Here is a 121,896-nt window from a genome sequence, read left to right on the forward strand (position 1 = left end):
TCTCCACAGAGGAACTCTGGAGCTCTGTCAGAGTGACCATCAGGTTCTTGGTCACCTCCCTGACCAAGACCCTTCTCCCCAGATTGCTCAGTTCTTGGTGGTTTCAAACTTCTTACATTTAAGAATGATGGAGGCCACTGTGTTCTTGGGGACCTTCAATGCTGCAGAAATGTTTTGGTACCCTTCCCCAGATCTGTGCCTTGACACAATCCTGTCTCAGAGCTCGACGGACAATTCCTTCGACCTCATGGTTTTGTTTTTGCTCTGACATGCACAGTCAGCTGTGGGACCTTATATAGACAGGTGTGTGCCTTTTCAAATCATGTCCAATCAATTGAATTTACCACAGGTGGTCTCCAATCAAGTTGTAGAAACATCTCCAGGATGATAAATGGAAACAGGATGCACCTGAACTCAATTTTGAGTCTCATACCAAAGGGTCTGAATACTTGTGTTAATAAGGTTTTTCCGATTTTTTTTTTTAATACATTTGCAAAAATGTCTAAAAACCAGTTTTCACTTTGTCATTATCAATATTGTGTGTAGATTGAGCAGGGGGGAAAATGTTTTAATCCATTTTAGAATAATGCTGTAACGTAACAAAATGTGGAAAAAGTCTAGGGGTCTGAATACTTTCCGATAAGAGGTTCTATCAAATTCTTAATTCTAATTGAATTATGTGAAATGCTTGATGCTTCTGAGTGTGGGTGGGTACCGTGTGTCAAATGTTAACAGTGTTTACCTCTCTAGAGCCAGGCCAAGCTACTGTGTTAATCAAAGCCAGAGGCAGATACAAGTACACAATCCAATTTAAAGCAACTGCTTGAGGAGAAACCATGAAGGGAAACATATTCAAATATATTCCTGTATTTCATTGAGGTACGCTACTATGGGCGGGTAATAGGAGTCCCAGGGTATGTCTCACAAGCCTATATTATCAAATCAAATGACATTTTATTTGTCACGTGCGCTGAATACAGCAGGTGTAGGTAGACCTTACCATGAAATGCTTACTTACAAGCCCTTAACCAACAATGCAGTTCAAGAAATAGAGTTAAGAAAATATGTTCTAAATAAACCAAAGTAAAAAATTAAATAAAAAGTAACACAATAAGATTGCATAACAATAACGAGGCTATTTACAGGGGGTACCGGTACCGAGTCAATATGCGGGGGTACAGGTTAGTTGAGGTAATTTGTACATGTAGGTAGGGGTAAAGTGCTATGCATAGATAATTAACAGTGAGTAGCAGCAGTGTAAACACAAAGGGGGGTGGGGGGGTTAATGTAAATAGTCCAGATGGCCATTTGATGAATTGTTCATCAGTCTTATGGCTTGGGGATAGAAGCTGTTAAGGACTCTTTTCGACCTAGACTTGGCGCTCTGGTACCACTTGCCGTGCGGTAGCAGAGAGAACAGTCTATGACTTGGGTGATTGGAGTCTTTGACAATTTTTGGGCACTTCCTTTTTTGGGCCTTCCAGTGATGTATTGGGCCGTACGCATTACCCTCTGTAGTGTCTTACGGTTGGATGCCGAGCAGTTGCCATACCTGGCGGTGATGCAACCAGTCAGGATGCTCTCGATGGTGCAGCTGTAGAACTTTTTAAGGATCTGGGGACCCATGCCAAATCTTTCTGAGGTTTCCTGAGGGGGAATAGGCTTTGTCGTGCCCTCTTCACGACTATCTTGGTGTGTTTGTACCATTCTAGTTTGTTGTTGATGTGGACACCAAGGAACTTGAAGCTCTCAACCTGCTCCACTACAGCCCCGTCGATGAGAATGGGGGCGTGCTCGGTCCTCCTTTCCTGTAGTCCACAATCAGACAACTAGACATGTTTGCATATGAAACCCTATACCTCAAAATATCTTAGCATAATTTAAATCTAATTTCCAGCTCTGTTCGCCTACATCAATTTAAGTTAAATCTTCTGTGTTGACAGTGGAAGCTCCTGCTGTATTTCACAAGACAAAACAACCTACATTTCAGAAGGGAGTTCTAATACAGTTTTTTTACAATCACTTTGGCACTAATTTCAGAACCTTGATGTCATTTTTCAAAACTCTAGACACAAAACTCACAACCGATGATCAAAATGCACAATTTTCATAACTCTAACACTTTTTCCAATTGCTTGGATACAATACACATAAAGATAAGAAAATTTGTTCATTGAACTAAAATCATCTGTTCAAAAGGACACAACTTAACATCAAAGTATTACCATTTCAAAATGCAATTCACACATTACATCTGAGATGACTGTCTATTCATTTCATTACAATGATCTAACTATCAATTGATACAACTGCTCAAAATGATAAGTAACTGTTGCATTATTCTTAATGCATAGTTTTATGGAATCTGACAAACAATATTCCATGTTTAGATCATGAAAGTTTCAGGATAACGAGATCCATTGACACCAATTACCGTGGAACAAATTGGACTACATTATCTATGGATGTAATATATCATCATCATTCTTTATCAGAAACTGTTTCTATGGTTCCATGTACCACTTTTCCAAACCATGTTTTCAGATTTGACATGACTGTACACTTTATTAGGTACACCTATCTAGTACCGGGTAGGACCCCATTTTGCCTCCACAACAGCCTGAATTATTCACGGTGTTGTACGTTAAGAGATGCGCTTCTGCACAGCACTGTTTTAAGCGGCTGTTATTTGAGTATTTGTGGCCTTTCTGTTAGCTTGACGTTCTCCTCCGACCTCTCTCATTAACAAGGTGTTTTTGTCCACAGAACTGCCGCTCACTGAATGTGTTTTGTTTATCGCACCATTCTCTGTAAACTCTAGAGACTGTAGTGAGGAATAATCTCAGGAGGGCAGCTGTTTCTGAGCTGCTGGAACCACCATGTGTGGCACCAACAATCATACCACGGTCAAAGTTTCTTAGATTACTCATCTTGCCCGTTCTAATGTTTGGTCGAACAACAACTAAAGCTCTCTACTCTATATACTCTATATATTGAGTTGCAGGCAGCCACTTGAACCGCTGTTCGAAGAAGCAGGATATTTGCGTTAACATGCAGGTGTACCTAATAAAGTGGCCGGTGGTGTATGTATGCAGGCCCTTATAATTGCTTTTCCAATACTGCCAACTTGTTATTGATGACTGATATCACATTGTGGTACGAGTATATATTGAAATGAGTGGTATCCACCTACAACAACATAGCGATAACATGGAGCCGGCAGGTGATCCAGGTCACAATAGAGGTCAAGCAGTGGGAGGAGGAAGACGAGGAAGACGTGGTGGTCAAAGGAATGGAAGGGGACAAGCACTCCTTCTGAGAGGTAGTCGTGGGCCTCGTTTGAGAGGTGTGGGGGAACGTGGTAGAGGACAAGGCCACGGACCAAGACAGCGGCAGCACCAGCAAAGAGTGTCCAATGAAATCTGAGCAATAGTTGTACACCATGTCGTAAATCATGGCATGACAATGACTGAGGCAGCTACAATGATTCAACCAAACCTCAGAAGATCAACCGTGGCCTCAATCATCAGAACTTTCCACAATGAGAACCGGTAAGTCTTCAGAATGCACTAAACTTTAGGCTACTCTCAACTGTCAAATGACTGTACACTGCATGCAAATGTGTACCACAGAGTAGGTGATGTGACTAAATGTGTTCTTACTGTAATTTTCCCCGCAGAATTGAGACTTGGCCAAATAGGGGAGGCAGAGGCAAAATTCTGACTGACCAACAAGAGTGGGCTGTGGTCAATTTGGTTCGGGCCCGAAATGATATTCACCTTACAGAAATTTGGCAGCACATCTTGGACAATGACGACATGTTCAACAATGTGGAAGCCATAAGTTTGCTGACTATTGCACGCATGCTGAAAAGGCACCATGTGTCTCTAAAACAGCTATACCGTGTACCTTTTGAAAGAAATGTAGACAGAGTGAAACAACTGAGGACTGAGTATGTTCAGGTATGTTCAGTTTCAAGATGCCTGTTGTGAAAAATTCCCTCAAAGTTCTACATCATTGCAATCAGTCATTTTCTTTCCAAAATGTATTTTTAGAGGGGTTGATGGAGCTGGATGCTGACGAAAACCATCACAAATTCCTCTTTTTGGATGAGGCAGGGTTCAACCTGGCCAAGACAAGGAGGAGAGGTCGGAATTTCATTGGCCAGCGGGCAACCATCCAAGTACCTGGACAACGTGGGGCCAACGTCACCATGTGTGTGGCTATATCAGAAGATGGTGTGGTGGGACGCAGACCTCGTATTGGATCATATAATGCAGCTCTCCTTGTAACCTTTCTTGATGAGCTAAATCAGGTCTGTAGAGCTGATGGCGTGACCTATGTCATTGTGTGGGATAATGTCAGGTTCCACCATGCTCAAATGGTGCAAGCATGGTTTCAGGCCCATCCACAATTTACCACCCTGTACTTACCCCAATATTCTCCTTTCCTTAACCCGATTGAGGATTTTTTCTCTACATGGAGGTGGAAGGTATATGATAGGCACCCTCACGAACAAGCCACCCTTTTCGAGGCTATGGATGACTCATGCAATGACATCACGGCAGACCAGTGTCAGGCCTGGATTCGCCATGTCCGAAGATTCTTCCCAAGATGTTTGGCTAATTAAAACATCAATTGTGATGTGGATGAACCTGTGGCCAAATCCACAAGACAGGGTTGATGGAAATATAGAAGTACAGTAATCAATCCTTTGTTTTGCTTTTTACAGTAAGCCAGGTGAGGAACACTGCAGTTGACCTTTAACTGGTTTTTCTTTTTTTTGTAGCTAATTATTTTTGCTTTGATTCAAAGAAACCTATGTTGTGATTTTATTGTATTTCATCAATACATTTCATATTTTGTTCAATGATTCCACTGTGTCTGTAGTATTCTCTCTACTAGTCCTTTTACAGTGATGTATTTACGTGTAGTAGCATAATGAAACATTTATTTACCACTAGGCAGCGTAGCCGAGTTGTTAGATCGTTGGACTAGTAACCGAAAAGTTGCAAGTTTGAATCCCTGAGCTGACAAGGTACAAATCTGTCGTTCTGCCCCTGAACAAGGCAGTTAACCCACTGTTCCTAGGCCGTCATTGAAAATAAGAATTTGTTCTTAACTCACTTGCCTAGTTAAATGAAGGTAAAATATTTTGTACTACAATATTTAATGATTGTACGAACAACTACACAGTGAAACTATCGGTATCTTGTGTGTGGGTGATCTAAATGAATGTTCCTATGGTATTTCATGATAAATGAGTTATTTGAACCAATGATTCTGCAAGTGCAAGGTTTCTTTAAAGATATGAATGCACAATGCAATGTTTTGAACATTGGACAGCCTGTGTTACAAGTGATGACCGTTTTGAGTTTTCTGTCTAGAGTTTTGAAAAATGACCACAAGGTTCTGAAATTAGTGCCAAAGTGATTGTAAAAAACTGGAAATATCATATGCCGGATCCATGCATATAGTTTCCAGAAAATGAACAGTCCCACATTGAGAGGTGCTGGAACCTGTTCTGGCGTGTATTAAGCCCTGGTATCTATGAACTTGTACCCTATGTAACTTTAAACTGCCAGAGTCTACGTCACGGCGATACTGAGTCTGTTGCTTGGTGCTTACGGTAGCTTTTCATAGGTTTTCTGAGCCAGCAGCGTAGCTACTTACCAGAGCCCTACGCTTGTTTTTTCTTCTACAAAACATATTTTTCTACCACATGCAGGTTTCCTCTTATCATCACAATAGTTGGGGCCTGAAGAGAGAGAAAATGTGTGTGTGTGTGTGTGTGTGTGTGTGTGTGTGTGTGTGTGTGTGTGTGTGTGTGTGTGTGTGTGTGCGTGCGTGCGTGTGTGTGTCTGTGTGTGGAGTGCGAGGGACCCAAAGCTACTGACCTTTCTAAATCCATAGGAGTCCTCCGCAGCTAACACCGCCATACACAGCTGGGCTTAGAGGAGCAACACCCACTCAACCAGAAGAGAAACCATTCTTGAGTGAAATGAACTCTGCAATATGCTGAAGAGGAAGGATTTTAAGATGATTAAGAATGATTATGGCTGGAATAATATTATCTACATTCAGTTCATGCAACAGTATTGTAGAATATGTCAAGGTGTCTAAAGTTATTGTCAGAAACCATTAGCTTTTCCAGCATGAATTCTTTACTAACATTTTTATCAATGTTAAAATGAATATAATGTAATGGCTTGGTGATAAGCTTATAGTCATTCCTAGTCATGCTCGGACATTTACTCCAATTTGCAAATATCCAACCAGCCTTGTGGAAGATGGTCATGTTATTTAGAAGCTGTAACGTGAGGGTCTTACATTCCATTGTGCCCTGTATGATATTTTCTTTACAAGCTATTCCAAGTACTCTGTTAAATTGGGGGAAAAGTGCAGTTGTTGCACAATAAACAGTTTAGTTTATACTTATTTATTGTCAAATCATGATCATCTTTACTTATCCTCGCATGAGGGATCCAATCATGCAGATTGTTCAAAATCAACATTTGAATTCCAGAGTTAATACTGCTATGGACAACACACAAATAAAGAAGTTCACTTAGGAGTTACTGTTACACAACTTGAGCACACTTAACTCACATGATTACGGCATGACATGTCTTATTAGTGGAGGATTTCAAAGCACTGGGAGACCTTAAAAATAAACAAAGAATACAGTATATACCCTTTCCCTTGGAGAAAGATGAAAGGGAATTGGAATGGGGAAGTTCTGGGGAAGAAATTCCCTTGTATGCAGTACCTCACATTTGAAAGGCCATGAAGTAACTGAGTTGATTGCACATATAAAATGCATTTTGTAGTTGCCAGTTGTAGGAGCATCCATTATTGCTCACATTCAGTTTTTGATGAATTGTCTCTAATTTCAAGTCCTCCCAAAATCTCAATCACTATTACTGTATATATTTCCTAAATGTAAACAATAAATTAATATTAATGCATATATAGTCTTAATAAATGCCCCATCAAAGCCTAATATACTGCATGGGATTGGCTCATTGTCCTCTCTCATGCCTGCTAATTCTTACCCCATCTAATAGGTTGTGATCATTGTACCTATCCAATAATATCAACTAACATTACCAGATCACTTGAGCCAATTAGTGTGAAACAATGTTTTCTGACAGGAGACCACAGGTGTTTTTCTTGCCAACGAGGGGTCCTGCAGAGATGGTTAAAGGCTAACATATGAGCAGCACTAAATCACATTAAACAACCTTTCAAACGATTGGCTTAATTAGGTGTGTGCTTTAAGCCCATTCCAATTCCAATGTGGGTCCTTTAGAAAGAGTTAGAGAAAAGTGACTGTTTCTCACTATTTTTAAATGACAACATAAAATACAGAATGTTTGGAGATATGTTTATTATGCTTATGGTGAATTTGAGGACTTGCTAAAATTGATATGTGGAGAATTGGTTGAGTGGGATTGGAAACCTATACACTGTGAATCATTTATCTTGAATAATCTGTTTGTTTAGTTGACCCAAAAGTGTCGCAAGGAATAACATTTTGTGACCGTTGAAGATGCCGAAAAATCCAATATTGCAATTTCCCCGCAGCTTTTTTGGGGCAAAAATGATTGAGATAACCATCACTTCTTGGAGAGCTGTGAACCCCAAACACTCAGTGCAATTAAGCAAGGAACCCCCACCTCTCTCTGTCTCTATCGTTCTCTCTCTCTCTCTCTCTCTCTCTCTCTCTCTCTCTCTCTCTCTCTCTCTCTCTCTCTCTCTCGTGAGACAGAGCGGTACAAAGCCCCAAATTCAGTTGCCAGAAGCTTAGTTCTGTTCCGATAAAGCGCTGCTTTATTGAGGGGCCCAGCATCAACTCTAGACGTAACATAAACTGACAGCTCCTGAGTTCCACCATGAGCTGAATCTGCAAAGTGACACCCAGAAGCTATCTGGCACAGGACCCACAATGGATGAGCTGCATAAACAGTGCAGGCACTTGAGTTTCTTGCCTGGATGGAGTTCTGGAGGGAATATTTGATGTGGAGCTAACCTCATACTGCTTAGCTTTTGCATATTCGCTTGGAGCATCTAAGTAGTTTTGATATGCTCCAAATATAAAGTATTTACACTGAACAAAAATATAAATGCAACATGTAAAGTGTTGGTCCCATGTTTCATAAGCTGAAATAAAAGATCCCAGAAATGTTCATTCCTCTCAAAAAGCTTATTTATTTCAAATTTTGTGCACAAATTTGTTTACATCCCTGTTAGTGAGCATTCCTCCTTTGCCAAGATAATCCATCCACCTGACAGGTGTGGCATATCAAGAAGCTGATTAAACAGCATGCTCATTACACAGGTGCACCTTGTGCTGGGGACAATAAAAGGCTCTAAAATGTGCAGTTTTGTCATGCAACACAATGCCACAGATGTCTCAAGTTTTGAGGGAGTATGCAATTGGCATGCTGACTGCAGGAATGTCCACCAGAGCTGTTACCAGAGAATGTAATGTTCCTAATCTGCCTCCAATTTTGTTTTAGGGAATTTGGCACTACGTCCAACTGGCCTCACAACCGCAGACCATGTGCATGGCATCATGTGGGTGAGCCGTTTGCTGATGTCAACATTGTGAACAGAGTGCCCCATGGTGGCGGTGGGGTTATGCTATGGGCAGGCATAAGCTACTGACAACAAACACAATTGCATTTATCGATGGCTTTTTGAATGCACAGAAATACTGTGATGAGATCCTGAGTCAATTTTTTTAAGGGTATCTGTGACCAACAGATGCATACCTCTATTCTCAGTCATGTGAAATCCATAGATTAGGGCCTAATGCATTTATTTCAATTGACTGTTTTCCTCATATGAACTGTAACTCAGTAAAATCTTTGAAATTGTTGCATGTTACATTTATATTTTTGTCCACTATAGATGCTCCAAACGAATATGCAAAAGCTAAGCAATATGAAGTTAGCTCCACATCAAATATTCCAACCAGAACTCCATCCATTATCTTATTTCATGTATTATGTGTACTGTTCAAATGTATTGAAGTATTTGGATTTCTAAGCAAATATATTCTTCAGCCATCATTGATGAATTACTCACATAATGGTAACATAACTTTTATAATGAGGAACTCCTTAAAACTTTACTCCGTAAACATACAGTAATGAAACACATCAAAAACACGCTTTCTCCGGTGCTGACACCTTAAAGCAGGCAGAGAGAGTATCGCACCAAAATGAGCACTTTAAATGCATGGCTGCCAATCTGTCAAGGTTTGTTTGTTGCCCCTGTCCTTGGTCCTCTGACAGCAGGAACAATGTGCTCCAGCCATCAACTCATCCCTCTCTCAGCCCTCCCTTCCTTCTTTTTACTTCCACAAGTCTAGGACAAGCTAGAGAGAAGCGGTTGGCAGGGTTGTAGCTTTTTGTCAAGAGGAGTGATGTTAAAGACCATGTCTGTGAAGTTGTGCCGATGGCAAGAGGAGACCACAGAATGGAACGTCTTCCTATATTCTCTGCTCTCTGCTCTGTTCTCTGCTGCCAATGACTGGAACGAACTGCAAAAATCACTGAAGCTGGAGACTCATATCTCCCTCACTAGCTTTAAGCACCAGCTGTCAGAGCAGCTCACAGATCACTGCACCTGTACATAGACCATCTGTAAACAGCCCATCCAACTACCTCATCCCCATACTGTATTTATTTATCTTGCTTCTTTGCACCCCAGTATCTCTACTTGCACATTCATCTTCTGCACATCTACCATTCCAGTGTCTAATTGCAATATTGTAATTACTTCGCCACCATGACCTATTTATTGCCTTATCTTACCTCATTTGCACACACTGTATATAGACTTTTTTCTTTTTTTTTCTTTGTTTCTACTGTATTATTGTCTGTATGTTTGTTTATTCCATGCGTAACTCTGTGTTGTTTTATATGTCAATCTGCTGTGCTTTATCTTGACCAGGTTGCAGTTGTAAATGAGAACTTGTTCTCAACTAGCCTACCTGGGTAAATAAAGGTGAAATAAAAATATAAAAATATCTTACTGCCTATTGCTCCCCAATATAACATCTCTGAATGTTTCCAAAGAAAACATTGGAACTAGCTAATGATGTGAACTTGGGCAACATTTTCTACTTCTAATAGCACCCAGACAGTGCCCAAAGTAACCATTACATTTTAAATCAACAGTACATGACATTAATTCCAAAATTAGTTTGCAGTTTGCCATTGCTCTGTGTGCAACACTTTAGGATTGTACCCTCTTGTCACATGTTGTTCTCTAACTTGAATTGTGTACCAATTCCCGGTGTAACACAGCAAGTCTACACCAAGCTCAATCATACAAAAGCCTTAGAAATAGAAAAGTGTTTTGAATGATGCTTGCAACTGCAACCATGGAGAGATATGTTTTGAGATGTAGAGGGTGAAAGGAAGTCGGGCTTGCTGAAAAGGCACTAGAAGGCATAGATTCCAGATTTATTCAGAACTTGCATGAGGCCTACAGTGTTGTTTGTGATAATGCTGATCTGGGCTCGAGTCTCCTAGACATCAGATATGGGCACACATTTTTTTAAAGAGTCTTATCAAGTTTTCTTATGGCAGAAAAAAAAGGTTATCTTCCGAATCACTTATCGGCTCTAGTGAATCTGAATTGATTCATTGTAACTTCGAAGGACATTAAGCATGCAAAAGGTTGCTTTAATCGTAAAAGGTTCCCCTTTTTGCTTCAGACTTGATTCAAACTAACAGAAATACGAGGTTTCTCCTTCTGCAGAACATTCCTAGAAGATTAGCTACTACACATCAACGTGAATGATTGGAATGGATGTCATTTCACACTCAAAACAACACACATACGTTCGGTGACAACTGATAAGGAATAAGCCCAAAACAGACTCACTAATCATGTGTGCAACATTCACTCTGCTTCTAGATACATGCCTGCATAGTTGGGGAAATTCTAATCCATAAAACAGATTTAGTGCATGTCTCCTTGCAGGCAGCTACGTCTGTAGGCATTAGAAGTATTGCATTTACAGTACCACACCAATGCCTGGGCATTCCTCTGTTATATCAGACACAGAAATGTACTGTGCACATGTGATATGCACCAACTGAGATTATAATATATAAACCATTTAACTAAAAACACTGAGTCATTGGCTTTTAGAGCTTATAAAATAAACCACTCAAAGCTTCCACAGGTTTTTGCCAGCATCCTGTCGGAATGAGTGTATTGGAATCCATTGATCCATCGACTAGACTATTGGCAACACAACACTGTATCATCACATTCATGATTTAATTGGATAGTGCACTTGGATAGTGTCCGACTATCAGAGACTGTGAAACAGGGAAATCAACCGTACCAACGGTTAACTGATTGTCCTCACGGGCATCTGACAGATGTTTAGGCTCTATGCCAACAATATCATAATAGTTCTCAGCTGATTATACAGTGTACAAAGCTGTAAGTTGTTACAGGGGCAAAGTAGAGTATAAATGAAATGTGTCGTACTATGAAGGTGTATGCTATTTTATTATTTTATCAGACTGTTAATCAAAACAGCACTCCTCTCTTGCGATGTGGGAACCCTGTCTAATTAAATACAGTATACAGAAATGCTTTTCAATATGCTTCGCTTTCCATGTTGCCCCTTCTGTTACTATGAAATGAATTGCATATTGTATCAGCCTCTCACATTGATTTAAACCTAGTACCGGATCCCGTCTGTAGAGAGAGGGAACCTATGTTAACATTTTCCCTATGGTGTCTCCCTCCTTCAAATGTGTCAAACATTCACATATACTGAACAAAAAATATAAATGCAACATGCAACAATTTCAACGATTTTACTGTTACAGTTTATATAAAGAAATCAGTAAAATTGAAATGAATTCATTTGGCCCTTTTCTATGGATTTCACATGACTGAGAAAACAGATATGCATCTGTTGGTCACAGATACCTTAAAAGAAATGTAGGGGCGTGGATCAGAAAACCAGTCAGTATCTGGTGTGACCACCATTTGCCTCATCCAGTGCGACACATCTCCTTCACATAGAGTTGATCAGGCTGTTTATTGTGGCCTGTGGAATGTTGTCCCACTTTTCTTCAATGGCTGTGTGAAGTTGCTAGATACTGGCAGGAACTGAAACAAGCTATCGTACACATCCATCCAGAGCATCCCAAACGTGATCAATGGGTGACTTGTCCGTTGAGTATGCAGGCCATGGAAGAACTGGGACATTTTCAGCTTCCAGGAATTGTGTACAGATCCTTGCGACATGGGGCCGTGCATTATCATGCTGAAACATGAGGTGATGGCGACAGATGAATGGTGCGACAATGGGCCTCAGGATCTCATCACAGTATCTCTGTGCATTCAAATTGCCATCGATAAAATGCAATTGTGTTTGTTGTCCATATCTTATGCCTGCCTATACCATAACCCCACCGCCACCATGGGGCTCTCGGTTCACGACATTAACGTCAGCAAACCGCTCGCCCACACAATGCCAAACCTGTGGTTTGCCGATGTGAGGCTAGTTGGACATACTGACAAATTCTCTAAAACGACGTTGGAGGCAGCTTATGGTAGAGAAATGAACATTACATTTTCTGGCAACAGGTCTGGTGAACATTCCTGCAGTCAGTATGCCAACTGCATACTCCCTCAAAACATCTGTGGCATTGTGTTGTGTGACAAAACTGCACATTTTAGAATTACCTTTTATTTTCCCCAGCACAAGGTGCACCTGTGTAATGATCATGCTGTTTAATCAGCTTCTTGATATGCCACACCTGTCAGGTGGATGGATTATCTTGCCAAAGGAGAAATGGTCACTAACAGGGATGTAAACACATTTGTGCCCAGCATTTGAGAGAAATAAGCTTTTTGTGCATAAGGAACATTTCTGTGATGCGTAATGACACAGTTTTGGAGGGATCCGTGACAATAGGCTGTCTCATCATTGTCGTCAGCAAACGTAATGGTGTTGGAGTCGTGCTTGGCCACGCAGTCGTGGGTGAACAGGGAGTATAGGACGGGACTAAGCAAACACCGCTGAGGGGCCCCGTGTTGAGGATCAGCGTGGCAGATGGGTTGTTGCCTACCCTTACCGCCTGGGAGGCCCGTCAGGAAGTCCAGGATCCAGTTGAAGAGGGAGGTGTTTAGTCCCAGGGTCCTTAGCTTAGTGATGAGCTTTGTGGGCACTATGGGGTTGAACGCTGAGCTGTAGTCAATGAATAGCATTCTCACATAGGTGTTCCTTCTGTCCAGGTGGGAAAGGGCAGTACGATTGAGATTGCGTCATCTGTGGATCTGTTGGGGTGGTATGCGAATTGGAGTGGGTCTAGGGTTTCCGGGATGATGGTGCTGATGTGAGTCATGACCAGCCTTTCAAAGCACTTCATGGCTCCCGACGTGAGTGCTACGGGGAGGTAGTCATTTAGGAAGGTTACCTTCGCATTCTTGGGTACATGGACTATGCCTGAAAAATGTAGGTATTACAGACTCAGTCAGGGAGAGATTGAAAACGTCAGTCAAGACACTTGCCAGTTGGTCCGCGCATGCTCTGAGGACACGCCCTGGTAATCCGCCTGGCCCTGCGGCCTTGTGAATGTTGACCTATTTAAAGGTCTTGCTCACATTGGCTACGGAAAGCAGGATCACACAGTTGTCAGGAACAGCTGGTGCTCTCATGCAAGCTTCAGTGTTGCTTGCCTCAAAGCGAGCATAAAAGGCATTTAGCTCGTCTTGGTAGGCTCGCGTCACTGGGTAGCTCACGGCTGTGTTTTCCTTTGTAGTCTGTAATAGTTTGCAAGCACTGCCACATCCGACGAGCGTCAGAGCCAGTGTAGTAGGACATCATCTGACCCCTTCCGTATTGACCGAGTCACTGGTACTTCCTGCTTTAGTTTTTGCTTGTAAGCAGGAATCAGGAGGATAGAATTATGGTCAGATTTGCCAAATGGAGAGTGAGGGAGAGCTTTGTATACGTCGCTGTGTGTGGAGTAAAGGTTGTCTAGAGTTTTTTTTCCCTCTGGTTGCACATGTGACATGCTGGTAGAAATTTGGTAAAAATTTCTTAAATCGGATTTAAGTTACGAAGCAGATTGAAATTAAAGTTTGTACAGTACAGTCTGCTAAATGACTAAAAAGTTAATTCATATTTTTGATAAGCAATTCACCTCTAAAATACATTTTATTTTGTTCTTGGAGTGCACACCCATTTCTGTGGTGTCAAGAGGTTAAGAAGCTTGATCAAATGCCTTCTCCTTTTTGAGAGCTTGGGTTTGATTTATAATCAAATTACACTGACCAAAAACATAAATGCAACATATAAAGTGTTGGTTCCATGTTTTATGAACTGAAATAAAATATCCCAGAAATGTTCCACACCTGGTCCCCATTTCCCTGATTGTAATTGCATAATGGGCCCTTTGGTTTCCGTTGGGCTGTCGATTATTGTTACAATGTCCATTGGTCGTGTGAGTACCTGTGCTGTGTCGTTTTGGCTTTCGTGCCACATGTATCGCGCAGATGATTACGGGTCTTGTCACGGGTAGAATCATTGTGTGCGTGTATGTTAGGATCTCGCCCCGGTGTATTTATTCGAGGTACTCCTCGCTCTTTTGTTTGGGTTTCAACCTTGTGTTTTGTATACGTGTTTGTTTGGTCTTCGTCATGGCACATTGTAATTTGGGTAAATAAAACCCCCTATTATGCATTCCTGCGCCTGTCTCCCTATCCCTTTATACCAACGTGACAGAATAATCGACCATTGAGGGAGACAGTAGGAATGGCCTGACGACGCTGCGACTGGTCCGTCCGGCGCTGCCGCAACTTCGGCAGCTGCAACTGGGTCGTCTGACGTTGCCACAACGGGTCCGTCTGATGCCACTGCTACTGGTCCATCCGACGCCGCCGCAACTTCGGCAGCTGCATCGGGTCCTGATCAACCCGCACCGCGTTCCTGTGATCGTCCTCGAGACCGTTGTCATTGTGCTACTAGTGCAGCGTGGGGGATCCCACGTACAGTCACGGATCCCACTGGAACTTTCATTGCGCACACTTGGCCCATATTTCCAATGATTGTAATTGTATATATGTGCGCGTGTGTTATTTATTTGAGGTACTCCTCGCTCTTTTGTATGGGTTTTAACCCTGTGTTTTGTTACGTATTTGTTTGGTCTTAGTCCCCGTGCCTTTACACGGCACGCCGTAATTTGGGCTGAATAAAAAACCCTATTACGCATTCCTGCGCCTGTCTCCCGAATCATATATACCAACGTGACACCTATAGGGAGGAGGTCAGAGACCTGGCAGTGTTGTGTCAGGACAACAACCTCTCCCTCAATGTAAGCAAGACAAAGGAGATGATCGTGGACTACAGAAAAAGGAGGGCCCAACAGGCCCCATTAACATCAACAGGGTTGTAGTAGAGAGGGTCAAGAGTTTCAAGTTCTTTGGTGTCCACATCATCAACAAACTATCATGGTCCAAACACACCAAGACAGTCGTGAAGAGGGCACGACAACACCTTTTCCCCCTCAGGAAACTAAAAAGATTTGGCATGGGTCCTGAGATCCTCAAAAGGTTCTACATCTGCAACATCGAGAGCATCCTGACTGGTTGCATCGCTTCCTGGTACAGCAATTGCTCGGCCTCTGACCGCAAGGCACTACAGAGGGTAGTGCGTACGGCCCAGTACATCACTGGGGCTAAGCTGCCTGCCATCCAGGACCTCTACACAAGGCGATGTCAGAGGAAGGCCCTAAAAATTGCCATAGACCCCAGCCACCCCAGTCATAGACTGTTCTCTCTACTACCGCATGGCAAGCGGTACCGGAGTGCCAAGTATAGGACAAAAAGGCTTCTCAACAGTTTTTACCCCCAAGCCATAAGACTCCTGAACAGGTAATCAAATGGCTACCCGGACTATTTACATTGTGTGCCCCCCCAACCCTCTTTTACGCTGCTGCTACTCTCTGTTTATCATATATGCATAGTCACTTTAAATATACATTCATGTACATACTACTTCAATTGGGCCGACCAACCAGTGCTCCCGCACATTGGCTAACCGGGCTATCCACATTATGTCCCGCCACCCACCACCTGCCAACCCCTCTTTTACGCTACTGCTACTCTCTGTTCATCATATATGCATAGTCACTTTAACCATATCTACATGTACATACTACCTCAATCAGCCTGACTAACCGGTGTCTGTATGTAGCCTCGCTACTTTTAAAGCCTCACTACTGTATATAGCCTGTCTTTTTACTGTTGTTTTATTTCTTTACTTATCTATTGTTCACCTAATACATTTTTTGCACTATTGGTTAGAGCCTGTAAGTAAGCATTTCACTGTAAGGTCTACAACACCTGTTGTATTCAGCGCACGTGACAAATAAACTTTGATTTGATTCGCTAGGCTAACATTGATCCTAGTGTCTTTGAAAAGTGCAACAGATTCCCTATGAGCAACAAAATAGAACTTGAGGGTGTACTCAGTGAACCATGTAGAATTTTACAACTTATCAATCAACCATATTGTCTAGCATGTTAATATTTACACTCGACTTCAAAATAACAGCTGCCTCTGCATGGTTTATGAATTATGTACGTACGCATGCATGTACAGTGTGTGTAGTAAAATACATTGCTTTTACAATTCGTATCAAGATTTGGCTCCTGAATGCATCCAAAGTAAACTATGTGGACACTTCCCCTATCTTTGTGAATGGTAGCATGCAGAGTTGCACACATATATTTGTCATTACAGCATCTCAGTGCCAACAACTGCATCTTCTTTTTCGGTGAAAAATACTTCTAAAGAATCATGTTACCGGTCCATAATGCACAGTTCCTCAGTGAACACTTTATGTTTTTGTTTGCTTGTTTTCCCCTTCATAAATGTCCTTCCTCAGGCTGGGTGTCTGATTCCCTACCCTCTCCTGACATGCTGACGCAAGTCCATATCCCCCAGGGAAGCCAACATATGTGCATCTGCCTGACTGAAACACCCATTACGGACATGCTCTGGAAATCTGTGAATGCGTTACTGTGACATTTTTTCAGGAACAAATTGTTCTATTGCAAGAAACTAATGGGGATGCTGCAAAATCCTAAGCGATAAGAAACAGACGTTCTCTCCTGACATGCACAGAACCACTCCTTTTAATTCAAAGAGAAAAGTTGACAGGAAGTTGGTTGAGGTTTAACAAGCCACCAAACTTACAACAGGCTTTCGTGTCCCATTCATCAACTCAACCTCATTTGCTTGTCGACTACTAATGATCCTTTCGTGTCATACCTCATTCTTGCCCTCTTTCTTTGGTCATGAGCGAGTGGGTTATATATTACACGTCGGCTTTAAAAGATGGCGTCTATGCAACGCTATTCAAAACCCATTTTCCTTTGTCACAGGACTCACAGCAGACTGGGCTTCTGCGGTGTTATGATTAGATTTCCACCCATGCTTGGGCTGCTCTGCACTGTCTACTCAGCGTGTGTGTGTGCGTGAGTGTGTGTGTGTGTGTTTTTCTTTTTATTTAACCTTTATTTAACTAGGCAAGTCAGTTAAGAACAAATTCTTATTTACAATGACGGCCTACCCGTGTGTGTGTGTGTAGTCATATCAATGCTCATGGAGACAGAGGTCCAATCCCCTGGTGCTAAAGACTGATGTTGACTGGCTGATTTGCCTTGCATGCTGAGTGAGTGTCTTGCGGCGCTAATCCGTGCGCTGCAGTCCCAGCTGAACAGGCAGATATTGACCAGAGACCATCTCTGTGAAAACTCGGCCATGCCACATTCTCTCTCTCTCTCAGTCCAACCTTGCTTTAATTTATTGTTAAGGACAAAATAATACCACATTGTTGTCCTTATGCATGGTAAACACAAGGTAGTTAACTGGGTGTTAATTTAATGTCATTGGGAGTTAATCATGCATTGTTTCTTGGAGCTGAGAACTTTCCCCCTAAAACAGTAGGATGTTTTTGTAGCATGGAAACTGTTTACAGATGCAACTGTCTTTAAAAACATATATATATATATATATTTGACACCCCTTTTCTCCCCAATCTTGTTTCATTGCTGCAACTGCCCAACGGGCTCGGAAGAGGCTAAGGTCAAGTCATGCGTCCTCCAAAACATGACCCACCAAACTGCACTTCTTAACACCCGCCCGCTTAACCCGGAAGCCAGCTGCAACAATGTGTCGGAGGAAACACCTTTCAACTGACAACCGAAGTCAGCCTGCAGGCGCCTGGCCCGCCACAAGGACTCGCTAGAGGGCGTGGCGAGCCAAGTAAAATCTCCCCGGCAAAACCCTCCCCTAACCCAGACGACACTGGGACAATTGTGCGCCACCCTATGGGACTCCCAGTCACGGCCACTTGTGACACAGCCTGGGATCAAACCCAGGTCTGTAGTGACGCCTCAAGCACTGTAGTGCAGTGCCTTCGACCGCTGCGCCACTCAGGAGGCCCCAACAGATGCATCTTTCAAGGAATTACAAGATGTTTTAGGCCTACATAGGAGGTTCATATTAATGGATGACTAGTCACACCAGTTCCGGTAACGTTAATTAAATAACTAGCAAAGACTTACCCCCTACAAAATCCTAAATACTAGTTGGGAATAATTCATTAAGCTGAGCCATTGTGTTGGCTACAAAGCCATTTACACTTTGTCTCAACTACATGGTGGCATAAAAGAGGGAAGCTGAATGGAAAATGTATCTCTCAAAAGCAAAGGATTCCAGTAAATGAAAACTGAGCAATTATGGAAATATTATTCTAAAGATGTATACTGTAGGTTTGAAACTGTGGCACTCGGTACTGAACCAAACTCGGTCAGCGACAGGACAAAAGGTTATACTAATTAGCTTCAAATTCATTGATTTGAACAGTGTAATATTGAATATGATGTGGAAACACTACGCAATGTTTACATCAACTGGTGTGTGACACAACGTCATCCGACATTAGCTCCAACCTTTTGAGGAACGGATGCACGGGTGGTCAATACATACCCATCCAGACGGTTGATTGCATCTTTCATAGTAGCCTAATTAAACTTGAATGCCATGACAGTCTAATGAGATACGTTTTGACAGTAACTAATAAAGAAAAAACCCTAACCAAAAAGCTATAAAATTATGAGAAAGTGAAAATACAAAAAGGTGAAAATATAAGGTCCTCTATGAAGACCAAGGTGAAATATAACACCTGGCAAGGTATTACGTTTATACTGTATAAAGACAGCAGTAAATTATTCAAGCCCTTACTTCAGTGTTGACATTTGCGCTAATGGCAGCCGAGACTGATCTGACCTAGTTAAAGTACTCATGGCAGCTGGCAGGCTTCAGGACTGACGGTCATTACCCCCAGTAGCAGTCTGATGACTGGGACCAAATGGAATCCCCCACTATAGCCTCAATACATCAAATGGCTCTATCAGAGGCCCTGATCTAAGGGCCCAAGAGCGCCAATCGAGGAGAAATGATGGGCCTCTGTGTGTCATCGCAAGAATGGGCTTTTAAGGACACACACTCCATTTGCTCATTGTTAGATCACCTCTTTATTTACATAAGAAATTTTGAAATGTTTTTAAAAGCAAGGTGTTCTCCCTGACTTCATTTACACAGTGTGTAGTAAAGCAATGTGTTCTCCCTGACTTCATTTACACGGTGTGTAGTAAAGCAAGGTGTTCTCCCTGACTTCATTTACACGGTGTGTAGTAAAGCAATGTGTTCTCCCTGACTTCATTTACACGGTGTGTAGTAAAGCAAGGTGTTCTCCCTGACTTCATTTACACGGTGTGTAGTAAAGCAAATTGGACTATGATCATCGAAGGGAAGTTGGAGAAATCTTTTCGAACACAGGTGTACATGGAATCTAAACAATATGCTCTTCAGATAGAGAGACGTGTTATTTAACTGTTCTGGAGGAGTTATTCTGGATGAGTATCTCATATGCATTACAATAGTTTGACATTTGTGACACTTGTACCCTCATGACAGTTGATATCGGCTACAATACCACTCATGCCTCTTACAATGTGGTGAAAGTGTGAGTATACTAGAACTTGACCTGAGACATACTGAAAGCTTACACTAGCATTGGTGTCATTGTTCTCAGAGCCGTCAAAATTGCGACTGTATGAAAGCTGACAACTTGATGAATGCTGTTCAACAAAGACTACACAAACCTATAATTACTGGGTCTCCCAATATATATAAAAAATGAAAACAGACTTGCAGATTTGAGTAGAAAACAAAGATGGAGAAGTCAGGATCCCGGCAAGGACACTTCAATGACAGACATGGTGTAGTAGTCCGTCTCGCTGCTTTGAGGATGCCAGGTCGCTGTCTGGTCCAGTAGGTGCGTGGAGCCGTTTGACATTGAGGAATGCGGATGGGATGGGAACCTGGGCCATCGGTTCTGTGTGGTTTAGGACTGGCAGGAGGGTCCAGATATACTCCCAGTCCCAGCAACAAGAGCCACAGTGACAGTCTGACGACATGGCTACAGAGACACTGCATCGTCTGATCTGACTCTGCCCAGGCAGTAGAAGAAATGGTGGCGAACTACACTATATATACAAAATATGTTGATTTGGCTATTTCATCCACACCCGTTACTGACAGGTGTATAAAATCAAGCACACAGCCATGCAATCTCCATAGACAAATGTTGGCAGTAGAATTGCCTTACTGAAGAGCTCAGTGACTTTCAACGTAGTACCGTCATAGGATGCCACCTTTTCAACAAGTCAGTTTGTCAAATGTATGCCATGCTAGAGCTGCCCCGATCAACTGTAAGTGCTGTTATTGTGAAGTGGAAATGTCTAGGAGCAACAACAGCTCAGCCACGAAGTGATATGCCACAAAACAATGAGACCGCCGAGGGCTGAAGCACATAGCACGTAAAAATTGTCTGTCCTCGGTTGCAACACTCACTACCAACTTCCATATTGCCTCTGGAAGCAACGTCAGCACAAGAACTGTTCGTCGGAAGCGTCATGAAATGGGTTTCCATGGCCGAGCTGCCACACACAAGCCTAAGATCACCATGCACAATGCCAAGCGTCGGCTGGAGTGGAGTAAAGCTCCCTGCCATTGGACTCTGGAGCAGTGGAAACGTGTTCTCTGGCATGATGAATCACGTTTCACCATCTGGCCGTCTGACGGACAAATCTGGGTTTGGCGGATGCCAGGAGAACGCTACCTGACCCAATGCATAACACCAACTGTAAAGTTTGGTGGGGGAGGAATAATAGTCTGGGGCTGTTTTTCATGGTTCGGGCTAGGCCCCTTAGTTCCACTGAAAGAAAATCTTAATGCTACAGCATACAATGACATTGTAGACGATTCTGTGCTTCCAACTCTGTGGCAACAGTTTGGGGAAGGCCCTTTCCTGTTTCAGCATGACAATGCCCCCGTGCACAAAGCGAGGTCCATGCAGAAATGGTTTGTCGAGATCGGTGTGGAAGAACTTGACTGGCCTGCACAGAGCCCTGACCTCAACCCCATCGAATACCTTTGGGTTGAATTGGAACGCTGGCTGCGAACCAGGCCTAATCACCCAACATCAGTGCCCAACATCACTAACGCTCTTGTGGCTGAATGGAAGCAAGTCCCCGCAGCAATGTTCCAACATCTAGTGGAAAGCCTTCTCAGAAGAGTGGAGGCTGTTATAGCAGCAAAGGGGGACCATACTTTATCTCAATGATCTAAGATATATAATATACAGCTTCCCAATAATAGCATAACAGCAATGACTACAATACTGGAAATCTGACCATATCTAATTCATTTGGATACACTTTGAAATGCTCCCTCGTTCTATAAGCTTGTAACTTAATATGTGACTGATAATAAATGAATCTATATTCAATGGCATGCTCAACTAAGGAGATCTATGAAGTGCCCTGGAAGCACAGAGGCCCCCAGTACAGAATCTAGATGTTATTTCAGCAGAGCTTGACAGTAGCTTAGTAGGGACACAAACCTTCCCACACCTCTCTGGCAGTGCAGACACAGTACATGTTATTAGTTAGTCTCTCTAGAGTCTAGAGTCTAGACAGACGGGTCGCCTCCCACAATGTATTAACATTCGGCTTACAAGTCTCTATGGATACAACGTCAGTTTGGCATAGAGGAAAGGGCGGAGTTGGGACATCCAGCTTCAAGTCACTGCCTTATCTAGTTGTTGCCCTAGTGTAAACATCCCCTAGACACAAAATAGTAGCTAGCAAGATGGAGCAACTTCCATCCAAAGCAGTTACAGTGACATTTAGATTTCAATTGATGTAGTTCTATTTTTGAAAGTGGAAACCGGGAAAGTCAAATATACTAAGTACTTGACTATAGTTGTATTAGGGAATAATTCCAGCACACAATGAAATCGTGTTCTTTAATGACTGGTATTTAACATAAGGCTAATAACATAATATTTAAAGAAAATATGTATTTTATTAAAATGAAATAACAAATATTGGAATGACTTGGATAACAGTGTGAATTTAGTTTCTAAAAAGCCTTCAGAACGGAGTATTGAAAAGACATGTTTTAACAGAGTTCCACATCCATAACCTTGTTAATATAAATGCCTTTAATGATGCCGGTCACATCTTCAGCTACACAACTTGGCAGCCATGAACTAGTGGCACCTGTTTTATCAAATCAAAACAAATGTTATTGGTCACATACACATGGTTAGCAGATGTTAATGCGAGTGTAGCGAAATGCTTCTGTTTCTAGTTTCGACAGCGCAGTAATATCTAACAAGTAATCTCACAAATTCACAACGACTACCTCATACACACAAATGTAAAAGGGATGAATAAGAATATGTAATTAAAAATATATGGATGAGCGATGGCCATGCGGCATAGGCAAGATGCAGTAGATGGTATAGAATGCAGTATATACATATGAGATGAGTAATGTAGGATATGTAGAACATTTTTTAAGGTCCCGTTATTTAAAGTGACTAGTGATACCTTTATCAGATCCATTTATTAAATGTATTAAAGTGGCAAGAGATTTGAGTTTGTGTCACAAGTATCTTCGTCTTCTGACGATAATGCGAAATCGTCATCGGAAAAGGTAGACCAATACGCAGCAGGTGTGCAGTTGTTCATTTTGAACATTTAATGAAATCAACACGAATACAAAAACAACAAACAAGAAAACGAACGATAAACTGACAGTCTGCAAAGCATAGGCTCAACACAGAACAATCACCCACAAATCACACACACAAACACACCCTAATATATGGGACTCTCAATCAAAGGCAGATAGACAACACCTGCCTTCAACTGAGAGTCCCAACCCCAATTAACCAAACATAGAAACACACACACCAGACTAACCATAGAATACAAACACATAGACCATCAACCAAAAACCCGGAAATACTAAATCAAACACCCTTTACACAAACACACCACCCCGAACCACATAAAACAAATTCTCTCTGCCACGTCCTGACCAAACTACAAAAACAATTAACCTTATACTGGCCAGGACGTGACAGTACCCCCCCCTTAAAGGTGCTACCCCAGAAGCACCTTAACAAAAAATAACCCCAAGCAACACCAAAAAAAATTCCCCTTTTCTAAAGGGAGGGAAGGGAGGGTGGCTGCCGTCAACGACGGCACTGTGCTACACCCCCCCTCCCCAACCCACCTATTTCTGGAGGTGGCTCCGGCTCAGGCCGTTCCAGGCTGTCGGGGCAGTCTGGCAGCTCGGGACAGTCTGTGCAGTCTGGCAGCTCGGGACAGTCTGGCAACTCGGGGCAGTCTGGCAACTCGGGGCAGTCTGGGCAGTCTGGCAACTCGGGACAGTCTGGGCAGTCTGGCAACTCGGGACAGTCTGGGCAGTCTGGCAACTCGGGACATTCTGGCAACTCGGGACAGTCTGGGCAGTCTGGCAACTCGGGACAGTCTGGGCAGTCTGGCCACTCCGGCAGTTCAGGGCAGTCTGGCCACTCCGGCAGTTCAGGGCAGTCTGGCCACTCCGGCAGTTCAGGGCAGTCTGGCCACTCCGGCAGTTCAGGGCAGTCTGGCCACTCCGGCAGTTCAGGGCAGTCTGGCCACTCCGGCAGTTCAGGGCAGTCTGGCCACTCCGGCAGTTCAGTGCAGTCTGGCCACTCCGGCAGTTCAGCGCAGTCTGGCCACTCCGGCAGTTCAGCGCAGTCTGGCCACTCCGGCAGTTCAGCGCAGTCTGACCTCTCTGGCGACTGTTGACTGGCGGGCAGCTCTGACGACTGTTGACTGGCGGGCAGCTCTGACGACTGTTGACTGGCGGGCAGCTCTGACGACTGTTGACTGGCGGGCAGCTCTGACGACTGTTGACTGGCGGGCAGCTCTGGTGACGACTGTTGACTGGCGGGCAGCTCTGGTGACGACTGTTGACTGGCGGGCAGCTCTGGTGACGACTGTTGACTGGCGGGCAGCTCTGGTGACGACTGTTGACTGGCGGGCAGCTCTGGTGACGACTGTTGACTGGCGGGCAGCTCTGGTGACGACTGTTGACTGGCGGGCAGCTCTGGTGACTGTTGACTGGCGTGGCTGGGTTGACGCACTTGTAGCCTGGTGCGTGATGCTGGTACTGGGCTTACCAGATTATGTACACGCACCTCCAGGCTAGTGCGGGGAGCGGGAACAGGACGAGTCGGACTGGGTTGATGCACTTCCGGGTCCGCACGAGAGACAGGAGCTGGAAACCCAGGGCTATGGAGGCGCACAGTCGGTCTCGATCTTACCTCCTGCGCAACCCATCTTGGCTGGATGGAACTAGTAGCCCTGTACGAGCGGGGTGCTCGTACAGGGCAGACTGGGCTGTGCAGGGGCCTGATGGTAGCCGTGCGTAGAGCGGGAGTTGGGTAGCCTGGTCCTCGGAGGCGTACCGGCGACCAGATGCGCTGCACAGGCATCCTCCTACCAGGCTGGATGCCCGCTCTAGCACGGCACCTGCGAGGGGCTGGAATAACGCGCACCGGACTGTGCGTGCGTATGGGTGAAATAGTGCGCTCCTCAGCGAAACATAGCGCTCTCCACCCCATACGCTCCTCCATATAACCACGAGTAGCTGGCTTCCGGCTCTTCTTACGCCTAGCCAAACTACCCGTGTGCCCCCCCAAAATTTTTTATTGGGGGTGCCTCTCGTGCTTCTCCCTCAGCGCGTACTTGGCCTCGTACCTCCGCCTCTCTGCCTTGGCTGCCTCAATTTCCCACTGCGGGCGGCGATAATCCTCAGCCTGGTGCCAAGGTCCGGCCCCGTCCAGAACTTCCTCCCAGGTCCACTTCTCCCGCCAGTCCAACTCGAATTCCCTCTGCTCCTTCTTCTGCTGCTTGGTCCTTGAGTGGTGGGTGATTCTGTCACAAGTATCTTCGTCTTCTGACGATAATGCGAAATCGTCATCGGAAAAGGTAGACCAATACGCAGCAGGTGTGCAGTTGTTCATTTTGAACATTTAATGAAATCAACACGAATACAAAAACAACAAACAAGAAAACGAACAATAAACTGACAGTCTGCAAAGCATAGGCTCAACACAGAACAATCACCCACAAATCACACACACAAACACACCCTAATATATGGGACTCTCAATCAAAGGCAGATAGACAACACCTGCCTTCAACTGAGAGTCCCAACACCAATTAACCAAACATAGAAACACACACACCAGACTAACCATAGAATGCAAACACATAGACCATCAACCAAAAACCCGGAAATACTAAATCAAACACCCTTTACACAAACACACCACCCCGAACCACATAAAACAAATACCCTCTGCCACGTCCTGACCAAACTACAAAAACAATTAACCTTATACTGGCCAGGACGTGACAGTTTGTATGTTGGCAGCAGCCACTCTATCTATGTTAGTGATGGCTGTTTATTAACATCTGATGGCCTTGAGATAGAAGCTGTTTTTCAGTCTCTCGGTCCCAGCTTTGATGCACCTGTACTGACCTCGCCTTCTGGATGATAGTGGGGTGAACAGGCAGTGGCTCAGGTGGTTGTTGTCCTTGATGATCTTTTTGGCCTTCCTGTGACATCGGGTGCTGTAGGTGTCCTGGAGGGCAGGTAGTTTGCTGCCAGTGATGCTTTGTGCAGACCGCACTACCCTCTGGAGAGCCTTACGGTTGTGGGCGGAGCAGTTGCCGTACCAGGCGGTGATACAGCCCGACAGGATGCTCTCGATTTTGCATCTGTAAAAGTTTGTGAGTGTTTTAGGTGACAGGCCAAATTGCTTCAGCCTCCTGAGGTTGAAGAGGCGCTGTTGCGCCTTCTCCACCACACTGTCTGTGTGCGTGGACCATTTCAGTTTGTCCGTGATGTGTACGCCGAGGAACTTAAAACTTTCCACCTTCTCCACTACTGTCCCGGCGATGTGGATGGGGGGATGCTCCCTCTGCTGTTTCCTGAAGTCCACGATCATCTCCTTTGTTTTGCTGATGTTGAGTGAGAGGTTATTTTCCGGACACCACACTCCAAGGGCCCTCACCTCCTCTCTGTAGGCCATGTCGTCATTGTTGGTAATCAAGCCTACCACTGTAGTGTCATCTACAAACATGATGATTGAGTTGGAGGCATGGCCATGCAGTCAGGAGAGGGCTGAGAATGCACCCTTGTGGGGCCCCTGTGTTGAGGATCAGCGGGGTGGAGATGTTGTTTCCTACCCTCACCCCTGGGGGCGGCCCGTCAGGAAGTCCAGGACCCAGTTGCACAGGGTCTCCAGCTTAATGACGAGTTTGGAGGGGACTATGGTGTTAAATGCTGAGCTGTAGTCAATGAACAGCCTTCTTACATAGGTATTCCTCTTGTCCAGATGGGATAGGGCAGTGTGCAGTGTGATGGCGATAGCGTCGTCTGTGGACCTATTGGGGAGGTAAGCAAATTGGAGGGGTCAAGGGTATCAGATAGGGTGGAGGTGATATGATCCTTGACTAGTCTTTCAAAGCACTTCACAATGACAGAAGTGAGGGCTATGGGGCAGTAGTAATTTAGTTCAGTTACCCTACCTTTCTTGGGAACAGGAACAATGGTGGCCATCTTGAAGCATGTGGACACAGCAGACTGGGATAGGAATTGATTGAATATGTCCGTAAACACATCAGCCAGCTGTTCTGCGCATGCTCTGAGGACGCGGCTAGGGATGCCGTCTGGGCCGGCAGCCTTGTGAGGGTTAACACGTTTAAATGTTTTACTCACGTTGGCCACTGTGAAGGAGGGCCCACAGGCTTTGGTAGCGGGCCGTGTCAGTGGCACTGTATTGTCCTCAAAGCGAACAAAGAAGTTGTTTAATCTGTCTGGGAGCAAGACGTCGATGTCCGCGATGGGGCGCTGGTTTTCTTCTTATAATCCGTGATTGACTGAAGACCCTGCCACATACGTCTCATGTTTGAGCCGTTGAATTGCGACTACTTTGTCTCTATACTGACGCTTTGCTTGTTTGATTGCCTTGCGGAGGAAAAAGCTACACTCTTTGCATTCGGTCATGTAGATGCCTTTAATGATGCCGGTCACATCTTCAGCTACACAACTTGGCAGCCATGAACTAGTGCTACCTGTTTTACGAAGGTATTCAAAAGATTCTACCTGGTAAAAAAGTACACTGCTCAAATAAATAAAGGGAACACTTAAACAACACAATGTAACTCCAAGTCAATCACACTTCTGTGAAATCAAACTGTCCACTTAGGAAGCAACACTGATTGACAATACATTTCACATGATGTTGTGCAAATGGAATAGACAACAGGTGGAAATGATAGGCAATTAGCAAGACACCCCCAATAAAGGAGTGGTTCTGCAAGTGGGGACCACAGACAACTTCTCAGTTCCTATGCTTCCTGGCTGATGTTTTGGTCACTTTTGAATGCTGGCGGTGCTTTCACTCTAGTGGTAGCATGAGACGCAGTCTACAACCCACACAAGTGGCTCAGGTAGTGCAGCTCATCCAGGATGGCACATCAATGCGAGCTATGGCAAGAAGGTTTGCTGTGTCTGTCAGCGTAGTGTCCAGAGCATGGAGGTGCTACCAGGAGACAGGCCAGTACATCAGGAGACGTGGAGGAGGCCGTAGGAGGGAAACAACCCAGCAGCAGGACCACTACCTCCGCCTTTGTGCGAAGGAGGAGCAGGAGGACCACTGCCAGAGCCCTGCAAAATGACCTCCAGCAGGCCACAAATGTGCATGTGTCTGCTCAAACGGTCAGAAACAGACTCCATGAGGGTGGTATGAGGGCCCGACGTCCACAGGTGGGGGTTGTGCTTACAGCCCAACACCGTGCAGGACGTTTGGCATTTGCCAGAGAACACCAAGATTGGCAAATTCGCCACTGGCGCCCTGTGCTCTTCACAGATGAAAGCAGGTTCACACTGAGCACGTGACAGACATGACAGAGTCTGGAGACGCCATGGAGAACGTTCTGCTGCCTGCAACATCCTCCAGCATGACCGGTTTGGCGGTGGGTCAGTCATGGTGTGGGGTGGAATTTCTTTGGGGGGCCGCACAGCCCTCCATGTGCTCGCCAGAGGTAGCCTGACTGCCATTAGGTACCGAGATGAGATCCTCAGACCCCTTGTGAGACCATATGCTGGTGCGGTTGGCCCTGGGTTCCTCCTAATGCAAGACAATGCTAGACCTCATGTGGCTGGAGTGTGTCAGCAGTTCCTGCAAGAGGAAGGCATTGATGCTATGGACTGGCCCGCCTGTTCCCCAGACCTGAATCCAATTGAGCACATCTGGGACATCATGTCTCGCTCCATCCACCAACGCCACGTTGCACCACAGACTGTCCAGGAGTTGGCGGATGCTTTAGTCCAGGTCTGGGAGGAGATCCCTCAGGAGACCATCCGCCACCTCATCAGGAGCATGCCCAGGCGTTGTAGGGAGGTCATACAGGCACGTGGAGGCCACACACACTACTGACCTCATTTTGACTTGTTTTAAGGACATTCCATCAAAGTTGGATCAGCCTGTAGTGTGGTTTTCCACTTTAATTTCAGTGTGACTCCAAATCCAGACCTCCATGGGTTGATAAATTGGATTTCCATTGATTATTTTTGTGTGATTTTGTTGTCAGCACATTCAACTATGTAAAGAAAAAAGTATTTAATAAGATTATTTATTTCATTCAGATCTAGGATGTGTTGTTTAAGTGTTCCCTTTATTTTTTTGAGCAGTATATTTCTCTCATAAGAAACCACACGACCACAATCCAAAATTACTTGCTTAAATCGCAAGCAAAATGGGTTGATCAAACGTGAATAAAAGATGACTCAATTGCAAGGTGGCCTTACCTTTTACAATTTTGAAATAAGATGCCAATTTACCAGCAAGCGAGATCTGCATTACCTTCTGAGAGGAACATTTTTTTTTTTTTTATGAACCAGCAGAGAGCAGTCATCTGTGGAGATTCCTGCGGCAACTTGTGATTACGATGTCAACATATATAGTCAACAGCCATTATTTTATTGTTATACGGTACGGATTTACAAAGAAAAAGAAACTAGAAGATGCTCGTGACTTGTTTTCCTCTGGGATGACTTCACTTTGGGGAGATCAGATGCTTGAAAATACATCAAACTACTTTTGACACTAACAATGCAGACTTGTTTACCTTCTATGTTCCTGAGCCAGCGAAAAGGAGATGGGTCTTTTTATGCTCAGTCACACAAAGTAGCTAAGAGCCCTTTTATGTCAGGGTATCGGTAATGATACTGAATGAATCTGCTGTTGCCATCAAGAGGATCTGTGGGGTATACAGTGCCTTCAGAAAGTATTCATACTCCTTAACTTATTCCACATTTGTCGTGTTACAGACTGAATTCAAAATGGATTAAATAAAAAAAAATAACCACCTATCTACACAAACTACCCCATAATGACAAAGTGAAAACATGTTTATAGAAATGTTTGCAGATGTATTGAAAATAAAATAAATAAATATCTCATTTACATTAGTATTCACACCCCTGAGTCAATACATTAGAATCACCTTTGGCAGTGATTACAGCTGTGAGTCTTTCTGGGTAAATCTCTAAGAATTTTGCACACCTGGATTGTACAATATTTGCACATTATTATTTTTACAATTCTTCAAGCTCTGTCAAGTTGGTTGTTGATCATTGCTAGACAGCCATTTCCAAGTCTTGCCATAGTCTTGCCATAGATTTTCAAGTAACTAGCCACTCAGGAAAATTCAATGTCATCTTGGTAAGCAACTCCAGTGTATATATATATGGCCTTATGTTTAAGGTTATTGTCCTGCTGAAAGGTGAATTTGTCTCCCAGTGTCTGTTGGATAGCAGACTGAAACAGGTTTTCCTCTAGGATTTTGCCTGCGCTTAGCTCTATTCCATTTATTTTTATCCTAAAATTGCCAATGTCAAGCATACCCATAACATGGTTGAAAACATGGTTGAAAATATGAAGAGTGGTACTCAGTGATGTGTTGTGTTGGATTTTCCCCAAATATAATGCTTTGTATTCAGGACATAAAATTAATTTCTTTGCCACATTTTTTGCAGTTTTACTTTAGTTTATTGTTGCAAACAGGATCCATGTTTTGGAATATTTTTTATTTTGTAGAGGTTGACTTCTTTTCACTCTGTAATTTAGGTTAGTATTGTGGAATAACTACAATGTTGTTGATCCATCCTCAATTTTCTCCTATCACAGCCATTAAACTCTGTAACTGTTAAATGTCACGATTGGCATCGTGGTGAAATCCCTGAGCGGATTCCTTCCTCCCCGGCCTTGGGTTAGGAAGGACAACTGTATCTTTGTAGTGATTGGGTGTATTGATATACCATCCAAAGTGTAATTAATAACTTCCCCATACTCAAAGGGATATTCAATGTCTGCTTTTTTATTTTTACCCATCTACCAATAGGTGCCCTTCTCTGTAAGGCATTGGAAAATCTCCCTGGTCTGTGGTTGAATCTGTGTTTGAAATTCACTGCTCGACTGAGGGACCTTACAGATAATTGTATGTGTTGGGTACAGAGATGAAGTAGTCATTCATCTTAAACACTATTATTGCACACAGAGTTAGCCCATGAAACTTATTGTGAGACTTGTTAAGCAAATTTTTACTTCGGAATTTATTTAGGCTTGCCGTAACAAAGGGGTTGAATACTGACTCAAAACATTTCAGCTATTCCTTTTTAATTAATTTGTACAAATTCCTAAAAACATACTTCCACTTTGACATTATATAGGCCAGTGACACAAAATGTTAATTTAATCCATTTTAAATTCAGGCTGTAACACAACAAAATGTGGAAAAAGTCAAGGGGTGTGAATACTTTCTGAAGGCACTGTATGACTGGTTCCTCCAGGGGCGGACTAACCATCTGGGATGGTCCATTTTCAGCCCAGTGGGCCGGTCTAACTAGTTTTTTTTGCACAAAATAATAATTATCTGGCTAATAATGTGGCCTCAAGGGAAGAAATGAGCTGTTGTGTTAGAAATGCCACGGCCAATTTCTTGTCCCTGTCCGTTTTCCACCACAGAACAGGTATAGACTGCAGTGTTGTGCTGCTCGTCATTAACTTTTATTTAACTATAATATGAAAGGCAATTCCTATACCACTGAAAATCTGTATATTTTCTGATGTTTTGGATTGACAAACTGTTGATTTATTTATTTTGGGATCCCACTGCAGTGCAGAACAAACCCTAACAGTTTAAGCGTCAGATAATTCTGTCTCCCATTGAGGGGATTGAGTGGGATTCTATGCTAACACTGATTGCAATCATTAATCTGGGAATCCCCTCACAGCACTCTCAGGGATGAAGCACCGAATTAAACCCATCAAAACACCATATTCATGAGGGTGGCTATTGATTAAAACGTTATGTGTTGCTCTCTCATAACCTGCCGTCTCATAGGAGACAACTCCCAGTTCAGTAAGGCTCTCTTCATTGCTTCGAGACTGAAAGAAAGACAAGAGGGGAGAGGGAATCGGTGCAAGATTAGATGGCCTTTAATATCCTAGGAACATGTCCTGAAATTCCCCTTGTGTCACTTTAATTCTGTTTGTCATCTTCCTTCAGCCCTGTGGGACCCAGGTAGACTCCTTGAGACAGAGTAGAGAGTTTGATAGTCGATAAAAGAAGTGATTGGATAGTATCTCACCTGATGAAAACTAGAATGGGTCAGAATGTGCCATTATGGCTTTTTTATTTGTTTTTGGTGAAAATATAAAAGGTGCAGTCTATATCACAAATCAGTTGTCTACACTTCGAGACTACAGCACAGGGCTGTTTCTAGGCATAAGCAATTTAAGCGGCTGCTTAGAAAGTCAGACAGGCTTTTTTTCAGGAAGTCAGTCGTGGTCTCAACTCACTGCTAGCTAGGATAGTAGAATACACAACAGCAATTTCGAAATTTGGTAGTGCATCACTAGTTTTCCTCTTGTTATGTCAGTCACTGACAGTCACTCAATTAGCCATGTCAGTTAACATTTTATAGATAGCTGGCTAGAATCACTTACAATACCCATCAATCTAAACCTTGTAGTAATCATGGGCGAATTACTGACCGGTCACACAAGACACGTGCCCAGGGGCTCTGACCTGCAGGAAATTTGCCGCCCCCCCTCCACCGCCAAGAGGGGGGCCACTAAAATGTTTTGCACGTGAGATGGGGGAGGAGGAGCAAAATTTTGCTTAGGGCCCACAAACTGCTAGAAACTGCCCTGCTACAGTAGCTGGATTATCCACATTACAAAAAGGATCCATACGCTTCCTTGGCTAGAAATTCCCCATGTCATATAAATCCCTGGAAATACAACCTTAAAACACAGTGCCGGGCTCTATGTGACATTAGCTTTTCAGCGTAAATGGCTAAACCACTGTGGGAAAACACATGACATTGCTAAGGCAGCCTGTTAGCATTGCAACCACACTGTAAAGGAGCTTCGGCCAGATGTATGATCCAGACTGGCTCCCAGAAAGTGATTATATCTTTATCTATTTCCTGTGTGATATAGTAAGGTCAGACAGGTGTGGGCCCTAAGACCTGTAGCTCATTGCCTCCATCCTCATCTGGCGCGAAAGCGCCAAATCTCATTTTAGCCAATTAATTATTGATAGTGCTTCATCCCTCAAACGCTAAAGAGCAACTGACCTGTAAGAGTCAAATGGGAAATTCCACCCCAGCATGACTCAAAAATATTTTGGGTATCTCAGATTGTTCTGGCAATTCTCACATACAAACTTAATTGGGAGGAATGAATTTTGATATGCTTTATACATTTGTATCACAAACCATTTGAGAAAATCATGATGAAAGTGACCATTTTAGGCCCCTTCTTCAACCCACAGATGTAACATCCTAATTTGATCACTTTTGTTGCTGAGAATTTTCCTGCACCGCAGGAAATGCTGATGAGCTTCGAAATTTACATATATTCACTGAAAACCCACGCTAACACACAGTTATAAAACACTATTGCACTTTTCATGTAGACTACTTTTTAACAGCTAATAGCCTAACTACCGTTCAAGCTACACTATGTACTAAACATTCAAATCCTGTTGTTGTAGTATTATTTTACTGTCACAATATAAGTCAAATTAAGATCCAATATCTGTATACTTGACTCCTGTCATGGGGCGGCAGGTAGCCAGGCGGGGAGGAGCATTGGGCCAGTAACCGAAAGGTTGCTGGATCGAATCCTAGAGCTGAGAAGGTAAAAATCTGTCATTCTGCCCCTGAGCAAGGCAGTTAACCCACACATTTCAGTTGAATGCATTCAGTTGTACAACTGACTAGGTATCCCCCCTTTCCCTGTAAGACCCTATGATCTGTGAACCATACATGGTAGAGACAACATCTTGGTGTGATTTTACTGCTAATGGTGTGCTCTAAAATATGAAGTATGTCAAGATTCTGAAATACTATTTTTCATATACATTTATTCAACAGAAAACATTATTATTTGGATAAAATTACCCTTTTTGATTTTGCTTATTAGACATTGCTTGGAACAATATACTACACTCTTCAAACACATACCATTTCCAGAGTGGACTCTCTGCTACTTTTGAAGAAATTATCAATTTTATACATATAAATTGTCATTATAGGTTACTAACCAATCATAGCCCTCCTGTATGATGGCACATTCAGCAAATCACCAGCAGAGGGAATTCCCTTTGAATCCATTTTCCCATTCACTGTGTTGGTGAATGGGAAAACACATATGGAACACATATGGAATTATGTAGTAACCAAAAAAGTGTTAAACAAATCAAAATATATTTTATATTCGAGATTCTTCAAACTACCCACCTTTTGCCTTCATGACAGCTTTACACACTCTTGGCATTCTCTCAACCAGCTTCATGAGGTAATCACCTGGAATGCATTTCAATTAACAGGTGTGCCTTCTTAAAAGTTCATTGTGGTATTTCTTTCCTTCTTAATGCGTTTGAGCCAATCTGTTGTGTTGTGACAAGGTAGGGATGGTATACAGAAGATAGCCCTATTTGGGTAAAAGACCAAGTCCATATTATGGCAAGAAAAGCTCAAATAAGCAAAGAGAAACAACAGTCCATCATTACTTTAAGACATGAAGGTGTGTCAATCCGGAATTTTCTTAAAGTGCAGTCACAAAAACCATCAAGAGCTATAGTGAAACTGGCCCTCATGAGGACCACCACAGGAAAGGAAGACCCAGAGTTAACTCTGCTGCAGAGGATAAGTTCATTAGAGTTACCAGCCTCAGAAATTGCAGCCCAAATAAATGCTTCACAGAGTTCAAGTAACAGACACATCTCAACATCAACATCAACTGTTCAGAGGAGACTGCGTGAATCAGGCCTTCATGCTGAGAAGAAGAGACTTGCTTGGGCCAAGAAACACGAGCAATGGACATTAGACTGGTAGAAATCGGTCCTTTGGTCTGATGAGTCCAAATTTGAGATTTTGGTTCCAACCGTCTTGTCTTTGTGAGACACAGAGTAGGTGAACGGATGATCTCTGCATGTGCAGTTCCCACCGTGAAGCATGGAGGAGCAGGTGTGATGGTGTGGGGGTGCTTTGTTGGTGAGACTGTCTGTGATTTATTTAGAGTTCAAGGCACACTTAACCAGCATGGCTGCAGCGAAATGCCATTCAATTTGTTTTGCATTTAAAGGGACTATCATTTGTTATTCAACAGGACAATGACCCAACACACCTCCAGGCTCAAGGGCTATTTGACCAAAAAGGAGAGTGATGGAGTGCTGCATCAGATGACCTGGCCTCTACAATCACCCGACCTCAACCAATTGAGATGGTTTGGGATGAGTTGGACCGCAGAGTGAAGGAAAAGCAGCCAACAATTACTCAGCATATGTGGGAACTCCTTTAAGACTGTTGGAAGAGCATTCCAGGTGAAGCTGGTTGAGAGAATGCCAAAAGTGTGCAAAGCTGTTATCAAGGCAAAGGGTGGCTACTTTGAAGAATCTCAAATATAAAATATATTTTGATTTGTTTAACACTTTTTTGGTTACTACATAATTCCATGTGTGTTATTTCATAGTTTAGATGTCTTCACTATTGTTCTACAATGTAGAAATAGTAAAAATAAAGAAAACCCCTTGAATGAGTAGGTGTGTCCAAACATTTGACTGGTACTGTTAATATAATTAATATTTCAGAGCACAATATTAGGAAGCATGTATAGGTCTAAAATGGCCACTTTCATCATGATTTTCAAAAAAATGGTGTGTGTTAAAGCACAAGTGTAAAAAGCATATCAAACATTATTCCTCACAATTAAGTTTCTATGTGAGAATTGCCAGAACAATCTGAGATACCAAAGATATTTTCGGCCATACTGGCATGAATGTCTTCCTAGCAAATGGGAAACGTTCCTCCATGTGCAATGTTGGAAGAATGCAGTGAAGCGATGATATTATTATATCAGTGTAAACAGAACATTTACCGGTATGTCATGTTGTACTTTGATAATTAAAAAAAAGTTTGAAGACATTGTTTGTGTTCCACACACACACCACACTGTTTATCCTTGAGCAGCACGGCCTATGCTATTTTCCATGTCAGGTGAAATCCGTTCTGAGGAATGGAGATAAATGTTTTTGGCGGTGTCAGGAAGAACACATGTTGCTGCCTTCCCAGGTCTACGACAGCATTTTTATAAGCGCAGCAACCTAATTATCAACACTGTGATTTTCTGAACATACCAATTACAGTATCTCATGGTTTAGCTCAGTCAGTGTTTACCACAGCATGACCAAACTTGTGAAGTATAAACCACACATTGGCCTACTGTGGCTATAATGCACTTGGAAGACTAGCATACGTCAGAGGGAAACAACAACAGCTACATAAACATATCTGTATTCAGAAAAACATTTCCGTAAATGTATGTAATAAGGGTTTCAGAAGATTTCCATGACACAACCTCAAGGTATGGTGTTATAATGGTAGTATTTTACATAATATCCAGAGCCATTTTCCCCTGAAAAAGTGTGTGAATAGACACATTAGCAGAGTGAACTGTGGAGCTCCATGCTTGTGGAAGTCGATGGCCACGGCTAAACGATGTGTCCCATTGATTAATGTCAGGTTCCCGCAGGGGGAAGGAAATCACTGTGGCACGCTGGTAGAGTTGTAACAGTGCTGAGCTAGGACCAAGTTACCCTTTCTTTCTGTCTCTCCCTCTCCGTCTCCTGCTACACACACACTTGCTCCCAGTGGTGTAAAGCACTTAAGTAAAAATACTTTAAAGTACTACTTAATTCGTTTTTTAGGGTATCTGTACTTTACAATTAATATTTTTGACAACTTTTACTTCACTACATTCCTAAATAAAATAATGTACTTTTTACTCCATACATTTTCCCAGACACCCAAAAGTACTCGTTACATTTTGAGTGCTTAGCAGGACAGGAAAATGGTCCAATTTATGCACTTATCAAGAGAACATGCCTGGTCATCCCTACTGCCTCTGATCTGGTGGACTCACTAAACACATGCATCGTTTGTAAATGATGTCTGTGTGTTGAATCATGCCCCTGGCTATCTGTAAATTAAAAAATAAAATGATGCATCTGGTTTGCTTAATATAAGACATTTTAAATGATTTATACTTTTACTTTTGATACTTAAGTATATTTAAAACCAAATACTTTTAGACTTTTACTCAAGTAGTATTTTACTGGGTGACTTTCACTTTTACTTGAGTTATTTTCTATGAAGGTGTCACGACTTCCACCGAAGGTGGCTCCTCTCCCTGTTCGGGCGGCGCTCGGCGGTCTACTAGCTGCCACCAATCCCTTTTCCTTTTCGTTTGGTTTTGTCTGTCTTGTGTTTCACCGGTGTCTAGTTTAGGTTAATTAGTGGGGTATTTAATCTCGCCCTACCAGTTTGGTTTTGTGCAGGATTGTTTGTGTACATGTTGTACACAACATGTACTCTGCTCTGTTCTGTTCGACAGGTGTATTTTCTGGACTGTGTTCTGGATTATTTTAGTGGGCTGCTGTTGTGGTCCTGTGCCTGTTCTATGGATGGACTCTTTAATAAATGCCTTCTCTATATTATTACTCTCCTGCGCCTGACTTCACACCCACCTCTCCTAGGGAGCTGTTGACATAAGGTGTCTTTACTTTTACTCAAGTATGACAATTGGGTACTTTTTCCACCACTGCTTACTCTCTCTCTTCCTAATCAATCCATATTACTTAGAATTATTTCTACCGCTTGTCTATCCTACCTCTTCTGTCATCTTGCTCTGTAATGCTTGTCACTGCATGGCCAAGTGGCAGCTTAGTTCTGTACTGAGGACTTTGTACTGATGAGAAGTCAAGAAATCCCAGGTGATCGTATTGAACACGTGTTGTGCCCTGGGGGATGATCTCTTAAATTGAGACTACATGCAATGTTCAAAGAATGTTTTGAGAGCAACCAAGCTGATTGCAGGTCAGTTGTACGTGTCATGATGAATGATTATAGTCATTATACACTGACATACTCCTCCTGGATCATAGCTTAAGACTGGGGTGGCACCAGAAACATTGGAGGGTGATATGAGATTACAGATTAATTTCAACCTTATTTGAGGAGAGGCTGGAGAGAATTCTAAGACTGTGTTGTCTACAGTGCAGCCACTTGTATTTTCCCTTTTCCCCTCACGTTGTGCTGATCAAGCAAGCACCAGACAGATGGACACACATCTTCCTCTTCACACCCCAGTCAACACGAGTGCGTGAGAGCAAAACGAGCATTCAGTCACTGATAGGGTGGAAAGTTCATTCATCTTTTGAGGGTTGCTTTCTTCCTGCAAATGAAGACATAGTGAATACGCTGTGTATACCAAACACGAGGAACACCTTCCTAATATTGAGTTGCTGCACCACCCTCCACCCCATTTTGCCTTCAGAACAGCCTCAATTCGTCAGAGCATGGACTCAACAAGTTGATTAAAGCATTCCACAGGGATGCTGGCCCACAGTTGTGCCAAGTTGGCTGGATGTCCTTTGGGTGATGGACCCATTCTTGATACACACGGGAAACTGTTGTGTGAAAAACGTTGCAGTTATTAAAAGCGTTGCAGTTATTGACACAAACCGGTGCACCTGGCACCTCCTACAATACCCCATTCAAAGGCACTTACATTTTTGTCGTGCCCATTCACCCTCTGCACGGCACACATACACGATCCAGATCTCAATTGTCTCAAGGTTAAAAAATCATTTTTTAACCTGCCTCCTCCACTTCATCTACACGGATTGAAGTGGATTTAACAATTGATTTCAATAAAGGATCATAACTTTCACCTGGTCAGTCAATGTCATGGAAAGAGCAGGTGTTCATAATGTTTTGTACACTCGGTGTAGAAATACTGTAGCACAACATATGGCTGATTCAGACGGGAAAGGTGGCCTTCCTTGTAGCTGGAAGATGTGCAAACGTAGCTTTTCAACAGCTGCCTGGTAGGAAGTGAGAACTGTAGGTGGCATCTTTAAAGTATATATGACTGATAGGCTAATTGTTACTGTCAGCCATTGGAACAGTCACACTTGCTTCTTTTGCAAGCCAGAGGGAGAATGACTTCTTCCTACATTTTAATATTTAATAATAACTAATTCTATATGCTAATTATAAATACTTCAAGGAAGTTGTGGCCATAATTAATGTGGAATCTTGAAATGGAACTTCGATATCCTGAGAAAAAAATTGCATTTAATTCTCATTATAGGGGTTTGACCTTTTCAAACTGGGTTTTGCTGTACTTTCAGTAATTTCCGACAGCCAGGCCTATTCCCATGGCGACAAACGCCACTCTCATTTCAAAAAGTATTATTATACAGAGGAGCACAATGGGTAGGTACAAGGCAGTGACATTTCAGTTTGTTTCCCTCTCAGCAGTCGCCCGAGAGAACCCACGAGCACTGTTGGGCCTGTTCTAATATTTGAAAATGACCCACACCAGTCCTACCTCTCTAGAACCGACTGCAAGGGGAAAGAGTGTTTCTTTTTTATGTTTACATGACAATGACAGCTCTGTTTCACTTGAATGGAACATATTCATTAAAGCACAGATGAATTTGTCCTGTTACAATATTATCTCAGAATGCAAGTATCCCAAATGAGGTCAAGGCAGTGCATAATTATTTCCCAGCTGTTCACTTTAGCATGTTTTGAATTTGAAATAGCTAAATGGTGCTCATGGTAAGAGAATACATTCTCCATGATGTAACCCTTTTAAAATGTCTGAAAAATGGGTTCGCCTAAGGAGTAAATATCATTTACAGCAGTTCAAACAGAAGACGGGTTTAGTTATTATCTTGACTCTGCACTGCAATAAGTAGATGCAGAGAACCAATAACTCATGAAGTGTATGTGTATTGTCGAAGCCAGAAACAAAAGGAAGAAAGGCAGTAGAGAGAGACATTCTACTTCCATCACTCTATCCTATCATTAAACAATTGCCTGGTAATTACAGCATTAATTGGGCTACCACAAATTATCTTTATTTTTCTTTTGTTTTATGCCTAATACCCTCACTCAAACTTGTTAAGCCTATCTGTTGTTTCAGTACGAACCAAGTCTGCATGTGTGTATGTAAATACCTTAAGCACAGCAATTACTGAATGCGCAGTATGTTCTGAGCCGTACTGTATGGAGTGTCACTGATGAAAATAAGCAAGGGTGGTTTAACAATTACAAAACACTTCAACCACAGCCTCATCACTTCTTTGTGTTTCCAACGACAGATGGCGAGCACCCTGTCAGCAAGTCGACTGTAGTGTAGCGTAGACTGAATCTTTGTCCATTGTCCATTACATGATCTTATCAATTCATATGACTTAGTTTACTGTTACTTTTGTTATGACAAGGAGTATGCAGCATTTCTGGTCGCTTATTAAGTTCATTCAAATAAGCCTCGTGGTAAACTGTGATTCATTCCGTCATTCCCTTTTTCCAATAACAGAACTCTGTTAGAAATTTCAAATCACAGCCAATGCATCCTACCCCACAAAAGCATCCCTTTGATCAGCAATTGAACTGACAAGATACTGTCACATCCTGTAAAGCTTATACAGACCTCTTGTGCATTCTCAACAACAAAGGCCCCCCAATAGCGGGACTTCTTCTTCTTCTTCTTAAAAAAAAACCTTGTACATGTCACACATTTACTTAAATCCGGGCAGCGGCCTTAGCCAAGTAGACAGCCCAGCATCTGAAAAGACAGCGCTAACACCATTCAAAACATCTGCTTGTGTCAGCACTTTGCTAGGTTTTTCATGTTAATACAATGTGATACAGCCCAGGAGCTTTTCTACTGAAGAGCGGTTTCTCTGTGGTGAGCTTTATGATACTCCATTTATTGTGTTCCAGGAAGAAGGATACCCCACTGCTGTGCATCTCTCCAAGCCAGGCTGTTCAGGGAGCTCCATGCATCTGTGCCTGTGTGTGCAGACACATTGCCTCGCAGGAACAATCACATTTTTACTGTAGCTTTTTCATCACCTTGATGTGCCATCATTAATTGTATTCTGATGCCAGCTGGTTTTGATATAAAAAGCCCAATTGTGTTTTGTTTGCACTGTAGACTATGTGAATGTTACAGCCTTTTGAATAGGCTACAACTGTCTGGTTCACTATTCTCACTTATTTTCCTTTTCTCCTTCCTCAGCCTGGGAGACTCCAGGATCAATAACGACTTATCAATGGAGAACTAGGACCCCAGGGAGAAGCTGCCTAGAAGGAAAATCGATCTAGCCAATTCCCACCCACCCCTGCTTCACACTCAAGAGCCGACTAATGCGCACACCATTAGTGCACAGAGGTGAATAGCTTCTTGGGACAAATTAATCAGACCCCTATCAACAAGATAAAACAGGTGGTATTTTGTTTGTCTTACAAGGTCATGTATTTGATGTTATTAGGAGAAAGGCTCATCGTGTGTGGGGTCAAACAGCTCAGTGTTCCAACTGTATCATACACAGTGATTTATTTGCTGAACAATCATCCCAAATACTAACATTTAAGACCAAGTCTAATTAAAAATCAGGGAGGAAGCAATTACTTCAGCTTTTACCAGAATATGTTCACGTGTGCAATGCAATACTGTTGCAAACATATAGCTTTTTTTCTCTGCCAAAAGTGATTTAATACCAAGCCTGAGCAGCGTTGAGCCAATGTCCCCACAAACATACATGAAATGAACGACAAGCTGGACTGGTGCAGCACAGCACTGAACATCATAACCTTGAAAGACCTTCACTGGCAGAGAGGACTGATAAGACTATCCTCTCTATAAACGTGGAGCTCCCCCTGTTGAACAAATTTGGGAAAAGCAGAAAATGGCGTGAAAGTGCCATTGGCCATTCAAGGGATGTTGCCAGGGTGGTGTAGAGGGAGGTCTATTGGGAAGTTTAGAACAAGGTTATTTATTCATTCAATGTTTACTTTACCAGGGAATTTGAAGTTAAGGAAATATGATAACACTCTTTGGATAGGTGTCAAACTCATTCCAAGGAGGGCAGAGTGTCTGCAGGTCTTCGCTCCTCCCTTGTACTTGATTGATGAATTAAGGTCACTGATGAGGAAGTGAGGAACTCTTCACCTGGTTGTCTAGGTCTTAATTGAAAGGAAAAAACAAAAACCAGCAGACACTAGACTATCTACTAACCCTAACCATAACCCCTAATTTAACCCTAACCTTAGCAAGCAGTTGCTTATGAACAGATGGTCATACTATCAACAAACTATCTGTAGAGCACCTACAGATGGACTATCTGAACAATCCAAATAAAGTGTGACCGAAAGTATTTTATATACGAAACCTCGCAAGACATCAGCAACAACAACAACAACAAAAAATCCTGATTGACAGGGACACAAGTAGGCCTATGGTGAGCTTTGACATTGTATGAAGAAGTATTCAGAGACAAGACTGCAGAATAGGCCTACAGTCTATGGTGGTTTGATTTGAAGAGGAAGTGGGCTATGTTGATATGACTGCTAGCCTACTCAAATGAAACAGGTCTTCTCAAATGAAACAGGTCTTCTCAAGTGAAACAGGTCTTCTCAAGTGAAACAGGTCTTCTCAAATGAAACATGAATACCAATGATGACGGGCCCTGGAGGAGTGGTGCCAGGAAAACAAAATGAAGGAGCTGATCGTGAACTTCAGGAGACAACAGAGAGAGCACGTCCCCATCAACGGGCCGCAGTGGAGAAGGTGAAAAGCTTAAAGTTCGTCTGCACCACTGACAATCTGAAATAGTCCACCCACACAGACAGTGCGGTGAAGTAGGTGCAACAGCACCTCTTCAACATCAGGAGGCTGAAGTAATTTGTCTTGGCCCCTAAGACCCTCACAAACTTTTACAGACGTACTATTGAAAGCATCCTGTCTGGCTGTATGACCGCCTGGTACGGAAACTGCACCGTCTGCAACCGTGGACACACCGCCTGCCCTCCAGAAGGTGAGGTCAGTACAGGTGCATCAAAGTTGGGACCGAGAGAATTTAAAACAGCTTTTATCTCCAGGCCATCAGACTGTTAAATAGTCACCACTAGCCAGCCTCTGCCCAGTACCCTGCCCTGAACTTTAGTCACTGTCACTAGCCTGGCTACCACCCAGTTACTCTACCATGCACCTCAGAGGCTGCTGCCCTATGTGCATCATCAAGGATAACTGGTCACTTTAATAATGTTTACATACCGTTTACCCAGGTATATACTGTATTCTAGTCAAGGCCTATCCTATTTAACTATTGCTGTACATATACTATTCTTCAGATAAATTACATATTCTATACATATACTGTCCGTATTGTCTATACATCCCATATCCACTACATTTATACACACAAAAGTATGTGGACACCCCTTCAAATTAGTGGATTTGGCTATTTCAGCCACACCCGTTACTGACAGGTGTACAAAATCAAGCACACAGCCATGCATACTCCATAGACAAACATTGGCAGTAGAATGGTCTTATTTAAGAGCTCAGTGTCTTTCAATGTGGCAACGTCACAGGATGCCACCTTTCCAACAAGTCAGTTTGTCAACTTTCTGCCCTGCTAGAGCTGCCCAAGTCAACAGTAAGTGCTGTTATTGTGAAGTGGAAACATCTAGGAGCAAGAACGGCTCAGCCACGAAGTGGTAGGCCATACGGGACCGCCGAGTGCTGGTAGAAACCTCAGAGATCAATTGGTAAACTCTGATTGACCACCCCAAGATATGCACAACGTCTATTTGCGCCCCTACTGGATGGAAACTACAAATGTAATGGCTGTGCTCAATGCAATGGCACTTATAAATGTAGATCCTTCAAACACCCCCAAACAGGGAAACAGATCCCAATCAAAGGTGTTATCATGTTCTCCACTAAGGCAGTTATTTATCTTATAACTTGTCCTTGTGGTTAAAATGATGTGTGCAAAACAAATCGCAAATTAAAAGTATGTATCTCGGAGCATCATAGCACCATTAGGTGCAAAACCTCAACTTACCCAGTTGCGGCCCACTTTTTGGAAGAAAACCACTCGATTTCGTCTCTACGTTATATTGGCATCAAACATGTCACCCTCCCTAGGAGAGGGGATGACCCCGACAATTTATTGTTAAAACGAGAGGCTGCCTGGATGTTTAATTTAAAGACCCTTGCTCCCTTCAGTCTCAACGTAGACTTTGATCTGAAGCCATTATTGTGATGATTGTGATTTTGCTATTGTAAATGTTTGTAGGCTTATGTAGCCAAATTGTATCTATGATCGTACGCTATCCATTTATGTTTTCTGTATGCTATTTTAATATATGAGAATTAACAAATGATATCAGGCCACACCTGGCCATGATTACAGACACCTGTGTGTCTTTTGACACAATATAAATGAGTCATCCCGCAGTGTTTGTCATTATACCCTGAAGACAGCTTGTCTGTCAAAATGTTGGACATAAATATTTTTGCATCTGAGCTCATAGAGTGTGCGGCTTTCCTTTATTTTTTTAAGTGTTCCACTCCCCTAGCCAGCACCTCGCCTAAATATGTGTGTTTCTTTCGCCTCTAGAGCTGCCCAAGTCAACAGTAAGTGCTGTTATTGTGAAGTGGAAACATCTAGGAACAACAACGGCTCAGCCACGAAGTGGTAGACATACAAGAACAGGACCGCCCTGCGCTGAAGCGTGTAAAAATGTTTTTTATAATAAATAAATAAAAACATTTTAAAAATATATATATAATAAAAATCACCTGGCCTCGGTTGCAACACTCACTACCGAGTTCCAAACTGCCTCTGGAAGCAACATCAGCACAAGCAGTGTTTGTTGGGAGCTTCATGAAATGTAAAAAAAAGAAAAGAAAAAAAAGAAAAGAAAAAATATATTTATGAAATATATGCATTCACTACTGTAAGTCGCTCTGGATAAGAGCGTCTGCTAAAATGACTAAAATGTAAATGTAAATGGGTTTCCATGGCAGAGCAGCCGCACACAAGCCTAAGATCAGCATGTGCAATGCCAAGCATCATCTGGAGTGGTGTAAAGCTCAATGCCATTGGATTCTGGAGCAGTGGAAACACGTTCTCTGGTGTGATGAATCACGTTTCAGCATCTGGCCGTCTGACGGACGAATCTGGGTTTGGCGGATGCCAGGAGAACGCCATCTGACCCAATGCATAGTGCCAACTGTAAAGTTTGGTGGGGGAGGAATAATGGTCTGGGGCTGTTTTTCATGGTTCGGGCTAGGCCCCTTAGTTCCAGTAAAGGGAAATCTTAACGCTACAGCATACAATGACATTCTAGATGATTCTGTGCTTCCAACTTTGTGGCAACAGTTTGGAGAAGGCCCTTTCCTGTTTCAGCATGACAATTCCCCCATGCACAAAGCGAAGTCCATACAGAAATGGTTTGCTGAGATCGGTGTGGAAGAACTTGACTGGCCTGCACAGAGCCCTTACCTCAACCCCATCGAACACCTTTGGGATGAATTGGAACGCCGATTGCGAGCCAGGCCTAATCACCCAACATCAGTGCCCGACCTCACTAATGCTCGTGGCTGAATGGAAGCAAGTCCCAGCAGCTACTTTCCAACATCTAGTGGAAAGCCTTCCCAGAAGAGTGTTATTGCAGCAAAGGTGGGACCAACTCCATATTAATGCCAATGATTTTGGAATGAGATATCCGACGAGCAGGTGTCCACATACTTTGTATTTCTCTCTATATTTCTACCCGACTGAGTATTGTTATGCCCAGGAGGCTGTCCATGTTACGAAGAAAATGCAAGCACTGCTTCTTCTTCTTCTTTTTTGAGATTTGGTTGGTGGATCGCATCCAATTTAAGGTGCATACACTGCCACCTACTGTACTGGAGTGTGAGGCCATTCACAGTCTACCTACATTAAATTCTTTGTGATATGATACTATAAAATGGGGGGAAAGGAAAACAAAAAAAAGTTACCCTACCATCTATTAGCCCTCTCAACAACAAAACATATATATTTTTTGTAAATACACCACCCCATTACACTATTTACCCTATCTAATTCTATTCCAGACAAACGGTCTGGGAGGACAGAACACTACCTCTCAACAGCTCCTGCAACTGTTCTGCAGTAAAACCTCACACTCCCAAGTATTTCTCTGCCGTTGCCACCACAACCTCTATTTTCTGTGACTTTTGATCCATTTCTGCAGTACAAATGACAACCATAGCTATGAATGGCAAGAAACCTACCTTTCTAAAGCATATATTCTTTCCATCTCTCTCTATAGCATTGGACCAGTAACCGAAAGGTTGCTGGGTCAAATACCCGAGGTGACAAGGTAAAAATCTGTCGTTCTGCCCCTGAACAACTGTTCACTGTTCCCCGGTAGGCCGTCATTGTAAATAAGACTTTGTTCTTAACTGACTTGCCTAGTTAAATAAAGGTTAAATGAGTCTGTCTACTCAGAAGAATCCTCTCAGGATCCCTCCCCCTGTACCCATCTTCCTCTACCACACTCTTCACTGCTTCAGCGTAAGACACTTTCTGTACTACTCTGACCCTAGCAACCTCAACCTGCCTTTCTCTCACCGGACACCTCCGATCTCCAGCTAACAACTAACAAACAACTTTCTCCAGCGAAACTACACATTCCTCATCTCATGCCCTCCTGCAAACTTCTCACATGTAGGACTCTCCCTCCTACAATACTGCTGCAACATACCCATAAACCTGACACCTAAAACACAGAAGTATTTTAGGAACAAACAGGATAACTTACACTTCCTAGCTTAACCTTATCTGGCAAGACAACATCTTCGGTCTCCCCACGCTCCCACCGGATCTGCATCGCGCCAAATGACGAGCGTCACAGACACTGGGAATCTTCAATTTCAATTGATCTTCATCAACATTTAATGCCACCCACGTAATAACCCCTTTCAACGGTGCCCTGCTCCGGAGAGCAAAGCAAGTCACATTTCTTGTCCCTAATCGCGTGATCCGTAGCGCCAACTCCCTCTGGGCTGCAGAAACACAATAAATCATCACTCCTAGTTACTTTCACCAATTCAACAGTCACCAACCTCTTCTCCACCCAACCTACCACCACATATGGATCAGCCAAAATGCAAGGATCGATTATCTCCACAAATCTTACTCCCACTGGGCCAGAATCATCCTTTACATCCTCAGACCGAGACCTGAACTCAGCGGTCCTCACTGCAGGAACTTCATCCACACTCTAGTCAGGTTCCATCTCTGAGTTACTGGAACACGTATCCATCTTTTTGCACCTGACGCAAACTTTCCTCACCACAACGCTTCCCTTTACACTCAACTTCTTCCCTTTACACTCAACTTTTTCTCAACAGTCATCACTGCATCTGCCAGCACATCGAATTCATCCTCAATCTCGTCGCTCTCAATTCCCTCAAGATATTCCAAAGGTTCTGGGAAATCTCTCATTCCATATTCCCTCTTAAACATTAACTGTCCATTTTTTCTTGTCCATCACCTTCTCCTTTGCCAAATCTTTCAGAAGGCCTGTGTGCTCCACTTTTTTTCCTTTTCCGCCATATTTTTCAATTACTCCTGCTCTCCAAACATTTATCCCTGTGCAACCTCTGCAATCACTGCTAACCCATGCACCGGTTAATGAACAAGGGAACAAAACTAACGCACCACAGCACACAACATCATCAATTAGCCAATCAGTGGGCGCCCAAAACAAGCACAAATAACCTGACTGACCAGAGTGAGTTAATTTACCAAAGAAGACACTTCAGTCGAGCCAACTCTCAAATAAATTCATAATACCGTAGTAAGCCCTAACTATTCAGTCATCATTTAACTGTCTACATCCAAACTCCAAAAAAAAGGAATTGGTTTTGACCATGGCCAGTGCAGGTAAACCAGCTGTGTTTACACAGGCAGCCCACTCCTGATATTTTTTTCACTAATTGGTCTTTTAACCAATAAGATCAGTTCTGAAAAAGATCTGATGTGAAAAGAGTTGATGTGATTGGTCAAAAGACCAATTCATGGAAAAAAATATTAGAATTGGGCTGCCTGTGTAGATGCAGTAGCCAACCTGGGGTGCGTCCAATTTGATTGAACGTTTGCTATGTTGCATAATGGTTTGTACTGAACGACATGTTTCCTCAAAGCATTCTTCAATGTTCTTGAACAGACTTTGAGGTGCATTTGACCCGTTTGGTGGGTGTGGCGGGGTGATCTCTGACGTCACCTACTAAGGAAATGACCTCTATAACAGGATTTTTGGCAGTTAAATGCAACCACAAAACACTATTTACAAAAAGTAATATATTCATGTTTTTTTTGTTTACAGGCATGATAGCCATACTTTTAGTTCATGGTTGACGCAGCTTGTTGGCCATTAGCCAATCGGCGTTTCTCAACGAGTTCAAAGCACTTCAATGCATCCAACTGGTATTTACGACTTCACAACTGGTAATTACCACCTTCCCACTTGTGTATGAATGCAGCATGCATTTTGAACCCACAACCCAAGCCCCCCTCCCCCATTTAATTGAAAGTTCCACTACGTTTTTTTCGTACTGAACACAGCCCTGAATGAACCGCCATAAGGGCCCTCCCTGGGCCTACATACAGGTCATGTTCCCCTGCTCAGATGTTGTGTCAACCAATGGTTGAGTTCCCCTGCTCAGACGTTGCTTGCATGAACCAATTGTTGCGTGCAATGTTATTGACTGTGTCAACGACTGACAGGTTGTTATAACATATGATGTGGTTAGCATTGTAAAATGTAGCAGGCGTCATCAACGTTAGGCTAACCACATCAATCTGTCACTTGTGCATTCCTCTGCCCAGGCGTTGCCGCCGCCCTCCAGATCTTACAACACCTGGATAGGGATTTTACGTATCAGCTAACCACGTATGATATAGCAATCTGTCAGTCGATTGACGATGGCGTCACACACAAGCATTGGTTGATGCATGCAGTCGACTTTAGACGGTATATACGTTAATCTACTTTTATTTTGAAAATATATTTGTAGTCTACTGCTGCTGGAAACTCCGCCCACTTCAACGACTGTTCGTTCCTTGTTTGCGTTTGCGCTGACTTCTCTACTCACAACGATCTACTTTTTGGTGATTTAGAAATGTCTTTGGAGGTGGAATCAGCAGAGTAAGTATTAAAGCTATTCACATTTGCACAACTGTAAATTGCTGAATGTTTTGTTTATGTATTATGGTTCACGTGGCAGCTCTAAACTCAGTTGAGGCCTACCTCAACCTGCAAGCAGCTTGTATCCAGTAAACGTTAGCTACCTAAGCTAACATAACTTGCCTGCTAGCTAGCTATGTTTCATTGTTTTTGTACCCACCAGTGATCTTTTTAATGTAGCTATATAGTCTTAGCTAACTAATACTAACGTTAGCCTGTCAGAACGCCTTAATTAGCTAACGTTAGCTAGCTAACTGGCTTGCAAGCGAAAACGATTAGATAGAACTTGTCTTTCGTCAAAATATGACATGCCTTGATGGAGTGTACCATGATTTTGCAGCGTGATTCGTCTGATAATGCAGTACCTGAAAGAAAACAATCTGCACCGGACATTGACCACCCTGCAGGAAGAGACCACGGTGTCTTTGAACACTGTGGACAGTATCGAGAGTTTCGTGGCAGACATCAACAGTGGCCATTGGGATACTGTGCTGCAAGCTATCCAGTCCCTCAAGCTCCCTGACAAGACTTTGATAGACTTGTATGAACAGGTAAAAAGTTGTGTTTGGAATTCGTATGCACCAGAACGTTATTTTCTAGCTAGCTCTGCTGCTATGTCATTATGTTTTTTGTAAAATGCGTTTGTGTGCCCCCCTAGGTGGTGTTGGAGCTCATTGAGTTGAGAGAGTTGGGAGCAGCCAGGTCTTTGCTAAGGCAAACAGACCCCATGATCATGCTGAAGCAGACGCAACCAGAGAGGTACATTCACCTGGAGAACCTGCTGGCTCGCTCCTACTTTGACCCCAGAGAGGTGAGTTCACTCCATGTATAGGGGAGATATAACTCAGTATGAACTATTTCCAGGTTGTCTGGTTTTGTCTGTGCGTCTATTGTATGCCTGAACTTTAATTGGACACCAAAAATAACCTTCACCCGTGTTCTCCTGAAATATAGCATTAATAAATGTCCTATAGAGTTTTGACTTTGGCAGTTGTCTATTTGTTCCATTGCCACTCAGAAATTACTGGTCTGTTTTGTTATGGGTGCTTCAGAGTTCCTGCGGTCTTGTGTTTGTGTCATTGCTCAGTGTCTGTGTGCTCTCCTCCCTCTGTGTCCTCCAGGCCTACCCAGATGGCAGCAGTAAGGAGAAACGACGGGTGGCCATCGCCCAGGCCCTGGCCGGGGAGGTCAGCGTGGTGCCCCCCTCACGTCTCATGGCCTTGCTGGGACAGGTGGGTGACATGTTCCTACACACCTGGAATATACGGTCTTTTCATGTTAATTCAGCATATAGTCTGATCTATGACCAGGCTAATAGTATGCAGATTAGTATTTTTAACCACCATCTCTGTCTCTCAGTCCCTAAAATGGCAACAGCACCAGGGTCTCCTGCCCCCAGGTATGACCATTGACCTGTTCAGGGGCAAGGCAGCCGTGAAGGATGTGGAGGAGGAGCGCTTCCCCACACAGCTCACTAGACACATCAAGGTACTGTATGTCCAGCTATGGTATTGCTAGTGTTTATTAGTAAGGATGGTTTTGATGCTTCCCCTTGGCCCTGTCTTTCAAGAGATTATTGTATCTCGATGGTACTGGCTTGGTTATGTAACATTTTAATTAAATTATGCATAAAAACACAATGCATGAATACAAGAACAAGGAGTTCTGCTTGGGTGTCGTCATAATGCAGTCTTATTCTTACTAGTTTGGGCAGAAGTCCCACGTGGAGTGTTCCCGCTTCTCCCCTGATGGTCAGTACTTGGTCACAGGATCAGTGGATGGTTTTATCGAGGTCTGGAACTTCACCACTGGCAAAATCAGAAAGGTGCGTGTGCGATCTAACACCAATTGATACTCTGATTTGGGAAATACACTTGATTTCAATTCATGGAGTTTTCAAAATACCCTTTTACTGCCTTGGTAGCGTTTTTAATAAGATGACCTAATCAAATGCGTGTGTGATAGGATCTCAAGTACCAGGCGCAGGATAACTTCATGATGATGGACGATGCAGTGCTGTGTATGTGCTTCAGCAGGGACACAGAGATGCTGGCCACAGGGGCCCAGGACGGCAAAATAAAGGTCTCTACTGGCACTATAGGAATGTCACTTTTCCCTCAACTTTTAATGTTCAAACTCTTTCATTGGGTTGAGTGGATACTCACACTACCTTCCCTACCTCGTCTCCCCTCTGACAGGTGTGGAAGATCCAGAGTGGTCAGTGCTTGCGGCGCTTTGAGCGCGCCCACAGTAAAGGTGTCACCTGCCTCAGTTTCTGCAAGGACAGCAGCCAGCTGCTCAGTGCTTCCTTCGACCAGACCATCAGGTGACCTGCACACATGAAGCTCGCTTTCTCTCATGGTTTCTCCGTCTTTGTTTTTCCTGCCTATAGAACAGTGGTCACCAAGGAACCATAACTGTTATGTTTTTGCGTTCCACAGGGTTCACGGATTGAAGTCGGGCAAGTCGCTGAAAGAGTTCCGAGGACACTCCTCATTTGTTAATGAAGCAACATTCACACCTGACGGCCACCATATCATCAGCGCTTCCTCTGACGGCACTGTGAAGGTATGAACCCCCACTCTGCAAAAGGCTGCTAGAAGCCAACAGTCCCATAATAAGTAAAAAAGGTATTTGCATCAGATACTGTATTTTGACTTGTCTCCACCCTTTACCAGATTGTCCAATTCATGGTATGTCCTGTGTACCTGCATTTCCAGCAGAATATATGTTAATGGATTTTGATTAACACTTGTGTGTGAATCTGTCAGGTGTGGAACATGAAGACCACAGAATGCACTAACACCTTCAAGTCCCTGGGCACCTCGGCCGGCACCGACATCACAGTCAACAACGTCATCCTTCTGCCCAAGAACCCAGAGCACTTTGTGGTGTGCAACCGCTCCAACACTGTTGTCATCATGAACATGCAGGGCCAGGTCAGGACTTAGCTACTTACGGTCACCTTTCATTTAAAAAAAATGAATATGAAGTATTCATTTTGAATATTACAAATATTATATTGGTATGACCTTATTCCCCTTTTGTCCTCCAGATTGTGAGGAGTTTCAGCTCTGGTAAGAGGGAGGGAGGAGATTTTGTCTGCTGTACACTGTCTCCACGTGGCGAGTGGATCTACTGTGTAGGAGAGGACTTTGTGCTCTACTGCTTCAGCACAGTCACCGGCAAGCTGGAGAGAACCCTAACAGTATGTTTATTCCAAATCATGTGAATTAAAAACAATCAACCCCAAGCCTGGTTAAAACTAATTTCTCAATGATAAAAATAGGAGTTGTCAATTCACCTGAGAATGAATTAATGTGTAGACAATTTAGTCAGGATTATGCACCTAAATCAAAATTTGTTAGTTTAATGTAAATGTGCCAGGATTGGCTATAGCCTAAAGCAGGAGTCGGCAACAGGCAGACCAGACGGGGTCAGTTTGCAGTGTACAAATTGTATTTATGTTCCGGGATCCGACCATCTAGTTGTCTTCCCCTGGCCTAACGTTTGTATTAGACTTGTCTCATTAGCTCTTGTCTCCCCCATCCCAGGTCCATGAGAAGGATGTGATTGGCATCGCCCACCACCCCCATCAGAACCTAATCTCCACGTACAGTGAGGATGGCCTACTCAAGCTCTGGAAACCCTGAGCTTAGACCTTAACCCCACAAGCCCCCTTCATCAGCATGCCAGCTGCTTTTCCCATGGGATGCTGCAGTGTTTCCTCTACTATCACTTTAGGTGGGCCAGGTAGTGACTCCCATCTAGCTCTTTTGTTCAGACTAAATTGTTTTGGGCCCCAATTGATTCAAATTGGCAATATGTGTTGCTGTTTCAGGGCACCTGTGCCACGCCTAAGAGAAAGTCTAGCTAGGGGAAACACTGGGGTAATGGGAGTGCAGGCGTGGGCTTTAAACATACCTTTTTTAATACAAACTTTTCTTTATGTAAATATTTTTTTATAGGATTTTTTTTTTCTTCTAATAACGTCTGGTTGGGTATTTTGCCTCATTTGTCAGTCAGGTCAACAATTGCTTTGTTACTGCACAGCAATAAATAGAAAGGGCTTTCATTTGTCTCTGGTGAATGACTCATGTTGATTTTTGTATCCCTGATCTGATATACCTTTTCATGTGTTGCTGTGTGTTCCTAGATGTGAAATGCATGGGTTATTGCTATTACGTATGGATTGTCAGTGGTTGACTGGATTTACATGTACTACTTCCTGTCTGTCCCATTAAAGATATTTGATCAGGTATTAGTGTTTGCTTGTCAGGAAACAATTATAAAGAGGCATTTGAACTTACTTTTGGTACTTGTTTTGTTCTGTACAGTTATTAAAACCAATACAAATTACCAAAAATCGGTACTTTGGGGTCAGTAGTCGATGTGGCAGTTTCGCAACTGTATCAGTCTCACAACTCGTAATTTACATGCAATCAACCTTTTTTAATTATCAATAGAACTTCATACCATGATTCATGTCCTCAGATGGGATGTTTACTGCATGATTGCAATCTGTGCAGGGCCGGTTCTAGACATAAGCATTCTCTTATGTCAGTCACTCAATTAGCCATGTCAGCTAACAATGATTAGATTGGTAGTTAGTCTTAGTAATCATAGCCAAATACCAATTGGGGATGCAGGGTATGTCCCCAGGCCCTCTGACCTCCAGGGAAACCCATTAATTTTGTTATTCATTCTCACTCATATCAATTCATTACAAAATGTGTAGAAATGCAGGAAATTTGTACAAAACTGCAAAAAGTTATCTTCACATGGCAAAATAGGTATAATTAGAAATTATTTTGTAAAACTGAATTTTTCTTTGCCATAGTAGAATTGCATATTGTGTTTAAAAGCATAGGTTTGGTATGAAACTTAGCCATAATGCTGAGGTGGCATGCACTACTCTTGATGGGCACCGCCTGTTACTACAATCATCCTGGAAATTCTAAACTTTGCAAGGCATGTCACTACTCCCATATCTTCACATAGCCCACCACATGCATTGGAATAAAGTAGGCTACTGCAATTGAAGGCAAATTGTTGCTTACTGAAACTCCCAAAGGCATCCAATTGTTATATGATTGAAGCAATAGTCAACCCACGTGTGATCAACCGTTTCATGCTGTTTTGATAAATCAATGTCCGATTTTTCTTTTCACTGAATCTCTGTTTGCTATTGGTTAGGCTACAATGTCGAATGTAGAAATGTCATCTTGTCTAGTTGGCTCATTCATCAACACTGAACAGAACATTTTGCCAGCATGTTACGTAGTTTAAACAAGTGGATTATTTTGCTCATCACTTGCAGTCGTTCAGTAGCCTAGGCCCACTCCCAACCAAAAGCCTGTGACTTGTCTTTATGTGATATTGCTTGAATCCCCGTCTGTATATTTGTTAAAGATCTCTGGTTGGGCAAATACGTGGAGGTGGTATAGTTCATCTATTACTGATCAGAAACATTTAGCATGCAATAATGTAGCCTAAATTAAGAGTAGGCCTATTCTTTTTGCTGATCGCCGGCAACTCCAAAAGCCTGCGGAGGTTGTCAAATATGAACACGAGACTAATGCTGTTGACAATATAGATTGCTATTATTTTCTATGGGTATCATGACGAAGATACTCTCAGTGTAAGACCCTACGCCTGCTCCCTAACAAGGCAGAGGGTAGAAAATAGATCAAACGTGGATCAAAAAAGCACGGGCTTTCCCTGGGCTCTGTTTCAAAATATCACGTTTTATATTTCGCATGTTGTGTGGGAAACATATTTGTATTTTATATTTCATATTCTTAGCGCACTATAACATAGGCCAACGTGTGTTGACAGACCAGTAACAAACTCAAAATATGCCATTGTATTCTTTTGAAAATACATTTTACTAGTTTTATAGCCTAAAATGTTTATTAGGACCTGCCTAAAACAAAATTTGTACATTTAATGTATAACGGATTTCTTTGTGATGGTGTATAGTCAATTGATGTATTTATTACACTTGCCAGTGTGTGCACGGGAGATATAAAAGGCTTATCCTGGCAAGAACATGGTAAAAATGGGACTGGCCTCTAAAAAAAACATTCTGGGCTCTAGGCAACATACTGTAAAGTCAGTAAAGGGTGTTGCTGTGATTATTTTCAATGAAAAATGGTCAAAGAGAAACAAAAATAGATTCTTAGCCAAGAGCAATTTCTCAAGCAAGAATTTTACTAGGACTGTCTGGGAGTGAACTCGTTTGACTATTCACTAAAATCTCAGTAAAATCTGGGTTTATGATTGTAATTCAACTGCCATGGTTTGCTTAGCTAGATGCAGGTAGCCTATAGCACCAGCTAGGCCTAGCCTACATCTAATTTCAGTAGTCTATGCAAAATTAACGATTTAGCAGCTTGCTTAGTTCAAATTGACAGACTAATTTTTTCCACGTAAATAGTAAGTGTTTGTGTTACCCAATAAATAGCCTGCTGGAATAGGCTACTGATGGGGTCGTCATTTCAATCACTGAATCACATAATATGGATATGAACTGAACAACAGCCAGTGTGTTTTTTTTATTTTTTTTTTAACCTGTAGCCTAATCTGACTGTTACCGTCAATCTAATGCATTTTAGCTGATCGTCAATTGCGATAGAGCTGTGACCATGATCACATTTCATGACTTCCAATTTAATTAACTAAACACGGCCCTCGATAATACCATAATAACAAATCTGTAACAATAAACTGAAGTTATATGCTATTTATTAAATCCGTTTGCGGCTCCAGGTAGCTACACAAGTGGCGGTATTGATTTGCAACGACTCCAGTGATATTGTCATTTCAACATATACTGCTCAAAAAAATAAAGGGAACACTTAAACAACATAATGTAACTCCAAGTCAATCACACTTCTGTGAAATCAAACTGTCCACTTAGGAAGCAACACTGATTGACAATACATTTCACATGCTGTTGTGCAAATGGAATAGACAACAGGTGGAAATTATAGGCAATAAGCAAGACACCCCCAATAAAGGAGTGGTTCTGCAGGTGGAGACTACAGACCACTTCTCGGTTCCTATGCTTCCTGGCTGATGTTTTGGTCACTTTTGAATGCTGGCGGTGCTTTCACTCTAGTGGTAGCATGAGACGGAGTCTACAACCCACACAAGTGGCTCAGGTAGTGCAGCTCATCCAGGATGGCACATCAATGCGAGCTGTGGCAAGAAGGTTTGCTGTGTCTGTCAGCGTAGTGTCCAGAGCATGGAGGCGCTACCAGGAGACAGGCCAGTACATCAGGAGACGTGGAGGAGGCCGTAGGAGGGCAACAACCCAGCAGCATGACCGCTACCTCCGCCTTTGTGCAAGGAGGAGCACTGCCAGAGCCCTGCAAAATTACCTCCAGCAGGCCACAAATGTGCATGTGTCTGCTCAAACGGTCAGAAACAGACTCCATAAGGGTGGTATGAGGGCCCGACGTCCACAGGTGGGGGTTGTGCTTACAGCCCAACACCGTGCAGGACGTTGGGCATTTGCCAGAGAACACCAAGATTGGCAAATTCGCCACTGGCGCCCTGTGCTCTTCACAGATGAAAGCAGGTTCACACTGAGCACATGTGACAGACGTGACAGAGTGGAGACGCCGTGGAGAACGTTCTGCTGCCTGCAACATCCTCCAGCATGAAAGGTTTGGCGGTGGGTCAGTCATGGTGTGGGGTGGCATTTCTTTTTGGGGCCGCACAGCCCTCCATGTGCTCGCCAGAGGTAGCCTGACTGCCATTAGGTACCGAGATGAGATCCTCAGACCCCTTTGTGAGACCATATGCTGGTGCGGTTGGCCCTGGGTTCCTCCTAATGCAAGACAATGCTAGACCTCATGTGGCTGGAGTGTGTCAGCAGTTCCTGCAAGAGGAAGGCATTGATGCTATGGACTAGCCCGCACGTTCCTCAGACCTGAATCCAATTGAGCACATCTGGGACATCATGTCTCGCTCCATCCACCAACGCCACGTTGCACCACAGACTGTCCAGGAGTTGGCGGATGCTTTAGTCCAGGTCTGGGAGGAGATCCCTCAGGAGACCATCTGCCACCTCATCAGGAGCATGCCCAGGCGTTGTAGGGAGGTCATACAGGCACGTGGAGGCCACACACACCACTGAGCCTCATTTTGACTTGTTTTAAGGACATTACATCAAAGTTGGATCAGCCTGTAGTGTGGTTTTCCACTTTAATTTTGAGTGTGACTCCAAATCCAGACCGTCATGGGTTGATAAATTGGATTTCCATTGATTATTTTTGTGTGATTTTGTTGTCAGCACATTCAACTATGTAAAGAAAAAAGTATTTCATAAGATTATTTCATTCATTCAGATCTAGGATGTGTTGTTTAAGTGTTCCCTTTATTTTTTTGAGCAGTGTATTTATTGTATCAAATTAATATATAACTGCTGTTTCCGATCAACGAACATGTAATTAATGTTGTTGCATTGTACTGTAAATAATGACAAACTATAATTGAATTGGTTCAATTAAGAAGAAAAAAGTTAATAGGAATCTGAATGGGGTGACACAATTCTACCAAACCTATAAGATCCAATCTGATTACTTTTGATTCCCAATAGGAAAAAAAGTAGTCCAATGGGATTCTGACACCAGGGACACAAAACCCTATAGGAATAAGAGAATCCTGGGATTGTGAGAATCCTATAGGATTCGACTGGAAAAAATCGGTAATCCTATATGATTTTTTGACTAGGGCCTTGTTGTTCCATAACATTGTCATGGAAAAGATTAATGTTGTTTCCAACTACCAAACAGCAACTGCGCCGTAAATCCGGTTGCATATTGAACGTTTAGATTGCCAAAAGGCCAGTCTCTGGCAAGGGGTGGAATAGTAGCTAAAAAAAGACTGGTATCCAGACTAGCGATCTGCAGCTACTCTTCTCGTTTCTAACTGTTCCGTACATATTCATTGCAAATTACGTTGTTGATTATTACTGCGATCAAGAACGTCACAAAGGTAACACACTGATTGAATGCGCATCACCCCGGCGCTTCAGAACTGTCGGGACACAGTTCGGGATATAGAGCTTTTGGTTTTTGCATGTTACAGCTATGGCCTACACCATGAAGTAAAAAGATGGATAACGACACTTTTGTGGATCCCATTCTTCCAAGTGAGGGTCCTGCAAAAGTCGCAAAGTTGATCAGAGTGAATGAAGGGAAAAGTCAGGAAAAGAAAAAGTCTTCCAAGTCAAAAAACACCTCTCCGGATAACCCTAAACTGAAGAAGTCATCCAAATCATCTAAACCGAAAACAGAGCTTGATGAAGTGGAGACGAGTCCAAAGGCAAAGAGTATCGTGAAGTGCACCAAGGCGGTAGTCATCGATGTCGGTACAGGATACCTGAAAACCGGGTTTGCTGGGGCGGATGCGCCCTCCTGCGTAATTCCCAGTGTTGTAGGTTTGGCGCGCAAAGGCCCCTTTGATTACAAGCACGGCTATGTGGGGAGGGAAATTCTAGAAACACTAGACATATCCTACATCAGCCCGGTGCATAATGGCATAGTAACAGAATGGGATGCAATGGAGAGACTGTGGGAATACGCGTTCAAAACGCTGGGTATCCCAAGCGAGGAGCACGCCGTGCTTTTGTGTGACCCTCCTCTTAGTCCGACCACCAACAGAGAAAAACTCGCCGAAATCATGTTCGAGAGCTTCAGCACTCCAGCCATGTTTATTGAAAACCAGTCCGTTTTATCCATGTATTCCTATGGCAGAACTAGCGGACTGGTTTTGGAATGCGGGCATGGATGCTCTTACGCAGTTCCCATTGACGACGGCCACTACATGCCAAGTTACACCTGTCGTGCAGAATATGCAGGACGAAGCCTTGACCTTTACTTGCAGAAGTTACTGCAGGAGTCTGGAAAAGGGTTTTCTTTTGACAAATTAGGCCTAATGGATGACATCAAGGCAAAATGTTGCTATGTAGCCCCTGATATAGACATTGAATTAAGAGTTTGTGAAATGGTGCAATACAAGCTTCCAGATGGGAATTATATCTCATTGGGAAATGAGCGTTCTCTTTGTCCAGAGGTGCTATTCCAGCCAAATCTGATTGGATCCCGTGAGCCAGGACTTCATATTATGGTCATGAACTGTATCAATAAATGTGACATCAGATTGAAGAGTGACATGCTACAGAATATCCTAATATGTGGCGGCTCCACAATGTTCAGTGGTCTTCCTGAACGGCTGCAGAGCGAGCTCAACCAGATCGCACCATGTGGTGGGACTACCATTGTGGCATCCCAGGAGCGTCAAAACACAGTGTGGCTTGGAGGTTCAATCCTTGCCTCCCTGTCCTCTTTCCAGTCACTTTGGATTCGGAGGAAAGACTATGAGGAGAAAGGGCCCTTTGCCATTTATCGAAAATGTTTCTGAAAGCTACTTATCAATGTGCCTTTAAGGTTGGCAAATAAAACAGTAAAGGAACTAAATTGAACTATGGACTGACTGCCTGCCATTTCCATATCTCTGACAGTATTAATAACTCCATATCCATTACCAACATGATATTGTGAGAAAATTTGACAGCTCTGTTGATCATGCTCTAGTCATATAAGAGTTACAAGAAAATCCAGTATGCATCTTTATTAATAGGTTACGTGATAAGATAGCTTTACAGTTAAAAGAAGAAACCAGAAAACAGTGATGACAAAAAGCTACTTCAAAATACTCAGCTTCCACTTGACACCATTTCTCATCTTTGGGGGTGGGGGAGTCTCTGAATCTGCAAAGAGGAAACGTGTATACTATATTAATAAACTAAAAAGCGATTAAGAACATTTGATTTTAGCACCTAATATTACAAAACAAATGAGTAAATTGTGTATGTTCAATAGTAATAAATAGGCTAATACTACTAAAACTGACCTTGGGTTATTGAGGGTCTTGGCTGTTGAAATGAAGCCATGATGCTGTTGGCTGTGGAGTTAGGACCGGTGATCTGGAGAACAAAATTAAAAACACAGGTTAAATTAACTCCTAAGAACAAGCCTGTGTGTGTGTGTGTGTGTGTGTGTCTCTCACCGGAGCCGGACTCTGCTGAAGACCCTCCTGCCACACCTCAGGAAGGGCCACCTCCATCATCTGGAGAGCCTCCCCATAGGCCTGTTGCAGCCTCCCCGCCTGTCCGTCAAACTGGAACAGCATCAGGCCCTTCAGCAGGCTGTGCACCTCCTCTGCAGGGGCAGAGCATAACACTGTCAATCACACAGGACCTGCCCACATGACTCTACCTTAGAAGAACCACTGTACAAAGCCTGAATGTGACGATTAAAAACTATTACAGGCAAAAGGGATAAGAGATCGACAAGAACGTGCGTCTCCCACCTCTCATCTTGTCCACAGAGTGGATGATCTCTGCCAGGGCGTGCAGCAGGGCCATGTCCTCTAGGGGGGTCCCTTCCTTCAGACTCAGCTTCTTGCGCTCAGCCTTCCGGCGATTCTTAGACGACCTCCTAAGAGACAGAGGTTAGTTCCTATCTCATACTGAGACTACTGGCATCTTACTACCAAGTCCCAACCCCACATCCACCCCCACTAGGTATTTCATGTAATTCATGCAGATGTGTAAAGGGCTGACTCACGAGGAGATGCGGGAGTTACTATGTGAGTACTTGGAGCCGGCACGGCTGCCGGACATCACGCTACTGGCCTCTGAGTAGAGCTCTGCCTCTGGACAGTCTGGGACATCCTCATCTGGAATGAGAGAGGGAGACAGAATAAGGGAGAGAAAGGGAAAAACAGAGAGAGGGAGGCACGTCAGTATAACATGGACAAGCCCATTCTCAAAGCCCCTTAACAAAAACGGTATTTGTGTAAGTAATGCTGGTTTACCCAGTAACTCCAGCCTGGCCTTTTCCTTAAGCTCCCGTACCACGGCCAGACGGGTTTTGTGACGAATGAACATCGCCCTCTGAGCTTCCAGGTAGGAGGTCTGAGAACTACATGCTTAAGAAAACAGTGTTCATAAAACCAATGTATATACATTTGGTGCCATAAAGATCATAAATAACAAATATATTGCACACTGAAACATCATTAACACTATCATGAAGAGCATTTAAATTCACCAATGAAAAATTGGGGTTTTACCTTCCAAGAGAGCTGGTTTGAGGTTTGTTTCAATGATGTCTTGTCTGTTGTACAAGTACACCTAGAACAGACAAAAGACAATGTCATTTTCTCTTGGGAGGAGTTTGTAGAGCATGTTGTACGATGGAGGCCATCTTCTTAACGCACCAGTCGAAGTGCTTCTTCCCAAACTGCACCTGTGATCAGAGCCGAGATGGCTTCCTCACAGTCCTTAGCATACTGCTCCAACAATATGGCCGCCTCCGTATATCTTCTGAGCTCTATCAGTTTCTCTGAAACAACAGGGGGAAATATGAAACCAAATGAGCAACACGTTTTGAATCAACAACACAACTTTAAGACTTCATGTGGTGGCGCGGAGTGCCAGGACGCGGGTAGGACAGTACCTGCCAGGTCCCTAGCCAGCAGTGCCAGCTGGTCGGGTGGAAGTGGGATCTGCTCTGCCACACAGAGGGCGTTCCTCCAGCTGGCACTGCCCACGAAGGCCTGGAGGGCGCGGACTGCCTCGCCACAGCGCCACAGCAACAACCCTGCCTGCTCCGCCTGCTGCTGCTCCACCAGGTACTCAGCGTAGGCACAGCTCAAGGCCTGGACAGAGGTCAGGGGTTAGAGGTCAGGGTTGGGAGGTCAGAGACATAACAGTAGCACACAGTGTGGCTACTTACTTAGTAATGTGTGAGAATGCATTACCTTGTACTGAGGGCTGTCTGTTGGATAGAGCCCCAGGGCTTCACTATACAGCCTCTGGTCCTTCACCAGATTTAGGGCCTCTGTGAAGTGCTCCTCACCTGGAACAAAAAACAAAAAAAACACACCCAGTCAAGGTCATTCATTTAAATTACGTAGTTGTCCCCTTAATGAAATGCTGAGGGCTATGGCATGACACACTCACCACACTTGCTGAGGTGGTGCAGGGCCTTCCTGTATCTCTTCAGGTGTTTGTCGATGGTGTAGCGCTGGTAGTTGGGCTCTAGAGTCTTCAGCATATTCAGGAAGGGAAGGTACTCTTTGGGGTCCTTGAACATTTGGGAGGGCAACAGATGAATTATCTTCTTTAATACCCATGAAAATAAATTAAAGTAGCGGCCTTTCCTCCATTTGCGGTGAACGTCCATCAAAGATTCTGCCGCAAATGGCTTCATCAGGGTAACTAGTAAGTACGGTTTACCTGCAGTACCATTCTTTTGTCACTGACCTTTTGGGACTTCTCAGCTACCATGAGGACCAAGTCAAAGTCGTAGGTGCCCAGAGAGTGTTCATACAGCTCGTTGACATTGACTAGGAACATCAGGTACTTCAGAGCCTCCTCCGCACTCACCGCGTTGGCTGCACCGGGTGGGTTCACTACACACACACAAATACATGGATTTTCAGATATCTTGTTAACAATATCATATTGCTCTTGCTGATCTGCTTGTGACCGTTTTACCTCGAAGCTCGTGGACTTTCTGCAGGGCAACCTCCAGCTCAGGAACAGTCTTCTTCACATGTGACGTCAAGATAGACAGGCAGTACCTGTGGGTGATAATGACAATATTACACTCACAATGAAGCGTAAAAGAAACACGATTTGAGTACAATGCTAGTTAAAATGTTCTGTAAATAGAGACTATACAAAATCAAATTGTATTGGTTTTCATTGACAAAAATAATGACCTGTATCAAGAGCACACTCACTTGTGTTGGTCCATAGATTCCATGGTGCAGCGTAGCGCATCACAAACAATGTCAACCTTCTTCCCACAAGCCCCAGGCGCTGACTGGCCTGTAGTGTTCGATGGGTATGGGTACATTGTCGTAGTGGTATCTTCCTCCCTATAAAAAAATTAAATAATCAACTTCCACATTAGAATGTCCTATACATTACAAAATGGCCGTTGTTTGTCATTGTTGTACAATAAAAATGGTTCTTACTTGAGCTCTGTGAGGAAAAGGTTGATGTGGTTGATAGAGTCCAGCTGTCTCAGGAAGGTCTCCACGCTCTCTAAAAACACCTGCCAGAGAAGCACATCATATTGAAGTAAACTTGTAGTCACGCGATGATATGGTGTGTGGTCCTCCCACTACGACTCCGGAAAGCATGCGATTTATTACGCTACAGATGAAATAAATGATAATGAACTTCACAGGGTGGTGAAAGTGCAAGGTGATGAGCTTGATGCTCCTTACCATTAAATACTGAGGGTCTTAATTTGGTGGCATGATGATCGATGCTTGCTTTGACAAATAAAAATATCCATAATAACCTCATGTAGACTAGCCTACCCGCACTGTATCTGCAAACTGTTGGCTAGAGTAGACACATTTGATATTTAACACAACCGTTTTTGTGACATCTGGTTGTATGTGTCATTCCACACCAGAAGGTCAGACAGGTTAGGTGAAGGAGAAGTGGCTTACTAACCTGGCTGGGTGGCTTACTAACCTGGCTGGGTGGCTTACTAACCTGGCTGGGTGGCTTACTAACCTGGCTGGGTGGCTTACTAACCTGGCTGGGTGGCTTACTAACCTGGCTGGGTGGCTTACTAACCTGGCTGGGTGGCTTACTAACCTGGCTGGGTGGCTTACTAACCTGGCTGGGTGGCTTACTAACCTGGCTGGGTGGCTTACTAACCTGGCTGGGTGGCTTACTAACCTGGCTGGGTGGCTTACTAACCTTGGGGTTGTGGTCGTAAATCAGGTTGAGGTTAATCCGCAGCTTCCTCATGCACTCAAAGGCCTCTCGGAACTTCTGACTGTCCAGACACTTTCTGAGCTGAGCCAATACCAGCGCTCGATGGTGGATGGTCTCCAGGTTACCGCGAGGCATCTGCAGACACGCATGTGACATGCTCACCATCAACACGACCAGGGATGCAGTGCCAAACAATATGGGTAATCGCAATGAGGTAAAATAATCTGGGATTGCAATCTGTTTTTTGACAGTCGGAATAGTTCAGACCTGTAGGATGAGCCTGGTGTCCTGGGGGACCACAGTGACGATTCTGGAGCCCCTTTCCACCCTGCGGAGAGTCTCGTCATTCTGGTCATTCTGACCTCCGTCTGCAGCCAAGGCCACCTGCAGCCCTTTGACAGTGAGTGTGCTGAGTCGGAGGCAGCGGCATGTGTGCGAGTGTGTGGTGAGTAGCAGGAAGTCATCGTAGACCACGAAGGAGGAGACGTTGGAGGCCACCTGTGGAAGAAGAACAGAGGGAGGCAGTGACAATCAGGTTGGTCAATAAAGCTGACTGTTTCTAATTAATATGACCTGGCTTTGCGTTACATGTGCAGGGCAAGCAGCTACGTTTAAGTAAGAAGTGAGTTTACATCAATCATAATGGTAACTCTGCCTTTGTGCTGAATCACCAAGGTAAAACAACAGATATACCTCTGTGTCGTCAACAAACAGGTGAGATCGGTCTGTGAGCCCCAGCAGATGCTCCTGTTGACATTACAAGAAATCCCCTAGATTTGAGACCAGGAGGTAGGTACTTTTGGCACAATCAATATTATCAAATCACCAAATAATAGAAAGTGATTTTCAGTGACAGCAGTATTCAGTTGGACTATACAGTTGGACTATACCTTTTCTATAGTACAGAGGGCCGTCTGCACACAGGGATCTGGGAAGTTGATGCTGTAGCCTGTCGCGTCCTGCCAGCCCACCACACTAGGCTTCAGGGAGTCTGGGGACATACACAAGGCTGCTCATGCTGGAGGCATAGAAGACAGCTCATGATAGCTGGCTCAATTCCACAAGCAAGTCTACAAGCAATATTCTCATAACCCAGGAAGTAGTTGTCACTTACCCCAGAGGAACTTCCTGATCCTGCCGTCCTCCAGCTGCAGGGCCACTGTGCCCGTATTGGAGCTGTGACACATGCTGATAACGTGACCTTCAACCTCCACACGTGACCTGGGGATACAAAAAGTTAGGGGGACCTTCTGACAGTACGTAAAAAGCAGCGTTGTCGTAATTTATTGTTCTTTCTTACTTGATCTCCAGGGTTGACTGGGGGCTCTGGGCCTCCGAGGGTCCCAGGATAAGCAGCGTGCACTGGGATGGCCCCTCTGCACATCCCCCCACCCCCAGGAACACATCCCCCCTCAGCCACAGCAGGAGACGGAGAGCCAGGGGCTCCTCCTGATCCAACAAAACCCTGCACGCAACACAGCCAAAAATGTTAGGGAGCGATACAACATTAGCGTGAGGGTCATAAAGGAAAAAGCTTTGGAATGACGGTCCAGATTGTACCTGTAGGTAGTCTTTAACTGAGGAGCGTGTGTGATAGATCGGAATCCTCCCACTCTGGCAGTAGGGTCACTCTGGTCCCCAGTACCTGAACAGACAACAGAATTAAACACATAAGTAGCCGGGATTTATGTACCCAGTACCCGTCTTAACAATTAATTAACAGCACAGTGTGAGTGGGAAAAGAGATGGAAAGGAAGAGGAAAGAGGTCATAAAGATATACACTGAGTGTACAAAACATTAAGAACACCTGCTCTTTCCATGACATAGACTGACCAGGTGAAAGCTATGATCCCTTATTGATGTCACCTGTTAAATCCACTTCAAATCAGTGTAGATGAGGGGGAGGAAATAGGTTAAAGAAGGATTTTTATGCCTTGAGACATGGATTGTGTATGTGTGCCATTCAGAGGGTGAATGGGCAAGACAAAAGATTTAAGTGCCTTTGAACGGGGTATGGTAGTAGGTTCGAGGCGCACCGCTTTGTGTCAAGAACTGCAATGCTGCTGGGTTTTTCATGCTCAACAGTTTCCCGTGTTAATCAAGAATTGTCCACCACTCAAAGGACATCCAGCCAACTTGACACAACTGTGGGAAGAATTGGAGTCAACATTGGCCAGCATCCCTACGCTTTTGACACCTTGTAGAGTCCATGCCTCGACGAACTGAGGCTGTTCTGAGGGAAAAGGGGGGGGGGGGGGGGGGGGGCAACTCAATATTAGGAAGGTGTTCCTAATGTTTGGTATACTCAGTGTATGCATCAAGAGAGTAGGGGTGAAGAGAGAGAGAAGAGTGATGGCTGATCAATTAGAAAAAAGTGGGCAGATGCTCAAAGCTTCTGGTGGCCCACCTTGACCGTAGACTAGGATGTGTCCGTCGGCGGTGAGTGCTGCCAGTTCATTGGTCCTCTGGGGCTGGCGGTGGAAGGTCACCAGGTTGACAGGGGCCGGCAGCTGGAGCTCGTAGGCACACATGGGTGGGGGCACCACACACTGACGAAATGTCGACACTAGGACCTTGTCTACAATGAGAAACAGTCACACAAACACTATACTATGAAATACTTGATTAAGATTAGTGAAAGCAGTGGGAGGGGCAACCATATTTTAACCCATCTGCTCACTTATAAATCAGTGATCACCTCCATGAATGCAGACGGATAGGATGCATTTCAAAGATATTGGAAGAAGGCCTCTGTCTGACTCACCTCCATCGATCACAGCCACGTTAGCGTTGTCCTGCCCGTCCTCCCCGTGGCTGCGGTCAGTGCTCCAGCCCCAGTCGTAGGTCAGGCTAGCCCAGCCTCGGGTCACCAGGTGCAGCCTCAGGGGCCTCTCAGGATCCCAGCTCACGTTGGCTGGCGCCCTCTGGGGGTCGCTGCCAAAATATAGGCTCTGCTTCAGGTACCAGTGGTAGTTACCTACTGTCCACAGCTGAACTGAGGGAGTGAGGCGGATAGGGAGTGAGGCAGGGGTAAAAAAAAATATATATATGCTGGATGTCACTCCAGGTCAGTTAAAGGGATACTTCAGGATTTTGGCAATGAGGCCCCTTATCTACTTCCCCAGAGTCAGATGAACTTGTGGATACCATTTGTATGTCTCTGTGTCCGGTATGAAGTAAGTTGCTAACTAGCGCAATTGTTAACGAGCATTAGCGCAATGACTGGAAGTCTATGGGTATCTGTTAGCATGCTAGTAGATAGACTTTCAGCCATTGCGCTATGGGTAACACTAGTTAGCATTGGCTCTCAAAACTACCTCAAACTTCCTTCATACTGGACACAGAGACATTTGGTATTTTATTAGGATACCCATTAGCTGTTGCAAAAGCAGCAGCTAATCTTCCTGGTGTCCACACAAAACATAATAACATGAAAATGGTATCTACGAGTTCATCTGACTCTGGGTAAGTAGATACATGGCCTCATCGCCAAAGTCCCAAAGTATTCTTTTACATTTAAAAAAAATCTGCTTGGTAAAAAGGCAACACATTGACTGAAAGATACTGATTAACCCATATTATAAATGTATTAAATAATGGTAGGAGTAATGGGAGGAGATCTTACTGTATGTGTTGACTTGGCCCCCCTCTTCTCGTGTCATGTCCTCTAGCCACACAGCCAACACAGTAGAGTCGCTGTTCCACAGCAGTGCCTTCACCTGAAACAGTCACACAGATCTAGGATTAGCTTCCCTCCCCAAATCCTAACCTGAACCATTCGGAGCAAAATGCTAGACTGATCCTACATCAGTGTGTTGAGTAGAGCTGGGACGATAAACTAAAATGAATCAACAATGACCACTTATTGCAGGCACTGCTGATATCGTTCATTACCACAGGTAGCCTATAGAGTATCACAGTATGAGTCATAATACCCATAAAACTTAGCGGTCAAACAGGGAAATGGTTCCAATAATTTTCCCCCCATAAATGTTTCCTCTTAGGGGATTTTAGAAACACTTAAAATAAGGGCTGTGTTCCGTGTAGGGTTTACCCTAGCATGATGTTTTGATAACCACATAAATCTCTCTCGGACAAGGTGACTTTTATCAATATATGTTGCCTGTATTTACCCCCCCAAAAATGAAATGCTAATTAGCTGCTAATGTGACCATCACAAAGAACTACAAATACCATGATCTGGACGAGGCTGCCGAATCGAGGAAAAGGTAGGAATCTTTGGATTAACTATCTAATGTTAGCTACATGTAGTAACGAATAAATTGGCTACATTTCTTAAAAATTGACAATTCTGTGAACTGTCTTCTGCAAGTTTTAAATTGACACAATACCTGTTAGCAAAGGTCTCACATAGAGATGACCTGCAGGAGCTTGCAGATTTTGTAGTTTTGCATGTTGTCTTACTTTGAGGCTAAATAGCATTTTCAAATCTGAGTGTAAATCGAGCCGAATATATTGAGAAAAGTCACTTTGTCCGAGAGAGATTTACATGGTTATGAAAACATCATGCAAGGGTAAGCCCACACGAAACACAGCCCTTATTTTAAGTGTTTCTTAAATCTCCGATGGGAAAAATGAATGGTGGAAAAACTATTTGACCACTAGGTCTTATGCATATTATGACACCACCGCTGTGGGGGTCTATACTAGTGAAATGTGAAGTTTGAAATGAAATAAGTTTGCTAATATGGTTAGTTGTTAAATGGGACAATTGAAAGCTACAACATTCAAAGCAGTAGCAGTAGTTTTAAGGGTAATATTTAAAAAAAATGTGGTGACCATTCATGTTATAAACCTATCGTTATATTTATCGTTATCGCATCAATTCAGGAAATGTATTGCAATATGGATTTTTGTCCATATCGCCCAGTTTTAGTGTAGAGTATTTGAGTGACCTACCTTGACCTGTTCTTTTCCAAAGGGCAGGGTGAAGTCCCCGTGTAGGAGGCCATTCTTCTCCATAAACACCACACTGTGCTTGTTAGGATGACGCTGTGTGGCTGCTATCAAACTACCTGACGGTCTGAAATAAGGAATTGGTTTCCAGAAAGTTCACATGCAAACCATGTTGTGGTATGCATTGTATTTAAGTTCCCAAAACCATAATACAACAAGGTGGTCAAAGATGTTGAATGATTCTCCACAGAGATCTTACTTCCAACACAGCGACTGCTCCAGACCGTTGACGGTTTCACTTGTCGACTGCAAGACACACTCTCTGTTCCACACTCTGACCTTCCTGGCACCTGAAACATCACACATACGCAATGCATGTGATACCAACACAACCTACAGCATTTATCTTTTTACAGTAATTGTTTCACTTCACTCAGAGTGTGAAGAACACTGATTCTCACCAGTCTGGGGGCAAACAGAGCTCACAGCGAAGAGCTGGCCATCTCCTCTCCACGTCACCCTCGGCCTGCGGTCGTCCCACGACATGGCTGGCTGCACCTCCTGTCACATAGACAAGAGGGGAGAGACAGTGAGACATTCATTAAATAGTGTTCAACTGCTCTTAGGGTGAAAGGTGAATCATATTCCTTACTATGGTCTTCTTCTGGGCAGCGTGCTTGCCCTCTGAGCCATGGAACTGGGTCTCCTTCTTCCCCCAGCCCACTGTAATAAACTTCCCTAAACACATAAAAAGTATGTCAGTCAACCAAAGTACATGCACAGGAATATTTACATTATGATCCCATCTTCCAATTTGACATGCTTTTAGCACCCCCAACTCTGGAACTCTCTCTCCATGTCAGAACCTCACAATCCATACACATATTCAAGTCCACACTAAAGACCCACCTCTTCACACAGGCTTACCCGGCTTTTATCCTCCGTCTAGTTCACTTCCCTGTTTAGTCTGTCATCATGTCTAGTTCACTTCCCTGTTTAGTCTGTCATCATGTCTAGTGCTCTCCCCTGGTTAGTCTGTCTTCATGTCTAGTGCTCTCCCCTGGTTAGTCTGTCTTCATGTCTAGTGCTCTCCCCTGGTTAGTCTGTCTTCATGTCTAGTGCTCTCCCCTGGTTAGTCTGTCTTCATGTTTAGCGTTCTCCCTGGTTAGTCTGTCATCATGTTTAGCGTTCTCCCTGGTTAGTCTGTCATCATGTTTAGTGTTCTCCCTGGTTAGTCTGTCATCATGTTTAGTGTTCTCCCTGGTTAGTCTGTCATCATGTTTAGCGTTCTCCCTGGTTAGTCTGTCATCATGTTTAGTGTTCTCCCTGGTTAGTCTGTCATGATGCTTAGTGTTCTCCCTGGTTAGTCTGTCATCATGTTTAGTGTTCTCCCTGGTTAGTCTGTCATCATGTTTAGCGTTCTCCCTGGTTAGTCTGTCTTCATGTTTAGTGTTCTCCCTGGTTAGTCTGTCATCATGTTTAGTGTTCTCCCTGGTTAGTCTGTCATCATGTTTAGTGTTCTCCCTGGTTAGTCTGTCATCATGTTTAGTGTTCTCCCTGGTTAGTCTGTCATCATGTTTAGTGTTCTCCCTGGTTAGTCTGTCATCATGTTTAGTGTTCTCCATGGTTAGTCTGTCATCATGTTTAGTGTTCTCCCGGGTTAGTCTGTCTTCATGTTTAGTGTTCTCCCTGGTTAGTCTGTCTTCATGTTTAGGGTTCTCCCTGGTTAGTCTGTCATCATGTTTAGTGTTCTCCATGGTTAGTCTGTCATCATGTTTAGTGTTCTCCCGGGTTAGTCTGTCTTCATGTTTAGTGTTCCCCCTGGTTAGTCTGTCATCATGTTTAGTGTTTTCTATGGTTAGTCTGTCATCATGTTTAGTGTTCCCCCTGGTTAGTCTGTCATCATGTTTAGTGTTCTCCATGGTTAGTCTGTCATCATGTTTAGTGTTCTCCCTGGTTAGTCTGTCATCATGTTTAGTGTTCTCCCTGGTTAGTCTGTCATCATGTTTAGTGTTCCCCCTGGTTAGTCTGTCATCATGTTTAGCGTTCTCCCTGGTTAGTCTGTCATCATGTTTAGCGTTCTCCCTGGTTAGTCTGTCATCATGTTTAGTGTTCTCCCTGGTTAGTCTGTCATCATGTTTAGCGTTCTCCCTGGTTAGTCTGTCATCATGTTTAGTGTTCTCCCTGGTTAGTCTGTCATGATGCTTAGTGTTCTCCCTGGTTAGTCTGTCATCATGTTTAGTGTTCTCCCTGGTTAGTCTGTCATCATGTTTAGCGTTCTCCCTGGTTAGTCTGTCTTCATGTTTAGTGTTCTCCCTGGTTAGTCTGTCATCATGTTTAGTGTTCTCCCTGGTTAGTCTGTCTTCATGTTTAGTGTTCTCCCTGGTTAGTCTGTCTTCATGTTTAGTGTTCTCCCTGGTTAGTCTGTCTTCATGTTTAGTGTTCTCCCTGGTTAGTCTGTCTTCATGTTTAGGGTTCTCCCTGGTTAGTCTGTCTTCATGTTTAGTGTTCCCCCTGGTTAGTCTGTCATCATGTTTAGTGTTTTCTATGGTTAGTCTGTCATCATGTTTAGTGTTCCCCCTGGTTAGTCTGTCATCATGTTTAGTGTTCTCCCTGGTTAGTCTGTCATCATGTTTAGTGTTCTCCCTGGTTAGTCTGTCATCATGTTTAGTGTTCCCCCTGGTTAGTCTGTCATCATGTTTAGTGTTCTCCCTGGTTAGTCTGTCTTCATGTTTAGTGTTCTCCCTGGTTAGTCTGTCATCATGTTTAGTGTTCTCCCTGGTTAGTCTGTCACCATGTTTAGTGTTCTCCCTGGTTAGTCTGTCACCATGTTTAGTGTTCTCCCTGGTTAGTCTGTCATCATGTTTAGTGTTCTCCCTGGTTAGTCTGTCTTCATGTTTAGTGTTCTCCCTGGTTAGTCTGTCTTCATGTTTAGTGTTCTCCCTGGTTAGTCTGTCTTCATGTTTAGCGTTCTCCCTGGTTAGTCTGTCATCATGTTTAGTGTTCTCCCTGGTTAGTCTGTCATCATGTTTAGTGTTCTCCCTGGTTAGTCTGTCTTCATGTTTAGTGTTCTCCCTGGTTAGTCTGTCATCATGTTTAGTGTTCTCCCTGGTTAGTCTGTCTTCATGTTTGGTGTACTTTTATAGGTTTTTATCCTGCTGATTATCTTGTGAATGTAAATAAACTTTGGGTGTCTTGAAAAAAAAAAAAATAATCTGTCCTACCCTCTCCAAAGTCATCCTGATGGATCCCAACCTCTATGATTGGTTCAAAGTTTTTGGTCATCATGATAATGGTGTCCTGACCTGAAAAGTATCAAGAAAAGAAAAGGAAAGAAAAGGAAGGAAAGATCATTACTTCTGATAGCTCATGATAGACCCCTTGAACAATAGACCATAAGTGAATGTGGATGATATACTGACCAGTGGTGAGAGTGACCAGCTCCTGGTCCGGGCTCCAGCTCATGGCTGATAGACCACTGTTTACACTGCCCACACACTCCAACTAAAATGGACACACCCACACACACACACACACACACACACACACACACCAGAATACAAAGGCAGTACAGACCTGTTATGAGTAACAGTTTTCATATTTTGTCATTTCAATAAACAGGGTTACTCCTAGTGTTGATACCTGACTGGTGCTGAGGTTGTAGAGGATGACATCACCAGTGGCTGTAGCAACACACACAGACTCCTGGTCTGGTAAGTCCTGGATACCAACAACTGTCCCACTGCCATCCTCTGGAAGGTAGCGCTCAGCTGTCAACGACACCTCATTCATCACCTGAACATGATGGGGAGAGGAATAGTTGAATTCAGTGTGTTAGTGATGGGCTGGAACAAAAAACCTTTACCCGGTGGGTCTCCAGGACCATGATTGAAGAACACTGCTATATGTAAAGTACCTGGCCAGCTCGTGGGTCCAACTCGGTGACGGAGTATTCCGAAGCGATGAGCACCGTACCGGTGTCTGTCCGAACAGAGAAACATTGCGGCGTGCCCGGGCCCTGCAGCTCCGAGCAACGAAGGCTCTTCAGCAACCTCAAGTTCCGCATCACACCCTTTAGCTACCTACCTAACAGTAAGCACAGATGCCGACAAGGCGTGTTGGTTAGCATCTGTACTAGCAAGCTAGCCGATATGGTAAGGTAACGTTTACTAGCTGTGCGTGGAGAGACAAGTCATGTTATTCAATAGAATATTTATAATTGTATCATCAATAAAAGCTACATGATGTGACACATAAGTAACCTACCTTTGCGTAGCTTCAATAATATTTACAAACGCTGCTACAGCTGCGCTTTCAATTTGTTCACCTTTCAACCCGGACGTAAAATGCTGAAATGAGTAGACCCTTATTGCAATGTCTCCCTCTTCCTGTACGGGGGAAATGGCATGACTTTGACGACTGACTCCGAAAATAGGCTAAAGTGGAGCAGGCAGTGAGAGAAAAATACATGTATATTGTAACGACCCTTGGTTTATAAGCGCGGATATCGACTCTGCCGCTCGAGCATGGTTTTGCGGCACAGTCGATAGCGCGCTGGACTTTGGACTAGAAGGTTGACGGTTCGAGACCTGCTCCCTGTTGTTTCATTACAATATATACAGTGGCGATTTACAATGTAAATCTCCGTGGGGCAAAAAAAAGGTTGGATGCATGCCAGCAAAGCCCCTTACACAACACTAAACAATACACGAATTGCACTACAACGGTGACCACAAACTGTTAGGGCCTACATAAAGCTGTCCCAACACCTTACCACTGCTAAACCTGGCTTTCAGCGGAGCCTTGTCTGGCAGCGAAACATTTTATTCAGCCTCATTTACTGCCTTTTTAAAAAACATATCTGATATGACAGACTTGCTTAAACATATGTGGTTTCTACTGACAATTTTGATCTACAAATGATGGCATAAGGGGACGACAAGCGGATAAGAGGCAATCAGTAATGTTGATTAAAACATTAATGAGCAAGCAACTACGGAGTAGTCAATATAACTAGTTGTTCAGCACTTTTGAAATGTACAGCGATAGAATTCAGGACATGGGCGGTTCTCGGTGTACTCCCTGTACCAGTCAGAACCGTAGGATAAATAAATGGGGCATATAAACAGAAAATGAAACATCTTAAAATATTCGATGATTACATTTCTGTGAAACAGGTTATATGCTATTTGTGCACCACCAAGTGAGAACAGTAGGTGAAATTAAGAGGTGAAAATAGACCAAATGATTAGGGTGAGGCACATTGAACGCCGTTCGGGTCTTTGCGTGTCAAAAAAGATACACTTCATATAACACTATTTGACAAATTAAATAAGCTTTTAATTTAACACGTCAAATAACACAATTCTATTATAGAATGTTGTGTGTGCTGAATTTGCATGTGTAAGCCAAGCACCACAACTACTGACGTTATGTGTTTACAATACAGCGTTGTTGAAAATAGACCACATGATTAGGGTGAGGCACATGGTCTACAAACAGCTTACTACACAACATACACTTAGCCAGTGTATATATATATATACACATACATATTATTATTTTGTATTTATTTTTTACTTTGCGAGAAGCAAATAATTTTGCATTCATTGCACTGACTCATCTGCGAAATGGATGAATACGTGTGTTCGATATGTTACATATGACTCTCCTACATGCGAGCAAATTGTATTGTTTTTCATGGCAGCAACCGATGTTTAGCTGTGAATATGTTTTTACCTTGTAACATGCATGGGAAAAGTGAACCAACCACACTTGGAATTGAATGCACCACCACTATAGAGACGCAAGTGCGTCGACGCGAATGCCTTCAGTATCCTATGTTATTGAACAAAAATCTCCAACTGTGTTCAAGACTGGGAACTCATGAAAAACGAGCTCCGACTGAGAAAATATTTATTGAACAGTCAACCTACTCCGAATTCCAAGTCGGAAAATCGTGCGGCGTTTCTGTACAAGTCGGAACTAAGAAACTTAGAAATGTCCGACATGCTAACTGGTTGTAAGTTTACGCCGCGTTCAGCAAGTGGGACATTTCCTAATTTCCGAGTTCCGACTATAATATCAACGCGGCATCGGGCAACTTTCCAGAGCTCCGACTTTTCGACCTGAAGATCACTGGTGTCATGATTTGACCTCGTTTTTCCGATTTCCCAGTTGTCTTCAAAGCATCAATATTTAGACACAACTGGAGAGAGACGTTTTTTGCCAGTGAAATTGCCACTGCCAGTAAAGAGCGCCGACGTGCAAGCCAAAGGTATGTAAGCTAGTACACACCTCTGTTCCTATATTGTCAAAATGTTTCGGAAGGGAACGAACGTTACTAGCTTATGTTTTAAGTCTAAAATAAGCAAGCATTAACTGCAAGTAATACATTGTGTAATGTATTGAAAATGGTTCGGCGCGCCACCGCCCTATTCCAAGAAGCTCTGGCTCTCGATTGGCGTTGGTGTCGCGCCTGGATCAACCTGTAGGTCCTTGGAACAAATGCTGACTTTCCTTTTTCGGGATCCAGTGAGCATTCCATGGCATGTTATTACTTGGAGAAGGAGTTTAAAACGAGTAGGTAAATATTTCATTTACTGTCGTTTTTACATGTGACTGTGACATTATGGTATACAGACGGCTATATGTTAGACATTTCAAGATGGTTTTCACATGTGGTCATATTTCAAGTGTGTGTGTGTGTGTGTGTGTGTGTGTTAAGATTTTGAAGTGTGTAGATCTACGATTTATGACCTCGGTGCTTTCAAGACAACTGGGAACTCGGGAAAAAACGAGGTAAAATCATGATGTCACTTATCTTCAGGTCAGAACTCTAGAAAGATAGATGCCTGTTTCCAACTTGGAATTCCAATTTGGATGACAGATTTTTCAGTCTAAGCTCGTTTTTGACCTAGTTCCCAGTTGTCTTGCCACTCTGGAGCCCCATTGTGTTCGCTGCGGTGTAACATGTTGACCACACTGTTGCAAAATAAATGTACACATGCATGTTATTCAATCATTGCACCCACACTGCTCGTGAGCGTCTGTGTGGCCAGGCGCTAAAATATAAATTGTTTTTTTAGGAGCATATACCCACCTGCCATCTCCTCATTGGGTTTTAGAAGCATATGCCCACGTGGGTGATTGAAAGATGAACTTAGGTCCACACTCCGGTGGGTTGTAGTAATGCTGTAAAGTTGGTTGCCAACCGCCATATAATATTCTTCTTTGGACTTTAGCCTGAAGGAAGGAGGAGAGATGCCGAGAAACATTCGGTTTATCGTTTTATTTGTGGATTAATTGTTGGAATAGAGGACCTTGTGCATTTCAGGTAAAATAACAACCCAATGTTTATATACCAGGACAAATTAGCTAGCAATAGCAAGCTAGCTAGCTAAATTTCCATAAATGTTTAATACTTTTTGACCTGTCCCCAAATTAATATAGTTGGTTCAGAGTTTGTTTTGATATTTCAACCTGCGTGTCCTGATCACTTCCGGTGTGGGTGAACAAAAACAACTTGCCGTGATGGCACTCGCAGACGTGCGGTTTGGTCAGCTTGTAAGGCACTACAGAGGTGCCACTACAGACCCTGGTTCGATTCCAGGCTGTATCACAACCGGCTGTGATTATGGTTTGGCCGGGGTAGGCTGTCATTGTAAATAAGAATTTGTTCTTAACTGACTTGCCTAGTTAAACAAAGGTTAAATAAAAAAATTCAGTCAGAAGTCTGAGATTTAAAATCAGATCACATTTTAGTTATCACATGCTTCGTAAAGAACAGGTGTAGACTAACAGTGAAATGCTTACTTAGGGGCCCTTCCCAACAATGCAGACAAAGTAAATAGAGAAATAATAGAAAACTAAAAAGTTGAATACACAATGAGTAACGATAACTTGGCTATACACACGGAGTGCCAGTACCGACTCGATGTGCAGGGGTACGAGGTAATTGAGGTAGATATGTACATGTAACTAGGAATAAAGTGACAGATGATAAACAATACCAGCAGCGTATGCTATGAGTAAAATAAGTTTGCACAAAGCGTCAATGCAGATAGTCCGTGTAGCTATTTAACTATTTATCAGTCTTATGTCTAGGGGGTAGAAGCTGTTCAGGGTCCTGTTGGTTCCAGACTTGTTGCATCGGTACTGCTTGCTGTGCGGGAGCAGAGATAAGTCTATGACTTGGGTGGCTGGAGTCTTTGACCATTTATAGGGCCTTCCTCTGACACCACCTTATATAGAAATCCTGGATGTCAGGGATCGCGGCCCCAGTGATGTACTGGGCCATACGCACTACCCTCTGTAGCGTCTTGCGGTCGGATGCCAAGCAGTTGCCATACCAATTGGTGATGCAGCCAGTCAAGATGCTCTCAATGGTGCAGCTGTAGAACTTTTTGAGGGCATTGTCATGCCCTCGTCACGACTTGGCATGTGTGGACCATGGTAGATCCTTAGTGATGTAGACAATGAGGAACTTGAAGATCTCGACCCTCTCCACTACAGCCCTGTCAATGTGAATTATTATACCTTTATTTCAACAAGGAACACAGACTGAGATCAAGGTCTCTTTCACAGCTGGGCCCAGCATATACATGTTTACACATACAGTTTAGATACAATGATTAAGAAACTACACAAGACAAACAAAACGATCACAGATAACACAAAAAATACAGCAGCAGATTGTTACATTTACACATTGAATGGGGGTGTGCACAGCCCTCCGTTTCCTGTAGTCTACGATCAGCTGCTTTGTTTTGCTGACAGTGAGGGAGATGATGTTGTACTGGTCTCTGCCCTCCACCCTATAGGCTGTCTCATCGTCGTCAGTGATCAGGATTAATTGTTGGTGAGGGTAGGCAACAACACATCCACCACATTGACCCTCAACACAGGGGCCCCTCAGGGGTGTGTGCTTAGTCCCCTCCTGTACTCCCTGTTCACCCATGACTGAGTGATCGCGCACGACTCCAACACCATCGCTAAGTTTGTAGATGAGTACAGGAGGGGACCAAGCACACACCCCTGAGGGGCCCCTGTGTTGAGGGTCAATGTGGTGGATGTGTTGTTGCCTGCCCTCACCACCTGGGGGCAGTCCATCAGGAAGTCCAGGATCCAGTTGCAGAGGGATGTGTTCAGTCCCAGGGTCCTTAGCCTAGTAATGAGCTTGGAGGACACAATGGTGTTGAACTCTGAGCTGTAGTCAATGAAAAACATTCTCACATAGGTGCTCCTCATGTCCAGGTGGGAAAGGGCAGTGTGAAGTGCATTGGAGATTGCGTCATCTGTGGATCTGTTGGGGCGGTATGGGAATTGGAGTGGGTCCAGGGTGTCTGGGATGATGGTGTTGATATGAGCTATGACCAGCCTTTCAAAGCATTTCATGGCTACATATGTGAGTGCTACGGGGTGATAGTCATTTAGACAGGTTACCTTGGCGTTCTTGGGAATACAGGGACTATAGTGGTCTACTTGAAACATGTAGGTATTAGACTGGGTCAGGGAGAGGTTGAAATGTCAGTGAAGACACTTGCCAGCTGTTCAGCGCATGCCCTGAGTACGCGGCCTGGTAATCCATCTGGCACTGCAGCTTTGTGAATATTACTTACTCACATCGGCTATGGAGAGCATGATCACACAGTCATCGGGAACAGCTGGTGCCGTCATGCATGGTTCAGTGTTGCTTGCCTTGAAGGCTAAGTATTGGCAGTCGGCTTTGCTACTTTGATACAAATCGCTGAAGTCTTAGTTTTGTACAGTGCCCCTCGTCACCACAAATGACTTCAATGATGGCAGTCTCAGACTAAAGTATGTAGCGAACGACAGAGCAGTGGAATAATTTAGTGAGAGTCGTTAGACTACTTGACAGACAGAATAGCAACACCAGTAGAGCTACACCACCCCTCATTCTGAAATGACACCTTTTCAGAAATGATATAGTCTAGTATGCTCAGTCCCCTTTATATTCACACAACCAATGACAGGTGCATGAGTATTTATTATGGTGTGTGTGATGCCCTGTCCAGACACAACCCCTAGTCCCTACTCTCAGACACTTGTGGAGATCTGAGAGGCATTGATAGGTGGTGATATGGTGATAGCTCCACCCTCTGACAGACTTGGTATACTTTTTGCCATATTGCTTACACCTGTCCAATCCTCTCAGATCTCCACAAGTGCCGAGGATGTATGAGCTAGTGGTTGTTTTTGGACAGACCCCACAACCCTGTGGGTTTGTGGTGGACGTTCAGCACGTCACTTGAGGCATTGGTTGGATGTTTCATTCCATTGCTGGACACAACCTATCAGGCCAATCACCCTAACCAGGCCGTTCTGGTTCTTCCTCAGAGTATGGTTGTGAAAAGTTGATCTGCTGTAAACAGTGAAAGGATATTTACATGTCTACTATTCACACACTTGCTTCGCTCCAGATAATTAGATGTGGAACCGTTGACTGACTATGGCTAGGGCCATATCTCTAGTCGAGCAATATATACAGTGAGGGAAAAAAGTATTTGATCCCCTGCTGATTTTGTACGTTTGCCCACTGACAAAGAAATGATCAGTCTATAATTTTAATGGTAGGTTTATTTGAACAGTGAGAGACAGAATAACAACAAAAAAATCCAGAAAAACGCATGTCAAAAATGTTATCAATTGATTTCCATTTTAATGAGGGAAATAAGTATTTGACCCCTCTGCAAAACATGACTTAGTACTTGGTGCCAACAAGGGTTTTGCCAATCAGAGAGGTCAGATGTTTCTTGTAGTTGGTCACCAGGTTTGCACACATCTCAGGAGGGATTTTGTCCCACTCCTCTTTGCAGATCTTCTCCAAGTCATTAAGGTTTCGAGGCTGACGTTTGGCAACTCGAACCTTCAGCTCCCTCCACAGATTTTCTATGGGATTAATGTCTGGAGACTGGCTAGGCCACTCCAGGACCTTAATGTGCTTCTTCATGAGCCACTCCTTTGTTGCCTTGGCCGTGTGTTTTGGGTCATTGTCATGCTGGAATACCCATTCACGACCCATTTTCAATGCCCTGGCTGAGGGAAAGAGGTTCTCACCCAAGATTTGACGATACATTGCCCCGTCCATCGTCCCTTTGATGCGGTGAAGTTGTCCTGTCCTCTTAGCAGAAAAACACCCCCAAAGCATAATGTTTCCATCTCCGTGTTTGACGGTGGGGATGGTGTTCTTGGGGTCATAGGCAGCATTCCTCCTCCTCCAAACACGGCAAGTTGAGTTGATGCCAAAGAGCTCCATTTTGGTCTCATCTGACCACAACACTTTCACCCAGTTGTCCTCTGAATCATTCAGATGTTAATTGGCAAACGTCAGACTGGCATGTATATGTGCTTTCTTTAGCAGGGGGACATTGCAGGCGCTGCAGGATTTCAGTCCTTCACGGCGTAGTGTGTTACCAATTGTTTTCTTGGTGACTATGGTCTCAGCTGCCTTGAGATCATTGACAAGATCCTCCCGTGTAGTTCTGGGCTGATTCCTCACCGTTCTCATGATCATTGCAACTCCACGAGGTGAGATCTTGCATGGAGCCCCAGGCCAAGGGAGATTGACAGTTAATTTGTGTTTCTTCCATTTGCGAATAATCGCACCAACTGTTGTCAACTTCTCACCAAGCTGCTTGGCGACGGTCTTGTAGCCCATTCCAGCCTTGTGAAGGTCTACAATCTTGTCCCTGACATCCTTGGAGAACTCTTTGGTCTTGGCCATGGTGGATAGTTTGGAATCTGATTGATTGATTGCTTCTGTGGACAGCTGTCTTTTGTACAGGTAACAAACTGAGATTAGGAGCACTCCCTTTAAGAGTGTGCTCCTAATCTCAGCTCGTTACCTGTATAAAAGACACCTGGGAGCCAGAAATCTTTCTGATTGAGATGGGGTCAAATACTTATTTCCCTCATTAAAATGCAAATCATTTCATAACATTTTTTACATGCATTTTCTGTTTTTTTTGTTGTTGTTATTCAGTCTCTCACTGTTCAAATAAACCTACCATTAAAATTATAGACTGATCATTTCTTTGTCAGTGGGCAAATGTACAAGATCAGCAGGGGATCAAATACTTTTTCCCCTCACTGTAAATTAGACAGTCACAAAGGATTTTCTTCTGAATAACTGATCAGGGCATTGCACATTCAGTCAACTTTGATGTAAGGCTTGATCACACCCGTAGTGAGGACTTCTATCCGTCACGCCCATTATTGCTTATCCATTGTTCACTAGATATATCAATGTAATTACAGAATGCTTCCCACCACTAGATCACATAACTAGACGTGAGCTGGACGTGATGCCAACGCTGCCACCAATGTAGCAAAAGAAAGTGAAAGCTGCAACAGGGACTCTAACCAGGGCTGTGAGCTCTAATGGCTGTTGCCTTGAAAGTTGAGTAGGCCTCTGGGCAGAGGCAGTAGGCCAACAATGCTGGCATTTTCCTTGTTACAGTAGCCTAAGTATAAAACATGATTGACACGACTGTAATAATCATCATGAAATGGCCTTGGATGTGCCATAAGTGTAAGCCAACATAATTAATTATTTTACATGAACCTGTTTAACTGCATTGATATGGCTTAATTGATCATAGTCCAGACTCTTTACAGTTGCAAATACCAGGCAGTTGCACCAGGGGAATTTAAACCACAGATTGTTTTTTGCAGGTCTTCTGTTTCCCAACATTTATTGATGAATTGATTTCCCATTATGAAAATGGATCCCCATCCCCAATAAAATACCTTTTTAATCGATACCACAAAAATTAACAGACAAATCCAACTTTTTACACCATTGGCAACCCTCATAAAATCCGATATAGCACCAGTATGACCGTTTTTTAAAAACGTTGTAGAGAGTGATACAAGGAAAAACATGGCAAAAAGATTAGAGACAAAGTGTAACACATTTATAAGCCAGTCATATTAGATTACAAATGGAGATGAAAAATAAAATATTACACATTGAACAGCTTTAGATGTGTTCATGCTGACCCCATTGTCAAACCCTCACTATAATGTCAAGTCTCCAAGTGGAGCAGAGTGACCTCTCCATTGTAGGCTACCAAGTCATTGTTTGCTTTGTTTTAGTTGAGCTTGTTTTCAACTCCCTCTTGGTCTCTCAGTGTGATGGAGGGAGAGGACCCAAAAGGAAATCCCAGCACTGCCTCGTCTCACTCACTTCCTCCCCAAGCAGAGGCGGTAAGCCCAGCGGATGAGGATGATTGTATCACAACACGGAGGAACTCTGAAGAGAACGCTACACACACAAACGGCATGGGCCAGCCGAGTCAGGACCACCAGAGTGAAGGGGTCCCAGCTAAGACTGCTGCCACAGACAACAACCAGAGTCAGTCTGCCACCACCATGGACAACCAAGCCCAGCAACAACCCACGGAAAGCCTGTCTAACACTAAACTATGTGGGTATCTCCTTAAACAAGGAGGTCCCCTGAAGTCGTGGAAGTGGCGCTGGTTCACGTACGAGGAGAAGAAGAGCCAGTTGTTTTACTACAGGACCGCGCAGGATGTGACCTCTTTGGGGAGGATTGAGCTGTGCAGCGCCACGTTCGGTTACCCCCTCCATGGAGAGCAGGGCACCTTTCACATCCAGACCCCTGAACGGACCTTCGTCCTCAAGGTAATGTTTATTTAATCTATACTATATCAGGGGTGGTCAAATCTGAATCTCGAAGGTTGGCCGTTCTGCCTGTTTTTCTTTTCTTCCTGGTAGTTAATCGATTATTAATGTCATTGGTTGGCCAAAGTTCCTGATTAGAGGGGATTCACTTCTGGGGCCTTCACAAGTTCAACTGATATCCCCAGGGCTTTTCCAAAATGTAGGACTTTGCTCTGAATGTGTCATCGATATTTCTGAAATGTCATTGGTTTTTGTGGCGGGATGGAGAAGACTGCTAAATGGATAAATGAGGCAGTGAAACAGTGGTGCTCTTGTGTCTGAATAACGGTCACATGGTAACCCAGACATTTGGGACACACATCTATTCCTTTCAATAAGAAACCGACAGGTCATTTTTGTCAGCGATTAATCATGGAAGCTAAATGGGAATGATTAGTAATTACAAAATGAAGGCATCTCTCTTTCTGTTGTGTTGTTTTGTCCATGTTTGATATACAGGAAGATAAATACATATTCATACATTGCATTATAATACTTTATCTTGATCCACAATGGAACATTGTGATTTAAAAAGAACTCAAACATTTTAAAGTCATGCATTACAGATATTCTGACTCGGGCACACATGTACAGTAGGCTAACAATATATATTCTCTGTTTCAGGCAGATAACCAGGAAGCCATGATGTACTGGCTACAACAGCTGCAGCTGAAGAGATTGCAGCACCGAGAACAGCTGACAGGAGAATCCACACGTCACTGCACTGATCACCAGAGACCAGAGGGACAGGGGGAACTACCCACCAGGCCAGGTACAGAAAGACGGGAGGTAGCGAAATGAAGTGGCCCCAGACACTGATCAAGATTATGTCTGGCATGACAATGATCGACAGAGAAGGTTGTTCATGTAGAAACAGGTCTGGCAACCAGGCTAAGAATAACAGCTCAATACCATCATATACCATGCGTGCTTAGTGAAGCGTTAAAAGATGTGAGAGAAATGTAATACTTCAAGTTAGTATGACAATGAAAGTAGAAGCCATCAGACACAGTCAAGTTAACAGTGACTGGTATGTCAATGACCCAGGCTGTATCACATCCGGCCGTGATTAAGAGTCTCCTAGGGCGACGCACAACTGGCCCAGCGTCGTCCGGGTTTGGCCGGGGTAGGCCGTCATTGTAAATAAGAATTTGTTCTTGACTGACTTGCCTAGTTAAATAAAGGTTAAAAAATAATAATAATTATGTAACCAGTTGGATCGTGTTATCTGAGGAAATGTTTTGTTTAAAGTTGATATCATACTAAATTGTACTATGAATACCTTTAGGAGATGGGTGTCATTCTATCAAAGGGGTTTGTCTCAAGTTATTCCGCTCCCAATTGACACATGCTAGTTTAGAGGTAATTTCTAATATGTACAAGATCCTACACACAGATACAGAACACCCTATGACACCGTTTGATTACAATTGGCAGACTAGAGGTGAAAAACAAAACTAGGTGTATTGAACACGATGGGAGACAGAGAGCTGGTTTCAAGCGCAGGGCGCAGCAGGTGTTTATTGGTAAAGGACCACAGGAGGAGGCAGGTAGCTGGGTCCAGGGGCAGGCAGAAGGTCATACACAGGAGGAGGCAGGTAGCTGAGTCCAGGGGCAGGCAGAAGGTCTTACACAGGGGGTCCAAAAAGGCAACAGTACAGGCAGGGAGATCAGGCAATAGGTTGATAACAGGAAATCCGATAGGCTAAAGTACAGGCAGGGAATAGGCAAAAGGCGTCAGTTTTTGCCTGCCTTACTATCATACACGGGAGGATTAAATTACGTCATAAACAGAGCTCCAAATAGAAGTGTGTCACAAAACAAACAATATCTCACAATGATGGGGTGCAAGGAACTGAACTAAATAGTGTGTGCTAATGACATACAGGTGTGTGAACAGGTGATCAGAATTCAGCTTATTGGGATCTGGAGAGTGAACTGCGTTCAGGGGATCTATGTATTTGAGAGTGTGAGCTGGAAAGTGAGCTGCGTTCAGTGGATCTACGTGTTTGAGAGTGTGAGTTGGAAGCAGATGTTACACTAGGCAACAAATTAAGTTAGTTGAATTGAACGTTATCATTTTTACCCTGTTAGGGCTAGGGGGCAGTATTGACACGGCTGGATAAAAAACGTACCCGATTTAATCTGGTTACTACTCCTGCCCAGTAACTAGAATATGCATATAATTATGGGCTTTGGATAGAAAACACCCTAAAGTTTCTAAAACTGTTTGAATGGTGTCTGTGAGTATAACAGAACTCATATGGCAGGCAAAAACCTGAGAAGATTCTGTCCAGGAAGTGCCCTGTCTGACCATTTCTTGGCCTTCTTTGCCATCTCTATCCAAAACAAAGGATCTCTGCTGTTACGTGACACTTCCTACGGCTCACATGGGCTCTCAGAAGGCGGCAAAAAGCTGAATCGTGGCTTTGCAGGCTCTGGCTGAAAAAAAGTAGCGCGTTTGGGTAGTGGCTGGTTACAGTACAGTGAGACTCAGGCGCGTACCCGCGTCGACCGAATGCTTTGTTTTCTTTCCTCTGTTTACCTAAACGGAGATTCCCGGTCGGAATATTATCGCTTTTTTACGAGAAAAATGGCATAAAAATGGATTTTAAACAGCGGTTGACATGCTTCGAAGTACGGTAATGGAATATTTCGAATTTTTTTGTCACGAATTGCGCCATGCTCGTGACCCTGATTTACCCTTTCGGATAGTGTCTGGAACGCACGAACAAAACGCCGCTATTTGGATATAACGATGGATTCTTTTGGACCAAACCAACATTTGTTATTGAAGTAGCAGTCCTGGGAGTGCATTCTGACGAAGACAACAAAGGTAATCAAACTTTTGTAATAGTAAATCTGACTTTGGTCAGGGCTAAACTTGGTGGGTGTCTAAATGGCTAGCCGTGATGGCTGGGCTGTCTACTGAGAATATTGCAAAATGTGCTTTCACTGAAAAACTATTTTAAAATCGGACACCTCGATTGCACAAAGGAGTTCTGTATCTATAATTCTTAAAATAATTGTTATGTTTTTTGTGAACGTTTATCGTGAGTAATTTAGTAAATTGTTAGTAAATTCCCCGGAAGTTTGCGGGGGGTATGCTAGTTCTGAACGTCACATGCTAATGTAAAAAGCTGGTTTTTGATATAAATATGAACTTGATTGAACAAAACATGCATGTATTGTATAACATAATGTCCTATGTGTGTCATCTGATGAAGATCATCAAAGGTTAGTGCTGCATTTAGCTGTCTTCTGGGTTTTTGTGACATTATATGCTAGCTTGAAAAATGGGTGTCTGATTATTTCTGGCTGGGTACTCTGCTGACATAATCTAATGTTTTGCTTTCGTTGTAAAGCCTTTTTGAAATCGGACAGTGTGGTTAGATTAACGAGAGTCTTGTCTTTTAAAATGCTGTAAAATAGTCATATGTTTGAGAAATTGAAGTAATAGCATTTCTAAGGTATTTGAAAATCGCGCCAACGGGATTCAACTGGCTGTTGCGTAGGTGGGACGAATTCGTCCCGCCTAGCCCAGAGAGGTTAACTAACCATTAGTAATAACTCACAATGTCCAAACAACAAATTTATGTCAATGCACTGGAGTGTGATGTCAATATTTACCACGCTCGTCCCCTTGGCTACATAGTCGCTTCATGAATCATCAGCAGTCGACTTTGTCAGCCTCTCCCTGGCTGGTAAGTGGCCTCACTAGGGATTTCTAAATTCTCCCACTGAGACCTAGCTTCCTGAAAACCTTTTACTCTGGCAGCACACCCACTTCCTTTCAGTGATTCAGCAAATCTAGTGTGGCCATCAAGTGTAGCCAGCCAATCAGAGACTTAAACAGAACTTTGGGTAAGTTATTCATCTTAAACTCTCAAATAGGCTTTCATACAAACATTCTGTCAAAAAAACTAGGGTACATACAAAAATATTAGTAACAACTGACATCACTTTAATTTGACAATATTCTTGTTAGAAAAGTGCGACAAGTATTGTAACTGATCATTTTTACACTCGAGGGTTACACTGAGGACACTGTATTCAGGTAATTGAAACACTCTGAACATTCCAGATAGAAATACTATGAGTAGCGCTGACTCTGCTGATATGATTCCCTATTCTACATGACAGACGGTCATAACTGTTCTAAACGATACATTTCTATAGGAACGTTCTGTCATGTTGCAGCCTTCGGAACAGGCCCTAGTGTTGTTGAACAGAATGCATGATTGGAGCCATTCCAACGTTTTAAAATGCATGGAGGGTTAACAGACTTCTTCCATGTTCCTCCGGCAGGCCAGTCAGCTGATGTCTGGGAAACAACTAGCCTATTTGGTCTCTAGTGTTTTAGAACGGAGACCTGTGTTTACAAATAATAAGGAAGCTGTCTTTGCTGCTCATTTCCATCATGTAAAATACAGTATTTCCACGAGTTAAATCAGGCATTTCTATATAAATATATATATTCAGTATGTGCACTACTTAGATATATTGGCAAATGACTGGCCCTGGCAGATAAAAGTTATCTGTTGCAATAGTTTGTTTGCAATAGCCCACTTGAATATTCATTCTTTGCCAACATTCATGTCTCTACTCTGTAAACCTGTATTGCTGTCTTAAATGTACAGTACCTGACTAACAAATGAAGGGTTGACTTCCCTTTTCCAGGTAGCCTAGCAGTTAAGAGCGTTGGGCCAGTAACCAAAAGGTCGCTGATTTGAATCCCTGAGCCGACTAGATGAAAAATCTGTCTGTGCCCTCGCACAAGGCAATTATTGCTCATGTACGTCGCTCTGGATAAGAGCGTCTGCTAAATGACGTAAAATTTAGATAGACTGGGGAGGGGAACGCAAGAACAATCAAAATCCCTCTGGTAGCTATTCATGGGCTTTTAGGGTAATGGCATTTTCATGAAACAGATGAAAGGTTATTTTCACCTACACGGGCCTTTTATCATTGCAAATAAATAATTAATCTTTCCAGTGTTGAATGATATAATATTTTTATGCCCCATGGGGGGCCTGCCTGGCCAAGGTTGAGATTGGTAGGTGGGGTTCAGGACAGGAAACAACGTTAATCAGATGTGCTTAGATCTTTCTCTGCACCGTCTACAAATTGCAGACAAATGCTCGCTCTAGATGCGAGACTTAATACCAGTAAACCACTTATCTACTGTTAGTATTGTAACTGATCATTTTTACACTGTATTCGGGTAATTGAAATCAAATGTATTTATAAAGCCCTTCTTACATCAGCTGATGTCACGAAGTGCTGTACAGAAATCCAGCGTAAAACCCCAAACGGGGGGGACCAGGCTGAGACAGGAGGGGTCAGGAGACACTGGCCCCGTCCGACGATACCCCCGGACAGGGCCAAACAGGCACGATATAACCCCAACCACTTTGCCAAAGCACAGCCCCCACACCACTAGAGTGATATCTTCAACCACCAACTTAATATCCTGAGACAAGGCCGAGTATAGCCCACAAAGATCTCCGTCACGGCACAACCCAAGGGGGGGGCGCCAACCCGGACAGGAAGATCACGTCAGTGACTCAACCCACTCAAGTGACGCACCCCTCCTAGGGACGAGCTGAGAGACATGTTTGTTCTACGTAAAATATTTCTATCTTAGAGTTCCATAATGTTTGCCTACTGAATGTGTCCCAGGTGATTCCAGTGTGCCCTGGTCTTTGACCCCTGGGGAATCTGTGTAATGAATATTTAAGCTACAGCTCCACTGACAGCTGCAGGAGGTGATTCTGCATGGCCCAGACAGAGAGAGAGAGAGAGAGAGGAAGTGCCCGTCTGACACACTGCTGAACTAGGAGCCTTGGTTACAGTACCCCATGGCTACACTACACATACTACAGCCTATTCTGGTCCAATAAATCAACACAAATCCATATGTTATTTTGAAGCTTAAACGGCTTGTATAAGTGAGAAATTCAACTGTTCAAGTCGTAGCTGTCTTGAATATGCATCAATGAACAATGTAAAAGGGATGTTATTGCTAGTTCCCTGTTTTGACTTTGCCCAACGCAATTGAGTTTGCTCCTGTTGTAGACACAACCTTTCCTACCATTTGGTTTGTGAACTGTGAGGTATTTCATGCTTGTCCTGACATGCCCAGAATGTTTCACGAAGGAACAGAACAGTATGCTTTGACTGTAGTACTCCCTTGAATATTCCCACGGTCGCCATTGTAGTTGTATCTAGCGTGCACAACTTGATTGCCCAAAAGATATCAGGACTTTGGTCAGTTAATAAAAATATATGAATCTTTTTGACTTTTCAATGGGTCTCACCCATGGTATCATAACTTTCTGTTCATAGCAGAACAGTAAGAGCAAACAACTTCATCTCAAGACCAAGTGGCCAGATAGTCATGATCTTTATTCTCTGTATTACAACCCATAATATCACTCATTGTCTTTAGCCAGAAGGTTTCTGCTTGTTACATTAGTAGCTGTGTCCTTTGTATGCCCTGGCTCCAGAAGGCGTGATCCACTGACATTGTTCTTTCCTGTTACTTCCTGTAACGTAGATGACTTCCTGCCCACCGTGAAGACCCCGCCAGGCCTCTTGGGCGAGGAGGCTGCCAATCTGCCCGCGCCGCAACAACGGGCCCCCCTAAGCAACTTCTCTCTCAAACATCCTCTGATAGAGATTCAGTAGGTGAATTTATTTATTATTATTTTCCACCCATCTTTACCATTCATTTGGCATTGAGGCATATGGCTGGACCTGTACAACAGATGGTATGGGATACTAGGGCTGGGAATTGCCAGGTACCTTCACGATACAATATTATCATGATACTTAGGCGCCGATACGATATGTATTGCGATTCTCAAGATTCTATCTGTATTGCGATTCGATACTGTGATTTTTATTACGATTCAATGTTCCAAGCATATTGCTCACGATATGTCTGCTGCAGAGGGACGAGAGGGAGCCATGAGAAAACAATCAGTCATGCAAATAAAAGAGCTGAAAACAAAAGGAAGATGGAGAACAACCTATGAAGGAAAAATACTGGGGTTTTGGTGCAGGTACAGCCAACTAGCGCAAAAGTAACTGTTTTCGATTTTTTTTCTCCGTCACTTTGGGATACGTTGTAGTAGTTGACGATGGACTTGATATTCATTGAAGTTATTGATCGTAGACATTAGAACTGTTTGTGGCTATGTGACTACAGGTGCTTGTCCTCTGCCAATCTAACATGTCAAGATTGACTTCATAGTGACAGTGACTTTGAGATGAATGTTATTTGGGGGGACTTGTACCTTAATCGCTTCATAAAGGGATTGTTCTAGTAGTAGGTTTACACTAAGGCTGGCACTTGGGGGTGGAGGTGTTGGCGTGCATGCTTACGTTTGTGTGTGTGTTCTCACACATGCGTGCTGCTCCTACAGGAACTCGGTGCACAGTCTTTTTTACAAGCGGTCCTCCCAGGAACTGAGTCGGAGTGTGTTCCATTTGGAGGCGCCTCCTCCCTGGACCCCACTGAACCCTTCAAAGACCCCCTACCAGACAGCCCAGGACAGGCTTGGTATGTCCCACACACACCCTAGCCTCTGGAGATGTTCTCTAATATACTGGCATCCTTCTGCCCTCTGTTGGCAGCTGATTGAAATCATACAGAAGGATCAGGTTTTCTCATTGTCTGATAGCATAATGTCATCATTGCTCTAGTAACATTGTCATTTTTTTTCTTGTCTAAACAAAGAAACATTTTATTTCACAAGTTAGTGATCTCACAGTCCATAATAACTACAGAGCCATAGCTAACCTCCATGCCTTCCTACAGACCCTAGGACTCCCGTTGACCCCCCGACTCCTACCGCCCCGCTGCTGTTGGTGGACCCTGCGGGTGAGCGCTCCCCTGGGGAGGGCAGGTCGTTCCCATGCCCGTCCCCGAGGATCAGGAGGAAGACGAGGGCCAGCTCTGCCACCATGCCCGCTGCACTACGGGAAGCTGCTTCAGACAAGACGACCCGCCTTCAGCAGGAGAAACACATGCTGGCTGAGGAGGTCAAGGCCCAGAAGGTTAGAGCGAAGACCAAAGCTGTGCCAGATCTAATAAACCTCCAATATCTTACAAAGCAATGCTTGATTTCCACCCTGCCCTTATCCACTTATCCTCTGACGTCTAGAATATGGTGTATGATTGGTTTGATAGGCCTACAAGTATCTTGAAATTCAATGTATTCCTTCTCATTTGAATCTGTGCCAGACTAGATGGACTAACCTCACTATTCACCTCCCACCCTGCCCCTGGCTCTACCCTATCCTCTTCCTCCTCCCCTTCCCCCATCCAGGAGCTGGTGTGGCTTCTCCACAAGGCCCTGGAGGCGGCTCAACTGGAGAAGCGGACCTGCACCGAGTTCCTGGCAGCCGAGTGTGAGCAGGAGCGTCTGGAACTGTTGAGGCACCGCGAGCGCCAAGCCGCTGACCTGCAGGGTCGTCTGGAGGAGCTGAAGGCCGAGGCGGAGGGTCTGAGGGCGAGTTTGGCCCAAAGGGACGCCCACGTGGCCGAGCTGCAGGAAAACATCACCCTGATGATGGCGAAGAACCACTCCAAACAGGAGGTGAAACCCATTTTTGGGGTCTGGTCCCGTATTCACAAAGAGTCTCATAGAAGGAGTGCTGGTACAGGATCAGTTTAGCCTTATCGAGCACAATGATTATGTGGACAGTGGGGACCTGGTCCTGGATCAGCACTCCTACTCTGAGATGCCTTTTGAATATGGGCCCGAGTACTATTTGGCTCCAAGTGTATACACTTCATGATATGATAATGTATGGCATCACTGCCTAATAATATCATATTTTCTGACGTTATCCCAGGTGATCCTGAAGCTGTCAGAGCAGGTGGCAGCCTGCATGGCCGACCCTAGACGCACCATGTCCACCACTAATGGCCTGGAGGCCCTGACCTTCCACCAGCTGCAGGAGGACACTGAGAACCTCAAGGTTGGTTTGTGGTTGGTAGGTAGTAGGTCAGTCCAACACCAGAGATGGAATCAAGACTGAAGCCCAGCCTCGACACCAAGACCAGGAGCCTAATTTATAAACGTTGCATACTCACAAAATATGCCCCAAAACATGCGCGTGCGAGTTTTTACGTAAAAGTTGGCATTTATAAAAACTGAACTTGATGTGAGAATGTACTTATCCTCCCACAAACTTTAGACCATGTATACGCACAGTTTCCAGTGGTTGAAGTATTGCATTGCAGGAAGGCAAAGTAGCCTTGTGCAAATGGGGAATATATACTGAATGTTCGAAACATGTCTTTCCATGACATAGACTGACCAGGTGAATCCAGGTGAAAGCTATGATCCCTTATTGATGTCACTTGTTAAATCCACTTCAGTGGAGGAGACATGTTTAAAGAAGGATTTTTAAGCCTTGAGACAATTGAGGCCACATGGATTGTGTATATGTGCCAATCCGAGGGTGAATGGGCAAGACAAAATATTTAAGTGCCTAACAGGGTATGGTAGTAGGTGTTTGGCCCACCAGTTTGTGTTAAGAACTGCAACGCTTCTGGGTTTTTCATGCTCAACAGTTCTGTGTGTATCAAGAATGGCCCACCACCCAAAGGACATCCAGCCAACTTGACACAACTGTGGGAAGCATGGTGACTTATTTATAAAAAAAAAGGTAGCTAAATATAACTAGATGCTATCATTATCTTTGCATTCTAAAATAATTAGAAAGCTATTTCTATGCATAATACATTCCTCATCTTTTCTGACTGATGGTTTCATACTCGCGAAATAGCCTATAGGCCTACAACAAGTTAGGATAGGCTACTGTTCGTTCCGTCTCTCATTTAATGGGACCCACTTCACAGTAGTAAATTGATCGGCTACTGGTATTTAAAGTATTTTGCTCTATGCGATCCGATCGAAGCGTCACGGTAGAACAGTACGGTTCACCTTTTCCATTGACGTTTGTGGGCTACGTCTGACTATTCTCGATTAGCCTGGACAATATTTAATTTCTAAACATAATACATATATCATAACCATTGTACCTTTTCGCATCTCTCATTTAATATGGCCTATTAGATAGGCTATTATAATTTCAAGTTTTTGCTCTATGCATCCAAAAGGGAGCGCGGTTTATAACATACAGGTGAACAGACAGTTTATATTTTGCATTGAAGTGTATCGGCTACCACTGGTACAGCCTACTGTAGTTTAGATTTTTTTCAGAGTGGACAATGTTTCAGAATTTTTGCACATTTAGGTTCAGGACAAAGTAAATGCAAAACACTATTGAATTCAAACGATATGTTTACAGGTCCACAACAATTTGCAATTGTTTTTGTGTTTCAGAAACGGTCAAATGCCAAAGAAAACAACATTCTGCCAACACCTCCAAAGATATTTGATGAAGTTCGCTATTGATATTTCCTTTAGATATACCGTGTTGGTCTAATTCCAATACTTCCAAAGTATACAGCAAATAAGGGTGTTATTGTCACTATAAAAGGTGAATGACTGGCGCTATTCAGGTGGAGTTATGATGCTCGTTCATGCGCGAACAGGTTTCCGACAGATCTGATTTATAACCAGAAACACGCGAATGCCGTGCGCCACGTTTAGAAATCTACATTTTTGTGCTTGGCAGTCTTTTCCAAAAAAATCACACGTCACTTATTTAGTGTCAAATTTACGCAACGGTTATAAATGAGGCGCCAGAACATTTGAGTCTTTGGAATAGATTTGAGATATCTATTCACTGGTCCAAAAAAAAGTAGTTGTAGTACAAATATAAATCATATTTCTTTGCTACTTTAAATGGCCTTCACCCTGCCCTTCCTCTCACTTTTAATAATTCTCACACAGGATGACATTGAGGCCTACAAGATCCAGAACAAGTTCCTGAACTCTGAGATCTACCAGCTGACCAAGCTATGGCGCAACAGTTCAGAGCAGGAGAAAAGCCTTATGGTAAAGGTGGGTCTGCCTACTGACAATGGATGCTATTCAGTGCCAAATGCATCTGCATGTGCTGTCGAGGTTGAAGTGGGTTGTGGTTAAGTGAAACACTGAAGGCCACTACAGTTGGTTGAATTGGGACCTCAGTCTCGGTCTTAGGGTGTGCTTATTTTGTGTTGCAGTGTGCCTACCTTGAGGCCCGTAACTGTCAGATAGAGAGTCGTTACCTGGGTGTACTGAGGAAGCTGCAGGAGAGCAATGCTCTAGAACCGGGCCAGCGGGAGGCTGTGAGGAACCTCATAGAAGACGCACTGAAAGGAGACCTGAACGACGTCCTCGAACTCAACCCTGTCAGGTAACGGGCCCTGGCTCAATACTCTGAACTGGCTTCCTTTCCTTGTCTTTTTGTCTTGCCTCTGCTTTACTACACTGATAAATGACAGGACCAACCTCTTATTTATTTGTATTCTTTATTCATACAGACGTTCCTTTTAAGATTTACAACAGTCTCTTAAGGGGCCACCTTGTTATAAGAACACATTAAATCGCCAATGCAGTCCCACAATGAACAAAAATGAGATGACTATCAATAGTCAATGAAGGCTTAAATGATCTAAAAACAGTGAATGAACACTGATCTCCATTCCTCAGGGAGCACGACGAGTACGGCTTCAAGATCATCCCGGACTACGAGGTGGAGGACATGAAGCTGCTGGCCAAGATCCAGGCCCTGGAGATCCGCTCCCACAACCTGCTGAGGCAGGAGGCCGGGGTCAGACCCCTGTTGGACCGCTGGGCTCAGTACCTGGGCGGCCGCCCGGCCGACGACCTCTGCCCCTCCCCGGAGCTCAAATTCCTGCTGCGGTGTGGCGTGCCACGGGAGTACCGCCCACGGGTGTGGCGATGGGTGGTGAGGGCCCGCACGCGCTCGCTGAGGGAGCGCCACCCGGATCGCTATGAGCAGGTGGGTGCTAGTGGATCAGGCTCGTTCACTTCCTTACAATGCATCTCTTAATTTCAGAATCTTTCTCAATCTGTCCATCAGTCTTTCCATCCATCTACATGAAATCCATCCATTACTGTTTCAGCTGTGCCAGAAGAGCCTTACGTCACCCCACCAAGCCTCCAGACAGATCCAGTTGGACCTGCACCGCACGCTCACCACCAATCAGCGCTTTTCCTCGCCCTCCAGCCCCACTCTGCAGCAGCTCCAACGAATTCTGCTAGCTTTCTCCTGGCAAAACCCCACCATCGGCTACTGCCAGGGCCTCAACAGGTACTTAAGGCTCCCTATATCAGTCAGCAGTGTGCTCAATAACTATTAAATCTAGAGAAATACTGCCACCTAATGTACAAAGCTGTAAACTGATATAAAGTGCAGACTCCAAAACAATATCAAATCTAATTTTATTTGTCACATGTGCCGAATACAACAGGTGTAAACCTTACAGTGAAATGCTTACTTACAAGCCCTTAACCAACAATGCTTTAAGAAGTTAAGAAAAAATAAGTGTTAAGTAAAAAATAGAAAATAAAAGTAACAAATAATTAAACAGCAGCAGTAAAATAACAGTAGTGAGGCTATATACAGGGGATACCGGTTAGTCAAGGTAGAGGTAATATGTACATGTAGGTTGAGTTAAAGTGACTATGCTTACATAATAAACAGAGAATAGTAGCAGCGTAAGGGGAAGGGGGGGGGGGGGGGGGGGGGGTGCAAACAGTCTGGGTAGCCCTTTAATTAGCTGTTTGGGAGTCTTATGGCTTGGGGGTAGAAGCTGCTAAGAAGCCTTTTGGACCTAGACTTGGCGCTCCGGTACCGCTTGCCGTGCGGTAGCAGAGAGAACAGTCTATGACTAGGGTGGCTGGAGTCTTTGACAAGTTTTAGGGCCTTCCTCTGACACTGCCTGGTATAGAGGTCCTGGATGGCAGGAAGCTTGGCTCCAGTGATGTAGCGCCTTGCAGTCGGAGGCCGAGCAGTTGCCATACCAGGCAGTGATGCAACCAGTCAGGATGCTACCAACTCAATCAACACAATCTTCTCAATTTAGGGAAGCCTGACTATAACAATTGAGGTTTTTTTTGTGAAAATCTATGATTAGTCTAAAAACATGCATTTTCCTGGATCTGGCTACTCAGACTAGGCTGTAGATATACCGTACAAGCTTTGACTTCAAAACAATCTTGACAGGATATCCAAGGGCAACTATGATATTGGCCTCTCCCTCCCCTTTCAGGCTGGCAGCCATAGCTCTCCTGGTGCTGGAGAGTGAGGAGGATGCCTTCTGGTGTCTAGTAGCTGTGGTGGAGACCATCATGCCTCAGGACTACTACACCAAAACACTCATAGCCTCGCAGGTAATGATCTGGTTAAAATATGTGATTTTAAACAACTGTATAGATGTGTAAAATAATTGTATCTACAGTTCTCTGTAATTAAAATATGTGAAGTGGTGCTTTTAGTGGGATTTAATCCATTTTAGTTCTGCATCTGTTCCAAAACATGGAACTGAAACGTTTAAATTGCGCATATGTTTCATGAACAACGTAATGAATTCAACGACATTGCTCATATCATGCCAATATCTGTTGTCATCTGCTGATGTGACTCAATGTGACATGGCGTATGGGTGGATGTTGCAGGTGGACCAGCGTGTGCTGAAGGACTTCATGGCGGAGAAAATGCCCCGACTGACAGCCCACTTTGAGGAGCATAGTGTGGACGTGTCCCTCATCACCTTCAGCTGGTTCCTGGTGGTGTTCGTTGAGAGCCTGCCCAGCGACATCCTCCTGCGGGTGTGGGACGCCTTCCTCTACGAGGGCACCAAGGTACCACGCTTAAGAGAGACTAGCGCCTGGGCCGAAAGAAAAACAGAAACTCCTAGCTCATGGGTATTCAAATGTGGGTCCTGTCTGCAGTATGACTGGTTGTTAACTGATTGACAAAATGTTATTGATTGTCCAGAGTCTACGCACCTGGTGTTAGGTTGTTGCGGCAGTTCTAATGTAAACGTACATGCGTGGTTTTGATCCAGGTGATATTTCGGTATGCCCTGGCTCTGTTCAAGTACAAAGAGGAGGACATCTTGAACATCCATGACAACGTGGAGATCTACCAATACCTGCGCTTCTTCACCAAGACCATCTCTGACGGCAGGTGAGAGATCATTAAAGGTCATCTAAGTTCAAACTATGGAGGCTGTGTTCTGAAAAAAATGACACTATATTAGATGCGTTTCTCTAGTGGGATAAGAACCACTATAGTAGAGGTCTTAAACTCCTGGAGGGCTGGTGTGCATGTTTTTGTTACAGCCCAGTACTTACACACCTGATTCACCCCTAAGTGGTTTGTGAATGATTCCACTAAATCACATTTAGCTTGTCCTTTTGTAACCGGTTCAATTGTTTTATTATCTATATGGTTTGTGCTTTTTGCCCTGTACCTACTGAGCCCATTCTTTATCTGCTGCTCTGTTTAGTCGGAGTGTTGCTGGCAGAGCAGACGGAATAGCTATTTGCTGTAGGCTGAGACAGATGCTCTCACCATATATAAGTCAGATATCTCTGTTGTCGCTGCTATGGGCTCAACACATGGGAGAAAACGAGGCTATACAGCCAGAGGAGTGCATTGAGGGCAGCATTGACAGCAGTCTCATATCTCCAAACAAAGAGCAGATACGATTATCTCATTATCTCTGTCCAATGCATGCAAGTAAAATATGTGTGAGAGGGCTAAGTCTGGTGTTAGGGCCATACAGCTTATGGAGTATTTTGACTATGCTGCTTATTTTTTTTATTTTTTGTATGGAAATAAGCAGGCTGAGTAATATTGGGCTTGTGTCTGTCTCCTGCCTCACTTTACTCTGTTCCCTCCAACAGGAAACTGACCAACATAGCCTTCAGCGACATGAACCCGTTCCCCATGAAGCTGTTGAAGAACCGGCGTGCGCTGCATCTGGAGCGCCTGCAGGGGGAGCTCAGAGAGCTGGAGGTCCAGCAGAGGGAGTTTGTCACAGAGAGCGCAGAGCGTAAGGACAAGGACCTGGACACTATACTAGTCAGCGAGGACGATGAGGACCTGTAGAGACTCTGGACAGAGGGATAGATCCTGTGGAACTAATGGTTTGGAGTTCTAGACTATACAGCCATCTGATTAAGAATGGCCCTGCTGGTACAGATATGACCCACCCAAAGCTCTGGTCCAAGATCTGTTTTTTACTGTATGTTAGTTTATTTGTAAATTAGTACCAGGGTTATGGTCAAGAACACTACATGACCAACCTCATTCTCTCTAGATCGTCTAATATAATATAGCGTACATGCACTGCCATAAGAATTAATGCAAAATACACAATGTACACTTAATTTTACAGTATGTATTTCAACGATCATATGTCATGTAGATTCTTATTTGACATGTTTCACTCACTTGCCAAAATGCGCACTCCAGATTTTGGGTTGCAGCATATTTTGTCCAAATGCAGGATACTTGTGTGTTACTGTTTTGCATTTAGTTTACTTTTCCTTTCATTTGTCTATCATAACACGATGCGAACTTTATGTACAACTACAACAGCCAATGACAAGTTTCCTTTTTCCAATTTATTACCTTGAAAAAAAGAACGAATATACATAAGAAATAATAAATATAAAAATCAAACAAAACATTGCCCAATGTTAAACAACCTTACTGCAGACATTTCTAAAAGCTAGTGTTACACCAGACAGTTACACTGATGTGTTGCCTATCCAGAACAGTATCTCCCATTCCTGTGTGACAATAGACGCGCAGTTTGTTTCCAAGAGCGAAGAGGTCGACTAACATCTCGAAAAACAGTGGCTTTGTTGCTGAGTAAAGCTATTGTTCTATCAGTTAAGTCAGTGTTAAGTCACGTGGAGCTAATGCCGTAATATTCACACCCTACAAAGATGGCTCGCCCTGAGGAGCGACGAAAAAAAACCCGGACGGAAAACATGCAAGTCGTCTGGTCCATCGTTTTGAGTATAGGTACTGGCTTTTACTTCTAAGTAGTACGGCATTCTGTCCGCGCTAATAGAAGCTGACAAATCAGGCCTTGCGTCTCAGCTATTCGCAGAGCAGTTTGCTTTACTGTCGTGTAAAGAAACCAGAACACCGTCTCTGTGTGGTTCAGAGTCTGATTTTCCCGTTGTGTGCATCAACTGGTAACGTTTGAGTTTGGCAAACAGAACGGTGTGGGTTATGACTGGTTGTGTTCAATGTACAAATCAGACAAGGCTAAGAGAGACAGTCCCTCGGTCATAGTCTTGATCTTTTATGATGGACACATACCCATGAATGACATGTTGTTTAGTTATCAGTAGTCTGTCCTGTGCCTTAAGTGGATTCCTTGATTGCACTGGGCAGGTTCTCTCACTTGGGGAAAGTTCCATCCTCTGAAACATCTCTACATTGTACTTACTGACAGAGCTAGTCATTCAACTATACATATTTTACAGATACTTTAAATTGATCAGTGTTTAAATTAATACCATCTTAGTGCAATTCTTAACATGCTTTGCGCAATAGGGTTCTGCTGCAATGTTAATTCAGCTTGACTTTTTTTTTTTTAAATACATGCTCTTTAATATTTCATAGCTACATCAGTGTACGGTCTAGTAGTGTATTCCCGGAGAAAAGTGCACCAACAGACTTGTTTTGAAACATTAACGATGGTGTTGAAGGATGGCTGGCGCTTGTCTCACACGAGAAGCTGAAAATGAAAAGGTTATGTGAACAGTCACAGCCATCTCTCCCTTCAACATATCCACCAGGATCACTTCACAATATCAGAATACTATTCAGTCTTATCAACACATTATTAAACTCTCATTACAAAATAACTGCATAAATCATGTGCAATTCATACTGTTCTGAAACCCTTCACATCAACAAAAAGGTAGCATTTTCCTCACCTAGATCAATAAAAGCAACAACAACAACAAAAGGGGGGGGCAAAGTTGTTCTTCAGTCACTCCAATGGATTCAGTACTCTGGCTATCAAATACAAATCTACAGCAAAACCAAGAGGGGATTTAAGGCTTACAGCACTTCTACCACCCCCACATTAAACTGGGGAGTCCCGTCACTAACCAGTAAGATGAGGGGCGCAGCCTATGGAACCGGTTAAGGCAAAGTGAGAGTGTGTCCACCTCCACTCCCCCCCACCTAACAGATGATAGCTCTACGCCAGGAACCTTTGTCTTTAAAAGCTGTAGTGCAAGTAGGAAGACATTTTTGTAACGGTAAATACTAAATGGTGTTGCGTTATTGCTTGAGGGCTGCAAAGTCTGAGTTCACTTCCTACTGAGACTTCAGTGGAAGAGGACTCGTTACACCTCACCTGATTAGGTCAAATGTACATTGTCCATCAATCCCAACAATGACTGACTGGTTTGATAAATGAACCAAGTGAGTCAAACTAGGGGACAATTGGTTGAGTAAGAAAAGCAGCCTTTGCAGCCCTCTGGATATTTCTCTGTAAATGTCATGCCCAGTTCATAATGAACTCTTAGTCCCTACCCCTAAACTCCTCATGGTCCCTTGTAGATCTAAGTGCCTAGGTGTAGGGGGGGTGCCTAGGTGTGGGGGGGGTAGACTTCCAAATCGCAGTAACTTTGTCTCGTGTCCCTCCAAACCATGGGAACTACAAGTTGTCTTCCTCCTGCTGTAACACACAGTTGTATGATCACATCCTGTTTCTGCACATCCCAAAAATGGTGCTGCAAAAAATAAAATAAAAATCCCCTACACTCACTCGTAAAAAAATACATCTCCTTTCAAAACAAAAGAACACTCTTCCATGATGCAGATTGAATTCAAATGCAAATGTGAGTCTAACTTAAGTTTCAGTGGTTGATTAAAAACACATCGAAGTGCTATCATTGCATGATGAATAAGTATCACGCTGATCGAGAAGTCCAACCAAAAGGCAAACTTGTTATGCAAAACGTTGACAACCCAAAGTGATTCAATACATTTTAGTACTGTGTTCGACTAGATGGCAATTCTTTGTCTTATAAAAAGGACATCACTACGAAAAATGCATCAGCCTTTTAAAATATGCAGCGCTTCAATATAAAGTGCTTCATTACATTGTTATTTTTTTTACAGTTTCTTATTAAAATATTGTATCCCTGGAGTGAAACCATAGTAAACATGTTACACATTGGTAAAAATAAACATTTTGGAATGTCTTTAAAAAAAAGTCCCATTAGGTGATTTTGGTCAAGCTGAACTTGTTCCTGGAGCCTGGAAAGCAAAGTTATTCAAGTCTTATTACTCCATTCACAGTATCACATGCAGTCATTGAAAAAAGTATTTGGATGGTAAAAGAATGAATGGGTGAAAAAAGGGTTAGATCAAAAAAATATATATATGTAATAACAGCTTGGAAATGTATGGATGAGAAAACGGTACGGGAAAGAAAATGGAAGCCATGCAGTGGAGTGGTGATGTTAAGATCCATCTTGACCTGAAAGCTGGACATTCAGAGGGCTATGCCTGTATATCCTTGGGCCAAAGCTGACTTGCTGTTATCAACAATGATTGTACATTATGACTAATAAAATAATAAGCTATGTGTAAAACTACTGGGGGAGATACTTCTACCTCTTAACTACCAAATTACAAGAATAACTTTACCCATAATGCTCTCTGAGTATCTAGGAGATAAGAAAAGGCCAAATCTACAAGTAAACAGATAGTTGCCAACTTCAGTAGCGCCTAACAGCGCTTTAAATAATTCCAGCAGTACATGGAAACCCAGCAGCACCATACAATAGACAGGCAAAAAAAAGTCTTATATCCATCTTCCCATTGGTTCCTTTTTAGCAATGCATCAGCAGTCTGGCATTGCTGTTGCTCACTGCTGTTTACTTTAGGGGGGGGGGGGGGGGGATGGACAATTAATTGCGTACTGTTTCTTTGTGTTCATCCCCCCCACCATCTTTCTAAGCTGACAGAAGATTATCTGCGCTACCAGACATGTCCCTATTTACCAAAAAGCACCATGGTGATAAGGCAAAAAAAACTAACTAATTTACACTTCAGGTTAAAGATGGCCAGGAGATGACAGGCGAGCAAAACAACAAAAAAAAGAGGGATGGAATAGTTTGGTGAGAAGAGTTAGAGATGGTGAGCAAGATGCTGTTGTGGTACGTTAGCATGCGTTAGCTAGCATGCGAAGACGACGATTTAGATGGCGACGGCGTCTGTGCCTTTGGATGTGGCTGAGGCACGACGACGGGGGAGGGTTTCTGGAGCAGCGTGGCAAAGAGCACGAGTGTGGAGGTGGGCAGGTAGACGCAGAAGAAGAGGACCACGTCCTCGGTCAGGCAGAGGATCAAGGAGACCATGGTACACTGCTCCCCCAGGGCCCAGTCCACCAGCACCCCTACCAGGAGGTAGTACACATGGAACTCCTGCAGCTCCTCCCACTCTCCCCCGCCTCCGTCCAAGCCCCAGCCCACCTCAGTGTCGCCGCCCCCTCCACTGTCACTCACCATGGGCTTCATCTCTGGCCCCTCCACCGACACCGCTTCAGTGGGGCGGCTCCGCCCTCGCTCCACCACCCGTTCCAGCTTCCTGCTGTTTTCCACGAACTCCTGCAGGGAGAGATGGAAAGGAGTGTCATACCATGTGCTGAAACGCACCAGTGTCGGTTAATATAAACTTAATATATCATGTGAATGGTCCCGTGTGACTCAGTTGGTAGAGCATGGCACTTGCAACTCCAGGGTTGTAGGTGCGATTCCCATGCGGCACCAGTATGAAAAAAAATATATATAAAACTGTATGCACTCACTACTGTAAGTCTGCTAAAATGAAAACAAATTCATGTAAATGAATGCATTACCTTCGTCATTAAACCACAGAATCCTTAGCTTTAGTGTACCAAAACAAAAACCTAGACTGAACAAAACATGTAATGTTGGTCCTGTATTTCATGAGCTGAAATAAGATCCCTGAAATGTTCCATATGCACAAAAAGCTTTAGCTCAAATGTTGTGCACTAATTTGTTTACATCCCTGTTAGTAAGCATTTCTCTTTTGCCAAGATAATCCATCCATCTGATAGGTGTGGCATATCAAGAGCTGATTAAACAGCATGATCATTACACAGGTGCACTTTGTGCTGGGGACAATAAAAGGCCAATAAATGTGCAGCTTTGTCACAACACAATGGCACAGATGTCTCAAGTTTTGAGGGAGCGTGACATGCCACACCTGTCAGGTGGATGGATTATCTTGGCAAAGGAGAAATGCTCACTAACAGGGATGTAAACAAATTAGTCCACAACATTTGAGCTAAATAAGCTTTTTGTGCATATGGAACATTTCAGGGACCTTTTATTTCAGCTCATGAAACACGGGACCAACACTTTACATGTTGTGTTTATATTTTTGTCCAGTATAGATACACATTTAATTTCCCATTTCAACAAAATCCCACCAGTATACCATATCTTCACGGAGATTACCATCAGGGCTTTGTCCATGTAGAACTCCTTGCCCGGTGTACCGTCGTTGTATTTGGTGTCGATGGCGAAGCAGAGGAAGAGCACGTCCACCACGATCTCGAAGATGGACAGGAAGCAGTGGGCCACCAGGAAGGCAAAGAGGCAGACGATGATGAGGGGGAGGACCCACTCTGCGTAGTCCCGCTGGTAGTTCAGCAGCAGTACACCGGCGAACGCTGTGGACGTCACGATCAGGATCTGACCGCGCGCGCACACACAAACACACACACACACACATTTTTACTCCTCAAATTCAGGCAATTGAACAGTCAACGCCACAGGAGGTTGGTGGCTCCTTAATTGGGGAGGACGGGCCCGTGGTAATGGCAGGAACAGAATTAGTGAAATGGTATCAAATGCATGGTTTCCAGGTGTTTGATGCCATTCCATTTACTCTGTTCTGGCCATTATTATGAGCCGTTCTCTCCTCAGCCTCCTGTGAGTCCACGCAATCAGGCCCACACTCAAGGTAACGGCTGCCCTTAACCACAGATCTAGGAACAGATTACCCTACCCCCATTCTAACCTTAATCATCAAGGGGTTGAAAAGTAGATCTGATCCTGTAACAGTGAATAGGGACTACTCTGAAGCCCTCAAGTATCCCAGCTGCCCCCCTCACCTTGCCCAGGAAGAGGACAAAGTCTCCCACGGCGTTGATGGCGGCCACCCTCAGAGCGTTCTCCACCAGAATCACAAAGGCGTCGCGCGCCGACGTACAGAAACTGGTGCTGTTGATGGCTGTCGCCGCGTACGCATTCTAACGACAGAGAGAAGACTGTAGTCACTAAAGCAGACCAGCAGGACACGAACCAACTTACACCTGTTATCTATCCTTTATTTATATAAAATAAATATCCAATTAGGGGGAAGGAAAGCACTCCTACCTGATTCAAATAGTTGAGGCACTTCTCCAAACACCACAGGCAGCAGATACAGGTCTTCAACATGCAGCGAGCACATGCATTTTCCTGAGTGAGAGAGATGGGAAAAGGTATCTGAGATGCACTACTTTTCAAAAAATAGATACAATAGTTCTCAAAACTGTTCCCCTGCAGAGCTCCAGAACTTAGTGTTCTCACATCTCCATGCTAAACCAAAAGATAGTGGAAACTGAAAGCAGCAGGCAGTCAGATTGCTGTAGGCCTACCCAACTTCGTGGGACAGTTCAGAGCATTAGTCAGGTGAAGTTACCTCCACTCTCAGAACTCTGGAGCGCTAATGCCAATTTATCCCTTCAATTCATTATGCTGCAAGGTGTCTCTCCATAGATCAAGTCAAGCAGCAACACTTGGGACGTGACAACAAACAGTAAGTTAAGGACAACAGACACTAACTTACATTACCCTCCAAGGAGAATAAAGAAAAATACATGATAATATAGTAACATGGTTTACCATATGTTTATCCAAAATGAGTTGGAAATACATAGTCATTATATGTCCCATTTATTAACCAACACCCCTAATGTTACCAGCACTGTGTCAAACCCAAACAGCCATCTGAACATAAACCTAAAATAAATCCTCTCTTCTCTAAATACTGTCTTAAACAGAGCAACAGAAGATGGCAGGTGTCATGTCACAACAATGTTGACATTGACAGCAATGTAGATAAACTGGCGAAGGGCGAACAAGCTAGCCTTGATTAGATTGTACTGTACAGCACATCACTGTATTTAACATGCAGGATTTTATTTTAATAGATAGATAAGATAGATAAGATAGATAGATATAGAGAGAGAGAGAGAGATAGATAGAGAGAGAGAGAGAGAGAGAGAACAGTGTGCGTTACCTTGCCCTTGAGCTGGTTGTGGACGTACATGAGGAAGAGGCGTGGGATCTTGACCAGGGTGATAATGAAGGAGCCCTTGGCCACCGTGCCCAGGTGGTACCTCATCAGCCTCAGCACTGACGACAGGATGGGCGTCACTGGCAGCCTGGTCTTGTCCCTGAGACAGAGGAAGGGATTGAGGGAAATAGAATGGTGGTCAAATAAATGAAGACACAGAAGTTTAAATTGACATTCTTGTTCTCCTCGCTGTAATTCCTATAACTCTGCGGGAACAGATTACCCAGAAATTCCTCGATTTTTGTTTTAGCAGAACACATTTCTGTGACAGACAGAATCGAATGTTATTATTAATCTTATAGCCTATATCCTATCAAATAAACATTTCAAATCATTGTATTTGTCACATGCTCCGAATACAACAGGTGTAGACCTTAGTGAAATGCTTACTTAAAAGCCCTTAACCAACAATGCTTTAAGAAGTTAAGTAAAAAAAAATAGAAAATAAAAGTAAAAAATAATTAAAGAGCAGCAGTAAAATAACAATAGCGAGGCTATATACAGGGGGTACCAGTACAGAGTCAATGTGCTGGGGCACCAGTTAGTCGAGGTAATATGTACATGTAGGTAGAGTTTGTACAGAAACAAAACATGAAAACATAATTTCAGAGTCAGACCTTGTGTAGTAGTACGTTACCACAGCCCCAGCGACAGTCATCTGCTGGCAGGCCAGGATGAACTCACTGATCCAGATGAGGCCCACAGCGTGGTACCAGGTCATGTACTGCAGAGGCCCAGTCAGACGGAACTCTGTCAGACCTGTCTCCTCGTTCTGGACCGGGTTCCCTGAGGTGGACATCTCAGTCTCAGTCTAGTGGTCGGGACTAGTTTGGACAAGTTCCTGAATAAGGCCAATACAGTAAACTGAACTAAACCGTACTAGTGCAGTGTCCTGTTGTGTTGGAATTCATCACTTACCATTTGTAAAGGTTCTCTCTCTCTCTCTCACTCACTTTCGCTTCCAGCACCAGGCCCCAGTACATCCAGAAGAGGAGAACCATTGCCCCTCTCCCTCCTCCACCCTCCCTCTCTCTCTACCCCTTGCCAACCTCCCTCCCCCTCTCCCTCCCTCACCGGTGGTCCCGAGGAAGAGCAGCACCAGGCCCCAGTACATCCAGAAGAGGAGCAGGGCCAGGAAGGTGCAGAAGGGCTGCAAGGTGAGCAGCGGCAGGTGGATAAACACCTTGCCAGCCACGTGGAACAGGGCGATGGTCAGGGCCACTCGCTTCCTCATGAACAGCATCAGCAGGAGAAGGATCACCTGAGGGGGGAGAGAGAGGAAGGGAAAAATCACACAGAAAAAGAGAGAAGGGTATAGGAAGAGAGGGATGAGAGAAATTGGGATCGATAAAGAGGGAGGGGGATATAAATTAGTGGAGAAGAGAACAACGGGTCAAGAGAAGGTGGAAGGGACATAGGAAGACAAGGGGTAATAGAGAATGATGAAACAAATGGAAGATGGTCAACAGGAGAGGGAGAGAGCGAGAGGAAGGTTAAAGAGGGAGAGGAGGGGGGAGTAAAAAAAGTAGGGAGGTGCCAGGAGTCAAGAGTTTGAGATTTCAAAGCAGCGCCAGGCATTCAATCTGAAATGTCACACACACCCCACCCACAATTTACAAGGCTTGGTTGCCCAGTCTCCCTTTCATTCCAAACACAAACACTAACTGTACTCACTGTGAATACAGTGGCAGCGATGGCATACACCAGAAGCACCTGGGCTTTGTCCCTTGTCATCCCTGCTTCCTCCTTAGCATCTTTAGTCTCCGTAGTCTCTGCAGTCTCTTTAGATAAGGTCTTGTTGGCAGTTAACCGGTTGTCTATGTACATCCACCACAGAATGCTTGTGCCCGCTACAGAAAAACAGAGACACTTTTTATGATAGATTGAACACCTGCACACTGCTAAATGCAAAGAGGACTGTCCCAAAAATGATCATAGAATGACTGTTCGGTGCAAAACTATGTCACGGTTTTCAGTTGTTATTTTGATTGATCAAAACACTGCACAGGAAGTAAGGCCAGGAGACAGGTAATGAGCTCACCCAGGGAGCCCAGGACCACCATGGCAGTGAGGATCCAGACCAGCACAGCAGAGATGTAGCGGATGATCACCATTAGGATCATGGAGAGCACTGTAGCACAACACAGATCTAGGATCAGCTAACCCTGCTCTCGGCCTCAACCCTAACCTCAACCATTTGGAATCAAAAACCAAAACTGACCACGAATCAGAACTCAGGAGAACCAGTTCACCAAGTGAAGATCGAAGATCAGCTAACCATATTCAAACCCTTTCCTTCCCCACTTAGACACAGCAGAACCTTGTCTTACTCTAACCCACATGTACTCTGAGCATTAACTCCCAAATGTACAAGTTCATGGCTCCCATGTCATGCCCTTTACCTGAGAGCTTTCTTCCTCTCATTCCAAAGAGTGCAGTCTCAGGGGGGACTCAAAGATGTGATGACTTTGCCGCATTTTCGCTGAGCACTGTGTTTCTCCGCCGTTGATGTCTGACCTACAGTAACTGCCTATGTACTGACACTTCATACTGATATGGAGAAATCAGCAGAATGCACTAGAGCAGGACAGATGTTCCCTATGCAGGTCTATTCTTTACTGGCTCACATTAGGGAAGGCTCAGAGACTAGTGGGCCCCAGAAATACAATGAAGATTTAGTCATTGACTCTCACAAGACCAATCCCTCCCACTGAGTTTAGAGACTAAGGCCCTGTCCAGAAACAACCCTTAGCCCCTTCCCCTGGTTCTTCATGTAGATCTGAAACAATTGGATTGGCATGGAAGTAGTTCCACCTTGTTCCCCAATGGGTGCAGATTTTGCCATATTGCTTATACCTATCCAGCATCCCCCTGAGATACCGCTGATAACAAACACATGCTGATGAGGTCATCACCTAGAGCCAGCAGGCAGAGGCCCACGATGATCTCCTTGCTGGCCATCACGCCACCGATCAGCCTGTGCAGCACGCTGTTGTCGCTCACAAACATCACCACAGCCTCTGCGAACTTGGCATAGCAGGAGATGTCCACCGGTGTGCAGCGGTTGAACACCGGGAGAGATTTGCTGTGGGATGGAACGAAGCAGAGGTCAAACGTCAGGGGTCACATGACCGGTGAGGTTCTCTAAAACATGACTGGTTTGAATACTTTAAAATATATATATATATATATATATCCCCCTTTCTTGAGGTAATATCTAATCTATATGAGTGGTTAAGTGAAAGTCCTTTAATGGTTCTGAATGAAAATAAGCAATCTAAGCCTATTGAAATGCAGCCCTAATGTTAGGACTTCCTACCTTGGTGGAACTGGAAGTTTGGGACATTTGTCAAACCTCTCTGGAAGATCGGGGTATTTGTGACCAGCTAGTTCGTATGAACACAGCTCCGACCCTGAGTGAAATACAAAAAGACATTGAACACAGGAAAGTGAAACCATATACATACCTAGAAACATAAGGACGATTGATATAAATTCAGTCTCCCCAGAAGTGATCAGTTATAGCTCAATATGTTGTCTAAACCAACATACGCTGATCCATATTTCATCCTTTCCCCTTCATGCAACTGAGCACGTTACACAATCTTGTTCTTAACTGTGTTACGCTCACTGCCACAGGAATTCAGAATCAGAACACAAGACCTCTGGAGAAGGCAAAGTAACATAACCCCAGCCCAGTCTATCATGAGGCATACATGGAGTGTGTGTGTCACAATAAGGATATACTGTACTGACAGTAGACACACAAGCCTGGCTGAAGGACGGGCTAGGATAGCACAAACAACAGTACCCATACAGCAAGGGGTGGCAATGGCCTTAATGGTGCCTTTGTTCATCTAGTCCGTTCTCCACATGTGCCAAGGTGCCTGCTGTGCCAGAGTGTGTGTGTTGAATGAAAGGACAGTATTAAGGGAAGATGGCACGCGGGATCACGGTCATGTCAGTGTTTGTAGAAAGTGTTTGTCGTTCCAAAGGATGGCAGTGATTCACTGTCAATGACGTGATGGATGGCTGCTGGAACGATGACCTAGTAGCCTTCTGTTTATGGGGGGGGGGGAGAAACACCTGCTCCTCATAGCACTCTTTGCTAACGGAACGATCTTTTGCAACAAAAAAAATGTAATGCCGCTCATCTAAAAATTTGTGGTGATTCGTTTTTTTTCCCCATCATGGATATGATGTGAGATTGTGATAAATAAAATGCAAGAGCTTCCTTTCAAAACAATTCATGACATGACCACTATCGACAAGCAGATTTTCTAATCAATAACTTGTATGTGCTGGGGTCCACAGCATTATCAGTAGAGAGTTACTGAGTGGAATAGAGAATCCGTCAATGATTCAACATGCTGTCAGCGTTGTGCTTGTGTGTGCTTTGATGGCAGAAAAGCTTATAGCTGACAGCAGTGGCGACCTGTCATTCAGGGAAGGTGGGGCTGAGCCCCACATTTTTTGTAAAAATGATACACACACACACACACACACACACACACACACACACACACACACACACACACACACACACACACACACACACACACACACACCACACACACACACACACACACACACACACACACACACACACACACACACACACCATTAATATATCAAATTAATCAGAAATACAGTGTAGAAACTGTTAATGTTGTAAATGACTATTGTAGCTGGAAACGGCTGATTTTTTTAAATGGAATATCAACATAGGCGTACAGAGGCCCATTATCAGCAACCATCACTCCTGTGTTCCAATGGCACATTGTGTTAGCTAATCCAAGTTTATCATTTTAAAAAGGCTAATGAATCATTAGAAAACCCTTTTGCAATTATGATAGCACAGCTGAAAACTGTTGTTCTGATTAAAGAAGCAATAAAACTGGTTTCTTTAGACTAGTTGAGTATCTGGAGCATCAGCATTTGTGGGTTCGATTACAGGTTCAAAATGGCCAGAAACAAAGACCTTTCTTCTGAAACTCGTCAGTCTACTCTTGTTCTGAGAAATGAAGGCTATTCCATGCGAGAAATTGCCAAGAAACTGAAGATCTCGTCCAACGCTGTGTACTACTCCCTTCACAGAACAGCGCAAACTGCCTCTAACCAGAATAGAAAGAGGAGTGGGAGGCCCTGGTGCACAACTGAGCAAGAAGACAAGTACATTAGAGTGTCTAGTTTGAGAAACAGACACCTCACAAGTCCTCAAATGGCAGCTTCATTAAATAGTACCCGCAAAACACCAGTCTCAACGTCTACAGTGAAGAGGTGACTCCGGGATGCTGGCCTTCTAGGCAGTGTTCAATATCTGTTCTTTTGCCCATCTTAATATCTTTTATTTTTATTGGCCAGTCAGATATTACTTTTTCTTTGCAACTCTGCCTAGAAGGCCAGCATCCCGGAGTCGCCTCTTCACTGTTGACGTTGAGACTGGTGTTTTGCGGGTACTATTTAATGAAGCTGCCAGTTGAGGACTTGTGAGGCGTCTGTTTCTCAAACTAGACACTCTAATGTACTTGTCCTCTTGCTCAGTTGTGCACCAGGGCCTGTATAGTTAAAATGACTATGCATATATGATAAACAGCGAGTAGCAGCAGCGTAAAAGAGGGGTTGGGGGGGGGGGGGGGGGGGGCACACAATGCAAATAGTCCGGGTAGCCATTTGATTACCTGTTCAGGAGTCTTATGGCTTGGGGGTAAAAACTGTTGAGAAGCCTTTTTGTCCAAGACTTGGCACTCCGGTACCGCTTGCCATGCGGTAGTAGAGAGAACAGTCTATGACTGGGGTGGCTGGGGTCTTTGACAATTTTTAGGGCCTTCCTCTGACAGCGCCTGGTGTAGAGGTCCTGGGTGGCAGGCAGCTTAGCCCCAGTGATGTACTGGTGATGATGTACAGTGGGGCAAAAAAGTATTTAGTCAGCCACCAATTGTGCAAGTTCTCCCACTTAAAAAGATGAGAGGCCTGTAATTTTCATCATAGGTACACGTCAACTATGACAGACAAAATGAGAAGAAAAAAAAATCCTGAAAATCACATTGTAGGATTTTTGATGAATTTATTTGCAAATTATGGTGGAAAATAAGTATTTGGTCACCTACAAACAAGCAAGATTTCTGGCTCTCACAGACCTGTAACTTCTTCTTTAAGAGGCTCCTCTGTCCTCCACTCGTTAACTGTATTAATGGCACCTGTTTGAACTTGTTATCAGTATAAAAGACACCTGTCCACAACCTCAAACAGTCACACTCCAAACTCCACTATGGCCAAGACCAAAGAGCTGTCAAAGGACACCAGAAACACAATTGTAGACCTGCACCAGGCTGGGAAGACTGAATCTGCAATAGGTAAGCAGCTTGGTTTGAAGAAATCAACTGTGGGAGCAATTATTAGGAAATGGAAGCCATACAAGACCACTGATAATCTCCCTCGATCTGGGGCTCCACGCAAGATCTCACCCCGTGGGGTCAAAATGATCACAAGAACGGTGATCAAAAATCCCAGAACCACACGTGGGGACCTAGTGAATGACCTGCAGAGAGCTGGGACCAAAGTAACAAAGCCTACCATCAGTAACACACTACGCCGCCAGGGACTCAAATCCTGCAGTGCCAGACATGTCCCCCTGCTTAAGCCAGTACATGTCCAGGCCCGTCTGAAGTTTGCTAGAGAGCATTTGGATGATCCAGAAGAGGATTGGGAGAATGTCATATGGTCAGATGAAACCAAAATATAACTTTTTGGTAAAAACTCAACTTGTCGTGTTTGGAGGACAAAGAATACTGAGTTGCATCCAAAGAACACCATACCTACTGTGAAGCATGGGGGTGGAAACATCATGCTTTGGGGCTGTTTTTCTGCAAAGAGACCAGGACGACTGATCCGTGTAAAGGAAAGAATGAATGGGGCCGTGTATCGTGAGATTGAGTGAAAACCTCCTTCCATCAGCAAGGGCATTGAAGATGAAACGTGGCTGGGTCTTTCAGCATGACAATGATCCAAATACACCGCCCGGGCAACGAAGGAGTGGCTTCGTAAGAAGCATTTCAAGGTCCTGGAGTGGCCTAGCCAGTCTCCAGATCTCAACCCCATAGAAAATCTTTGGAGGGAGTTGAAAGTCTGTGTTGCCCAGCAACAGCCCCAAAACATCACTGCTCTAGAGGAGATCTGCATGGAGGAATGGGCCAAAATACCAGCAACAGTGTGTGAAAACCTTGTGAAGACTTACAGAAAACATTTGACCTGTGTCATTGCCAACAAAGGGTGTATAACAAAGTATTGAGATAAACTTTTGTTATTGACCAAATACTTATTTTCCACCATAATTTGCAAATAAATTCATTAAAAATCCTACAATGTGATTTTCTGGATTTTTTTTTCTCATTTCATCTGTCATAGATGAAGTGTACCTATGATGAAACTTACAGGCCTCTCATCTTTTTAAGTGGGAGAACTTGCACAATTGGTGGCTGACTAAATACTTTTTTGCCCCACTGTACTACTACCCTCTGCAGTGCCTTGCGGTCAGAGGCCGAGTAATTGCTGTACCAGGCAGTGATGCAACCAGTCAGGATGCTCTCGGTGTTGCTGCTGTAGAAGCTTTTGAGGAGATTTGACCCATGCCAGATCTTTTTAGTTTCCTGAGGGAGAATAGGCTTTGTCGTGCCCTCTTCATGACTGTCTTGGTGTGTTTGGACCATTCTAGTTTGTTGGTGATGTGGACACCAAGAAACTTGAAGCTCTCAACCTGCTCCACAACAGCCCCGTCGATGAGAATGGAGGCATGCTCGGTCCTCCTTTTCCTGTAGTCCACAATCATCTCCTTAGTCTTGGTTACGTTGAGGGATAGGTTGTTATTCTGGCACTACCCGGCCAGGTCTCTGACCTCCTCCCTATAGGCTGTCTCGTCATTGTGTCGTCTGCAAACTTAATGATGGTCTTGGAGTCATGCCTGGCCATGCAGTCGTGGATGAACAGGGAGTACAGGAGGGGACTGAGCACGCACCCCTGGGGGGCTACAGTGTTGAGGATTAGCATGGCAGATGTGTTGCTACCTACCCTCACCACCTGGGGGCGGCCCGTCAGGAAGTCCAGGATCCAGTTGCAGAGGGAGGTGTTTAGTCCTAGGATCCTTAGCTTAGTGATGAGTTTTGAGGGTACTATGGTGTTGAACGCTGAGCTGTAGTCAATGAATAGCATTCTCACATAAGTGTTCCTTTTGTCCAAATTGGAGTGGGTCTAAGGTTTCTGGGATAATGGTTATACTGACTACGTCCGTCCTAGCTCGCTCATTAATGTCTTCATCGAAATTACGGATTGCCTCTTATCCGCTTGTCGTCCCCTTATGCCATAGTTTGTACATCTAAATTGTCAGTAGAAACCACATTTGTTTAAGCAAGTCAGCCATATCAGCTATGTTTTTTTTTAAAGGCAGTAAATGAGGCTGAATTAACTGTTTCGCTGCCAGACAAGTCTCCACTGATAACCAGGTGTAGCAGTGGTAAGATGTTGGGACTGCTGTTGGGACAGCTTTATGTAGGCCCTAACAGTTTGTGGGCACCGTTTGTCACTGTTATAGTGCATTTAATGTATTGTTTAGTGTTGTGGATTTGCTGGTAGTGCATTACACATTAATTTGTTTTGCCCCACCAAGATTTACATGCTGAAATCGCCACTGGCTGACAGTGTCCACTCTGTTTCACTAGGGGCCCTACTCACTCACCATTGTGCATGGCGAATCTCTTGAGGTCCTGGTACGTCTTCAGCTCTTCATCAGGACACAGGGACACACACAGGGCCATGGACTTGATCTTCCTCTGCACTATGTCAATGTTACATGGGTCCAGGAAGAACACATACCTGCAGACAAATCAGACAACAAAATATATGTTCTTTATCAATAACACCTACATAAGGGATGGGTAACAAGGAACGTGAGAATTGTCAGCAATTTGTTTATCAGTTTTTTATCAATAAAATCTGTTTCCCATCACCAATATGAGGAATGAGTCACGAGATGTGAAATTGTGGGAACGTGATTCTGAGAGAGGAAAACAAAGTAACAAAATGACCGGAAAAATCCAGAAGCCTACACCTCCCCTCAATGTCCTGTTCATTTTGGGGACAAAGCAAACCCACTGCCTCAACAATACCTTATTCACTGAGATATGATAGAATGTCGCGAGATAGAGAGCCTTTGGCTGCTGCTGCTGCTGGAACTGGTCCATGGGACTTGGCAGTGGAACGGAGAGTGAAAGGAACAAGGACATGTTAATAAGAGAATCCTTCACTGTGGTCCATCTGCCTGGTGCTTTTATACACTAGGGGGTGGGCACCTCGCCCACACACACACACACACACGAGGGTCATTTCATGTCATTTCAGCAGCAATGACACCCACCATCTCAGATTGTTCTGAAATCGTTTCTGTAGTTAGAAACAGATCCAATTAGCATTCCTGCAACATTATTTTGTTGAAATATAATTTGACCTCAGAAATTGATTGCACCTAAATTGGACATTAAATTTATAGGATTCATAGAATATTCAATAAATATAGTACCTAACATCCGATTTGGACCAAAAGTGTTTTCTACTAACAATGATTAAGAATCCAAAGAAATTGTCAGAAGCCACCCACAGACCCCTCACACCAATCCCTCCCCAACAACCAGAATCAGTTCTCTATGTCTGACAACACAGGCGGTTCTGGCACCTTAATTGGGGAGGACGGGCTCATAGTAATGGCTGGAATAGAATACATGGAACGGTATCTGACTCGAACGCATGGTTTTCATGTGGTTGATACCATTCCATTCACTCCGTTCCAGCCATTATTATGTGTCTGACAAGTAATATGAAGCTGCAGCTCTGATTCTTCAAACTATGTATTGTATTCTCAGTGAATTTGGTGATTTCTCCTGTTCAGAGAAATTACTCACTGAAGTTGTTCATTTTATGTCCCATCCAACATTCCTGATATAAGCAGGTTCTGACCTCTAGTTCCTGCTATTAGGTCAACAAAGTTTGAAGTACCCCCCTCTAAAATGTTAAAGGGATAGTTCACCAATATTACAAAATGACATTGTTTCCGTACCCTGTAAGCAGTATATGGACAAGGTTTGAATTTCTGGTGATTCATAAGCTGGCACAGTGGTTTGCACTGCACACATGCTTGTTGAAAGGAAGATGGATATGAAAATCAAGTCACACTGGATTTATCCGAATATTTGAGGGCAGTTTGACTTTCTCTAAAGTCAGTTCTTCCTAACAGCTGAGGTTAGGATCAGACTTGGATAGACTGATCCTGGATCAACCAGCTGCCGTGGCCAGAACAATACGCCTACTGCGCTGTACTGTTTACATTTGGCCCCTGCCTTGTGAATGAGGAGCTGCTTAACTGTACTTGCCAAATAAACCCTGACCAGCTATCCCTTAAGCTCTGACTTTGTTGTCACTGATTGCATTGTGTGACACCAGCCTATACCTCACAAAGGTAGGTCACTTAAAGGTTGCTGAGGGCAGGACTGAATACAGCATTGAACATAACCTCAACTTGGCCTACATTGCTAGAATTACATTAGCCACCCCAGCAATGCTAGACTTTTTCGCACACAGAATGGCAAAAATAGACACTTTCGGACAAACAATGTGAGTACCACCAAGAAAGATCACAGCTGTGTTATTGTCATTTCCGCGTTCAAAACAACTGGGAACTGGGCAATCTCCGACATCCGACTTCAGTGCATTCAAGACAACTCAGAACTCGGAAAAAAACTAGTTCCAAAAGGGACAAATCCAACTTGGAATTACAAGTCAGGAACTCTGGCATTTTTCTAGCGCTCTGACTTTCTGACATTCCGGCCTGAAGATCACGCACGTCATGATTAGTCTTGAAAGCACCACAAGTCTAATGACATGAAGAGAAGATATACCAAGAGAGAAGGAAGTGAGCAGGAGAATCAGAGAGAGAGAGAGAGATTGAGAGAGAGACAGAATTGAATTCCGTGACAGCTGCCTTCTCAATTGAGTTCAGCATCAGGTGGTTGCGTTCGCACCGAGGCCTGTCAGTCAAGCCTCACACCCTCTCCACCAAACTCTTCTACACACTCACAGACACTGCCGCTGGGGCCAGCATTAATCCAGTGATCTCAGTCTACAGCGTCAGTCTGTCTGTCTGTCTGTCTGTCTGTCTGTCTCGTCTGTCTGTCTGTCTGTCTGTCTGTCTGTCTGTCTGTCTGTCTGTCTGTCTGTCTGTCTGTCTGTCTGTCTGTCTGTCTGTCTGTCTGTCTGTCTGTCTGTCTGTCTGTCTGTCTGTCTGTCTGTCTGTCTGTCTGTCTGTCTGTCTGTCTGTCTGTCTGTCTGTCTGTCTGTCTGTCTGTCTGTCTGTCTGTCTGTCTGTCTGTCTGTCTGTCTGTCTGTCTGTCTGTCTGTCTGTCTGTCTGTCTGTCTGTCTGTCTGTCTGTCTGTCTGTCTGTCTGTCTGTCTGTCTGTCTGTCTGTCTGTCTGTCTGTCTGTCTGTCTGTCTGTCTGTCTGTCTGTCTGTCTGTCTGTCTGTCTGTCTGTCTGTCTGTCTGTCTGTCTGTCTGTCTGTCTGTCTGTCTGTCTGTCTGTCTGTCTGTCTGTCTGTCTGTCTGTCTGTCTGTCTGTCTGTCTGTCTGTCTGTCTGTCTGTCTGTCTGTCTGTCTGTCTGTCTGTCTGTCTGTCTGTCTGTCTGTCTGTCTGTCTGTCTGTCTGTCTGTCTGTCTGTCTGTCTGTCTGTCTGTCTGTCTGTCTGTCTGTCTGTCTGTCTGTCTGTCTGTCTGTCTGTCTGTCTGTCTGTCTGTCTGTCTGTCTGTCTGTCTGTCTGTCTGTCTGTCTGTCTGTCTGTCTGTCTGTCTGTCTGTCTGTCTGTCTGTCTGTCTGTCTGTCTGTCTGTCTGTCTGTCTGTCTGTCTGTCTGTCTGTCTGTCTGTCTGTCTGTCTGTCTGTCTGTCTGTCTGTCTGTCTGTCTGTCTGTCTGTCTGTCTGTCTGTCTGTCTGTCTGTCTGTCTGTCTGTCTGTCTGTCTGTCTGTCTGTCTGTCTGTCTGTCTGTGTGTGTGTGTGTGTGTGTGTGTGTGTGTGTATCAGTCACATCAATAGCCCAATCCTGGGAAGGGCCCGTCAAGGTGCTTTAATGAAGCATATAATTGCTAGCTAATGTGATGATTATGGACCGGAGAAGCTAACCAGTGAGCCTGAAAAAGGTTCAAGGGCAGAAGCCATTTCATTTAAAATAGTTCTGTCGATAAAACCGCCATCTATACATTTGCATGTGCCTGTCAATAAACATACACCCACACCTTTGACACCCATGTCAGACTATTACCCAGGACTAGAGGCTTGGGGATTATTTCAGACTGGGCACGCTAGTCACTGTGGGATCAATCAACACAATAGCCATGTACAACCAAGGGTCCAATATCCCTATAGCTATTCATTTAAATAGCCTTACCCACAGGTGTGTCTTTACACAACCCTACCACAAGCATCAACAGCACACTATAAGTGAAATCAGTTCACTCATTGTAGGTACAACTCTCCACTCTAAAATGGGACTGAAGACACCATTCAGGAGACAAATTAAAAGGGTGGGTGTTATGTGCAACACAGCCAGTTTGTGGTTGTTCAAAGGAAGAGTGAGAGAGACGAGGCAGTGTCTGCACCACCCAACAGACAGAGAGAGAGACAAGGCAGTGTCTGCACCACCCAACAGACAGAGAGAGAGACAAGGCAGTGTCTGCACCACCCAACAGTGCAGAAACAAAGGAGTAAACGATGCATGGAAAGAAAGAGAAGAGAGAAACCTACAGAGACATAGAAAGAAAAATAAAGCAAAATAAAAAGAGTGCGCGAGAGAGAAAGAGAGAAATATTTAAAAAAATTCTTCACAACAATTTGGGTGACAGGGTCCTCCTGGTGTGAGCCAGCACCCTCTCAAGAAAAAAAAGTCTTCCTCCGTTCACTTACATAGTCACTGACTGATACCAAGCTACTTTCTCTCCCTCTCTCCATTCCCTATGATTAGCTATATCTTATGTCTGTAAATATTGGCAGCAGGGCAATACATACCATTTCTACACACATTAACACAATGGATGAATTCTATGTTCAATAGGAAGAAACTAGCATCATTATTTTAAACAATGAAAAATGACATGTTCCATTGTTTCATCAGCAGTCTGGCCAAACGGTAAGAGGAGAAACGTCAAGCAGAGCGAATTCAAACCCATTAATATCTCTTCACTGACACTCCGGCAAAACCAAAAAGAAATGAATTACCCTGTGCTGATGACCCACAGGTCTGTACCACCGGAGGTATTCTAATTCCTAATTCGATGGTACCCCTAGCCAATCATTAAGCACACAGTCAATCCAAAGTGGGGAAGTAATCAGCATGCAATGCAAATGAAGTGGGCTGAAATACCGGTGTTCCCAGAGGGTGGTGCAGGCAGTAAGTACAGTTGACCGTGACAGAACGTCCTACTCCTAAGGCCTCTGCATATTTATTCAAGGTTTTATTTATGCCAGTTAATGTTAAAATGACTGCAATTTGACATTTCTATTGAACCATTGAGCAACGGGGCAAAGCTATTTCTTAATATTTCTCAATGATGGGCTAATTCGCCCTACCATTTGTGTTTGTACACATAGGGGTGGGTTTTGGCAAATGTCACTGCCACTTTAAGATAGAAGTGTGTGTAGTGGGTGAGAAAGACTCACTTTTTGTCCGTCTGATCCAGTCCACTCAGCCTGACCCCTTCGATTTGCTCATTGCGTTGGCCGCAGGTGTTCCCGTAGCTGTCATACCCAAAGACCAGGCGGCCTGCGCCCCCCGTGGCGATGGTGAACCCACAGATACTCCCCTGAGAGAAGCATTACCAAGCATTAGCATCCAATGCTACAGGTATAAAATTCTCTCTCTCTCTCTCAGGAGATGTTGTTAATTGTGTGCATGCTTGGAGACAATTGGCTGAGCAAAGGTGGTGGGTGTGGTAACCTGACACAGGTGCCACTAGTCAGGCAATCAATCAGCTGGGCATTTATAAAGTGTGTCATGAGGAGGTGAACGACTTTCATAGAGGTGAGCCTTGTATTTAGTATTCAAATGTGGTTTAACATATTTATGGTATTACATTGTTCTTCGTTTTCAATTGTAAAACGAATAGGCATATATACTTACCATTCCAACACAGAATACAGTAAATAAAAGGAACCACGGCAAATCCGTGCAACTTCGATCCTCCAAGGGTTTCCATTCTCTCTTTGTCCTCTGGAAAACAAAATATCAACACATCGTCGGTGCCACATTAGCAAATAGGATAGTCTATATGCGTCTTTGTCAATTCAAAGATGACACTGTTGGCTACACATGTTATTTCACACAAAATGTACAATGGCAGGCAATTTCATTGACATTTTATTTTCGTAGATAGACTGTGGCCGAATGTAGTGAAACATTACTTTGCGTTAAACAATCACATTTAACGATATTCTGCTATTCTTCATTGTCAAGGCGCTGTTCAATAGTGTAAAAATCTCGCGCGAGGTGAGGTTTGTTTACAAAGCTAACGGTGCTCACGAGCTATTTATGGTATGCAAAGCTGCTTTCAAGCGGTAGCCTATGCAAAATGTCGGTGGTAATGAACTAAACTATTAAACCATTATTGTCGCAAGTTATAGCTCGATATTTCCTCGGCTTCAATAATAGGATTACCACTAGTCTTCCCCGATGAACATAGCCTAGGTTTATCTAATCTGACTACGGTGGTGAGAATTGTCATTGGATGCCAGCGGTCGCAACAATATAAGCAGTGCAATCGCCGTTGCATGCATGACATTTAAGGTGCAATTAAATGAATGCAACATGGGGATGGAGGAAACCGTTAGCTTACCTCTGTGCTACCGCAGCATCCCATTGCAGTCAAGGGTTAGATTTGAGAAGAGCTAAATGCTACAGCACAAGAACAAAAACCCAAACTTGCAGGGAGTTAAGGGTATTATGTTTACCCTGCATGAATTGCAACACACCGATTTGAACGATTTGTAGATTAGAAAGGCGACACAAATGGTATATTCCATCCAAAATGCATACTAATATCTATCTCCTTCCTCCAGGTATAAGGGATTAATAGTTTAGGATTTATCGCACCACACTTCCTGGTGGATTGTGCAGATGCAGCCGGAAAAGCAACGTAGCATCCATTCATGAGACTGCGCATTTGTTACCCGACTATAACCGGAGGATGGCGGGACTTTGGCGGAGCGCGCGACTTCTAAAAGCACGGCTTTATCTTTGTATCCTAATGTCCATTTACTCTAACCACACAATATGACGCACTCGTCCATGATAAACTATCAGACATAAAAACTAAACTGGAGGTGTTGTGGGCCTAAGAAAACATAACCCTAATGCACATCAATTTAAAAATGAATAGGCCAGCTAAGGGGGCATGATATGTTACAATTAATTTGTATTGTCAGCGCTCCCATTATCAAATTAACATAACGGGATGACCATTTCCGTTCATCTAAATCCAAATTGTTCATCACAGAGGTTAATCAGCCAATAGATGATGCTATATAGCCTAGGCTACTTGATCAATATTCTAGCAACTACCTATAATTTATTTGTTTTTGAAAGATTTGTTCGTAAACCAATCATCTTAATTAAATGTATACTGTATGATAATGTATGAACAGCATACACATTTTAAGCTGGGGAAAAAATAAGCACAAATAACTTTTCACAATACGAAAATATATATTAACGCTTTTCTCACTCTCAAACGGTATCCAGGATTTTTCTGCACGCTGTATTCTGTCCCCAAATAAGGGTTGTCCACTGTTTTCCTGGGCCTTCCTTGCTGGGAACCGCGTGTCGAACTTCTCTGTTCCATCTTCTTGGCTGTGTGGGGCACAGCACTGGCAGGGAGATGCCAGTCTGAAGGCAAAAAGAGGGGCCTTTGTTGCATTGTTTTCTGTTGTACCAGGGAGAGAGTGCGCTGTGGGTGTGTGTTTGTGCGCGTGAATGTGTGTGTGATGTTTTTATTTGTAAGGCTGTAATGAGTGAGTGCAATATCAACCTGTGGCACGCCTTTTTAAAATATAGGGATTGGAGCGATACAATATGTGTCCAAAGTACTAAGTTAGTAGTTTGTTTTTCTTGTCCTTTTCGATTATCATCCCTGTTTTTACCATCAACTGTAGGGCTACAATTTAGACAAAACATTTCTAAACAAATTCAGTCTTCTCTGTATTTGTTTTGATGTAATTGTACATGCCGACATGTACATGATTATAATGGATTAATTGGCAATATTTGATGAGATCATTCCGTATGTGATTTCTCTTTGTACAATACAAATGTCTTGCCATTTTGGTTTCAGCCACTAGAGGGAAGTCACACCTTGTGTGAAAGAATTTGGAGGAATTGGCAGTAAGTGGACCCAACAGCAAAAGATGAAACGGATGGAGTTGCCAAAGATTCAGGGCGCGTCTAAACTGGCTACCACTACTCATCACCTTGACTACATCTGCATTATACACTGATCTAAAAACGAATCTCACAGCTCACTCAGATCACTACAGTTGAAGGAAAGGAAGTAATGAAAGCGGACGTCTTTGAACTATTTAGCTGCATTAGTGTCTCACTTACGAGAAGATCGACATAGTACATGGTAGCAAAAACTACAACAATTGTCACTCTTTGCACTCCTATCTGTGAGCTACTATGATATGTCTAGGCAGTCCAATAAAACATAGCGAATCAGGTTTTGAGAAACGTCTATGTATAAACCAGACTAAATAACACAGAGTTCATCTTTTTTTAGGGAG

The 121,896-nt window shown here is 43.7% G+C and overlaps 5 protein-coding genes across 17 annotated transcripts; 3 read left to right on the forward strand and 2 right to left on the reverse strand.

Moving 5' to 3' along the window:
- The first annotated feature begins 49,041 nt into the window (after positions 1-49,041).
- Positions 49,042-53,484, forward strand: smu1a (SMU1 DNA replication regulator and spliceosomal factor a). Its single transcript, XM_014199459.3, has 12 exons — positions 49,042-49,186; positions 49,566-49,776; positions 49,884-50,036; positions 50,347-50,457; positions 50,585-50,713; positions 50,931-51,050; positions 51,191-51,307; positions 51,424-51,551; positions 51,667-51,793; positions 51,997-52,164; positions 52,281-52,433; positions 52,780-53,484. Exons 1-12 carry the CDS (start codon positions 49,161-49,163, stop codon positions 52,876-52,878), a joined length of 1,542 nt encoding a protein of 513 aa, XP_014054934.1. The 5' UTR covers positions 49,042-49,160; the 3' UTR covers positions 52,879-53,484.
- Positions 53,485-58,351: 4,867 nt separating this feature from the next.
- LOC106604797 (actin-1-like) lies at positions 58,352-59,659 on the forward strand. The gene has a single exon (XM_014199841.2). The coding sequence runs from the start codon at positions 58,352-58,354 to the stop codon at positions 59,657-59,659; it is 1,308 nt and encodes a 435-aa protein (XP_014055316.1).
- A 195-nt stretch (positions 59,660-59,854) lies between these two features.
- Positions 59,855-75,412, reverse strand: elp1 (elongator acetyltransferase complex subunit 1). 4 transcript variants are annotated; one of them, XM_082975140.1, is made up of 35 exons: positions 74,707-74,866; positions 73,230-73,355; positions 72,884-73,049; positions 72,610-72,762; positions 72,390-72,471; positions 72,192-72,272; positions 69,620-69,705; positions 69,429-69,528; positions 69,227-69,317; positions 68,971-69,094; positions 67,676-67,769; positions 66,815-67,045; positions 66,458-66,628; positions 65,610-65,694; positions 65,350-65,514; positions 65,164-65,270; positions 64,940-65,040; positions 64,743-64,796; positions 64,317-64,547; positions 64,032-64,184; positions 63,290-63,369; positions 63,053-63,190; positions 62,805-62,890; positions 62,571-62,719; positions 62,268-62,391; positions 62,066-62,163; positions 61,762-61,963; positions 61,523-61,647; positions 61,376-61,436; positions 61,118-61,231; positions 60,868-60,979; positions 60,611-60,738; positions 60,308-60,459; positions 60,152-60,224; positions 59,855-60,008 (listed from the first exon to the last, which is right to left on the reverse strand). In XM_082975140.1, exons 3-35 carry the CDS (start codon positions 73,031-73,033, stop codon positions 59,941-59,943), a joined length of 3,969 nt encoding a protein of 1,322 aa, XP_082831266.1. In that variant the 5' UTR covers positions 73,034-73,049; positions 73,230-73,355; positions 74,707-74,866; the 3' UTR covers positions 59,855-59,940. The 4 variants fall into 4 exon arrangements, with proteins under 4 accessions (XP_082831266.1, XP_045574009.1, XP_045574008.1 ...); XM_045718053.2 differs by lacking the exons at positions 73,230-73,355; positions 74,707-74,866 and adding an exon at positions 75,265-75,412 and having other exon boundaries at positions 72,884-73,053; XM_045718052.2 differs by lacking the exon at positions 73,230-73,355 and having other exon boundaries at positions 72,884-73,053; positions 74,707-74,957.
- On the forward strand, positions 75,002-98,309 carry tbc1d2 (TBC1 domain family, member 2). Of its 8 annotated transcripts, none has more exons than XM_014199464.3 (17): positions 75,022-75,244; positions 75,503-75,553; positions 82,122-82,635; positions 83,299-83,446; positions 89,234-89,360; positions 90,105-90,241; positions 90,500-90,738; positions 91,011-91,280; positions 91,540-91,680; positions 93,552-93,662; positions 93,827-93,999; positions 94,296-94,608; positions 94,733-94,920; positions 95,882-96,002; positions 96,288-96,473; positions 96,680-96,801; positions 97,524-98,309. In XM_014199464.3, exons 2-17 carry the CDS (start codon positions 75,513-75,515, stop codon positions 97,726-97,728), a joined length of 3,036 nt encoding a protein of 1,011 aa, XP_014054939.1. In that variant the 5' UTR covers positions 75,022-75,244; positions 75,503-75,512; the 3' UTR covers positions 97,729-98,309. The 8 variants fall into 8 exon arrangements, with proteins under 8 accessions (XP_014054941.1, XP_014054939.1, XP_014054942.1 ...); XM_014199467.3 differs by having other exon boundaries at positions 75,023-75,244; positions 75,503-75,549; XM_014199466.3 differs by lacking the exon at positions 75,503-75,553 and having other exon boundaries at positions 75,002-75,244.
- Positions 98,310-100,704: 2,395 nt separating this feature from the next.
- slc44a1b (solute carrier family 44 member 1b) lies at positions 100,705-120,982 on the reverse strand. 3 transcript variants are annotated; one of them, XM_014199471.3, is made up of 16 exons: positions 120,843-120,982; positions 119,243-119,332; positions 118,783-118,925; positions 113,765-113,901; positions 108,353-108,446; positions 107,949-108,118; positions 107,075-107,164; positions 106,708-106,883; positions 106,108-106,294; positions 105,651-105,819; positions 104,977-105,133; positions 104,070-104,153; positions 103,805-103,942; positions 103,146-103,382; positions 102,168-102,269; positions 100,705-100,914 (listed from the first exon to the last, which is right to left on the reverse strand). In XM_014199471.3, exons 1-16 carry the CDS (start codon positions 120,957-120,959, stop codon positions 100,891-100,893), a joined length of 2,115 nt encoding a protein of 704 aa, XP_014054946.1. In that variant the 5' UTR covers positions 120,960-120,982; the 3' UTR covers positions 100,705-100,890. The 3 variants fall into 3 exon arrangements, with proteins under 3 accessions (XP_014054946.1, XP_014054949.1, XP_014054947.1); XM_014199474.3 differs by lacking the exon at positions 120,843-120,982 and adding an exon at positions 119,955-120,286; XM_014199472.3 differs by lacking the exon at positions 107,075-107,164.
- Positions 120,983-121,896: the final 914 nt, after the last annotated feature.

This window comes from Salmo salar, chromosome 05, assembly GCF_965601325.2.
Source record: "Salmo salar chromosome 05, fSalSal1, whole genome shotgun sequence".
Taxonomy (NCBI): Eukaryota; Metazoa; Chordata; class Actinopteri; order Salmoniformes; family Salmonidae; genus Salmo; species Salmo salar.

Excerpts from the sequence above, each read along its gene's own strand:
- smu1a (XM_014199459.3), top strand. The coding sequence starts at position 49,161 with ATGTCTTTGGAGGTGGAATCAGCAGA. Across the intron at positions 49,187-49,565 it reads TTGGAGGTGGAATCAGCAGA|CGTGATTCGTCTGATAATGC; the intron begins GTAAGTATTAAA and ends ATGATTTTGCAG. Across the intron at positions 51,308-51,423 it reads CCCAGGACGGCAAAATAAAG|GTGTGGAAGATCCAGAGTGG; the intron begins GTCTCTACTGGC and ends CCCCTCTGACAG.
- LOC106604797 (XM_014199841.2), top strand. The coding sequence starts at position 58,352 with ATGGATAACGACACTTTTGTGGATCCCATTCTTCCAAGTGAGGGTCCT.
- slc44a1b (XM_014199471.3), bottom strand. The coding sequence starts at position 120,959 with ATGGAACAGAGAAGTTCGACACGCGGTTCCCAGCAAGGAAGGCCCAGG. Across the intron at positions 103,383-103,804 it reads TTGTCCTCTTCCTGGGCAAG|ATCCTGATCGTGACGTCCAC; the intron begins GTGAGGGGGGCA and ends GCGCGCGGTCAG. Across the intron at positions 100,915-102,167 it reads GGCCAGAGATGAAGCCCATG|GCTCCAGGAACAAGTTCAGC; the intron begins GTGAGTGACAGT and ends TTTGCTTTCCAG.
- tbc1d2 (XM_014199464.3), top strand. The coding sequence starts at position 75,513 with ATGGCATGTTATTACTTGGAGAAGGAGTTTAAAACGAGTAG. Across the intron at positions 90,739-91,010 it reads AGGAGGTCAAGGCCCAGAAG|GAGCTGGTGTGGCTTCTCCA; the intron begins GTTAGAGCGAAG and ends TCCCCCATCCAG. Across the intron at positions 94,000-94,295 it reads CTCGAACTCAACCCTGTCAG|GGAGCACGACGAGTACGGCT; the intron begins GTAACGGGCCCT and ends TCCATTCCTCAG.
- elp1 (XM_045718053.2), bottom strand. The coding sequence starts at position 73,033 with ATGCGGAACTTGAGGTTGCTGAAGAGCCTTCGTTGCTCGGAGCTGCAG. Across the intron at positions 62,164-62,267 it reads GCACCACCTCAGCAAGTGTG|GTGAGGAGCACTTCACAGAG; the intron begins GTGAGTGTGTCA and ends TTTTTGTTCCAG. Across the intron at positions 60,225-60,307 it reads TTCAGCAGAGTCCGGCTCCG|ATCACCGGTCCTAACTCCAC; the intron begins GTGAGAGACACA and ends TTTGTTCTCCAG.